The following is a 142162-nucleotide window of genomic DNA, read 5'->3' as shown; positions in this document are numbered from 1 at the left end:
ATATGTGTCGCTTTTGGTTTTGTGAAAGCGGAGTTCGAGACTGGTGTATTACTTTCTTTGTAAGCACTTTGTCTATAAGTTTTTGATCAGTGCATGCACAGCCAGCTTAGTTCTCACTTATCGAGTTTGCTATAACCACATGCTAAACTGTGGTGAAATTTAAAATAGTAAGATTGTGAAAGATTCTAACAAAATTAAAGAGACGTTTGTTGGAATGTTTTGGAATATTTGCGGGAACGTTATTACACTTTTTTGTTTTTTTCAAACTTTATATCTCTGAAATACTTTGAAACACCCTTATATGTTGTAATTCATGTCTAAGTTAAGAAAAAGTTTCATGTAAATAGTGTCGAATTCTGTCCCAAAAAAAAGTAGATAGTGTCGCAAAAGCTAGTATATAAGTCCAAGGTAGGTGCGGTGCATGCATGTTCGTTGGTCAGGAGACCGAAGTCTATACATTCCATATTTCAAACAAATTGTTCAAACCTTTTTAGAAAACATTTGTCACTTTCACTAATTATTCTCTTTTAAGGGTTTAAGTGCTCTATCAAATATTTATCACTTTTAGGACCACCATCATTCCATCAATATCAAAAAAAATTACATTGAACCTGTAGATTACCTAAAAATAAAGAGTATAAAATCCTAAAAATTTTAGATACTAGCACGCAACCTCAACAACATACTTGGTAACTATTTCGATATTGAAAATGGTAGGTATATAATTAGACCAAAATACCTGGAAACGAATTTATTTTTAGGTATTCAACAGTTGTACTGTGCTTATGTTATAAAGTTTGTATGGCGTGAAGTTTTTATTATTTTTTTTCGTGATACCAGAAAGAAAGATTTTTTTTTTTTTGGCATACCAGAAAGAAAGATATTAATATCAAATCACATAGGATGTGATTAAGAAAACAATAATAAAATCAGAAGAATGACCAACCAGAAGAATCGGGTAATAAAAGAAATTTTGAAGATTTTGGATGAGACTAAATCTTCATAAAATCTATACATAATTATATTTTTATGAGAGAAACTTTTTGCTAGTCTTTTGTGTGCCTCTCAGTTATGTTGCATTGTATTCCCATCGACACAAAATAGTTATCAAATATTTTGTATTTGGAACCTGTTTTGTTTCGCAAAATTAATAGGCATGACACTTATGCATGACCGAGCTAGTAAATTAAGCAAATGGTGGATGATCATGGATTCATGATATGTTGCATGTAGATATATAGTGATTAGATGCGACATGCACATCTTTTAAAGCAAGAGAACAAATTTGGACATTTAGGGCACAAATTTTGAACTATTATATATTTCTTAAAAAATATTAAAACTATATATTATTTAATAATTTGTGTAGAATTTACATTTTGTTAATAATACTTCTATTCCTAGTTCAGATTTAATTTTTATGATTTTGCTTCCCTACTATATAAGTAGCATAATGCATCAAACAAGTGAGACATGTAAATTTTATTTTATTTAAGTTTACCAAGAACCACGAGAAATTAATAATCACAAATCTTTGCTTATACTAACACATTGGATTAGTAATAAGCATAACGTATGACACTGTTTTGAATAGCCAAATCAAAATAAAAAAAATTCCAGTAGAAATCATATGGGACCAGTAATATGGAAGAGTCTCTTTGAACCGAGAGGCCAACTTTAATTTGGATTTTCACCATACACGAAGATGATAACGCATTTTTCCCTCTTTTCATTGCATGGAGAGTCATCTTGCTATCTTCAAGATAACTCTTATCTTCAAAACGAAAGATAAAAATATCAAATCAATGGGACCAGAGAGATAAACAAAATGAGAGAAGCATGTCGTATGGTTGTTATGGATTATGAATTTATGATCGACACTTGAATATTTTTACAGACAAGGAGAGAGTGGATTTTGCTCACATGGATTTAGTTGCTCACTACTTAACAATAAATGGCAGTGCTTTTTGCCTTGTAACAGCCACCACTTCCCCCAATCATTTTACTGTAATGCCCCTTGTCCCTTTCCCTAATTGGAACTTATTTGTCTACTGGATAAAGGATCTTTCATACTTCTAAGAAGATCTTACTATTGACGTCAAAAAAAAAAAAAAAAAGATCTTACCATTTGAAAAAACATGATGCATCAATTCGCACATTAGGTGTTTAAATCAAAGTCATTCCAGTACTTTATTTTGTGATAACTAATAATTGAGTAATTAGATAAATATAACAAAACTTTATGCTGATTGACACTGATAAATAAAAAAACTTGTGAACTTTCTTAAATAGTATAATGTCCATCGCCAAAGAGTTGGAAATGCGAGCTACATTCGTAGTCGACTAGGATATATATAATTAGGCATTTTAATCCCTCTCAAAACCAAATCACAGCTTCGGATCACTAAAATGGTCGTCTAAAGAGTTGATGTTGCCTTTCCCTTCTTCACCACATGTCAGTGCTCTCAATATTAGACTCGCAACCTTATATAATAAGTCCAGAATACAAATGCAGTCTCAGAAAAATATGTATTTCTCTTGTGTAGCTTCTCGTCTCAAGTTTGGGAGAAGCTTACTCGGGGATTTTCGAGCATCATAAAATCCAACTATATCGACATTTTGGTTTTGTATCTGTGTGATGTGCTAAAATTTGTTTAATATGGTTTAACTAAAACATGATATCTTTCAATTTAGTACTAATCATGTAAAGTACAACCTTTATAAATTGATAATATCAAGATTATGATTTTTTATTGATTTATAGAAAATTATATACAGATATATATATATATATATAATTATTTTTCGAGTGTTAATGAATTTTATGAATTATTACTTTCTTGAGTATTAATATAGAGAGTTCTTTCTATGCTTATCAATGTATCTACGAATGTATTCATTTAGCCAAATATGCCGCTTATTTTGTATGTTTGAATCAATTATCATTGATACAAATTAGTTTTATATCACTTATAAACATGACTCTAAAAGTGGTGATGCAAATAATTAAAATAAGTTACAATAAAAAAGAGGTGATCTTAATTTTGCAAAATAAATAAGTTGCAAACTAATCGAGATGATAAGTGATATTAAAGTAATTTTGATTATTTGATGAATCGATTATTGATTTTAACAAGCGTTGTTTGCAAAAAAAAAAAAAAAAAAAAAAAAAAAAAAAAGGTGATCTTAATTTTTCTGCAGTTAATAAAAACATTTGTTATAGTTCTAACAAATGGTGCTTGTATCATTTTTTAATTAATATTAGAATTGCATTATGTTACAAGTAATGCTAAAATTAGTTATTTTATAAAGATGTTTTTATTTATTTAAAATGTTATTAATTATAAAATAATATGTTAGTAAATTAAAAGAAATATGTGAAAATACTGACTTGTATTGATAATGCTTTTTTTTCTTAATCTAACTCATTTATAAACTTACTCTAAAATGCTTTGTTTTATAGAGGAGTAATTTTCTCCTCTCAACATTTTTGGGATGTGGGACTTTCCTGGAAAAATAAAATATGTAAAAACTAAAAAGTCTATAATTCAAAAAATTGATGTTAATTTTTATTTTATATGATATTTTTTGTTTATTATATGCAAATTAAAATAAAAATTAGTATCAATTTAGTATCCAATAAAATTCTCTAAAATTAGAATCAGTTTGATGTAGTGGATGCCAAATTAGTTATGGCATCAGTTATTTTAATTGTTATTGAATCAAGTATGTTGTATTGGTTATTAATAACATAAATTAGATTCTTTTATTATTATTGAATACATCTTTTTGTTGGGACAACATATTATTTTATGTTTTTATTATATGAATTGATCAAACGATTTATGTTAGATCCAAATATTGACAACTAGGGGAGTTACCCGCACACTTGTGCGGGCAAAAACTTTTTAAAAACAATTATTGTCTAAACTTTTTTTGTGGTCAAATATATTATTAATTCGATTCTTTTATACGATTGTGTGGGCAAATATATTTTTAAAAATAGTTCAACTAATTTAACAAAGCAAAAAAAGTAAATTAATTATAAGACTAAAAAGGGATCCAACAACAATGTAAATGGAAAAGAATTAACCAAAAGAGATGCTATGATTTAATCTTCAATAATAAGAAACGGAAGTAATTTTTCTAATATAAACATAAAGTAACATAGTTAGAGGAGTTACCCGCGAGCATACGCGACCATACTTAACAAAAATAGTTTAGGATATTTATAATGTTTTAAAAATATTCTGATTCATTATTTTGGTTGTTTACTTATTCACATTTAAATGAAATGTTTAATTGGTGTTTTATTTTTGAAAATTTGTAAATGAATAATATAGTAATTTAATTTATAACTAATAAATCTTAAACTTTAGAAAAGATAACATTCGCCTAATGAGTATATATAGAATATTAACATATCCTTTAAATCAAAAATTACATATTTTTGGATTATAATTTGTTTTACTCGATATAAATATTTTGAACTTTATTTTATATAAGTAAAAAATATAACATTTCTTTAAGTGAGAGCAGAAAACAAAAAAAAAAAAGAATTCTTCTGATTAGATATAAATTTATCTCAACCTTAGTTTTTTTTTTTTTAAAAAAAGACGATAATATAAATACCTTTCACGTTTGCAGTATTTACCTAAAATAATAGCATAAATCTCCCCTTCTTAGTTTTAGTATTTTGTTGTTTTAAAAAATAATAATTTTAAACTAATATACAATAATATAAGGACAATTCTCAAAAATAGCAAAAATATAAGATTTATTTTCAAATTTAGCACATCATCTCTAAAGTTCCAAAATCACACTCTACTATTTCAAAATTAAACCCTAAACTCTATATATTAAACTCTACTTCCTCAAAAGATACTCAAAATGTAAAATAGAGAACCTAAACCTAAAAACAAATGTAAAAAGAAATTTAAAATATTGTAAAAGTGTAAATAGTGTTATTTTTGGAAGTTTGAAAATCAAACCTTAAACTCAAAATATTAAACCCTACCCCCCCCCCTCCCCTCAACCATTCACCCTAAATATAAAATAGAGAACCCAAACACAAAATTATGTTTGTTGAGTGTGTACTATAATTGTCTAAAAAATTAATTTAGAATTATTTTAGGATATTTTTCATTATTTAAATTATCCTTTTCAAACTTTCGAATTTGTTATAGTTATCTTAATCTTTAAATCTTTAAAATTTAAAATACATTATCTTTTCAGTTTTTGAATTTACAAAATAAAGTTTTAGAAATATAAATTTTTAATTACAACTCATATATCGTGACAACATATGCACTGTCTTTTGTTTAACATAATACATCCACTAAAATTAGTATTTCTATGACACAATTTCACAGCTATCAGGTTTATCAATCATTTCACGTTAAGAACGACACAAACCTTAGGTAAATATGAAAGTTATGGCTTATTAGGTAACTTGTATCAACGTTAGGAACCAATATTAAATAATCAACTAACAAACACTAATTAAAAGAAACCAATAACTCTAAACCCAGTTTTTCTTCTCTCTATCTCACTTCGTATCTTTCTTCTCCTAACTTTCAATCTTTATCTGAGTTTATGCAAAACAAAATAGATTATAAACTAAAGCTGACTAAAACAATCAAAACCAATCAAACAAACAAAACATGATTATAATCCTTGAACAAAAAATGCTAAAAAGAGTTATTTCAATAATCCTTAGTTAAAATTTTATAAGAGTATTATCACAAAAATAATTTTTTACTTCCAAATTTAACACATCATCTCTAAAGTTATAATATAGCACTATAGTTCAAAATTAAACACTAAAACCTTACTTCCCTCTAAAATATGCCCTAAATGTAAAGTAAAGAACCCAAACAAAAAACAATCTAAAAATAATTTAAAATACTGAAATTGTAGAAGGCTCCATCACACCAAGGATCGAGTCTTGCTTCCTACGAATGTAGGAATTTGGCTAATGGGCCGGCCAGTTATGGCCCAATGGTTGACAAAAAAAAAAAAAAACTGAAATTGTGTAAATAAGGCTATTTTTGGAAATTTTAAAATTAAACCCTAAACTATAAAAACTAAACCCTACCCCCTCTAAAATATACCATAAATGTAACGTAGAGAATCTAAATATTAAAGAAAAACAATTTTTATGCCATCTCCATCTTCAACCATCCCGGTATCAACCGTGTTGTTGACGGATTAGCAAACTATGCCTTTTCATTGCAGTTAGGTTTTCATTCTTTTGATATTGTACCGAGTGGTGTTGATTCAATTCTTTCGGATGATCTTCGGGGGGTTGCAGCTTCTCGTCGGATTTGTCTTTAAAGTTTAAGTTGAATAAATAAAGGGGGACATTAGTCCCCTCTCCCTTACCAAAAAAAAAAAATCTTCAACCATCCCCGATATCATCTCCAACACCAAAGATGAATCTCATTTTAGATATAAAAAAACGAACACCTTTTGTTCATGAATCATTAAAAAAATATTAATATTTAAAATTATAACTGCAATAGGAAATTCAATATATTCACGAAAGCACCAAAGCATATCAATATCATCTCATCAAAGAAAAACAATCAAAATCACATAGTAGTAAATCTCATTCCTTAGAATCAATTAAATATATAAAAAATACATATATATACTACCCAAACTATATGTTTAGGCCTAACAAATCTAACTTCTAATATTGTGAATGAGCGCCTCTATACTGATAGCTTAGTATCCAAGTCAAGCCTTCTAAATTATCTATAGAAATTTAACATTTCGAAAAAATTATTTACAAAAGATTTTAGTATTTATTTTCCATTTTTAATAATTTTAAATAGGATACAATTATTTAAATCTGATTTTTTCTAATTTTCGTTTTTAAAAAAATAATTCATTTAAAAAAAAATTAAGTGAAAGAAGAATTATTCTTTAGAATTAGTTGTTTTTATTTTCAATATTTATATATTTTTAATTATTTTATTTGTTCATCCAGCTAATTATAATTGTCATAACCTTTTGTCTTATTTAAAGTAAATGATCCTCCTTTTGGTGATAGAGTATCCAGATCCTATGAGATTTTGTCTGGATCACAAAAGATTGTATTATATCTTCAAATTAAATGGATATTTGTAGTATATCTTTTCGAGATTTTCAGTTAAACCGTCATAATTATCTATAGAAATTTAACGTTTTAGAAAATAGAAGTTTTCTTGAAACAAATATTTACAATAGATTATAGTATTTATTTTCCACTTTAAAAAATGGGATATGAATATTTGATTTCCTTTTATTCTAATTTTCGTTAAAAAAAAAACAAAAAAAAATAAAAGTGAAACAAATAAATAGTCTGTAGAAATTTAATATTTTTAAAAACGGGGATATTCTCAAAGAAATATTTGCAATTTATTCAAGTATTTATCTTCTATTACTTTTAAATTTTAAATGAGATATAAAATTTAGATTTTTGATTTTTCTTTTTTTATTCAACAAAATGAGAAATTTACAATTTATTTTATATTATTTATCCATCTAAAGCAATTTCAAATAAACAATAATTGTAAATTATTACAAAAAAAACTCTTCCTAATCTTCCTTAATCTCTTTCTTTCTTGAAAAACCTCTGAGATATGAAGTCCTGAATTTAATTCATATTCCTTTCTTCTTCTTTCTATCAATTTAATAGGAAAAAAATGTCAGTCACAATTATTCTATTATTTTTTAAAAAAATAAACAGAATTATAATTGAAATTTCATCTTCTTTCCATTTATTCAAGAGGGGTAAATAATTTATTAGGCAGAAAGATTATATTATTATTATTCAAAAAAAACAAAATTTAAATTTAAATTTATTTGTAAATAGAAAGAAATTCAACTTTTTAGAAAATTACCATAAATTTTCCATGAATAGAATCCACCATAATTTTTCTGCAACTATAACATTAGAAAAAAAAAACATTAGCATCAATATTATTTTTAAAAATTAAGGATTTGGATTAACAAATTTTAATACATGAATTTCATTATATTCAGTGTTATAGATCTACAATTATGATCATCCATGAATTTACCTGAAACAAAAAAAAAAGATTCTGAGTTTATTTCAAATTACCAAAGAATAAAAAAAAATATAGAGAACAACAAAACATACATGTTTTAAAAGATAGAGAAATTGCTTGATCTTGATTTCCAAACAACCACTACAAAAAGAGAATTACCTGAAACTAAAAAAAAAGATTACCTGAAATTTAATCTTAAAAGACCATAAAGAAATGATTAATTACCTGAAATTTAATCTTAAAAGACCAAGATTATAATTCAAAATAATTTGGGCACACATATTATATTATTTAAAAAATATAATTATAATTTATTAGGCACACATATTATATTATTTTAAAAAAACAGAATTATAATTTAAATCTACTTGTAAATAGAAAAAATCCAAGTTCTTAGAAAATTACAATAAATTTTTCATGAATATAATCCACCATAGCTTTTCTGCAACTATAACATTAGCATCAAATTTATTTTTAAAAATTAAGGATTCGGGTTAACAAAGATTAATACCTGAATTTCATTAGATTCAGTTTTGTAGATCTACAATTATTATAATCCATGAATTCACCTGAAACTAAAAAAAAAGATTATGAGTTTATTTCAAATTGCCAAAGTATAAAACAAAATAAAGAGATCAACACAACATACATGTTTTAAAAGGTTGAGAAATTGCTTGATCTTGATTGCCAAATAACCACTTCAAAAAGAATATAAAGAGGGAATGAAAAATTAGAATCTGATGAATCACATAAAAGACCAAAATTATAATACAAAAATAAATTCGAGAACATGATAATAGTTTAGGGTTTTTTTTATTGTTTTTGAGTTATGGAGGTTTTTTTATAGAAGCCTATTTAGATTTTTTTCCATTTTTTTTTATGAATTTTGATTTTTTAATTCATTTATTTTCGTAATTGATTTTTTAATAATTTTTAAAAATTATAATAAGGGTAAAAATGTCCAGTTTTGAATTTCATTAATGGCAAATTAGTAATCTTAAGTCTAAGGATGAATGTGATGCATTTCTGCAATCTAAATAGGCAAAAAAAGCTTGCTCGAATTGTTTTAAAGGGTATTTTTCATTAAGGGCAATGCAGGTCAATTTTTGTGAGATTGGCTGTGAGCTCTTTCGACTACTCCTTTAATATATTAGATTCGTAAGAGTTTAAAATTATATTTGCGGTTGAGAAAATACTTTTTTTTTTCTTTTTAGGGGTTTTTATAATGAGAACATATTCTCTTTTTTTTCAATCAAACACTAAATTAGAAGAGAATTCCAAGGTTAGAAGAAAACTCCAAGGTTTACAAATGAAATTTCCAAAACTAAAGATATCGAAAATCGAGCAAGGCAATCTGTTTTCAAATTTGACGCATGAGAGATTCTATCCAGGATGAAGGATGGAAAGGAGGTTCGGAGCAAGCTGAAATCATCCAATAAGTTGTAAAACGCCGGCCACTCTTTAGAAATCTGCACTATCGCAACTAGCTCTACACAATTCGTCTCAAAGATTTGACAAATAATTCTGCCATAAAGGATAGACTCTATGGCCCACATCAATGCTGAGACAATTAATCACGCACTGAATGGAGAAGGAGGGAGAGCTGCGTTGAAGACTTCTTGCTCCCAGCAACACTGTCTTATCCTCACTATTACAACACCACCAACCCAAACCAACATTTAAATTTGTAGCTTCGAGGAGTCATCTATCTAACAGCGCAGAAAGAGATCTCGGACTGCCAAAGGACCTGAGGGATCTGCTGAGAAAGATTGTGCCTCCTCCCATACTAACTTATCGCTAGCAGCGTTATAACATTGATTTACTCTGCCTTTGTACCTTGAAAAACATTTTTATTTCAATCTTTCCAGAGCGACCATAAGATCCAAGGTAACTGATATTGTATGTCTGGTTCTCCCAACTGAGACAACCCCCTCCAGAAAATAAAATCTAGGTTTGAGTACAGTGAAGCATAATGGAAGCCTCCTTAGCCTGTCGAGACTAGGGACAAGTCCAATATCTTTCGGGAACGTGGGCACTAAAAGAGTGCGTGATTAATTGTCTCAATCGCAGAATCACATCTTTTATATTGGGTGTCGCACCGTACATCTTGGTGAGCAAGCCGGTCCATCCCAGGGAGAGATTCTGAAGCGATTTGCCAAAAAAAAGTGTTGCACTTTTGGTGCGACTCTGATTTTCCAAACATGAGCTTTGAGAGCAATACAGGTCGGACCATACTCAACTTCATCAATTAATTCTCATGCTAGCCGATAACCCGATTCGATAGAATATTCCCCTGATTTAGTCTAATGCCATACCAAACGATCCGTCTTAAATGATTTTACTTATCTCCAAACACCAAATAATATGAATATCTTCTAGATCCATAAACTCCTGAAAGATTGGCAAATGTCACTTCTTAGTGACTGGACTAATTAAATGATTCACCATTAAATTTGGATGCAAAGGCCTACTCCTACCATTGGCTGGTCTAGGTTGGTGATCAGGTACCCAAGGATCTCTCCATACCGAAATATTACACCCAGAACCTAACACCTATCTTGCTCCTTGTTCCACTAATCATTTGGTTGAGAAAACACTCTCCCAACCAAACGACAGAGAATGTGGTTTTTTAACCAATAAAGGGTGTTTATTCTTAAAATATCTACCCCTCATCATCCGAGCCATTAAGAAATTTGAATAATGAATTAAACGTCAATATTGCTTAGCTAGCATAACGTCATTAAATTGATCCAGAGCACGAAAACCTAAACCTCCATCACTTTTATCCTTACACAATTTATCCCAAACTTCCCAATGTAATCCTCGTGCATTATCATTATAACTCTAGCAGAAATTTGATGTGGCACTCGTTAGTTTAGACATCAAATCCTGTGGAAGCTTAAAACAAGACATGACATGGGTTCAGAGAGACAACACAACTGATTTAATCAAAAATTCCTTCCCACCTTTCTTAAAATACTTAGCAGACCAACCGTTCACTCGATCATTCAGACGATCACTAACATACTAAATACCTTAGTTCTTGATCCCTCTAGAATTTCTCAGATACCCAGATAAGAGCCAATGTCCCATTCTTTAGAAATACCAATGACATATTTTAACTGAATTTTAGTTTGGGGTTAAACTTTCTTCCTAAACATGATAGATGATTTCTCAAGATTTACCTCTTGCACCAAAGCTTTCCCATAATTTCCTATAATATCCATAACTGCATTGCATTCATTCTCCTCCACTTTACAAAAGAAAAGACTATCATCTGCAAACAGCAACTGAGAAATATTGGGAAAATCTCGAGCTAACTTGATGCACGTAAGTTTGTCCTCCCGTTCAGCCATTTTAATATTAGCAATCAAAACTTTTGTGCAAAGAAAAGAAAAATACAGTGAGAGGGGTTCCCCTTGTCGTTAACCCCTTTGCGGAATAATGGAACCACGTGGCTGATCATTAAGAAAAACATGGTAGGTAACACATTACATAATCCATAAAATCCATTTACTATTGTGACACCCCGGTTTTAGGGACACACGGAGAGGTTTAAAACAATTGATTGGCCATCTATATCACCAAAGTGCACTTATCTTTTCGGACAAGGGTACTGAGAGAACTCCATAGTTAAGTGTGCTTGAGGTGGAGTAGTTAGAGTATGTGTGACCTTCCGGTAAGTGAATGTCAGAACTTTGCAAATGAGGACAAAACACATAGAAAGATCATGTTGTGATTTGTAGGGACGGTAAACAAGTCTTTAAAGCCTCTTGGACGTAGCAAACCGGCTGTTGGATATGGATGGGCTCACGGGCCTAGTGAGAGGACATGAGGCCCACTAAGCGAGGTGGACCCATCGACTGGGAGTGTACATGGGTCCACTAAGAGGTGGCGGTCGGGGCGTTACAACTATCAAAACCCAACTGAGATAAAACCGCTTCCAGAAAATCTCATTCAAAACGATTCTTAACTAAAAACGCTAATTTACAGCGTCAGTTAGTTTTCAGCCCGTGAAATATCTCCTGAACAACCAGAATCTTATCAGTTATTAATATTCTAGAAACAAAAGCCGATTGATTTTTAGAGATAAGAGAAGGCAAAAATCTCTTAAGCCGAAAACAAAGGACCTTCGAAATAATCTTATATACTTAAATTACAAAGGCTAATCGGCCTAAATTCCGCCATTCGCTAAGATTTTTTAATTTCTGGAATTAGACAACTATTTGTCTCATTTAATTGATTATCAAAACGTCCAGTTCGTAAAAATTCCCTAAGCAGAGCGACCCAAATCCCCTTAAGGACCAAAACCTTTGAAAAACGAAACCGTCATTCCATCAGGTTTTGGTGTTTTCTCCAGATGCATAGCAAACAAAGCTTTACGAACTTCTGATTCAGAGATCTCTTTAGTTAATTCTCAGTTCATATTGTTCGTAATGAGTGGAGTACCTTTTCAAATCATCTGTGAGATACCACTTACATTGGATTTCTTAAAAAAATTCTTAAAATAAGTCGACACAATATTCTCCATACCCTAAACTGATTTATCATATATATCATTAGGACCATACAAGCCGACGATCCTATTTCTCACTCGCCGCTGCTTAGTAGATGCATGAAAAAAATTTGTGTTTTTATCTCAAACCCTTAACCAAAACTTCCTACTTTTATGGTGCTAATACGTCTCCTCATCGTGGTATGCCACTTTCAATTTCTTCTCTACACTTTGGATTTCCTCTTGAGAAATCGAATCATCCTTTTTCGACTCTTACATAGCCGCCTTCAGCGCGGAAATAAGCGAGAGACCATTAGGAACATTATATTTTCTCCTTCAAGAAATAGAATTCGAAAAAAAATTTGTCTTATCCACAAAAACCAGGATGCAAAAAATTTCGTACTATTCCATCCTACCTCCACAGCCCCAGAAAGATCATATTTTCCTATCCAACGCTTGTCAAATCGAAATTGCCTATTTCTCAGCTCAAAAGATTTTAGACAAGTTGCTTATATTGGACAGTGATAGGAGCCAATCATCTCTAAATAATCCACGTTCTAAAGATGTCAATCTTCATTTCCTAAAGCACGATCTAAACAACATCTAACAACCTGATTATTATGTCTATTAACCCGCCAAGAAAATAGCTCACCATAAAAAAAGAAATTCTAACAAACCACAATGACGGATCATAGAAAGAAAAGGTACAAAAGAAGAAGTCGGTCTCAACACACCACCATTTTTCCATGATTTCCAATAAGATCGTTAAAATCCTCGACCATAAACCAAGGATCCATTCTGAAATAACCAATTTGAATTGACTTGTCCCATACCTGCTCAACATGTTGAGGAACAGGATCACCATATACAAAAGACAAAAACACCAATTGTTGCTCAAAAAAGCTTGAACGTCAATTAAACGATCGCAATCGTAAAGAATAAAAAGTTTATTTCTTCCATGAAAAATAAAGCTAACCTTCGTTAGACCCGCGTGGCTTAATAGTATACAACTTATTATAACAAAACGTTTGTAAAAGAATAACATTTTTTTATCTTCATGTTTGAGCTGGTGGTTTCGAGAGCGTCACCATCCCTTTCTTAACTTGACAAACTCCACCAGAAGTTTTACCGTCTGTTACTTTATACACATGTTTACCCATCACCCTCTGTTTGTTGCCATCACCTGCAGGTTAGACAAGGCCTTAGCAAGTAACCGTTTCCCCGGAGAAGCCAAAGACAAAGCAGATTTCCTAATACCACTAACACCTTCATAACATTAGGGCTATTAATCTTCACTCTGTTACCAGTCTGATTCCCTATATTAACAGCCAGCATAGCCCTATTTACATTACCCATACCCAACTCTATCGGAACAGAAGAAGAAGAGTTACCTTGCGGATTACTAGCATCCTCACCAAGAAGAGCTGTCCCTAGATCAGGTTCAACACCAACGTTCTATGAGATAACACCATCATAATACTCACCCTCTTCAAGCAAATCATATGTTTCTTCCAAAAATTCCAAACGAACAGAGACCTTACCAGCTCCCTAATTTGGAGAATTCTCCATTACCAAGTCCACCTGAGAACCTCCAACCTCTGAAACCGAAGAAGCATCACGATCAACAGCCTGCGACCTCTTCTCATTTGAATTTTGTTTAGCCTTGTACAAAGGTTTAGGCCAAACCGGCCCAGCCCCCTTTCTGCTGAGATGAAAAGTAAGAACCTGACCCAACGAATCCCTGCCAACAGCCTGAGACCCTCTCTTTCCTCCAGCCTCACTAGACTCATCCTCATCGAGGTTCCTCTTCTGACCCCGAACCAGACCCTGAATCGTTTCCTGTTGACGACAACAAAAGTTGCTAGTGTCACCAACACGATATTAAAATTGTTGACCACGCTCACTGGAATCTTTTATCTAAAAGTCTAATGCTCTCTTAACATACTTCATTGGTTTCTCCCACAAAATGTCATTATATTGCGACCCTTGCTTAACCAAAGATTATTGCCTCTGACCACCCCTCTTATCGGATTGCTCCTCAAAAACATGACCACCAGTAACCTTATTTAACTTAGGATAAGTTCTCGTCTCATGAGTCAATCTAGAACACTGCTCATAGAATCTCATCAATTTCTAATATTCAAGAGAAACGATAACTTCATCACCAGTATCAAAAGGCACCACCAATCTGGAAGAGAAAGGGATTAAAGCCATTAACGTTAACACATATACTTCTAGACTCCTCGTCTAGCTCCCAGATTAAACCAACCTTCTTATCGATTGCTTCTAAGGTTTCTACCTCCCAAAGGTGCATAAGAATACCAACAACCTTCACCAAAAATTGATAGCAGATGGATAAGTAGACAAAATGATAGGCTCCTACCTTAGCAGAGAAACCATGCAACCATCAAAATGGTAAGGACCGTTCTGCATCACAGACTGAAGATCATCTTATGCTTCAAAGTTGAACAGAAAAATTCCCTGCCCTAGATCATCCCCCACCACTCTATTCTCAAGCTTCCATATCCTAGGCAGGTTGGCCACCAAAGAATTCATCCTATGGATGGTCGGATTCATCAACCTCCCAAGTTAGAGAAAATTGATGAATTCTTTGAGCCAAGACAGAGTTTAAAATCTTCACCGTTTAAGTACAAACCAAAAAGCTTTGCCCTTGTTAAGCGCTAGTTGAGTCATAATACGCTACAGAAACCACAACACCGACACTCACCTACTAGAAAAAATCACCACTCTGATTAGACTACAACTCTCAGATACAACCAATGGACAAAAAACCTTATGATTGATGCATCATAGTAACCCAATTCACTGAATAAATATCCATTCTACAACCCAATCTCAACCTTGAAAAAGAAGAAATATTCGAATCACAAAAATTTCTAAAACAAATCCTATCACCGAATCTCTGAATATCCCCTACAAATAGACCACCAAAGATTAAGACTATAATTTCCATAACTACATCTCCAAAAAATCCTCACCTTGATACCCAAGACTGCAGACGAAATCAGATTTAATATTAGAACCTGAGCAAACGAAGATATCACCCAACAGGATCCTTACATCCCTGAGTCGAATCCCCCCCAATCTTTCTTCCACCAACCATCGAATCAAACTGAATCAACAATTTAAGAGCCCAAACAACCAATCTTCCCCTTACAGAGACTGAAACTCACAACAACAGACTTAACCAGACCAAGAACAAAGACAAACTTCCGACCCATCCTCGATTCCGACAACCCAAAAGAGGAACAAAGAGACTGTCTCTCCATGTTCCAACCTTTTTTTTAGTACGCTATATTATTTGTTTAGCGTTTTTGGATACAGCAAATTTTCACGAATTGTTTTTTTTTTAAACTATCATAATATACATTACAAATATCAAGTTAAATAAATAAAAAAGATTTAGGTTTTATTGTATGGTTACAATGATCATGCACATGCTATTTCAAATTTTATGATATTTCCTGCAGAATTTTATTTAACATTGCACTACAACTTTTTATTGACTTTAAATTTTAGACACCTTTTTACCCTAAAAAAAAAGAATCTTAAATTTTAGAATTATGTTAATTAAGTTGTAATAGACATGCAATTTTCAGTTCTATTTGGGAAAAATGCTATTTTAATTCAAAAACTTTTTAAATCTTATCTTGTTTGACTAAGCAAGTTAGCAAACTTCAGTCAACCGTACTAAGCAAAAGAGTAAAAATAAAATATTATCTTCCCAAAAGTATGTGGACTAATCTAGTTTATGATTGTCATCATTGCACCTATGACCTAACCTTAAAATTTACATCGATATTAAATAAGACCGACCTCTATTTCTAAATGTTTTGGCGGTATTTAAGAAAAACAATTATTAGTAAATTAACAAAGAATTTGGCCCATCCCTCTCTATAGTCTATATAGTGTTCGGCCATGATTGGAGCCAAACGATAGTTATGTGCACCTGCGTACGTTGTTTTTATATATATACTAATTTTTCATTCGTAGTACATTGCGGATCAAAATTATAAATTATTATATTTTAAATAATAATTTTTAATTTATTTAGTTTTTAAATTCTAAATTAATTAATTATTATTTAACTAATTTATAATTTTGTTTAAAATGTTTTATTTTTCTTACGTTTTATACAGTATAAAACCTAATTACATTAATTTTATTATTAGATAGAATTAAATTTTAGAACATTTAGTTTTATTTTCTAGAATTAAACAAAGGTATATGCCTATATGGTATGTTTGTGTATATTTTTATGTGTATACAATTTTTTTTTTGGAATATTAAGAATGTGTTATAGTATGTGTAATATTTTGTAGTTCATATACTAAATAATTTATAAGTTAATTTTCTAAACTATGATAGCAAATCTATAGTATATGAAATAAACTAATAGTTTTAGTGTTGGTTATATAATCCAAACTTACCATGCTAGGCGAGGTCACGCATCATGTATAAAGATTTTTATACAATAGTATGTGAGCCTAAAAGTCACTTTTTATCAAATCAATTTTTCAAATTTTTATCAAGTAAAATATAACTTTTACAATATGTATATCTTATTTGATACATGAGAGATCAAATAAAATAACTAAAAGACTCATTAGTATTTCCATGATTTTGGTACTTTATATATAATAATTATATCTATATAACCTGATATTTTTGGATTTTAACCAATCACATTAATATATACATACACGGGTTAACAATAGTTGCTGATCCGGTTTTTTTTGGCGAGATAGACACGACATAACTCTACTTTCAAGAGGCTTTGGGATGTCAAAATAACTTAAATGTCATATCTTTTGTGCTTGCATCTTAGGTTTCCTGATAAGAAAGTCACAAATACACAAAAAAAAATTAGAAACACAAAAAAAGAAATTAAGAATTGTTAGAAATAAATCTAGTTTGAAATCGAGCACTTCATTTACCATCGACATCAACACAACAACATTGTCAATCAATAATCAACATATGAAGAATAACAAAATCTATAGAGGAGGAGGTAGAGAAGGAGGAGGAGGATAGTGAGTCAACGGCCTTGTTTGCGGCTCAGGTAGAGGAGAAGGAGTTATTCTCTGATCCTCAGAATCCTGGACCTCAGTTGGTGATGGGAAGTGTTTCCCTCCCTCCTACTTATACTGGTTACCACTGTTTTTGGGATGGCTCATGGAAGGACACAGACAAGTTTGCAGGTGCAGGCTGGGTGTGTACTGCGTCCCAAGGATCCTTTACGCTCATGGGCGCCTCGAATTTTCGTCGTAGTCTCTCACCCCTTCATGCCGAAATTGAAACTTTTGTTTGGGCTATGAGATGTATGATAGGGCATGACTTCAGGAATGTGGCTTTTCTCACAGACTGTTCAGATTTGGTGAAGATGGTGTCTTTCCCGTCCGACTGGCCAGCTTTCTCTGCTTATCTCGACGATATCAAGATGGATATGGAGAAATTTACAAGTTTCTCGTTGACTTTGATCTCTAGGAATGCTAATGTTCTTGCGGATCGTTTGGCACGACAAGTTCGTACTCAACAGTATGTGGTTACTTTTGTAGACAATTTCCCCTCCAATTGGCTCGTTTAGGCTAATCTTTTGTTTGTTGTTAAGAAAAAAAAGAATAACAAAATCTATAAAAAAAATATGCCTTGAAGATCTCAAATAGAGAAAGATGCCTAAAATCAAATTTTGTCGTGTCATCGTTCTAGTATAATGTGTTCTTTTTTTTATTAATGGGAATATGTATATAGCGGATCAAAAGGATTAGTTTTAAATACGTAATAAAAATAAATTTGTGAGCAAGCAATATTTTTTACATTTAATTATCATTCCTTGAATAAGATATCAAATTGTATGGTAAATATGTTTGCTACCTTTTAAAATTATGCAGTTAGTTTTTTAACAATTACACCAAAATTATTGGCATTTGCAATTATGTAGAACAATTATATCGATACATTTTTTCATAGAGTTTAAGCTTCGATACATTTTTTTTTTGTTTTCTTTCTTATTCCAAAGAAGAATGTCCACAACGTTCAATATTTTTCTTAGGCCTCTAGATCTCTAGGCACGGCACTGGTTGGATCAAGTCTGATTGGGTCGGATTTTTTTATCAAATTTATGAAAATTGAATCCTGTATAAGATTAGAATAGATTACAAACGTTAACTTTTAACGATGATGAAGTTAAAACTTGAAAATCAAATTTAGCGAGGCTACACATTATCGAAGTTTTATTGTGGAAACAGAGCAAAAGTTTGCAGTTTTATGGAGTTGTAGATATAATAAATGAAAGCTTGTGTGGTATTACACTTCAGCGATCTAATATTTTAATCATTTTCTAATTCTTCGAATTATTTAAAGTATTTATGTTTGACATATCTTACAGAATGTGGTATTTTCTAAATATCTGTCACTTTGTATCCATTATTACTTTTTAAGAAAATTTATTGTGTCTTGAGTAAAAAAAATATATAGAAAAAAGCTCTGTAAGATTCGTGTTACATAATACCGTAAGAATATAAACCCGTAAAAATGTTAAAGACGGGTCCTCTCAGGGTAAGAGGTAACAACAGTTAATACAATAATGAATTGGCCAGCCGACATTACCGAAAGAGTTCGATATATATAGTGAACCCCAAACTTAGGCAGGAGGCTTCAGTATTATTAAAGGCAATGCGATGTAATTTAAAATAATAAACTGGACCTCTTTTTTTTTCTTTTTTTCTCTTCCATGAAAGTAAAACTCTCGAGCTATCTATCCGAAACTATGTGTCGTTGTTCGGTGGTGGGGAGACGATTTGTTTAGTCAAAGCTATCTATCCCACTTCAATAAATATTATATTAGAAAACAAATGCTTTGTTAAAAATTTAATTTTTTGCCACGTGTAGAGGCGACATACATTCTTTGAAACTCTATAAATACCAAGCCTTCTCCTGCAAAAGGCCCAACCAATTCCATATTAAAAATATTAGTTCCTCTTTGTTTCTTTTTACCATTTGCATAAAATAGTTTTTGCCTCCAAAAGACCAAAAGACTTATAAAAGCTCTGCATAAAATAGTCTCTTTGTCACTTTATCTCTATTCTGCACAAAACCCATTTTTCTCTTCTGGAGAATCATGTGTAATTCTACACCTTATTCTTCTTCTTCCTCCTCATCCTTATTATCTTGTAAACACAAAACCCATTTCTCAAAACTCGAGACAGGTGATAATACAGATGACCCTCATTATTCCGAATTCACGAATAATGATTCTTTAGACCTTAAAAGATGGCCAACTTTTCATGAGGTAAATAATTTTCTTTTTCTTTCTTATATATGAATATATTTATTACGGTGTACACATATATATATATATATATAATACAAAACAATACAAGAATCGAGTTCTTGACAAAACTAGATTGTACGAACTATGCCAAAAGTGTATATATATATATTATGCCTTTTGGTATTTTTTTTCTTATTTTGTATGTAAAAGTTTAATATAAGCTTTATTTGATTAATATAATTAACCATCAACCAGAAAAAGAAAAAAATAAAAAGTTGGTAACTAAAAATATCTATGGACGTGGACGGTTCTTGTTCTTGATGACTTTAGTTTTCTTAATCTGGCGGCAGGGCTTAGAAGAAGTGAAGGCGATCGGAAGAATCTCTGGGCCGACGGCAATGACCGGACTTCTTATGTACTCAAGAGCGATGATATCGATGCTGTTCCTAGGCTACCTCGGTGAGCTTGAGTTGGCCGGAGGATCTCTCTCCATAGGCTTTGCCAATATCACCGGCTACTCCGTCATCTCCGGTTTGTCCATGGGGATGGAACCAATCTGCGGCCAAGCCTACGGAGCTAAACAAATGAAGCTTTTAGGACTAACCCTTCAAAGAACCGTCCTCCTCCTCCTCTCTTGCTCGGTCCCGATCTCCTTCTCGTGGCTCAACATGCGGCGAATCCTCTTATGGTGCGGCCAAGATGAAGAGATCTCCTCCGTAGCTCAAAAGTTCCTTCTATTCGCCATCCCTGACCTCTTCCTCCTCTCTCTGCTTCACCCTCTTCGCATTTACCTCCGAACACAAAACGTTACATTGCCCGTGACGTACTCCACGGCCGTGTCCGTTCTCGTCCACGTTCCTTTGAACTTCCTCTTAGTGGTGAAACTCGAGATGGGAGTCGCGGGAGTCGCAATAGCTATGGTTTTGACAAATCTCAACCTTGTAGTCCTCTTATCTTCTTTTGTGTATTTCACGAGCGTGCATAGTGACACATGGGCCCCACTTACTATTGACTCTCTTAAAGGTTGGTCGTCTTTGCTCTCACTTGCCATACCCACTTGTGTGTCTGTTTGTTTAGAGTGGTGGTGGTACGAGTTCATGATCATTTTGTGTGGACTTTTGGCTAACCCAAGAGCCACCGTGGCTTCTATGGGAATCTTGATCCAAACAACAGCTTTGGTCTACGTTTTCCCATCCTCTCTCAACCTTGGTGTCTCTACGAGAATTAGCAACGAGCTTGGGGCCAAACGCCCTGCGAAAGCTCGTATATCCATGATTATTTCACTCTTCTGTGCGACCGCCTTAGGCCTAATGGCAATGATGTTTGCCATGCTGATTAGACACCGGTGGGGACGCTTGTTTACCACGGATGCAGAGATTCTTGAGCTGACTTCAATCGCATTGCCCATTGTGGGGTTATGTGAGCTCGGAAACTGTCCTCAAACCACCGGCTGTGGGGTTTTAAGAGGCTGTGCAAGACCAACACTTGGTGCCAACATAAACTTGGGTTCGTTTTACTTTGTGGGCATGCCGGTGGCTATTCTGTTTGGGTTTGTTTTCAAACAAGGGTTTCCAGGTCTCTGGCTCGGGTTGCTTGCAGCTCAAGCAACGTGTGCTTCTCTCATGTTGTGTGCGCTCTTGAGAACAGATTGGGCAGTCCAAGCTAAGAGAGCTGAAGAGCTGACGTCAGAAACTTCTGGAAAAACTCCTCCTCTTCTCCCCATTGTCAGATCAAAGAGCCGGTCTAACTCAGATACAGAAGATATGATGAAAACGATGTTGGTTTAGATTGATAGCTTTTCTTTGCAGTCATTTGCCATCAACATTGGCGTACATATGTTCTTATCAAAACATTATTTTTTCGGAGTTTACATTGCTCCTTAATTTCTACTTTTTTTTATTCAAGAACGAATTTATTTTGTGGGCTTTAGTGGTGTTTGTGTTATCTATGTTTGTATGGGTGTGATAGTTCTTAGCTAATTTGACTTTAGCAGTTTGTACTTTATATGTTCCCTTTTGTAATAACTCAGTTTGGCGTGGTTATATTTATCTTTGTCCATTTTGTAGGAGAAATGATATTTTGTTTTGTTAAACAAAGCCATAAAATAAAATGATAACATTTAACTCCATTATTACAACTTCAACTTATTTCTTAGAAAAGAATCAATACTTAACCATTTTTGTGTCAAGATCATAAGTTTATAACCAAAAAATCATATATGTAGGTCACTAGGACTGTATCGATCAGACCTACGGGTCGAAGACAATCAAGATAACTACGGATAAAGTAAAAAAAAATCTAGAATATTTTCCATAATTGATTAGTATGTTTTTTTTGCCAATTCTTTTGTATAATACATTTATATATATTTGTGAAAACTTTGCTGATTTAACAATCAATTCTTTTCTTAACGACAGGCAAGATGAATCTTTATTTATGAGCTTTTTTGGTTGTTCCATGTTCCATAAACGGAAATTATATTCGCAGCCAAAAATGGAAATTTTTTTCCCTTTAATACCATCATATTCTTTGTCTCAAAGCCATACGTACGCCCCATATATACGTACGAGATTCGATACGTTTAAAATTTAATTGAGATCATATTTATTTGATTTTTGGTTGTTTCCTTTGAACAGAGAGAAGCATCTTGAAACAAAAAAAAAATATCCGTTCTTTTCTTTTATATATATACTACTCTCTTCTTTTTTTGAGGGGACCAGAACATGAATTTATACGAACTTCACCAGCGATGTGGCCAAAGAATAAAACATAAATATGACAAAAGAAAAACAAAAACTGAGTGGAATTGATAATGCGTCTACGTGTCGACACTATGAATTTCCTTTGATATTTCTTTTCAGAAGATATTTTTGAGAAGTAAACTTAAGAAGTAAAATGGAAAAAATCGTTAAGTTTCATTGGCCATCTATGAAAAGTTGGAATTTCGTTGGCTTTTGAATTATGACGAAAGAAAAGACAATTATATTTTTTAGTTTTCGACATCCACCTTTTGTTATTATTTTACACGTGAACAACTTATGTTTTTTTTTTGTCTATTATTTGTAAACATTATGAGGTCAATTTTACTAGATCTCTCTAAGTTTACTGGTGAAACAATTTCGAAATTACATATTTACATAGATGATGATATTATCGCATTACATTTGGCATCCTTCTTAATTACTTGTACTCTTCTGTTAAATTTTAATTACAATCTAAGCACTTGTCCATTATCCAAATAATTCTTTGTGTGTTGTCATTTTGCAAATTCTATCCCTGAAAATCCTAGGAGGAAAGCAATGTTATGACATATGTTTTAATTCTTACCTCATATAAATAATATTAGATTCGAAAGGTTATATATGTGAGTGTCCATGTACGTATACTTAGAATAAGTATGTCAAGTATACAATAAAAGTTACATCAATCACAGGTTCTTACCGTCTTTGGCTAGATCAAACGTTCAACTGTAGCCACATGAAGCATCACAAGTAGAGAAATATATATATATATATATATATATATATAATACATAATATATATAGAGAGTAGAGAGTCGTAGTGAAATTTGTGTTCAAACAAAAATCGAACTAAAAGATTCCAAGTCTAGAAATGTCGCGTGTGGGTAAAGCTCGAGTTTGGAGGAGAAAGAGAGTAGTGTTTGAAAAGCCTATCTTAGGCAGGTAGGCAGGGTCCCCCACGCAGAGACATAGAGCGTCTTCCTTTCTTGTAAACCATTTTCTTACTTTTTCAAACATCATCAATTTTATTATGTTCTTATTCATGAAATATGTATCTTAAATACTATGCACGCGTTCTAGTATTTGGTTCGGGTTCAGATATATCCATTCGATTCCAAATACATTTTGAATATAAAGGTTTAGGATCATTCTGTTAGTTTACAATTTCGGTTTGGAATCAATTCGATTTTTGTTATTTTCGGTTTGGTTCCGAATACCTGAAATAATATTATTTTTTTAGAAAATTCTTAAATTTAAATAATTTGATTAAATTTTGATAAATATATCTAATTATTTTTGGATATTATGGTTAAATCAAGTCATCGATCTTTAAATCTTTACTATCCTTCTGTATGGCCTTTCATGTGTTTATTATATAGGGTCTTGCGAGAACGAAGTAACATTCGTAGATTACTGGTTTGAAACCTCTTCCTATATCTCTCTCTTACCACAAATCTTGTCAGCTTCGCAACCCCATGAAGGGGCGGATCCACAATGAGCATGGGTGATGCACTAGCACCATATAAACAATAAATTGTTTTAACTTTTTTGCTGTTTCTGTAGAGTTTAATGGCATAATGGTAAGGGATGCACTCCTGATTCGCTCGCTTTTATAAGTATTTTCTTTCTTTCAGCTTTAAAATCTATGCCTCTACTTGTAGTTAATTAAACCAAGTTCTTAAGTTAAAAGTTATAACGGTATATGTGTTAAAAGAGAAGCAGTAAAGATTAATACAAGTACAGTATAGAAGTTTAAAAGGAATAAAAAAGTTCTTAGGTTAAACATTTAGATACACTATATATATACTCATTATTATTTTGTATAGAATACTAAATGTAATATTCCGAAGCCAGCGTTAGTACCGCAACTGATGGATAGTCTGACCACGTAAAAGAAAAATTTACCTTATTCTACTCTTCGATCGGATATATTTTTGGAACTAATTAAACACGAATTTTTTGGATAGTAAAAATATATAGTCCCTGTCTATGACTTGTAATTGTAATACATGTATATAATTGTATAGTAGGTACTTGTTATCACGTTTTGCATGGGTATATTGTATAATTTCTATATACATAAATTAAAATTGATGAAAAAATATTATTTTTTTAACTCTTGATTTATTATTTAATGCAACTCATGAGAACTGTTACTTAAACGATTCTACCACATATAATTCTCTCTGATCCTATTAGATTCTCTCTACAAATTACATTTTTTTTCTTTGAATACACACTTTCTATTCTACGCGTAAAATCACGGCGAACGGTTCTAATTGTCATTATTGGAGATCTCATGTAATCTTGTCTCCTTAATGTGCAAATTAATTAATTAAACGCACTGTTTGGACGTCGACCCCATACCTCTTGATTTAGAAGTATTAATCAACTCTTAGTCATAGTCAACCACGGGAACAAAGGGATTTCCACGTAAATAGTTATTAGATATTAAAAACCTGTGTAAAAATAGAATACATAAAATTACCAGAAATAGCATGCATAGTCCAATAAATGTACGTAGAATAGACAAGACCAGAAAAATTTATGGCTCCGCATCCTTTTGCTTGGAAATATATACTTTGCATTCCTCTTCTACGTAAAAACAATATTTTGGGCACCAACATTCCAAACATGTCGAGATCGACATATTTTATTCAACCACGAAAAGTAAATCTTGTTTGCATCGACGTTTTGATAACACTTTGGTTTTCGAAGCCTTTACACAGGGGCGGATCTACATGAGAAAGGGGTGGGGCACGTGCCCCATACTCTTTTTAAAAATTTACCCAGTAGAAATTTTGAAATGATATCTTTAGTTCAGTTGGTAAATGAAAATAGTATGTTACTTCAAAGCCACCAGTTCGAGGCTGTGTACATGCTTTTTTAGCATGTTCCTTTTTATTCTATTGACAATTCCATGCACTTTTATTCAATAAAATTATATATATACTTTCAGTTCTATTTTTTTCTTGTATTTCTTTCTAGTTTAACTTTAACAAATTTAATTTGGTAAATGAAAATAGTATGTTACTTCAAAGCCACCAGTTCGAGGCTGTGTACATGCTTTTTTAGCATGTTCCTTTTTATTCTTTTGACAATTCCATGCATTTTTATTCAATAAAATTATATATATACTTTCAGTTCTATTTTTTTCTTGTATTTCTTTCTAGTTTAACTTTAACAAATTTAATTCGTATTTTAATTGTTTGTTATACATATAACTTAACTAAAAATATATAACTTAACTAATATATAATTAGTATACATATAACTTTACTAAAAATGTTATAAAGCTACTAAATTAATAACATCAAACAATATTATCTCTTTTATAGTTCATTTGTTATTTTTAGAGTTTAAATTTATTTGATATGCTTAGATAAGTGAATTTAAATGTAATACATATATTTATAGTTAATTGTGAATTTTAAGTTTGTAAATGTGTCTTTTTAATTATTAAATTATATATATATATATATATCATAGAATATAAGTAATTAAGTATAATTATAAACGAATAAATAAACACTTTCAAAAATTTGGGTTCATTTTTCATTTCAAAATTTAAAATATGTTAATTTGGAAGATATACTTTGATGCTGTCAAATTAGTATATATAATTTCTGTAATATTTTTATAATAGAAATTTATTATTATTAATTATAAGTGTTTGTGCCCCATGCAAAATAGTCTTCTGCACCCGCCACTGCCTTTACATTTATAACCTTACACGAGTAAAACAAAAAAAAAGTGTGATAAAAATTTAAAGTGTTTTTACCAAAAAATTTAAAGTGCATTCACTAGAGTTTATTATTATTTTTTTATATATATAATTCGGAGTAAATCTTGAATGGAAGAATTCAAAACTAATTTACGAGAAAATGATATCATATAGATAGGATATCCTCCAAATTTGCAAATAGACAGTAAACAATTGGTCTATACCCATGTAGCTAAAGAAATAAAACTGAATAATTCTGCATTAATGAAAAATCAATCTCTGCCCTAGATCAATAAAAGGACTCTTCTACTAAAACTAGAACCACTAGCACCACCTTGTGGTTACTAGAGATTATTTTGCATATATTTTCCAATAATATAATTGTTTGCATATGTTGTATTTTTATAATCAGAAAACTATATTGCCAAATGCCAGGAAAGATTTAAACATTTAATATCTATCGAACTTTATTGACATGTATTATTAATATATTTTTTTGTATAGTTTGTAAATTATTGACATGTATGATAAAACAAACAGAAAAACACCAGCATGATCTCTTTCTTGAACATTCACATATTCTAATATACCTGATCGCGTGATGCATGAGCTTTCTCTCTCAACCGACCTTAATTTGCCTTAAGCATGCCCCAAAATAGGATATGATTTTATAACTGAAAGAAATACTCATTGGCTCTGCCGCCCGGATGAATCCTTACCAATGGTTATACCTTTTTCTTAATTTACTCGCTTTGAATTGTTCGTTATTACTTTATACTATTCTTTTGTAAATAAAAACCAAAGTCAATTATAAAGAGTACAAAAAAGTAAATTAAAAAATCAAATATCACTTATCAAGATAAGAAAAGAAGACCACTCCTTTGCCACGCGGTTAGAATGTGTGTATCATGAAATAACAATGGCGTGTTTTCATTCGTTACAAAAAAAAACATCAAACTTACTCGGTATATATCATTACATAAATTACAATATGAACATGTAATAGTTATATGACAAAGGCACTTAATTGTTTCAACCTCTATTTTGGAATTCTTATTTTTTCAACTATTAATATTATAATTAAAATAAAAATGGGTTATGCGAGTAGCTATCGTAAGTCCTTGTCGGCAAAAGAACTATATTTATATATGCTAAATGTCACTACCTCTAATGGATAAAACAATTTGAAAAGTTATTAAAGTGTTCAGTGATCAATGAATCCTATTTTTAATTTTTGGAGCTAATTAAGATGGTCTGATTTTTGCATTGCATATTTGACACACAAAAATGTCAAAAGTCTTTTTTTTTCTCTCTCTCTTCTGGTCGGCTAGATTAAGTTGATTTATGTTTTGCTTTTGATCAGACGATAAAGATAATAAACCACTATTAAAATTAAAAGAAAGCATATTAAAAGAAAGAACTATATTACCTCACTTTGTTTATATGTTAGTGGCGTGGTATGCTTAATTAGACAAATTGGACATACGTTAAAACGATTAAATGCATTATGACATTACAAATTCAACCACAAACAGAAGAACAAAGAAGCACGTAAGAAACTGTGATCTCGGTTTCATATTATGGACCGAAACCTTAACTATATACATTTGCCAATTGGATTTGCTTTCGATAACGTCTTTGATTTTTGTTTTGTTTTGATAACGCTTTGATATGGTTTGGTCAAAGACTCAATTCATGTTATATTTGCTAATTAGTGAGTCAAATATTATATCATGATCCTATTGTCTTGTATTTATCCAAAAATGACATATTCAAAAATATCCCAAGTTGGTCAATCGTCTAAAATTTTCAACTCGTTAATTTAACTATTTTCGTGAACACTTTTTCTATTGTATGTAAACAATATAAATAAAAATACTCACTAGATGACCAAAAAAAATCACTCACTCAACGATAACACCATCTCGAAGAGTATTTTAAACTCTAAATCGATTTAGTCAAACACTCTCAAGGAAAAATGAAAAGATATATATATATACACGACCCATGACATGCCAAAGTCTATGGTCGTATTTAGCATGTGTAAGTGGAATTAGAAATGTTGTTGTAGGTAAAAAAACCCAGCTCGACTCTAGTAACACTAAGATAATATCTCTCTAGCTGGTTTAACTAACCACTTCTTTTTAAAAATACGCAATCTAGATATTGGAGATTTTTTTTTAGGTTTAAGTTCGTGTATCTTTTAAACCAGACGGGGATCAGATCATATAATATGATTTATTTTCAAGTATTACTTGAACTTCTGACTTTTATACTTTATCCTTGGTGTGTTTTTAAGCCAAATGATATTGGATGATTAAAGATATTTTTACAAGACCTATTCAATGGAAATTAGTACTAGAAAGCTATTTATCAACTATTTATGAAATTACAAAGATGGAAAACTATAGGCTTTCACTTTCATGAATGTATGATAACTGTTGACTGCTCCACTGTCCAACATATAATATACGGTCGTCTTTTACTCATGCATAAGTCGTCGAAGACCACAAGAATCGTGGAACCTATCTCACAACTTTAAAACTTGGGCAACCTATATTCTAGAAAATAAAGTAGCATGCTTCTCAAACAATCTTACTTATATATTTCGGATATCAATAAAGAGAATGATGGTGATCCGATCCAGTGTGTACCTTGATTGGTAACATACTAGATAAGGTAGCGTAAAATCGTAATGTTTTCAATTCTCACGTAAGAAAGCAAGGCATGGGAAATTTGCAGTAGTATGTTTTAACATTTAATTAAGACAATTTTTTTTGTTATAGTATTGAACCAGCCTGATGACTTTATGAAAAAGGCCATCGCAATAGCTTTCTTGCTTACACATATTGACTGGTCAAAGCTGTACGTGCGTGCATATACCTAAATGGTGGTCCTATTGCACTTGAGACTTCTGAAAGAGAACACGTACGGGTCTATTGCGTACGTCTATACGTTTTGCAGAACTCTCACCATGGCTTCTCGATCCTTTGAGATTGACAACATCTATTCAATCTTTCTAGTTTTTTTTTTTTTTTTTTTCCAAAACGTGTAAAACAATTATACAAAGATCTCATATGAGTAGTCAAAAAGTTCTATATTTAGACACTTGGTCCCAAAACGAATATAACTCAATACAAACTCTCGCTCTTGACAATTGGCACAGAAACAAACAATTTAGAGCATAACTATTTAATCCTTTGACGCTATCTCTATGTAGACAAAGAAACGGGACACATGTGGTTGGAAACTATAGTAGCTATAACACATGCGTGTGCCGCAAAGGTTTTGTCAAATAATTGCATGCATCCCTTATTATTGGGATGGGCCGAGAAAAGAGAATCATTGAATCAACGCAACAAAACCTAAATAATTGATGCACAGCACCTTAAATCATGATGATAGACCTAAAAGGCTAAAACCTACACAAACAATGGCCCAAGAGTTTCGTAGGCAGCTCCCTACCTTAAATAGACAAACTTTTTGTGGAATATTGGTAAAGAGAAGAACGAACGGTAAATCAATAGCCAAAATGGACCCAAATCTACTGAACTAGAAAAGAAAAGTGATATATAAGAAGATTAATTGTTTTATACCACTAGATCAATTACATGCATTGCCAGTGAATTTTAAAACAAAAAATACAACAAATAATTTGTTTTACACTGTATAGTTGTTACCAACTGTAAACTATTTTTAGAATATTTGTTTACCAACATTTTAGATAGGTATTATTTAAGGCTTATATTTTTTTAAAGTCATGTTTTTTTTTTATGATTTTTAAAGAAACTTTTATAGAAATTTAGAATTTTCTTTTCACAGCAAAATATTAAACATACAAAAAAAAAAAAAAACCAAAAATAACACTAAAACAAGTTTATGGACAAATAGAGCACACACTCTATGAACTTTTTTAAATAGCACTAGTTGACATAATTAAAATATTTTAAATTTATTTTTAGAATTTTTTTAGGTTTGAATTGACTATTTTACATTTAGAGTATAGTTTTAAGAGAGCAAGGTTTAGGTTTTAGAGTTTAGTGCTAAATTTGGAAACAAAACTTAAATGTATGCTATATGTTGTAAGAATTGCCCAACATTTTATCTACGAGACAATGGGAGTGTAATTCAATCAAAAGTTTAAGCGAGTGTATTAAAAAAAAATTATTTCAGTTATGGGCTTTTAAATTTGAAGGAAACTGTTATTGAACTAGTTATTTGATTATCTTATTGAAATCCATTATTATTGAAAACATTGAGAATTGGATCTTAATGACATTAAGACAATTTAAAGAGTTTTCTTAGTCAAATATATAAGAAATCTAAAGGGGTGTATTTGAAATGATTTGAGTTTTAGAAAAATTGTTAAAATTATGATCTATTGTACAATCCTCCCAAATCTATGAGATCGGCCCTGTTCGTTTTTCTTGTCGCTGAATCATGTCGCTAAATCAGCGACTGTCGTTATGTCGTTCGTTTGGCTAGAGACTATGATTTTTTTAATTTTTTTTAAAGTTTTTTTTACCTTTTTAATGTATAATAAATGTGTATTGATGAAAAATTTATATTGTGTAGATTTAAATTAATTAAAAAATAAATTAAGGAAATAAGTTGTAATTAATCAATTCTAATACCATGATTTACATAAAAAATTAAATTTTCACACTAAAACTTTTTAGTAAGGCAATTGACGTCCTCTACCAATCTGACCGGTGATAGTATCACGCAACCCTTCCATTGCTCTATCTCCAGTAGGTTCATATGGAGTATATCCACCATGATCATCATCATCATCATCATCATCATCATCATCATCATCATCATCATCATCATCATCATCGTCATCACCATCTTCATTGCCATGAATATGATATTCTTCTGTTCTTTGCCAATGTATAAAATCATTATCCTCTCGATGTGATTCACTTATGAAGTTTTGTAGTGCCATGGTTGCTATCACAATCTTGATCCACTTAGTCAAACCATACTTAGGATGCTTACGATCTAAGATTCTCTATTTTGCTTTCCAAACTCCAAAAGTCCTCTCTATCACTGATCATAGTCATGAATGTTTCATGTTAAACAACTCCCGCGTGTTTTGTGGTGGTCCTTCTCTAGTAAACTGATCAAGGTGATATCTAACACTACAATGCGGGCCAAGATATCCTGTCTTTGTGGGATATCCAGAGTCAACCAAATAATACTTCCCATTTGGCGGATGTGGAAAAGAAACTTCATTCTTTGCACAATAATTCAACACCTTTGTATTGTGTGCTCTACCTCGTACTCCAACATATGCATATATGAACTTCATTTCGAAGTTACATATTGCAAGGACATTCATAGTTAGTTCCAATTTTCTTTCTCTGTACGCTTCTGCATTTGTACTTGGAGGACGAACTGAGATGAGTGTTCCATCAAGTGCTCCAATGCAAACCTTAAAATAGGGTCAATATCGATCATCATTTCTCAGAATTGAACTTACCCTTGTGAATTCTCCTTGTCCCGGTTTTATTGTATCTGCTACAAACTTCAGAATAATGCTTAAAACTTCATCAAGTTTCCTCTTCATTGTATCCAATGATCTTTGATACCTTACATCAATCGCTCTCACGGTTTTATCCTGACCAACCATCTCAAGAAACATAGCAACTGCTTCTTCTGTGAATATTGCTACCTCTATCTATGTTCCCTTCTAAACCATATCTCGTAGTAAGCATCCTGCATAATGCTTCAAACGTTCTTTGATTCATCCACATAATATCATAGCATTGTTGGTCTGATCCATGCATTAGTTGCTGAATATGACACCATCCTCCTCCTCTAATCTACTAACTACATTCTGATATGCTCAAATTAAATCCTAGAGCTACTCTCTCAAATTAAGAGATCACTGTAGTACTTAGGGGTCGAATTCCACAAAAACTCAAGTCTACACAATAAATTATAGATTTTTATAATTAAGCTAAACAAATTGATTTTAATTGAAATAACAATGCAAAATATTAAATAAAAGCTTGTGAAAATTCAATGGATCAAAAAGCTAGGTCTAGGGAATTTCTCAGGAAATTACAAAATATTAAAATCAATAATTAAATAGGATTCAAGCAATTAAGATCAGATCTTTTGTAAAATAAATCAGTTCTCACTGCAAATATTATCTAAATTTAAAACCAGAAAATCCAAATCTCTTTGTAAAATTCAAGGTTAAAAATCAGCTTTTAATAACAGATCATATCTCTTTGCAAGAAGTAATTTTGCTCATCAAAAGGTTTTATCAGGAAAATCAATTATATTCTCATATCAATTTATTTTCCTGTGTTACTAATTCTAGGTGATCAATCAAGAATTAATATGAAGAACAACCTACGATGAAGATCTAGAAAGATAATGAATCCTAAATAAACAGATTTAATAATTCATAAAAATCTATGAAAAACCCTGAACCTAACAAGAGATCTATTCAGACATGATCAATGAAACGAAAACCATGAATAAAATAGATATAATTAAGAAATTAGAAGAAGAAGTAAAGGAGTTTTGAATCTTCTCTGAATGAGTCTTGATTCTTCTCTCCAAAAACTCTCTCAAAATCTCTCAAGGTTCTCTCTCAAAATTTGCAGGGAAAAATAAAGCTTAAGGGTTTCTAAAACCTAAAAACACTATATATATGTCTTAAAAACACGTCAGGGACTTGTCTTGCAATTATGGAGAACTTCGGGGAATTTTGTAAAACTTCCAAAACTTGCTTTCTCGTCGGCTAACACAGTGTGTCGATTGATGCTATAGGCGGTGTCGTTCGACACCATCACTCTGTTACGACTCCAAGTTGATTTCTCCGATTAAATGCTCCAAAATGATCCAAATTGCTCTACTTTGCTCCTTACGTGTCAAAATCCTAGAAAACCTGTAAAAACTCAAAAACAACCTAGAAAACAAATCAAAAAACTCAAAAAACACACTTATATCATGCTTAAAAATCATAAAACAATGATATATCAAGCTCCATCCAAACCAAATCAACACAAATAAGGAGTAACCTTTTTATCTACTACCATGATTCAGAAACGAACCTTATAAACAAACAAAAGTAAGACAAGATTCTAGATTTCAGATCACAAATCAGCCAAATTCACTTCACAATGTTCACCAATATCTTTACTTTCACAACTTGAATCCCTTCTGAAGTAAAACAATTACGAATTCCACCAAAGCCTATGATATGAACAACAAAAGTACAATTTTTACAGATCAAAGCCATGTCCCACAACTGTAAAAAAAAAGTCCAAATACGTCTACCTCTAACCCCATGAATCTCATGCCAAAAGCAATGATTAATATAAACTGCCATAATCCCGTATTATGCCAAATAACACATAAAAGAACACACAAAACAACCCACAAAAGAATCAGGTTTATGACTTCTTTTTTTTTTTGCTCAGAGAATTTTTTTAAAAAGACCAGTTTTAGCAAAGAAAACTAAAACCCAATTCAAACCCACTAAGAAGCTGAGAGATTTTCAAACACACTAGAATAATAAATACACATCACAAACAAAAACCCAATTATACTGACAAACTTAGACCAAAGAGAACAAATACAAGTCTAGTGGGTTGTGTAGTTTGTGTAGCTCATATTTAACAACAATACAAGTCTAATCAATAACCAATTACGTACCTTGGGAATAATTGATTCTTGAAGTGATTCTGGAAGTGACTTCACTCTTCTGAAATCGAGAACCACAAGCTGTAAATAACAAAAGTACCAATTTTAAACTAAACCCATTAAAATCATACAAAACGAGCAAAGAACTTTGGGGGTTTGCTAAGAGTTCAAACCAAACAAAAAAACAATAAAAACCCATAAACCCCACTACTCTAAACCCAAAAACCCAACTCATACTAGAACCATAATTTTGAGGATTATCTTAAAGTAGCTTGAAGGATCGATTGAGATGGAGAAATTGATGGAGATGGAGATTGAAGTTCTACGGATCAATGGAGATGAGAGGAGTTCTATGGATTGATGCGTATATGGATCGATGGAGATGAGATGGAGGTTTGAAGTTATATGGATCGATGGTAAGATGAGAGAAGAGAGATGAGATGACAAGAGAGATCGGTGGAGATGAGAAAGAGATAGATCGATATTAGAATTTTTTTTTATTTTTTAAAAAAGACAAGAACATTTTATTAATTGTTGGTTCCAGTCGTCGTGTTTTTAAAATCAATCACTAAAAAAGCAGCGAACAAAAATTGAGTCACTGGTCGCTGAATCATATCGCTACAACTGGTTGCTAAACCAACGATAGGCAAACGAACGATATTTGGTCGTTGTCGTTGATTTCTGTTACCAGCGACAGGAAAACAACATGGCATCATCTTTTGAATTTTTAACTAAGGAAATCTTCTAAAATTCCTTATAATAATTAAAGTGGATTGAAAAGTAGATTTTGGGAAGTTTGACATATGATAACGAGTTAGTATTATTTTGTTAAATCGCGATCTGATTGTTAAAAAAAATAAGAAATAAGATCAAAACAAATTGCAATCTTAGTTTTTAATTTCCAACTTCGTGAATTCAGTTTTTTTTTTTAATGTTTATGTTATAAAAATGATACATGAAGATTTTTCATATTCAAAACATAAGGTAGTATATTTATATTCATATTCATATTGGACTGCCATGGAATATTTTATGTAGTTAATGTCTGGTTGAAAAATCCTCTATATAATAAAACGGAAGTACACAACATTGTTTTGTAGACTATATAATTTTAATAAGTTGGCTACAAATAGGTTATAGATTAAGTTTTATATTATTTGTATAGTCTGGATTTATTGTTTCCAAAAATCTTAAAGAAAATATTCTAAAGAATCATTTGATATCATCTAACTTACCATATTAATTTCTTTTATTAAATTATTCGTCAAATAAAATCTTTTAATATATAACTTAATATATTAATTTGTTAATTATCATTATACTTCACCTCTCATCTTTATATATGAGTATATTTTATGAAACAAATAAATTATCATATTATTTATTATAATCAAAAAACATTTTTATTTCCGGATATACCATAAGTTGAATTTTAAAAACAAATATAAATGATTCAATCTATAGAATATTTAAGTTTTATTAATATTATTCTTTAAAAATAATATCTATTGAATTAAAAATTTTACTGAGTAACTGGTCAAAATTTGAATATTTACATTCAATTTCATACTTTTTTGTTGAATTTAAAATTTTTATATAATATAATAAACTTTAAATAATTTATTTTGAAATATTTTTAATATATTGAAACTTCATATTAAAGTTAGAAACTATAAACACTCTAAATTGGTTTGTTATAGCAATGTCAATAATATGTGACTATAATATGAAAGAATTTCAAAAAACCAAGTATATTAAAACAAAAAGTATAACAATATATTAAATTACTCATAATATGATAACTCACTTTTTAAAAACCAAATTCACAAAATTATGTCTTATAATGACATTCAAGTCATGAGGTAGAATATATATTGTTGAAATAACTTCACGTACATAAACTAATACAACATATTCAAAATTTATTTTAAAATAGAAAATATACCAAATTTTGTATAAAATAAAATTTAACTAGTGATATAGTACGGGTACTTATCTAGAATCATTAACAATATAAAACTTACAAAATAAGTGTATTTTTCAAGTCATTATATTTATCATATCATTTTATTGCATAATATTTTATCCAAAAAAAACTTTTAAAAACAATCACATAAATTATATTTTCTATTAAAATTACAATATAAATAAAATGAATTTCAACCGTGCTCTAGCACGGGTCTTAATCTAGTGATATTGTACAAAAGATGTATGATATATTTATATACCAACATAAATTGATTGTCGTACTTGTCATCAATAAATAAAGTTAGACTTGAAAATGTAAGAACGATTAAAAGAAAACTTGAGGCTCCATCTGTAACCACAAAATCGTAGATATTTAAGGGTGTATTCAATCAAACATTTTCAGTTATTTATGTGAAAAACAAACAAATAATTTGTTATTCAATAATGAAATTTAAAAGGTATTATATAATCTTGTTTAATTGAACTAGTGATTTGAAAATCTAACTCAATGTCATTTTGAAGAGTGAATGTTTAATGATTTTCTTTTTTCATCTGAATTTATATTAAAAACTGAACAGATTACATCTGTAGAATACAAAAAGGTGAAAACATCGAATTCACTTAAAACTAAGCCCAAACAAATTAAAGAATTTTCTTAGTTAAAAAAAATAAAAAAATAAATCGCATGGTTTTAAATAGGAATTAATCTTTTTTTACAATAAATCATAACAATTTTATTTAAATTATTAAAATCATATAAAACCTAAAATAACTTTAAATATATGGTTGTCAAAGAAGAAAAAAAAAAACTTTAAATATATGATTGAATCCACCCCCTTTTTTTTTTTTTTTTTTTTTGGTCAAATGATTGAATCCACCCCTATAAATAGTTTTTTTTGTACTAAACCATGAATGTTCCTGTAGTATTCTTATGTAAAGAAGTGATAGATCCCAAACTTAAAATACATTGGGGTAACATCTCAAACGATGCTTATGCTTTTACTTGCAAGAAAAATACAGTCTCGTCTCAAGCTATTATTTGAGAGTAGGCAAAATAAAATTACAGGCCATTTATACACTAAAAAATGTTTTGGTTTTTTTGGATCCTTTTTCTGGAAGAGTTTTAATCAAAAAAAATTTGGACCCTAGGTTTTTGCCTACCTTGCCACCCCCAGAGGCCTGAAAATACATTGCTTGTAATGTAAACCAACTATCTAACTTTTCATTCAAAAACAATTTTAGACCAAACTATCTATAAAGCTAATATACAACAGTGCATATTTCCCTTTGTAAATCCCAAAAATTTCTTCAGCTAAAGAAGTTCAGCGGAACAGATCTTGAAATGACCACATTATGAATCTTGCAAAAATATCAGACTCCAAAAACTCGATGTGAGCAGCACGTCCGATGAATGAGTTCAGGTTACGACCATACACAGTTGTGTCAAAGTTAACGTCGCAGCGCATAAACACCCGTTGCTGATGTGGTGCTTCCGGGACCGGTCCACGAATTTGGTCCAAACAATTGTTCAGCATTTCTAAAAAGGCTATTCCCCTTTTCGAGCTGTCGAAAGAAGCCGGCTGGCATGATTCGATTCTTGCCGAGTGATATGGAACATAACCATCCTGCATTACATAACAGCCACATTACTCTTGAGATTCTTGTCCCCTAATCTGATCAATTGCTAGTAACAAACTTCACACAATCAAGTTTCAAACTGGGAAGCATACCTGAGGAGACGAGAGGAGAATTATATTTTTGAAATTTTCCAACGTCTTTTGCTGAAAGAATTCAACAGAGTTTTTAGAACCAGACAACAAAAATACATTTCTGTGAAAACCATGGTGAGGTATTTTTTTTCTCTAACCTTGCAGAGTTTGTAAAAGAAAGTATGACGGAGATCAGGATCATCTGTGAGTGTAAGCTGGTGAATAACTTGTGTACTCTTCAACTTTTTCAGGAGCCAAAGCCCGGAGTTAAACAAGGAGTTTGTACTATACAGATAACCCAAGTGCGGACCCGAGAGCGATAAGTATGTATGTAGAAATTTCCTGTATGGTTCCATTAAACTATCTGAAAACAACGAAGTGATTGCATAAACACCAAAACATAAACTAAGAGTCATTTGATATATTACCAAATTTTTTAAAGAGTTATTACCGGCAAGTGCTGTTCTGATGATGACATTACCAATGGAATGCCCAACAAAACTCAATTTGATTCCTTTCAATTGCCCTTGTCTCGCATATCTATCTTTTTTCCTCTTAAGGAAAGAAACAACTTCTTGCGCAAGTCTCTGTCCCATTTCTCTGAAATCTCCATGTGTTCTCTCCTCATTCGCCTCGGACATGAGAAACTCTATTTTAGGATCTATCAGAAGCCACTGATTCCGAACAAGCCTTAAGTCCAAGTGATGCCCCTATGGTAACAAATAATAAACACATTTCCATCACGTAAATGAAAAAAACAAATCGAAAAAGGAAAGAACACTTCCAGAAGATACTTGCCTGAAAACCATGAACAAATACTACGATTTTTAGTTCACGGGCACTTTGCTGGGAGTTAGTAGGTTTTGTTTTATCCGCTTCATCATTGTTCCCATTAAGCAAGTTAGAATCGAGCAGATCCACATGTCTCAAATACGAATTATCACTTAATGTGCGTCTTGGTGCATTCAATACACGTTCAATAATAACAATGGGAACCCGCATAGGATCTCCAAGTATATGCATGTCTTGTATTGAACGGTTGTTAATCTGCACCAACAATTGTATTGTGACAAGATAAAACCAAGAGTTTATAAACTAAATGAAAGAACTAAACCAAACAGATAAGAACAAACCCGCATCTGTGCAATACTTCGACGGTGAAGTTCGGCACGGGTAGCTGCAATTTGAGCAGGCTGCATCAGAGCAAAAAAATAGGATGAGCCAGGCTTGTGTGTTTCACAAAATTTAACAAGAAGAGAGACAGAAGACGAAACTCACTTCATTCAACTTCAACACGCTTGGGTGTCTTTTGTGTGCACTCTGGTTTAAGATATCAGTCATTCCACTATTTATAAAATGATGGGGCATTTCAACCTTAGAATACACCATCCATATTGACCATTCAGCTCTCCGATCTTTAGTCCAGTTATCACGAAGATATTCCAGTATTTTTGTGTGATTATCCCTAAAAAGGACACATGAGATAAATGCCTAGAATACTGATCTTTTCAGATTGCTTTAGAAGGCCTGCAACTTAAGAAGATCACTGAATGTCTAAAGGAGTTACCGGTGAAATCCTAGAAACGTGGTCCAAAGATAATGCAGCTGCGTGCCTAGTAAGTGGAATAGACGGGATAGCTGATCCTTTGGTAATTCATGAAGCCACTCATCACTGGCTAAATCAAATGTGATATTCAACTTCTGTTCCAAAAGAATTGAGAAATAAGCAGAAGAAAATGAAACAGAATAATCCATTAAAAAACCAATGAGCATCAAAATAAAGCAAGGACCTCAAGATTGTTTTGTTCCTTGCCTTGTCCTGAACTGTCAACTGTAGAGTTAGATAACGGAACATTGTTCATATTTGAAACAAAGTCAGACAAGTCTATTGATTGACCAGCTGCCTCGCTAAGTCTTTGCATATCCTCGAGTAAAATATCACGAGCTCCAAGTAATGCTTTAACAAATGACACCAGTTTCTTGTCAGCAGAAGCAAGCAGACCAAGTGCCTAGCGGACAAAAAAGTTGGCAACCAATGAATAAGACGTTTTCTATAGACAAATGCAAAATATTAAACCACTGAACCACAAGCACATACTTTCTTGAATGATTGAGCAGTGCTGCCACTGACATTTTTACTGTTACTTACGCCACTGCATCAAACACTTAGACATATCAACTAAATAAAAATATGAACTTAAGCAGAAAATAAAGTATATTACATCGAATTGAAACATTTTGTAGACTAACCTTGATAGACTAGCAGATCGTTTGTAAGCAGCAGATTTCAATACAGTGATGTGGACACTCACATCGACAAGAACCGCATGAAGTGTATCAAAATGCACTGGACAGTATGAATGCAAGCCTGTAAGAGCTTTAGGAGGAATACGGAACTCATGAACGGCAACAGGAGAAGCATCTAATTGCTTCCCTGATTCGTTATCTATACACGGAGCATACATAAGCTCAAACTTTAATATCGCAGCAGATGTAGCTGACCCCTGCATACCCAGAATCATTTCACAACTTTATTAACGCACCAGATACATAATAAGAATAAATAATTAGTAGAGATTGCTACCTCATATCTTTCTAGAGGCAGAGTAAATGAAATCATCATACACAGACGAATGTCCTGCCTAGCATATTTGATACGAAAGGGCTGTGTTAAGAAACTATTATCTTTATCAACTATCCTCCACACTCCATATGAGTCATTAGAACCAGAATCAGGTGCTGTAACAAAAAAAACAACCCTCTTTGTCAAATAAAGTCTCTAACAATGCAGACTCAATCACACAGGCATAACAACAAAGACATTAGAGTCCAAAGAGCAGTAGTAACTTATTCGTAAGAAAAGCTATATATCACCTTCATACTGAACAACTCGTGAAGGAATACCACGAGTTACATTATCACCATCTTCCCATCTCATGGTGATCTTTATTTGATACCATCTAATGAATTAAAAGAATCAGAAACTTACAAAGAACAATGTACAAAGTAGAAACTTGAGTTTTTTTTATAGTCAACAGAAGAAACATAACAAGTGTTTCCATACCCTTGTTGGAAAAGATCAAGGTTATGAAACCTGTGGATATAAATCGCAATCTCTTGAACCGTATCAACCATTAGTACTGGCTTAACCTTTGCAATGTAAGGTTTCGCATCAAGTGTCTTTGCTTGCCTACTTCTTTTACTCAATCCAATTAACCATCTAAGACGGCGTATCATATGTGAACCAAAAATTAATCACATCACTTTCTTAAATCTTTTTGACTTTGTTCTTCTTTAGTATCAATCAATCTCATCTCTCTCTATAAATCTCCCAAAAGTAAAAACATGTCTACATAATGTGTAGGTGAACCATAACACTAACAACACCTGCAGATAAAGCAATAAGCACATTTAAAATAAAAATAAAAACGGAAACTTTAACAAGACCCATCATTTGTAAGAATGCAATGAATCGAAAACAGAGCAGGAACAGAACCTGTAAGGTCTCTTAGATCAAGATCTGACGGATTTACAGAAACGAAAAGAAAGAACCCAGATTTGTTAGGGCCTTTTCTTGGTTTCAGCTTCTGGGAAAAGAGAACAATGAGACAAAACACTGAAGATAACAACAATGTGGAGAAAAGAGCAGAGGAGGAGAAAAGGATCTGGGGAAACTACAAATTGTGATTGGTACAAAGAATAAAAATTTATTGTCGAGCAATTCGAGGGGAGCTTTTAATTGTTATAAAAATGAAAACTTTAATTCAGATTTGATTAAATTTTTTTTGTCGAGTCTTTAAGGACGAATGTTCATACGAGAGAGAGAAGGAGACCATGTTCGATCCAAGCTTTGTCTTGTTTTTTTCGACTCGTACGGTAAAAAAAATCCTGACCCGCTCGGGTAACTTGACTTGTTAGTTTTGGGCCTTTAGTTATGCTTAATGGGCCACTATTTTATACCCAAACCATTGGGTCAAAATGTTAAATTGTGATACTGTAGTCTACCGTAACACTATATTTTATAGGTTTTTTATGCAAAATATTCTTTTTTTCCTACGAAGGCCAATTGAATTAAAAAAAATCATTATGTGTATTATACAATTATGTTAAATTCGAGTTCGTAGAAAAAAAAATATATACGTACATTACTGTTTTGCTTATATTAGCAAATCCTAGTGTTGTGTTGGTACAGAGATCCTTATGCAAAACATTTGTTAAGTCATGTTGGGCTGAAATACACATTCTTATCTACTAAATTAATAAAATGACAAAATAGGCAAAGAATCCTAATGGAATCTTTTGATTTTACGTTTGAAAAGAACATTAATTAAGACATTATCTTGCTTAAACAAACTTGATGGGGAAATAGATGAAGATGCCATGCCAGTCGTGATGCTAACGATATTCTCCATTTAGCTTTACAAAAAGATGTGTCTCTTTCTAACACTTTGTTCTTCAATTGTGAAGGAATCTACAATGGTCCATATACAATTTTATTCATATATATATATATATATATATATATATATATCACTTGTTCATACATTTGTTCTCTGGATAAAGCAGAATTTTATACATCAGGTACATCGTCTAATCTTTTGGTCTTTTAAAGATGCCTTTGAACATATTTTAGTATCAAACGAAGATATGTACTCAACAACGCAGATATACTTTACCAATAGAAAAAACTTCTAAACTCTTAACACTTTGTTTACCGTTTTTTTTAAATGATACTTGTCATTTTGTAATATTTCAAAGTGATCGCGTATGAATAGAAAATATTGTAACAACTATCCTACTATATTAATTGAGAAGTACAAATATGAAACTAACCTTAAAACGTGTAAAATTTTACATTCAATTGTCATTAGAAAAACTTAATTAAGATTAATTAATTAATTAAAAAACGAAAATTGGAGACACATAAAATAAAATAAATTGTAGAAAAGTAAAAAAAAATCTATTAGAGAAACAAAACTAATTCCTACTTAAAAAAAATAATAGCTAAGATTTTAAAAATCTAATCGAATAAAATCCAAAGTTTATTACATTCAAATGTTCTATTGACAGATTTTCAATAAACATTTTTAAAATACAAAAAAATTTATATAAGCAAACCAAATTTTTAATCACAAATCTTTAAAAATAACATAATAACAAAATAAATTATTAAAAAATTTCATCAAACAAAAAGTTCAACACGCAGTTTTCCGCGGATTAGTACCTAGTTTCATATTTATTAGCGATGATGAGATAAGTTAGTTATTGTTGATTTCATTAAGCTCTTCTTTTTTTTTGGTTAGGCGTCAAGAACATGCAATATACAAGTTTAAGCTAGGGTTATGACACATTAACAATAATAATACAAGAAAAATACCCTCAAATAGCATTAAAACAAGTCTAATGGACAATTTTATCACATATTCATAAACTTTTTATGCTCATTTCTTATTTATTTTCTTCTTTTCCTTCTCTTTTTTTCTCCCACTCATTGACTCATACCAGCTTTTTCTCTACGACGAAGAGTTTGGTCTAGAAGGAGCCAATCCTCGCTAGTCGTAACTATTTTTTCACTGCTTTACAAGTGTCTTCTTCACTAACTCCGATTATTGGTAAATGTGACATCAGTGATATAACGGTAAGTAAATTTCGAGCTCGACCATTCTTCTTTTATTATTCGCAACTAGTTTCTCATTGTTGTAGTTGATAACCGGCTTCATGCAAAAAAGCTTTGAGAGAATACTTTCTTCTCTTTATCATTCACTAGGAAGATGTTTGAATATTGAGTGTTTTATATCAACTTTTATGTCACAATAGAACCATTCTTCTTTGTATTATTGGTGCTTGCTTGTATAGATACATAATTTTGTTCAACTGAGTTTAGCTTTTGAACACTAGTAAACCTGGAAACGTTCGTAACTTAAGGTTAGCAAAGATATACAGCAAACAAATAAAGTGGCTATGTGTTTGGATATTACAACACCATACCATAATTTAAAAAGGATAACGGCCTGAGCGACCAAACCTAACATAATTGTAATCATACATCAAAACCTTACCCATGTGATAATGGAGCACCCAAAAAGCACCACTAAGCAGTTTCGTTTTAGACCATGCTACTCCAACGTTACATTTTATAAAGCTGTATGGAGGAGGCTCTTATTATCTATATTTTACGGACATCATATATTTATATAATAAATGGATATTCTAACAAAAATATTTCACATGTTATGTTGTGACCACATAGAAATTAAACATATCATTTTCAATTAATATAAATTTGTAATACCAAAAAAAAAGGATATATAGATAGAGTGACATACTGGACATTAACATTGTACACTATTAAAATACAAAAGAAAATGTTAAATACAGTATTTTCCTAACATTTCACATTCATATATTGATTCTATAAATTGAGTTACTGAATATATATTTTCTCTAAACTACTTTTAGTTTTATTTTCTTAGTCAACCAAACAGTTTGAAATTTGCTTTTCAACGACATTGAAACTTTTCAGAAAATCAATTTCATAAATAATTTTAAATGATTGTAACAAATCATTAAATCAATCAGTATCAAAGACTAAATTAACATGAACTAGAGTACTATGTGAGTCGTGTTCAAACTACTCCATTGATCGGGTCTGAGTGATCGTTCAGAAAATCTGGTGATATGACCTGAAATAAGAATCCAAGAACTACTTTTCTGATATTTGTAAAACCAATTTTATTATCTAAACTTTTTATTATATTGTTTTGTGACTATTGTTTACTTTTTAAACTTTCCAAGAAGTCGGCACTAAAGTTACTTAACGATATACACCGTCCATTTTTGTTCAGAATTAGTTGTCTCACAAATTCACAATACATAACAGTTTATTTTAACTTAAATCAAAGTCGACTTGTACTACATTTTTTTTAATTGTCTTTGTGTCTCTGAATACATTTATTTATAAACATAATTTTTATCAGCTCACATTCAAAAAAATCATTTTGGTTGTCGACTACGAAAATTTTGATTCCCCCCAAATAATTGGCATGCAAAATTCAAAGTTCTTTTTCCATACTCGAAATCATTGTATAAGTTGGTAATTTGGAATTATTTTCCGTGGGGTCGACTTTATAGGCCAAACTCGTTCACGTGTCTTTGATTTTGATAAAATAATGTTCTATATCGTAAAATTTTATAAATAATATGAACCTCCCACGTATAGTATATAGCTAGCTAGTGAAATAGACAATGCACTAATAAAGTAAAAGAATGAAAAATTCGTTTGGTCAATTACTTTGCCAATTTTTGCAATGCCAAAGCCACTTTATGTTATATCTTTACCGGTATCGCTATAAATATTTTCTGGTAAATATGTTGCGTCGTCAGATTTGATATCTTCTACCTATTTATCTTCTCGAATTGTGTCCTTGATTCAGAGATCAATTAATGAACCTTTTTTTTTTTTGTCTCTAGATAACCACAACCACGTTTTAGAGAAAAAACGTCATCACAAACTACAGTTGAAAAATACTAGATTTAGGAAGACGTGTTGTTACAACAGTTGAAAACGACAAAAAAAAGTAGTATATATTATTTTATTTTTTTGGTAATGATGCAAATTATTCAACTTCTTATGGGATCTTATCGTTTAATAATCTATAATACCTTTTGTGGTTTTTTATTTCGATGATGGTGAATTTTAACTTTAAAATGAAAAAGATAGTGAAGATGTTAATGAGTTTGGCAGACACCAATGTACCATGCATGTAACATGTTACAACACCTAGGTGTCTCGAAAGCGAAATGTTTTGTACTTCAATGTGGAATATGGCCAGAGATAGTATAAGATTCAGTCTGATAGTTATGAGTTGAGCTAGTTGATGATCATGTTTATCAAGTGCATGCTATAGGAAATCTAATCAAGCTTGAAGTGAGGAGCTGTGTAAGTAATGTTTGTTTTTAGTTTGGATTTCTCGAAAGCTGTGTTTTCTAAAGGTACCAAACTAAGATAATGTGATATGAAGACGTCTAAAACTGTGGAATAATAGTTATAGATAAAACAGATTCGATCGACTGATACTTTTTCAGAAACATATGTACGTTTATATGTGAATAAAGATGTAATTTGTAAAGAGAATACTCTAGACTCAAACAAATTAATGTGAATAGAGGTTGTAATTTGTATAGAGTAAATTATAAATTGAGGTCGGCCACTAATCCTTTAAATGGAAGGGTTGTGCATGTTTCTTGTTGAAGGAGATGTATTCAACCGCATTAAATGCTAGTTTAAGAAATTAATTGCTTTTACGCTATATATACAGTAGGATTACATGTAATGAACAACTTTTTTCGGGCGAAAGTATTGTTTTCCAATCTTACCAAATGTATTATAAAGCTTATCCATTCATACCAAATGTGTTACACAAATTAGCTTAGGAGTAATACAAATTTAGAGCTTACAAACTCAAATATAAAAGCATCCAAAGATGCAACAAAATTGAAGATAGGATAAACTGACAAAGAACCCATAAAATTACGGAGACAAAAGTTAAAACTCATATTGCCACAAGCGAGAAAATGATAAGTCGGGATCACACCCATGTTATATATTCGAAAAGTGACGAGATAGTCACGTCCAAAATGAACATCTTAAAAATGACAAATGACTGTTTTTCATAGCATTTTTGTTTTGTTTTCTAATTCTTCGTTGGCCTTAGGATGACAGATCTGATCGGGGTTAGATTGTATCATTGTAGTTGTGTCTCGAGTACATATACTTCCAAAATCAAGATTTTTAGTGCATATATATACTTATTTTTCCCTTTTTTTTTCCTTTGCAAAAGGTTAAATCATATTTCTTTTAAAACGAATAAGCTAGCCTACAGATAATGTGATGTGATTTAAGGAAAATTGACAAAGATAGGCACTAAGAAAAGGACTAAGCTAAAAAAAAAATGACTAAGTTAATAAGATCATTTAAAAGAGAATGGATATATGATGATTGCTAAACATTAATCTTGGAATATCTTGAACCAAAGTGTGAGAACTTATTTTAACTGGAACCAGAATCAAAGAACATAAAAAAAAAGACTCGGACTCCAATCAGTTACATGCTAAAGCTTGCGGGAACACCATTTCCTATTCACTATGCTTCTCTTGAAGAAGCAAATATTTTTGCAAGAGAAATTTGCATATTTTGAGGAAAATGAGATACTGTTCCAAAGAATGAATTGTAACTTAAACATCGTGCCTTTTAATTTTTCAAGAAAAATTGCTCTTCTTTCATGTATGATAAACATTACTTCCTCAGTTTTTATTAGTTGCCATTTTAGAGGATAATTTTTGTATTAAATTAGTTGTGGTTTTATGTTTCCAATACAGTTTTGATAAATTTTACAATTTTATCCCTATTCTTTTAATTTATTAATTGATGATATCAAACAAAAAATATATTAATTAAAAGTAAAATAGAAAAATTAAATATTTTCTTAACATATGTGAAAAACCTTAAACGACATGTATTTTAAAACGTATGGAGTAATTGATAACATAGTAAGAAAAATAAAAAGTTCTCTAACACAATACTTCAATTTTTCTTTTCTACTGCAAAGTCTAACGCATATATATAGGAAATATCATAGTAATCATATCCCAACACTATATATAATCTACAAGTACTAGGATTTCAGTTTATTCAATGCTGGTAGCATATAAATTGCCTCACGACCATATATCCAAGCACAAAATCATATTTTCCTGCTAGCTCACAGCCTCACACTACTATACCACACAAAATTCAAAAAAAAAATCCAAAAAAAAAAAAAAATCATCCATCATTTGTTGTTGAATATGTTTTTTTTTGGGGACAAAGTTGTTGAAAATGTTTAAAAACAAAAGATCATAGCTTGAAGAACTACAAACTTTTCAAAAGAAATGATATAAACATTGATATCAAAATTTGAAAACTTATTGTCTTCCTTGGATTTGAACAACTAACATGACCATGCCAACCAAACTTATTGTCTTCCTTTGAGTTAAAACTGTTCTGGATTTAGTTTTGTTAGTTCTTTTCACAATTTCCTCCTTTTATTGTCACCAAACTTATATTAAACTTAGAATGTGGTTACAACATAAAAACTGAACACACCTTGCCAACAAAATCCGGCCTTCAAACACACAAAAGACCAAACCAAATAAAATAAAGGATAAAAAATACATTCAAAATATTAACTAATACGCCTTAGGATTTAGGAAATGCTAGTTTTTCAACAAACAAATGCGATTAAACGATGGGGAAGTTCAAATATGCTTCCAAAAAAGCTTTCCATAAAAGAGAAGATAGATGGGGAAGTTCTCTCCAAAACAGAGGATGGTGATAAAAGAGTTATTGTAGTTAATAACACCCTCCTTTCTTATATAAAAGACACGGTTTTCTAATTAGTAATTACAATGATTTATAGTGTGATCAAAAAGTTCACAATAAAAATTCATAGAAAAAAAGATAGGAAAATTCAATCTTTTTTTTTTTTTTGGACAAACTGATGATTCTATTAATTCAAATAGAAGTTATACAAAGAGGAGGATATAAACTCCCAGAATTCAAGACATTACAAGCAGAGACTTTCCCCAAAGCCATAAATATAAATAAAGAGGTAGAAAACATCAAGCAATAGTCCATAAGAGTTGTGAAACAAATGCTAAGAAGCAGCTTGAGACATGTGAGGTCATGGTTGCAAGATTGATCATCGTCGAGAGACTCGATAGATGACAAGGAGATCACAGTCATAAGACTTTGTGATTTTGATAAGAGAATCAGGGCCAAGGAACTCACCGGAGCGAGGAGCAATAGCAAAGGCAATGCCATGGCAAGGATTCGGGGGGGGGGGGGGGGGGGGCTACTGCCCTAGTGATGGTGTTGATACTGATAGTGGTTTGCTTAGATACATCAGATGAAAACTTTGGAGTACATGGCAAAGGATCATAGGGGAGCAAGGCTTCACAATCAGCACAAACAAGGGGAGCAAAGACCAAATTGAGCCATGAAGATATGTCAAACCGTAGCAGTACAGGTGGGTTCTCTCTCATATGGCGCCATTTGCCAAAGAGATTAAAAAATCCACAAAAAGCATGCAGTCGGTTTGACAATGTTAGATGTGAATGAAGCATGTTAGTCGGTTTGGGTTGTTGTTAACACCAAACTGGTGGGGTTGATGGGATGTTGTTGAGAACTAGAAACGCTAGTTAGCATAGGGATAAAAGGGATTTGGTTCTTCCAGTTAACAAACAAAGTCACAACTTGAGCAAGGACCAGGGATCTACCATACATTTTGTTACTACAAATAATTTTAGGTAAGTGGATTCTCAGATGCAGTCTTCGGACACCGAGTTCAACCATCGAACAAAAGAAATGATTACTAGATAACATAAGGATAGATAAAGTAGACCTGGAATTTCGGAGGTTGGACAAGACCAATTGGGATGCTAGCAATCCAAGTTCAAGTCCTGAGCTCATCCGCAGAGATCCAATAGACTTCGGGGATGGCCAGGGGAGTTGACATGGGTCTGCCAAGCTCATAGTGTGACAGATCTTAGAGATGGGAGTCCAAAAACGGAGACAATTCGCAACTCTGGAAGATTCCTCGCCAAACATCGACACAGATGCCGTTGAGGAAGAGGAGACTTCAATGGTGAAGCACAATCCAGATTGGGGAAAAGAGAAGCACAAAGACTTTGGTACCGTCGACGGTAAGGCTGAGCGAGGATAGATGAGGATGGGGTTCGCCGAACTCCAGATCCTTCTGTAGGAGCACAAGATCAGGCCTTCGTCTAGCTCTAGGGTAGGTGTCGAGGTTTTGTCGGGGAACAAAAGAAGAAATAAAAAGAGGAAAAAAGCTTGAGGAATGAAACTAAAGCAATAAAGAAAGTAGAAAAGGAGCGGAAAGATTGAGAAGCCGACGTCGGAGAAAGATGGTAATAGCGGCGCCTTGATTATAGTGTCGGAGAAGAAATTAGAGCAAACTTTTCTGTTTTATTATTATATGGAAAATTCAATCTTTAACCTGATTGCATAGTACCAAAAAAAAAGAAAAAGATTAAAAAAAAAAAAAAAACTCACATCAAAACTGTTATTGAAATATCAGATTTCTATCACATTTTAAAAACTATTTTAGACAAAGAAAATATCTTATACATAATACATTGATCTACAATTGGGGATACTCATTCTCTACGGTTGGTTCTCCATCCGTGTACATTGTCAACATACATATATTTATATAACTATTTCTTTCAGAGCAATCTTCAAATACAAAAGACTTTTCAAATACGAGGCAACTCGTGAGAGGTCACTTAAAACATTCTTGTGGACCATTACTTTTAAAATAATTAAATAATCTTAATTATTTTAATTATTTAGGCTTCATTATCTTGCATGAACCTAACAGTTTTTTGGTGTTTCAGTTATGCGTTAAGTGAAGATTCACCACCACAAGTTTTGATTTTTTAGGCAAAGAACCTCAGTTTCTGAGACGTTACAGAAGGGACCTGTCTCCCTATGCCATTTGTTGTAAGATTCAGTAAATGCCATTAATGGTTTATTAAAGTTTTCTTTTAAATCTTAATCTTTCTAGAACTTATTAATAAGAAATACTTGTAATAAAACCATGTGATTATGTGAGTATACCTAATACGTAACTGTTAGACAAAGAAGTCAAGGTTTCACATAATAAGTCTTTTGTTAATCATTATAAAAATAATTCAGCCTTTTGACCAATAAAAAAAACAAAATCAGCCGTTTGTTTTTCGATTTTCAATGATTTATTTATTTTATTTTTTCAATGATTTATTGGTCATCTCGTTGAAATTGTTATACGGAACAATCGAAACAAGTTGTCTCTTCAAACGTGTTAGAGCTAGGTGAAAAATGAGAAAACTATAAATTGTTCTAACTATTGGTTTCCAAATTCGCTTACTCACAATGGGCATCTTAATTAAAGTTTTAGTACAGTGTCTCTCATTATATAAGTTTTTTGTTTTGTTTTGTTTGGAAGATATATAGATAAAGTATTTGTTTTAATTTTTTCTTTTTGTCTTTTTTTGCGTAATGAAACTACACTAGTTAAAACCGAACTAGTATTGATTTCTAATTAATTAATAGAGATGAAATTTCAACTTGTTTGCTCTTCTTCTTTTCAATATAATGTACAAGTACTTAATCAACATTTGTTTCTAAAGAAGCAACATGAACGAAGAAGTAACGGTCTAACATTTTTACTGTCAAAAGTGCATTTGCATTGACAATATTATGTGGCTGCATGAGAAACCTTTATTTAATAATAATTAAGATAAAGTAATCTTGTACGAAAAATAGCCATCACATATTACACGTTTACTCTACATCAGCTTATTTTTGTTTCGGTCAACACACTTTTACTCGTCAAATTCAAAAGTTCTGTTTTTTTCTTAAATTTTATATCTTAGAACATATAAGACCAAAATTTGAAGATCAAATAAATCAGAATTAATACTCGTTTTTTTTTCTTTTTTTTTGTGACAAAATTAATACTCGTTTCTATACTATTATTTCCATCATAAGTAATAGTTTATAAAACAAGAAAATAACTCCTTTCTCAAGTTTTTTCTAAAAAATTAAACTTATCTAATCAATAAAAATATTTTATTATTTTTTTCATCGTACATAGATAAGATATGGACATTAATAAATTTGAATATCGCTTATAACTTGTTGGAAAATAGTATAAATCATTTGTCGCAAATATTAAATATATTTCAATCATTATTTTTGAAATTGATTAATATTTTTCAATACATGATGTTTTCTGGTCACCGTACAATAAACATGTTTTGAAAGATGTGGTTAATAAAAGTCATATGTGAAACAACTTTGTTTATTTGTTGGTTAGAGTTTTCTTTTATATAGTTTTTTTGTTGGTCGACATATATATATGAGTTGTTTTGTTTAATACATTACTCTTAGATTACTTGTTCTATTCACTAATATATCAAAGATCTATTAGCTCTCAAGGTACACCTTTCAAAATTTTGAATTTTTTTTTATAAATGTATGTAGAACTTTTCTACCAAGTAGACATACACAAAACTAAATTCTAACTCTACGAGGAAGGATTATAAAGAGAAAGAGAGTTCTGGAATGATTTCTATTATTCTATTAAATTGTGAATCCATCCAAATTTTGTTCGGATTATCTCGATTTTCAATTTTATCTAGCTAATACGTTATATATATTTTTCAGAATTTTATCTCCAGTAAATATTTGAATTATTCTTAGAAAACCATGACATTTTATATATATAGATATATATGGAAAAAATTGGAGACCATCTTAGAGCAACTCCATTGGTTATATAGCTACTTGGATGTTAAAAGAATTATATAATAATACTTTTAAGTTAATTTAATTATTTTTAGTTTACCCAACCAATCAAATGATGACAACCTAGACTTTGTGTCTTAGTTATCGGCAGAAAAACTTTTTTTTTTCATCTTTTTCGTATCTTTTAATACTTTTTTATTCTTTTGATCCTCTATCAAATATGTTTGATGGAAGTGCTCTAATAGGACATATTCTTGCATACCTGCTGCAACATTTCTCTTTTGATTTATATGTCTCAAACTCTCAATAATGAGCGTGGCAACTTCAACATTCAAAAAGTAAATTTCATAATAAAGAGTAAAATGTTAAATTATATTAACATCAAATTAAAAGTGTTAATTGGTCTCTATAGAATTATAGATACATCTATGTTGGTTGTTCACTTTTATTTGTTACATATTCAACATCCATAACTCTTGATTCGTAGTACCAATTTTGATGATCCTAAAAAAACAAAAAAAACAAAATTTGATGATTTTCAACTCGTTGGTTAGCGAATCCATATAGCTTTCACATATCCATATATCTTTCACATATATATACATATATATATATATATTTTTCTTAATAAGCATAAGAAAAATATATAAAAATATGAAATTTTGTTTTATTTTGGTTCCATCGATCAGAAATTTGGAAACCCAAATGTTCGTGGCATCTAGTGCCTATAATATAAACATCTCATTTTCCTCCAAAAACATTGAAGAACAATGGTTCAAATGCTAAAATCCGCTTTTATCAATATTATCAAATACAAAACCATGAATTATTTTCTTACTTTGATTCTGGTATAACTTGTTTATTAAGATATATTTTAGAATTTAATACTTTTTAAAAAAATAGAATGTATTTTATGAATTTAGGGAGCAAATAATTTTATTGAGAACATTATATATTAGTTTACAAGTTCTTAGAAGTGTATCTTTTGAAGTTCTTCCAAAGGAAATCATAATATTTGATTTTTTTTAGATTATATAATTAAAAAAAATTATACAGTAAAACCTCTATAAATTAATACTCTATAAATTAACAAACACTATAAATTAATAAATTTTTTTGGTCCCAAGTTGGGCCAGTGTAAAAAATAATAAAATTTAATAAAATAATAAGATAATAATTTTTTTTGCAATCTCCATGTAAAATATGGTTTCAATAATATCGTAAATTAATAATTATTTAAATTTACATATATATATATGTTGATATATGTATGATTTAAAATTTTGAATTTTCTCCTAAAGCTCATATCTATAAAAAAATTATTATGTTGTATTTTCAAATTATAATAATAGAAAATACTCTATAAATGTCATAAAAATAGTTAAGTCTTTTTTAAAGTTTTCAATTTCTGCATATGCATAATTTTTGTTTTGATAGTTTTATAGAATATTTTTAATTTATTGTCAATAATTTTTTCTAAATATTACAAATTTAATTCTAAATTGAAAACATCCAAAAGTTTAATTTTTTTTAACGGCTATCCAAAAGTTTAATTTTATTTTGCTAAAATTATTTCAATTCATAGTTTATACTATAAAATAATAATTATTAATACATTAATATCATTATAAATTAATAAAATTAATATCATGATCTCAACATAATTAATTTATAGAGATAATTTCTTCTTATTATTATTGAACTTATAGTATATATAAAAAAGACCTTTTCTGTAATTCACTTAAATTAACATTTTCAGAGAAAAAGAACAATTATTACAGAATCTGAATATTAAAATCGTCCCCCCCCCATAGGTGGTCTCAAAGTCTAGCCAAAAGCAATTTACATATCCCAAGCCGAAAACCGTATTAAATAAAAACATTTTAAAAAACAATTTAGAAAAAAAGTTAAAACTCGAACACGTATTTTACGTATACGTCTCGTTGGCATATATGCTAAACTCCATTATATACATATACAAGTAAGTCTATATATATGATATTATGTAAACACAAATCTGTTGACTATACTTAGACTTCTTCATTTACTCTCTAATCTCTCTCTCACACTTAAAACATTTATTTTATCCTCTTCTCATCTCATCTCATCTCATCTCTCTCTCTCTCTTTCTTCTTCTTTGGCTCTCACTATGAAGAGTTTCAACACAGAACAACACAACCACTCCACGGCGGAGTCCGGCGTTGCCTACAACATCTCGGACCCGACAAAGAACGTCGATGAAGATGGTAGAGAGAAGCGTACAGGGACATGGCTTACGGCTAGTGCGCATATTATCACGGCGGTTATAGGCTCCGGAGTGTTGTCTTTGGCATGGGCTATAGCTCAGCTTGGTTGGATCGCAGGGACTTCGATTTTGCTTATTTTCTCATTCATCACTTACTTCACTTCGACCATGCTTGCTGATTGCTACCGTGCGCCGGATCCCGTCACCGGGAAAAGGAACTACACTTACATGGAGGTTGTTCAAGCTTACCTCGGTATGGTTCTCTTCTTTTTTTTTTTACTGTTACTTTTTTTTTTTCCTTTCAAAGTAAATTGAAAAAAAATGGAAAACAATCTCACTTTTTACACCAACTTCAGTTTTTTAAGTATTAAAAAATATGAAATGTTTTTTCATATGTCAGAAAGCAGAACACAAAAAAAGAAACTTGACTTTGTACACCAATTTATTACCATGACTTGAAAGATTCTATATATCTTTTGTTTTCTTGTAATTTGTTTTTTTTTACACTTTTTTTGGGTCAGAAAAGGTTTCTTTAGGAAATGTTCATTTTTTTTGGAAAAGGTTTATTTTCTTAAGGTATGGATCTGTTTCATTAGATACTGTACTTTGTGTAGTATATATTTAGTTTGGGATGACGTTTGTCGGAAGAATTATTGTGGTTAGAAAAGCAAAATTTAATAATTATTAAAGATTGATGTCGATCAAAAGCGACAGTACTGTTTTGCATCAATTTGAGTTGTTCATAAGATACTCATTAAAATTACAAAAAGAAAAAAAACTGAAATGAATCTTGAATTCATGATTCTTGGTTATTTTTTTCACAAAGATTTCTGATGAAACAATTTGTTTTCCTGTTTTATTTGGTCTTTTTTTAATCATTCAAAAAATTGTTTTGTCTAGTTCAAATTGAAATTGAGTTTTGTGCCTCTGTAGTAAATGAATTTTGTGTTTTTTCTCAGTTACCTTTAAATCTCTGCAATTTTGGTTTTCAAGGAAAAAAAAACTTGTGGACTATAATTGCCACAAATTTCTCTATTTGCTTTTTTGACTGAATGCAAAACTTTGGTAACCGTCCATTTCAATTGCTAATTATACACTATGGTTGTTGGAAATAATTAATTAGTCTGAAACTTATTTTAGTCAATCAATAATATCTTTAGCTGGTTGTCAAATTGAATATTTACTAATTAAGTTTTTGGACTGTTTATAATGATCCAAAATTGTGAAAACCAAGGACAACAGAAAATTTAAAGAATATATTGACATATGAGGCAACCATTTTTGTAGTATTAGCATTATTGTTGGTGTTTGGATGTTGATGGAGGAAATCAATAGATTATACTATTATACATAGTTCCGTGGAGTGTTTTGTAATTACTTTATGAAACAGAAAATTAATTAATAGGTTAGAAAAACAGAAGTAATAATTAAATAGATAAATAGACTCGGAAGATAATATTTCTGCAATTATTGTAATATGACAGGTGGTAGGAAAGTGCAGCTCTGTGGAGTGGCACAGTATGGGAATCTGATTGGGATTACTGTTGGTTACACCATCACTGCTTCTATTAGTTTGGTGTAAGTCAACTACACAATGTGAATATGTTATTATTTTATAACCGTTACAAAAATTTAAATTTTCTTGTCATAAAAATATGTGACAAGATTTTGTAGAAGGCTAGAAGCTGTGAAAAAATATTGATGTTGGTTCATAATCCTGTTCAAACAGAGCGGTCGGGAAAGCGAACTGTTACCACGATAAAGGGAAACATGCGGATTGTAGTGTATCGAGTTATCCGTACATGGCTCTCTTTGGGATCATTCAGGTTATTCTTAGCCAGATCCCAAATTTTCACAAGCTCTCTTTCCTTTCCATTATGGCTGCGGTCATGTCCTTCACTTATGCAACTATTGGAATTGGTCTAGCCATTTCGTATGTCGCAGGTACATACAATTTTTATAACCTTACGTTAGTTGCAAAATTTCAATTGTTAACCATTAGTTATTATATTGTATTTTTCAAAGTATCTATATCAATAGTTGTAACTTGAAACACAACCTGCCCAAGATTTTTGTTGCACACCAATTTATCTACTATTCATAAACATAAGAACTGTTACAAAACTAATGGTAAATATGTAATTATATATGAAAAGTTGGGAGAGTGGGTAAGACAAGCATAACGGGCACAGCGGTTGGAGTTGATGTAACCGCAGCTCAGAAGATATGGAGATCGTTTCAAGCGGTTGGGGACATAGCGTTCGCATATGCTTACGCCACAGTTCTCATCGAGATTCAGGCAAGTTATCTCCATCAATTTCATTTGAGTCTTATTAGCTTTGGATATGAACCTCTTAATAGAATTGTGGTTAGAGATTATTGACAATGACAATCGATTCCCTGTGGACCACTTTTTTTTTTTTGCTTTACCCAAAAGAGTCAAAAAGTAAAGAATCTGTCTTTTAGCTTAAAGGTAAAACATGTGCTTATTAAGGACAAAGAGTCGCACTCAAAGATATTATCAATCTCTTCTCCACAACAAACAATGATATGATATTCTTATCAACAGCGTTAGCTTATTGAGTTGACACTACAACTCATTATTTTTTGTCACATAATGATCGTAGCTTTCACCATTTAATGACTTGTAATGTACGGTATTTGGAACCACAGAGAACATACGTGGACTGGGTAGTGACAGTTTGATTAAGAATAGTTTTACAAATTAACAGTTGGATTATTGTATCACTAACCCGTGAAAGTTTTATGCTTTTTGCAGGATACACTAAGATCTAGCCCAGCTGAGAACAAAGCCATGAAAAGAGCAAGTCTTGTGGGAGTATCAACAACCACATTCTTCTACATCTTATGTGGATGCATGGGCTATGCTGCATTTGGAAGCGCTGCCCCTGGAGATTTCCTTACAGATTTCGGGTTTTATGAGCCCTATTGGCTAATTGACTTTGCAAACGCTTGCATCGCTGCTCACCTTATTGGTGCCTATCAGGTAACCAAAAACCAAAAAAAGACTAGAACAAGGTTTCATTGGCGCTTTCTCTCGGTTAGCTAATGAAAACGAACCATAACATTTTCAGGTGTTTGCGCAACCTATCTTCCAGTTTGTAGAGAAAAAATGCAACAGAAACTATCCAGACAACAAGTTCATCACTGCTGAATATTCAGTAAACGTACCTGTCCTTGGAAAATTCAACATCAGCCTCTTTAGATTGGTGTGGAGGACAGCTTATGTGGTTGTAACAACTGTGGTAGCTATGATATTCCCTTTCTTCAACGCGATCTTGGGTCTTATCGGAGCAGCTTCTTTCTGGCCTTTAACTGTTTATTTCCCTGTGGAGATGCACATTGCACAGACTAAGATTAAGAAGTACTCTGCTAGATGGATTGCGCTGAAAATGATGTGCTATGTTTGCTTGATTGTCTCACTACTAGCTGCCGCTGGATCCATCGCCGGACTGATAAGTAGTGTCAAGACATACAAGCCTTTCCGGACTGTCCATGCGTGAGTTTGAGAACCATGAGAGAGTCGTCAGGAGAGTAAAACATATATGTAGTAGTTTGGTCTTTCTTTTAATCTATCTGGTGTCTAAATCCAATGAGTATACATTATTGGTGATGAAACTACATGAATCTCTCTGTATCTACCGCTTTCAATCTAATACATATGAGCTGTCACAGTTCTTGCAAATTTACTTTAGTCATATCAACAATAATAGCATAATAATACACACATTTACTATACATTTGACTATTCTGAGACCAGATCGAATTACAACACAAGATATCTTAGCAATCGCATGGCTGAGAGACCAAAATGAGTATAATGTTTCCTACGGCATAGTAAAAGGGATTAATTTTGGTAGGCCCTAAATAGTTTGGTTTGTGGACTTTTTACTAACCTATATTGTGGCCTCAAGTCCTTACATTTTTTTTTGGTCAGACAATTTCTTTAAAGTTTTTAATATTTTGTTGACAATTTGAGAAGAGTTGATTACCTAGTGGCTGTCTCAAAAATGTCATTTCCAGCTTTACATTTGTGGGGATGGTGAATGTTAGATTTGTAACCACCATAATACTAGAATACAAAAGGACAAGGACAAACAATCGCTGACTTGTAACATATCAACCATTAGTTTTTACCAAAAAAAAAAAAAAAAAATCAACCATTAGTTTTTAATTTTTTTTTTTACCATATGCTTTGATCAACCATAAACATTTGAAAAGTGACTTAAATAATTTTTATAATATCGAATCTCGTAATCTCTAGCTATGTTTTCTACATATAATCCAAGTGAGGTTTTTCGCATTCTCTCTACATTTGGATTCCGTGTTTTGGTAGATACTTTTAAGAAAGAAAGAGAAGGAGACAAGTAGCGAAGGAGAGAAAGAGAAGATGAAAAAAGTCGTGTGAATGATGAGATTTTGGTCGGTTTTATACGGTTTTGTGAAAAAACCCTCAAATTCCTCTTTTTTTTTTGGCATATTTACAACCTATATTTTAAACATGCAGATTAATGAGTTAAATAAAATAATTGTATTTTATAAGGTCCTAAATAATCAAATAATTGTAAGACCCGTTGGTTATCAGTAAAACTAGGAAAAGACATAACTAATTGCATGTTGAGTAATAAGCAAGCAACTAGTGTGACAATTAACAATTTAACACCATGCTCTTATTTTGCTCATGAGCCATTGCTTTTGTAAAGAGTTAAAGTGTCATTTATATATAGGCGTTATGGTAAAATGATAAATTTCAGTAGATATCACTTTTACAAAAAAATATTTTTAGATTTTTATTCATATACGTGGATTGAGAACCTTTCAGTACAAAAGCAAAAATATATTGAATTGAAGATAAATTTGTATAAGGATATATCTAACAAATGATAAAAAGAAAATTAAATGCTCGCTTGAGCTCGCTCCTTGTAATTGATTTTTTTTTATAAATGCGAGGGCATAGTGATTTATTTATTATTATATATATATTTTATTTATTATTTTTTAATGCAAAATAAACAAATAAATAAATCACTATGCGCTCGTAGTTTAAAAAAAAAACAAACAAATGAATCTGAATGATTGTAAATATTATTTATTTATTTTGATTGTACTTTTTTCCTTTTACCACTAGACCAAGGGGACTTAGTTATGTAAGTATGTACTGATGTAGTCTAATGCCAGAATTAACTAGTATAAAGCACTAAAACATGGTCTAACATCTCCGCAGAACATCTCTATTTGTTTATTTAAATTTTTGACTATGAGTAACAAAGTAGTAAACTTCATTAAGTTTTCAGTGGCTTACTAGAGAAAGAAGCAAAAAATCAAAGGATGTCAATGGAGACTGGAGTTGAGTATAAGAAACTATTCACGTATTTGATAGCAAGAGTTTAAGACTACGTCCCTAGACTAACGAGAATCTGGATAATTGTATGACGTGCTACAACAGCCATCATGCATGGACGGCACCATTAGACAACAACCTTCCACCATCAAAAGGAAACTAGTCTAAAATAACAGTACCAAAATACATGAGGACGTCAAGGAACGCATTGTAGAAGTACATTACTCCTAGACCTATAAAAGATCAACACAACTATGATAGACTATGTGTATGATATTAATTTATTTTTCTTGAAAAATAGCTCACTTGTTAACCAATTCTCTCTTAATCTAGTGGCGTTTCCTAGGACCTTCCTAGCACCCTTAGTTCAAGTCCAAATTGGGAGGGATTGAGAAAAACTTAACGTAGAGTTTTAAGGAAAACTTGGGGTCCTCGGCTCATAATTCCTTGAAAGTTACCCTAACCCCAAAGAAAAAGAAATCATTTTGTAGATAAAGCTTTAAGAGGTTGACTCAATGCACTAATATATTAGCCATTTGAAAGTATGTTTCCTCGTACGTATGGTTAGAGTACAAAGCAATAGTTTGCTTCTAATCCAAGCTATCAAAGTTTAATCAATTAGAAGAAATTAGCAAGTTGGGGAACTAAGCCAATCTTTAAAGTTTTGTTCTTCCTCTCGATGATAACCTTTTACCTTCTTTTTCCCCTTTTGTCTCTGCCAAATTGTTAACAGATTTTACTTTAAGTCATCAACAAAACTGGCGGCCCTAATATTTTAGAGGTTTTAGGCAAAAATAAAAATACAAAAATGGATCCCTAGTTTATTTCATCAAAACAAATATAACACAAATCTTTCTTTTTTTGCTTATTAACAAGTTACAAAAAAAAAAACAAAAAACCATGTACAGTATTATGTGCAGGAACATTGGATATCCAAAATATATGGAGTACCAGATAGAAATAGGGTTTTCTATTTGATACAAATGTACCAGAAAATGATCGCTTAAATAATATTTGTTGCGATTTTTTTTTTTTTTTTTTTTTGCATTTCAAACATATTGCAAATCATAAAATCTGAAACTGATGCAATCTTCAATCGCGACCATATTAGGTTATAAGTCCGCTTAGTCCTTTCCTTTTTGTGGATTCGGTTGATGTTTGGTTTTTTAGATTTCCCCAAAGTTTCGAGAAGTATCCATAAAATCCATTGATTCTAGGACTCTAGCAGGTAAAATTCCTTCTCCGAACTTGAAGTTTTCCTTTAAAAGAATTAATCATCTAGATTCTAGCTAGTATACATTAGTTCAGCTAGTGGTGTTGGGTTTATTATGTGTATACTTAACAAACAAATATAGTTTACCTTTTTGTAATTAGGTAATACTTAACAAACAATGTTTCCCTTTTGTAGGTAGTTAGTTAAGTTTTCATGGGTTAATGATTTTCAAACCAAAAAAAAAAAACCGATTACTACCCATTTTTTTATTTTTCTTTTTTTCCAATGCATGTACGACTATGTAAGAATGACACAAATCTTTCTTTTTTTGCTTATTAGCAAGTTACAAAAAAACAACAAACGATGTACAGTATTAAAAAACATCTAAAATATTAAATCAGAGGTAAATAAATATATAGTTATAAACTGACTTTCCCCATATTGTCAAAAAAAAAAACTGACTTTCCCTAATAAACCCAAATAAAATAATATGTGCCGCATATAAATTGTTTTTTAATGTCTTTTTCATAGCACAACCTCCAAGGACTAATAAAACCAGAAATCTAAACGATTCATCCTTTGAGAAAAAAAAAACGATTCATCTGTTCTTAAGGTTTAAGAGGTTTTGGAAAAAAAAGGAATTAAAATTTCAAACAGAGTTTGGTTGGTTAGCTGGCCCCGCGGTTTATATCTTGGAGTTCACTTAAATCTTTCGTTTTATTTGAAAAAATCCACCAAGAATCACAGAACAAACTGATCTGTGTGTCTCTATATAATGAAGAGGTTCACAGTTTGCTGCATCTCAAACCGAACCCACAAGAACAGAAATCGAAATCCAGATAAGGTTTGTCTTCTCTCTTACATAAAAGATTAAATCTTTGTGTGTTTTATTGGAATTTCTCTGTTACCCATTTGCCAATTTCACTTAATTTGATCTGGGTTTTGGGTTTTGTTTCTGTAAGAAATTAAAAGAAAGCATGGAGATGATTTCAAGAAAAGACATTGAAGAGGTTAGGGTTTCGATATGTTCCTTTCTTCGTCATCAAGTCTTGTCTATCTTCATTTCTAAGTTATAACTTTTGAATCCTTAGTCCTTCCTTTCTCTGTTTTAATCATTTTCTTGACCAGCCTGAAAAACAGAACAACAACAATGTAACATCTTCTATTATTGGTTCTGATCCCACCAATGTAATTGTGAATCATGACTTCTCTTCCGGGATGCATTCGTGGCATCCGAATTGCTGCGAGGCCTTTGTTATCACCGCCGGGTCTAATGTCTCTCACGGTGTTTTAGACATGTCAAAGTGTGGTAGCTATGTAGTTGTCAAGAACAGGAAAGAAACTTGGCAAGGCTTGGAACAAGACATTACAAGTAGAGTGAAACCTTGTTGTCTTTATAAAGTTTCAGCAACTGTTGCTGCATCCGGACCTGTTCAAGGGTTGGTTGAAGTTATGGCCACCTTGAAGCTCGAAACTGGACAAGCTCCAACAAACTATCAGCTCATCGCAAAGTAAGGGTCTTTCCCCACATATTTGTAATGTTGACAATGAACAAAATTTTGATTTTTGAATTTTGCAGAACTTGTGTCTTCAAGGAGAAGTGGGTGAGACTAGAAGGCATGTTCTCGTTACCGAGCTTACCAGAAAAAGTTGTATTCTATTTGGAAGGTCCATCACCGGGGATCGATCTTCTCATACAGTCTGTTACCATTCACGGCGAAAGCGAGCCTAAGGTATGTAACTAATCATGCTTCAATTGTTCGTTTTGAAGTTTGCACTTACATCTATCTTTTGGTTTACATGTTACTTTTGGTATTTTAAACAAGTTGAAATTTCATTTGTCTTCCTTGTTGGATTTGTTTTACACTTTAAAGCTGGAGTGTGTTACTAGTGCTGAAGATGAGACTATTGTAGTGAACCCAAACTTTGAAGATGGACTAAACAACTGGTCTGGGAGAAGCTGCAAGATTGTGTTACATGACTCAATTGCTGATGGAAAGATAGTACCAGAATTCGGGAAAGTTTTCGCTTCGGCTACAGAACGCACGCAGTACTGGCATGGTATTCAGCAAGAGATCACCGGGAAAGTTCAAAGAAAACGCCTCTACGAGGCAACCGCAATAGTACGCATATACGGAAAAAATGTGACTACTGCTACAGTACAAGCAACTCTATGGGTCCAAAATCCTAATCAACGCGATCAATACATTGGCATTGCAAAGTTAGTTTCTTTGTTTTGTTTAATATCACTTTCCTGAACTCATATCAAGAATCATTGTAAAATGCTCCTCTTGTTCTTTTTAAAGTGCGCAGGCAACAGACAAAGAGTGGTTACATTTGAAAGGGAAGTTCCTCCTCAACGGTTCTGCATCACGAGTAGTCATTTACATCGAAGGTCCACCTCCAGGAACTGATATTCTCCTCAATAGCTTAACTGTGAAACACTCCGAGAAACTCCCTCCTTCACCGCCCCCTTCTATTGAGGTTAGTCCAAAGATCCAGTTCATATTTTCACCGCAGTAAATATTACAGGTGAACAAAATATTTAAACACATTTAGCAAAAAATGTTTTTACTGAAGATTGTTGTATTTCTTGTAGAATCCTGCATATGGGGAAAACATAGTCACAAATAGCCATTTAAGTGATAATACAACCAATGGATGGTTTCCATTAGGGAACTGCACACTAAGTGTTGCGGAAGGATCACCTCGAATCCTTCCTCCGATGGCAAGAGACTCCCTTGGATCACACGTGCCTCTAAGTGGCCGCTATATACTTGTGACTAACCGAACACAGACATGGATGGTCCAGCTCAAGTGATTTGTAGACAAAAATTATGTAAGAATATAAGAAAGATCTTTATACAAGGGGATAAACTTATTTTATTGAAACACTCAAAAGGATTACAAGAACTCTTAAGACTCTTATTCAAACTCACTCACTTAAGCTTGTATGAAACTCTTCACCAAGCTTTGGTTTTTATAGTACAAATTTTAGGGAATATTACATAGAATATTCCTTAAGCTTTATTTTACAACCCTCCATTTATTCAACTATCTCACAACCATATATTTCACTATCATATATTACTCACTTATTACTTATTCCCCCTGTCTCCAAAAGAGAGGTGACGTCTATCTTATCCGTTGTCGTCTTCTTCACTGTCTGAAGCGACTTCTGTGACGTAGATCTTTTGGCCTGGAATGTATCGTTTTATCTTGTACTTTTTCCCTTCAACTCTGTAGACTGGATGATCTGGATTTGATTGTGGCCACGCGTATTGATCATGGAAGCCTGCAAGCACTTGTCGTATTTCTTCAGCGAATCCTAGCGGGTAGACGTGTCTGTTGTGCCAGTGAGCTGTGTGAGGACAAAGAAGATTAGGGTCAACTTCAGATTCATTAAATCCATTCAATAATGCAATTTGCTTTGCACGTTGATGGAAATTCCCCGAGGCAAAAACATCATTATTGTAGCTTGTCTCAACGTTCGCATCATATTTCTTTAGGATAATGATTTCTCCGTCTTGTTCTTCTTGGATTGTAGTAATCCTGAACGTGCCAAGTATATCCAACTCAGGCTGTGCACGAACATGTTCTTGCCACCAGGTAACATCGTGGAATAATGTGAGCCATTTGTATAATAATTTGTAATGCGCCTTCCGTCTGGTCAATATGCATTTCGCCAAGTACTGGAGCAGTTGACTTTTATGGATGAGGACCGCAATAGTGTAAAGATCTGCCATGTACCAGAGTAGGAGGTATGCTTCTATAGAAAACCGGCTATAATGAGCAGGGTTCATATGAATGGTGGTAAGGAAGGGATAGGCCGGGTGGTAAGGGAGGCCAAGAAGTGGACCCTGATCAAGACCATATCGGTGTATATAGAGCTTTAGAAAACCATGCAGTGTCTCAATCCCTCTGTAGATCAATACATTGTCGAGTAACGATTCCCTTATTCCATGCGGCATATCGGCAATCATTTTCCGCAGATTATCTTCTGTTGGATTGTCTGGACTGAGGGTGTATATCATGGGTACTATTGACGAGATTTGACGCTGAGTTCTTGAAAGAAAATCTGGGAGGAAGTTGTCTTTTCCTTTGATGTGTTTAACATCGAATTTCCACTGGGAAAACCAACTTGCCCACCTGAGTAACTGAGCTTGTGGTAACATCTTCTGCTTGAACTGAATCATTTTTGGAAAGGAGGACATGTCCATTTCGATGAGGAAATGTTGGCCCGCCAAATGAAACTCAAATTTTTCTATTCCTCTTTTGACAGCGAGTATCTCCTTGTAAGTAGAATGATAGTGTTTTTCACTATCTTTGAAGACTCCACTTTTGTAGCCACAAATATGTCTCTCCCCTTTTTCGTTTTCTTCTAAGAGTACTGCTCCCCAATAGCAATCACTTGCGTCCGTCTGCAGAATTCTTCTTCCCTTTGATGGGATTTTTAGAGCTGGTAAGGTTAAGGAAATTTTCTTCAATTCTTTCACTGCTTCTGTGCATTTCTGGCTCCAAGGAGGGGCATCTTTCTTGAGTTGAGCAGAGAGAATCGATCTATGTTTTGCAAGACCATGAATGAAATCCGCCATATAGTTAACAATCCCCAAAAACTGTTGGACTTGCTTGAAAGATAATCTTTCATCTGGAAACTCATTGAGCTGGGTGGCAATGTGAGGTTGGAGGTAGTATTCTCCCTTGGATATGTGCATTCCCAGAAAATCAATCTCCGTTTCTCCGATCACCATTTTCTTTTCTGATAGCATAATACCGTATTTTTGTACGATGCTGTGGAACTTTGCCAATAATGAAGTGTGGGAATCTATGTCTGGCGAGAATAGCAGAATATCGTCGATATACACCAGCGCATTTGGGAGGATAGGCTCGAATATCTTGATCATAGCTTTTTGGAATAATGAAGGAGCTACCTTTAGTCCAAAAGGCATGACTTTCCAGTGGTAATGACGATCTGGTACACAAAATCCCGTCTTTGGTCTGTCTTCTGGTTTGATTCCAAGCTGCCAAAATCCTGCTTTTAAGTCAAACTTGGAGAAGATTTGTGCTTGCGGGAGTTTTTGGAATAACACTTCTCTCTTTGGCAAAGGAAACTTGTCATCGGCAAGGAAATGGTTGAGTGGTTGATAGTTGATGACCAATCTGAGTTTTCCTCGCACCTGTTCAGCCCGTTTGTTGACGTAGAATGCTTCGCATGCCCAAGGTGAAGTGGTCTTCTCAATGAGATCTTCTTTTTGGAGTTGGTCAATCTCTTCGAGTGCAAGATTGTAGTGATCTGGGTTCATTCCTGGGTGACTTGCTTTAGTTGGGTTGATATCTTCATTCTTCTTGAAAGGTAAGGATATGAAGAAATCTGGATTCTTCCATAAAGGAGATGAGCACTTTGTGAGAAACTCCGAATGAGAGGTGGCGCAAGATGTCTTTGCTATTTCTTCTTTTATGGGATTAAGCATCTCCATAGGGTATAGATGAGACACCGTTGTCCAAGGTAGCAGCTGATTTTTGTGCTTGAGACCTTTTGGGTGCCACGAAACTCTCCGAAGACTATGGAGGATATCAAATCCAAGTATAAAGTCCTTTCCAGGGAGTTCAGAACCAAATACTTTGGATTTAATCATGTATCCGGGGAAAATTTGGATGTATATTGGCTTGCTGATAAGAGAGATATGAAATATCTGGTCGTTGGCTGCTTTGAAAGCGACTGAACATGAATTCCAATGTGAAGCTGGGAGGAGGTCTGGTTTGATGATGGATGAAGCAGCTCCAGTGTCAAAATAGGCAATGACCGGTATTGGTTTATCATACTTGTTTGGGAAGATATAGATCTTGGCATTTGGAGATGGTTGGGTTAGATACACCAATTCTTCTTGATGTGATTGCTCTATTTTGCAGAAATCGAATGTGTAGAGGTCAAACAACATGAACTGGTCGTCTCTATCGCTTTCATCTCTAGTATCCTCTTCTAAAGATTCATCTTCAAACTCCATACCCATTGCAAGAACTGTATCATCAGTTGGTTCATCATCAAGGGAAAAGATGGATTCAATATCCGAGTCGTCAATATCTTCAACTTGTGCCAAATAGCCAAGGAGGTTGTCTCTCTTCTTTTTGTTAGGACACTGTTTCGCATAATGTCCCTTCTTCTTGCAGATGTAACATCTATCTGATTTTTTGAAACCTCTTTGAGTTTTCTTCCTGAAGAATTTCCATTTCTTTCTAGAAGATAACTTTGGATATTTCTTCTGCCACTTGCTTCTATAGCTTTTTTCTTTTCCATGACTTGTAGAACAATGGCATCTCTTGTCTCTGCATTTGATATTGAGTTCTGGCCGATCACATGCTTTTCCTAGAAGCTTTCCTTGGTCTTGAAGCTGTTTGAAAAACTTCTGGTGGTTGCATAGCTTTTCAAGGGCTGCCAGAGAAATTTGATATATTTCTCCAAGTGAAGCTTGGTTGAGAGGCATATTCTTGAGAGACAATATCCTTGACGTTTCATTTCCAAGTGGTTCTGGAAGTGAATTCAGGTACGCCTGCTTGAGGTTGACGTCATCTATCCCATTCAGGGCATAGAATCTCTTTGACATTCGCTCATAATGTCTTTCAAGATCCTTCCTCTTGAAGGAGCAGCATCTCATGCTAAGGTACTCTTCTCTGGCTTGGATAGTATAATGATCCCATGTGCCGAGAAATTCATTGTGGATGTGTCCCACCAAGGCATCGATTGTTGGAGATTGTCGGATTTGTAATTGTCGATATTGGCCTAAGCTTATCCACCATTGCCTGAGACGTCCTTGGAATTTAGCCACCAGTTTATCAATCGAGGTAGGTAAAGTGGCTCCTGGGTTAAGTTGTTGTTCTGTTAGCCATGCATGCATCTCATATACTTTGTCACGCCATTTTGAAGGGGGAACATCATCAAAAGAGAAACCCTTATGTGGTTCTGTACTAAACCGCGGGTTTCCTTCTGTCTGATCTCGTCCAGTTTCTTGGGTTTCTTCATATACGTTTCCACCTTCACTCTCTATGTCTTCTTCAACCACAGCAGGTGAAGCCATCATAAAATGTGGGATCATGGCCTCATCATTCTCATCTTTTAATGTTGTTGGTGCCTTATTCATCATACTTCCTTGAGAAAGTCTTTTTTCTTGTTTTGCGACCTTCTCGAGAAAAACAGTGATTGGATTAGCGTGCTCCACCATGAATTGCATTTTGCTGGCTTCGGGTTGGTCTTGAGATTTTGATGTCTCGGTAAGCGGTTTGGGTGGTTCAAGTATGGCTTCCTTCCCTGGTCTTTTTTCTGTTGGCTTTTTCTTTTTGGTAGACTGTTGTTCATAGAGAACTTTTGTTGGTAAGAAGGAGGATGCTCCAAAAATACTTGGGTCTTGGGAAAAAGATAAAGGTTGTGTTTGGGCTGTGTAAGGTGGTGTGTAGATGGGATATGGTGTAAAAAGGTCATATGGAGTTGGTGGTTGAGTTTTGGGTTGGTTTTGTAAGGAGTGTAATTGAGCTTTAAGGGACTTTAGCTCAGACTCTTTTTGGAACATGAGGGGAGAGTTCATGGAGACAGTAGTTGCAAGGTGGAGAAGTTCTTGGTGGAGAGAGATTATCTTTTTGGTGAGTTCTTTAATGGAAAGGTCCATGATGGTTACCTTTTTGTCAATCTGGCTTAATAGATGGTTTTGGGTTACGGCATTCTCCGACTGCCAGTTTAACGTTGCTTCTGCGGCACTGATCTGCTTTACTGAACCATCTGGATTCTTAACATTTGGATTCCGAATTTTCCACGAGTGCTTTATATTGTTTTCTTCGAACTCTTTGGATGGAAATGGTGAATCCTGCTGGGATGGGGGTCCGAACATGTAACTTAGTTGTACCTCTTCTTTTTCAGGTGTTGTGGGAGTTGAGCCACCTGAATACAATACATAGTATTCAAAATTCTTGCCGCTTGGTTCTCCGAGAAGGCCAACTTGTGGATCTCCAGACTCAAATCGTTCTTTGAGAATTTGTTTTGTAGTTTTCTTTTTTCTCCTACGCCTTGGGGTGTCATCATCATCAGAACTATTCATCTGACAGTGTTGGCAATCGCAAACATCAAAGAATTTGTGGCCTGTTTCATCTTGGAAAGAGTAAATGGGATCTCCCAACGAATCAAAGGATGAGATCGGAACACCATCTAAACGTGGATTGATCTCCAAGGTTTGAGTGTCTTCAAAAGGAGTAATTGTATTGATTTCTGTGCAGAAAGCCGTTGGTCTTGACTTTTCTTCTTGTTGCTTGAAGGCAATCTCTACAGCTCCATCTTTTCTCCTATGAATAGAAGAGTCCACCGATTGTATTGGGGTACTCCGGTCATGGAGTTTTTCGTAATTGGTAACCCATGATTCTGGAAGTAACTTGACAAGCTCATCTCTAGGAATCTGTCTAGGAATATGGATGCACGACGGGCTATGCTGTGACTCCAATTGTATGAGTAGTGCATCTTCAGTGTCTCTTGGGAGACTTAAGTCCATTGCATGATTTTGGACTCTGTATGCCATTTGATGGTGAAGTGTTGCCGCATATGTGTTTCCAATCTGTGGAGCGCCTGTGATTTGCAGCTGGATTTGCATGTTCTGATATATTTGAGGGTTTTCCAATGCCACGTTGAAATTTGGGAAGAGGGTGACGAAAACAGTGCCAGCGTTTAGTGTTGTCTGGATAGTTGCAATACAAGCATGCTGGTATTCCTTGTATCTGGTGTCAAGGAGAGCTATCCGTGCTACAACTGGTAAGCCTTTTCTGCCATGGAGTGTTAGCGCCAAACGTATTGCTCCATAGTGAAGATAAGTATATCCTTGAGTTCGCCAATGATGTATCATGCCTTCATTGATTCTGAGGGGAATCATCTGTTCTGTTTCTGTCGCCGGGATAAGGTGTTGTTCCAACGGAGAGGCTAGAACAAGCTCCTTTGCATTATGTTTGTTAGGGACAAACACCTGGCGAATGACTTTTGGAAAAGTGGAATTTGGTTTGGTGAAAGCTTTGTAAGGATTAAGTAATGGGAGTTGGGTAATAGGAACTTTGCTATCATCACTCACATACTCTACTTCATATAAGTAATCAATCTTTTTAGAAGTTGATCGTCGAAAAGAAGGAGTTTTAGACAAAGAAGATGAACTTTCCATAATATAGGATAGAACCAGAAACCAAGACAGAATACTATAACTCTCTTCTAACCATTGAAGTAATAACAGTCCATAAGTTGTCTCCCTGTTTTATTTTACCTACTACGAATATAGAGAAATCAATCAAGAGGTGCTTAGCTACGCAAACCGAAGCAAAACTATTGCAACATTAAAAGCCTCAAGGTACTTCGAGCATTACAACCTCATAGAAATTTTTCTCCATACCGTTTTTTCTTAGCATAGTTAGATTTCTGATGTGGAGGATCCATTAATATGGCAACCACAGAGCATACTTTCATACTAGCATGGTAGAAGACAACGTTATGGCGTATTACCTTTCTGGAAGAGAAGAGCTAGAGTTTAGACTGCCATGGCTCTGATACCAAAATTACACACACATAGTGGTACAACCACTTAGGAGGTTTTTAGGATCAATGCTAAGTGTTTAGGAAGTATTTTAGACAAAGATTATGTAAGAATATAAGAAAGATCTTTATAAACAGATAAACTTAAGCTCTTCTTAACATACCAAATATCAGTTTGGGTCAAAGTTGGTTCTGGCGTTACTAGTCCGCAAAATGTTAATGTCGCACTTGGTATCGATAGCCAATGGGTAAACGGAGGACAAGTCGAGATCAATGATGATAGATGGCATGAGATCGGTGGTTCTTTCCGAATTGAGAAGCAGCCTTCTAAAGCTTTGGTTTATGTTCAAGGCCCTTCTTCTGGCATTGATCTTATGGTCGCTGGATTGCAGATTTTCCCGGTTGATCGAGTCGCAAGAATTAAACATTTGAGAAGACAATGTGACAAGGTAATATACTCTGTTATCAACCTCTCATGTGTAGTGCCATAAGACTTTATAATTATAGTAACTTTTATCAAATGCAGATCCGTAAGAGTGACGTTACCCTCAAGTTTTCTGGTGTTGATTCAAGCAAACTGTCTGGAGCTATGGTTAGAGTTCGACAAATTCGAAACAGCTTCCCGGTTGGAACTTGCATAAGCAGAACAAATATGGACAACGAAGATTTCGTCGAGTTCTTCTTGAAAAACTTTAACTGGGCGGTGTTTGGTAACGAGTTAAAATGGTACTGGACGGAACCAGAGCAAGGGAAGCTTTACTACCAAGATGCAGACGATATGCTAAACTTGTGTAGTAGCAACAACATAGAAACCAGAGGACATTGTATCTTTTGGGAAGTCCAATCAATGGTTCAGCAATGGATCCAAAACATGAACCAAACGGACATAAACACTGCGGTACAAAACCGGTTTACTGGTCTTTTAAACAGGTACAAAGGGAAATTCAAACATTACGATGTGAATAACGAGATGTTACATGGATCATTCTACCAAGACAAGCTAGGAAAAGACATAAGAGTCGAAATGTTCAAATCCGCACACCAACTAGACCCATCAGCGACGTTGTTCGTGAACGATTACCATATAGAAGACGGGTGTGATCCAAAATCATGCCCGGAGAAGTACACGGAACACATTCTTGACCTGCAAGAAAAGGGTGCGCCAGTAGGAGGGATAGGGATTCAAGGTCATATCGATAGTCCGGTTGGTCCAATCGTATGTTCAGCTCTAGATAAACTAGGAATCCTCGGTTTACCGATATGGTTCACGGAACTTGATGTCTCCTCGGTCAATGAACACATAAGGGCAGATGATTTGGAAGTAATGATGTGGGAAGCTTTCGGACATCCAGCGGTCGAAGGTATAATGTTATGGGGGTTTTGGGAACTGTTCATGAGCAGAGACAACTCTCATTTGGTGGATGCCGAAGGAGATGTTAATGAAGCTGGTAAAAGGTTTTTGTCAGTGAAGAAAGCTTGGCTCTCTCATGCTAATGGACATATCGATCAAAACGGTGCGTTTCCGTTTAGAGGGTATAATGGAAACTATGCCGTTGAAGTGATTACTACTTCGTCTACTAAGGTTCTGAAAACGTTTGTTGTTGAAAAGGGAGATTCGTCTCAGGTTATAACTGTTGATCTTCAAGGTCTGTAAAGATGCTTTTGTATATTAATACATGTGTTTATGTGTATGTGTAAATTTTTTAATTTGCTGAAACTTTGGTGTTGGTGTTTATTTATTATTGTGAATAAAATGTTACTTCCAAAATAAATTTTATTAGGATGACAATGAATCAGAGTAAAACTGTAACTTCAGTTCTAAGCTTGTTGTAAATAAGCCTAAGCTATCTACATAAATTACGAAATGTCATCAAACGTTAATTCGAATTTGAAAAACATAGCTAGCAGCAAAACGGCACTGGTTAGAAAAATATCAAAAGGCCCAATATAAAAGCCCACAAACATTTTTTTAATAACCTTTTCTTTCTGAAGCGCCGTTTCTAGGATTTTTTTTTTCTACATCGACAATGGCGGAAAGAGGTGGAGAGGTCAGGCAGAGCGTGGCGGTGACCGTGGTGGCTTCAGTCTTGGAATCAGTGGTGGCCGTGGGCGTGATCGTGGTCCAAGAGGTCGTGGACGACGTGCCACGGAAAAAGAGAAATGGGTACGACTTTACCAGTGACCAAACTGGGTGGTCTAGCGAAGGATGATAAAATCAAGAAGCTAGAGGAGATCTATCTCCACTCTCTTCCTGTGAAGGAGTACCAAATCATAGATCTACTAGTCGGACCTTTTTTGAAAGACGAGGTTATGAAAATCATGCCTGTTCAGAAACAAACCAAAGCTGGTCAGAGGACTCGGTTCAAGGCCTTTGTTGTTGTTGGTGATGGAAATGGACATGTTGGGTTGGGTGTTAAGTGTTTCAAGGAGGTCACTATTATTCTCGCTAAGCTTTCAGTGGTTCCGGTGAGGAGAGGTTACTAGGGGAATAAGATTGGGAAGCCACACACTGTGCCTTGTAAGGTTACTGGGAAATGTGGTTCTGTTACAGTGAGGATGGTTCCAGCTCCAAGAGGTGCTGGTATTGTTGCTGCTCGGGTTCCTAAGAAGGTTCTTCAGTTTGCTGGTATTGATGATGTCTTTACTTCTTCCAGAGGATCTACCAAAACCCTTGGGAACTTTGTCAAGGTTTGATTTTGATTCCTCCTTTTATAGCTAATTTGATCGATGCATCTGTTTAGGTTTAGCTGCCAAATCTGATTTGGTTGACATTTGCTTAGTTGTGTCATGCGAGGATGATGTGATAATGACATTCACATTGTATCAATAGCTGTTGTGTAATTGTTAGTGTAGCCAATTGCAATTTCTAGATGGTTGTGGTTCTTTTTGATGATCTTCAACTCAATTGCGTAATTTGATGGACATTGTTGCTTCATTATATGTGATTGATTGATTAAATAGTGGTTTTGCTGTTGTTGGTGTTACGATGCAGGCTACGTTCGATTGTCTTCAGAAGACATATGGGTTCCTTACACCAGAGTTTTGGAAAGGGACCAGATTCTCGAAATCGCCGTACCAAGAATACACTGATTTCCTTGTGTATAAGTCTGTTCTCGCAGCAAAGGTTATCACGTAGACTGAAGACCAAGCTTAAGATGAGTCTGGTTTTATAGGTTTTTTGGTTGTCGCAAATATCTTAAGACCTTCATGAGCTAAGTTTTGTTTTATAGGTTTTGGCTGTCCCAGGTATTTAGAGTCGTTTGTTTCTTGGTTTCGTTATTACTATTTGGATTTTTGTTAAATGTTTGCGTCCATGCAAATCCTAATGAAATGGCTTCTGCAATAATGCTCGCCTATAGTTTTTGAAGCAGAGTGTACTCGTATCGTATGTCTGTATCATGAACTAGACCCTAGTTACTGGTGGAACACATTACACCTTTACCTGAGTTATTTGCTGATATCAGAGACATTCATATAGGCAACTTATCTCTTATTGTCATAACTCATAATTAAGAGTATTTCACCACGATGCCATCTGCACCATTTAATCTTGGGAAATAATATTTTTACCAGATTCGGACTCTCTAATTGCTGAGCTGAGCACCAGTAGCCATCAGAAAGCTCCTTTAATTTTCGACAATCTATAATATTCAGTTTCTACTATCCACTCTTCCCATTCAAATACTCCCCGAGCAAACTGTTCTCCTCCCAAAGACATCATACATCCCTAAACTAACCTCTTTCAACTGAAGCAAATTCCCAAGAATTGGCACCGGATCCTCAATCCTCTAAAGGACGTAAAGATAGATCTAACACATTATTAGGGGAGAAGGCAAGTGGTGTTCTATAGGAAATCTAGGCATATGAATACTCAAACTCAGCTTATTTAGATAAACGAAAGAATCCACTACTACTAGTTTTTTTTTTATATAAAGAATCCACTTACCTTAAAAATCTACTAGTTATCTAAAAATCCACTTACCTTAAGAATGTACTAGTTTTGATATAAAGAATCCACTTACCTTAAAAATCTTGATATATAGTTTTTTTTGCCACAGATATATTTTCTTTTAAACTCCTGTGAAATACACCACTAAGCAAGTTAATCAAAACTCCTTTCACTTTCATCTTTTATGGCATTTGCATCTTTCAGCAAAGATTAACATTTTCATATGATGTTGTATCTCAGTAACTTGTTTATGAACTCTACAATGACTCAGACTCTTGGTTGAAGACCATCAAAGCTTCTAAACTCCAAATGACAGGATAGTCTCAGCCACAAGTCTACATCTTTAACCATGAATAGTGGAGAGTGCATAATTGATTTATTAGGGGCCATTTGCAAGAAATATTAAATCAAAAGTTCAAAGCAGCTACCAAAGTTACATACGGAGATAAAGATTGTAGCAGTCAAGCCGAGTCGGTTGGTAACACACAAATAAAAGGAAACACAACAGAGAATTATTCAAATTGAAGAATGACATGCCACAACTCTCTAAATGAACAAAGTAATGGATAATATATGTGATATGAGTTTTCATACCAGACACAGTTTGTGAAAACCCTCATTCTCTCTTAAGAAGAAGCTCACTGACCAAAACAACGCAGGAGATCAAGTATCAGTTAGTCATTTCGTCGAACACCATTACTGCAGCTCTTCATGTATATTTCACTTTCCTGTAATATAGCTAGAATTTAAGCCATATGTTCTCTTAAGGATTTTTTTTGTGGGTTCAGAAGGGCTGGTGGTGAATTGAACAGAAGGGATATGTTGGACTTTGTAATAATCTTCTCCTCCTTCCGATACTCTCTTCTTCCATTCACTGGGCATAAGAAGATCCTTTAAAGAATAGATGAATCGCAGCCCATCAGGAAGCTCCTTAAAATTTGGACAACATTGAATATCCAGAGTATGAAGAAGGGGCATGGACCCTTCTTCTACTATCCACTCTTCCCATTCCTCAAGCTGAAATAATCTAAGCTTCTGCAATTTAGGGAACCCAGCAGGAGGAAACTTCTTTAACTTTGGACAATACCAAATATTGAGAGAATGAAGAAGGGGCATGGAGCCTTCTTCTACTATCCATTCTTCCCATTCTTCTAGTCCGCATATTTCGAGCTCATGCAATTGAGGAAACCGGCCAGCAGGAAATTGCTTTAATTTTGGACATTCCCAAATATTGAGAGTATGAAGAAGGGGCATGGAGCCTTCTTCTACAATCCATTCTTCCCATTCTTCTAGTCCGCATATATCGAGCTCATGCAATTGAGGAAACCGGCCAGCAGGAAATTGCTTTAATTTTGGACATTCCAAAATATTGAGAGTATGAAGAAGGGGCATGGACCCTTCTTCTACTATCCACTCTTCCCATTCCTCAAGCTGAAATAATCTAAGCTTCTGCAATTTAGGGAACCCAGCAGGAGGAAACTTCTTTAACTTTGGACAATACCGAATATTGAGAGAATGAAGAAGGGGCATGGAGCCTTCTTCTACAATCCATTCTTCCCATTCTTCTAGTCCGCATATTTCGAGCTCATGCAATTGAGGAAACCGGCCAGCAGGAAATTGCTTTAATTTTGGACAATACCGAATATTGAGAGTATGAAGAAGGGGCATGGAGCCTTCTTCTACTATCCACTCTTTCCATTCGTCTAGTCCATCTAATACTATCGTGTGCAGTTGAGGAAACCCACCGCCAGAGCACACCATTCTCCTCCCACTGAAAGATTGACTACGTAAATTAACAGATCTCAACTGAACCAATTTTTCTAGAATTGGCATCGGATCCTCTACCAAACGACAATATCTTAGATATATGCTTGTAAGGTGACAAGGGAAGTGTTGTTCATCAGGTAACTTTGGCATATATATCTTCATCTCCAGAATTTTGAGATGAACGCAATCCAAAACAAATCCTTCTTCATCATTCTTCGGAGTATCATCAACCTCTTCATCACATATAGTAAGATTTTCCAAGTGTTTCATTTCACTTAGAGATGAGGATAGAGTTTCCATCGTATACCTATCGCCGCTGAATGAGATTGACAGAGTCTCAAGCTTTCTCAATCGTAAAAGATCCTTCACACTGCTATGCTTTGTTGAGAAATTCTCCAGGGTCTCTAGGTTGATTAGATTACCCAATTCCAACTTTGTTTTATCATGCATCTCACGCGGAAGACAGAGGTATGTCAACTCTCGCATCTCTTGAAATATATTGGGGATGTAGATTGGAGATCCAACAACATGGACATATAGGTTTAAATAGAGCAGCCTCCTCAGGTTACTCAAAGAAGAAGGTAGATGAGTTGCTTTTGCCTCCAATAAATTCAAATATCTCAAGTGTATAAGCTTCCCAATGCTAGATGGCAACTTCTCTCCTTTAAACTTTGCATTAGAGAGATCTAAAACCCTCAATAACTGCAGCCTTGTAAAGAAAGTACCTGATACCATCCAATATGACCACATGAATGGAATCTTGTTGATAAGCAAGAGAGATCTAAGTTTTTGATTCTGAATCTCCTCTTGCCGAAGACATGATTCGTTATCAAACCAGTGTACTGCGATTCTGCGAGATTTACAAAGAGATTGGGAGGTTGCAGTCGATGCACTTATCTCAACAATGTGTACGAAACTCTCTTCTTCAGCTTTACGTAGACAAAGATCTCTCATTACATCATGCAACTGACATGTTTCATATCTTGAAGTCATTACGTCTCTTTCAGAAATAACCATGTTTCTCTTCACCAATTCTTCTATATATCCATCTGCGGCCTCTCCAATGGTTTCTCCATGCCGTGGTATTCCTTCTGCAGCCCAGTAATAGGCCAAATACTTTACCTGTATTTCATAATCTTCTGGAAAATGAGCAAGGAAAAGGAAACAATGCTTCAAATAACCAGGCAACTCTTCGAAGCTCAAAGACAATACACGGTCAATAGAATTGTCGTGAGCGCTGGTACTTCCAATCACTTTATCAGATCCAATATTTCTAGATAATCTTTCCCAATATTCAACTCTTTTTACTTCATTTAACAAACCGCCTAACGCTTTGACAGCCAATGGTAGTCCTTTACAATGTTTGACCATTTCCTTACCCCACTTCTCATAAACCTTATATTCTGCACAACATCCATAAAACACGTAAATAATATTTCATTTCGACCATAAAACAAATATTATACAGATCATTAGGATGTGCTAATGGTATACTACAATCAAATTATTCAGGGCCTAGAAGATTGTCTTATGATCATCCCAAAACATATATATCACTCGTAATCCAGATTCCAGAATGTAAAGAAAAAAAATCCCTTCCTTTGAATGCGTACCAGGATCATCTTTTCTTGGCATTGCTTTTCTTTCGAAAAGTGTCCAACTGTCTTGATCAGTTAGGAATTCTGGTTTAAATTTGAAATGTGTTGGGTGATGCATTGCGACACTATCATTTCGAGAAGTAAGTAGCACTTTCCAACCTGCAAAATGTTTACTCATTTTTTTCATGATAACCAAACACAAAGAGCTTACTGAGTATGTGTAGTTTTCAATTTTTTTATTAGAATTAGTGGTTACCTTTTTTGGGAGGAAAAATTGGCTTGATTTTGTCCCAGTCTTCTCTTTTCCATATGTCATCAAAGACAATTAGTGATTTGGATTTTTCCAGCAATGAAAAGAGTTCATTCTGGAGTTCAGCTTCGTTCATCTTCTGTATTTCTTCTTTCCTTTCTTTAGATGTGAGATTCTGCAAGATCGTTTGCCACACAGATATTCGGGTAAACTCCTGTGAGACACACACCCATGCGAGTCTTTCAAACTGATTCTTTACATCCTCATGATTAAAGACTTGGCTAGCAATGGTTGTTTTACCAAGACCACCCATCCCGGTAACAGAAACAATTTGAATGTCATCTTTCTCTACTAAAAGTTCAACCAATTTCTTAACGTTTGCCTCCAAGCCCACAATATCGCTTTCATGGTCGTTAGGAAATGTTTGTATACCACGTTGACGCTGCGGAACACACCCTCCACCAGCAATAAGCTGCACAGTTATCTGTTCTACACCATAGCTCCGCATATTACTTGTAACCTCGGCGATCCTTGTACGTATGCCTCGAATTTCTAGTGCATATCGCCTTCGATCTGGAATACTGAAAGCAAGTCTTTTGATACGATTCCTGGTGCCTGCTTTTCCAAGTTTTCCCTTAAGAAGATATGTTTCAATTATATCTTCCGCGTCATAAATAATTTCCTGTATTTCTTCAACACAAGTTCTCACCACCGCAGATGTATGCTTCTTTGCATCTGCATCTTTGAGAAAAGAGCTTAACAAGTTTAGATCACTTTTTAGCTTAGTAACTGCTTGATCGTTGATTCCCTGAAATAGCTCGCGTTCTTGGCTTAGTAGGTCCCAGAGCTTTTGTATACCAAAAGACGTAAATTCCCCAACTATGGCTTCTGCCGCCATAATTGTTTCTACATAAACATTATCAAAATAAAAAATCAAGTTACGTACTATTGATGACCATGCATAATCGCCAAGAGTAAAAACAAAGCACTATCAGGATTTCATTTTTGACTAAATCTTAAAGTTGGACAATGAGGAATTTTATATTACTCACATCGATCTTGGGTATCTCACATAGACACTCACGCCTTGCATATGAAAAATAAGTTTTAAATGAAGGTATATGCACATATAAAAATAGAAATATATAGTAAAAAATACATATTCCATTAAAATATATATTGTCATTAACAGTTTTATTATCATAGATTTACATATTCAAAATGAGAAAACACTTATCGTTTAGAGTGTAAATTTTTTCAATCAAGAATATTTCCACGGTCGTGAGCAATAAAATCACTAAAACATCCTTAGATTTCTTTGACAAACCTAAAACTTCAACAATATTTTTGTTCTTTAACTATATTTAACTTTTGTGTAGTCCCTGATGCAATTACAGAGACAAAAAAAAATAGTAGTACAGATCCAGAAGATCTCAATGGTAGACAAAGAAATTTTCAAAGAATAAAAGAGAAAAATTTACTAAACCTCTTGATGGCGTCAAGGAACTAGATCTCCTTTTGGTCGCTCTTTAGGAATATGAGAGATGCTTAATGCCGCAAGACATTCACTCTTCTTTTTGGGTAATAATCATAACAAAGGTCTTTGATTTTTTGAACGGCATCTGACTTTCATCCACTCATTTTCTATTATCTTCAATTATTGCAGCGTTTGAGTACTGTACGAGTTTGTGTTGGCCGAATATAAAAATTGTCACTAAAGATCATATTAAAAGAAAGGCCACTAAAGATCATATTAAAAGAAAGTTTCTAGAAGGAGTAACAAATTATTGCTTACATAATTTTTTCGTTTGCCACGAAGTACTTCAGAGGTCGAATATAAAAATTGAATATAAAAATTGTCACTAAAGATTATATTAAAAGAAAGGTCACTAAAGATCATATTAAAAGAAAGTTTCTAGAAGGAGTAACAAATTATTGCTTACATAATTTTTTCGTTTGACAGATACACCGTTTTCTGTTTTTTCGTTTGCCACGATATTGGGGAACCTCCGAGTTGAACAAAGTATCCCGTCACGGACCTTCTAGTCAACGGGCAATTCGCATAATCACTGTCACACCAATCAGTCAATTCGAAAGGTGTATCTGATCGCAACAAAATACCTTGACCCGGATTGTTTTTCAAGTAACGAACGACCCTCAATGCTGATTCCCAATGTGCCTCTCGTGGTTTATGCATAAACTGAGCAATAAGATGCACACAAAATGCTAAGTCTGGCCTTGTCACGGCAAGATAAATCAGTCTTCCTATAAGTCGTCTATACGATGCTGGTGAAGGAAGCAATGGGGAAGCAGACAAGGCAAGGTGATGATTTATTTCAAGAGGAAACGCAACCGGTCTAGCACCTAACAAGCCTGTATCGGAGATGATGTCAAGGGCATATTTTCGCTGACAGAGATACATACCTTTAGCATTTCGTGCTACTTCAATCCCCAAGAAGTACTTCAGAGGACCTAGATCTTTCATGTGAAAACATGTTGAAAGATATTGCTTGAAAGCAGCCATGACCTGAGGAGTGCTACCAGCAATAACCAAATCGTGGACATAGACTAAGACATGTAGTTGAGCTTCACCCGTGTCCAAGGTAAACAAAGAATAGTCGGAAATATTCTGTTGGAAGCCATATTCTTTCAAAGCTGTGGAGAGCTTAGCGAACCAACAACGCGGACTTTGCTTTAAACCATAAATTGATTTTCGAAGTCGACAAACCTTATTAGGATCAGAGGCTTTGAAACCCGGTGGAAGCTTCATATATATCTCTTCATGAAGATCACCGTGTAAAAACGCGTTGTATACATCCATCTGATGAACATCCCAGTTGTTCTTCACTGTTGTATCCAAAAATAAACGAACCGTACCCATTTTAGCCACTGGTGCAAATGTTTCGTCATAGTCAACCCCTACAACTTGTTTGTTGCCAAGAGCTACTAACCTGACTTTATGCCGTTCTAATGTGCCATCAGACTTGTATTTGAGTTTGTAAACCCATTTACACCCAATAGTCTTTTTCCCTTTTGGCAAGTCACCTATATCCCATGAATGATTTCTTTCTTGAGCCTCAATCTCACTCGACATTGCATTGTTCCATTTTTCATCCTCCATTGCTTGCTTAAACGATTTGGGTTCCATACCAGAGGTAATTGCTGCCAAATACGCCTGATGCTGAGGAGAGAATCGCTCACAACTTACGAAATTAGCAATCGGATAATTAGAAGAGCTTGGTGGTGTTGACGATTTCGGATTGCCAATGTTGACCACAAATTCTTTTAATTTCACAGATTGCGTTTTTGTACGCTTACCTCGACCCAACTCTTCGACGGGAACCGAATGTGTCGTAATTATGGGTTGATCTCTTGGGAGAGGAAGCGGAGGTGGAGGAGCTACAACCGTCGGAGACGGAGGTGAGTGACGAAGACGAGAACCCACATTATTCAAAACGACATCATCGTGAATTGTGTCTTCATGGACCACAGTTGGGCTTGGAACAGGCCCACTACAAGAATTAGTAGAAGTTGTTGGACCCAAATTATTCATTCGACCCAATTGTCGTGGTTCATCTTCTTCGACGAACAAAGACGCAATATTGTAAGAAGATGTCTCCTCTTCTTCGGTGATTTCATTAGCCGACTCTGTTTGGAATGGAAATTCGTTCTCAACGAATACCACGTCACGAGAGACAAAGAACTGTTCTTTCTCCAAGTCATACAAGCGCCACTCTTTTTTACCATAAGGATAACCTGTGAAAACACAACGCCGGCTCCGAGACGCAAACTTGTCTCCGCCATGAAACTGATCATGAGCATAGCACAAGCTTCCAACAACTCGAACGTGTTCGTAGCTAGGCTTCTCGCCATATAATCGTTCATACGGAGATACTCCGTTCAGAATCATACTAGGTGTTCGATTGATTAAATAGGCTGCGGTTAAAACGCATTCACCCCAAAATTCAATTGGTAGAGCAGCTTGAAAACGAAGCGCCCTGGCAACATTCAGTATATGTCTGTGTTTTCTTTCGACCCTCCCATTTTGTTGAGGTGTCCCGACACAAGACATCTCGTGAACAATCCCTTGCTCCTTGAAGTACTTACTCAAACAAAGAAATTCTGATCCATTATCACTTCGTATGATACACACCGGAGTTTGAAACTGTCGTGATATCATGGCTACAAAATTTCTGAGTTGCTGTGGTGCTTCAGATTTTTCATTTAACAAATAGATCCACACTCCCCGTGAGTAATCATCCACAACTATTAGAAAGTACTTAGCTCCAGAATGAGTTGGTGTTCTATAAGGACCCCATAAATCACAGTGAACAAGATCGAAAATGTTTTTCGTTTTATTCTCACTTATTGGAAAAGACATTCTTGTTTGCTTAGCGCGGAGACATACATCACACGCTTTATTTGAAATTTCAGAAGCGACAACTGAAGAAACAACAGGAAGCAGACTAACTACTTTAGCAGAAGGATGTCCCATCCGTTTATGCCAGAGAACAAATGAATCCTTGTCTCCAACTGCTACAGATGCTGCAAACTCCATACTCCGGAAGTAGAAAGTCCCTCCCATACGCCTACTAACTCCAATCACCATCCTCGTAGAATGGTCCTGAACAATAATGAAATGATCAGCCATCTGTACTATGCAACGGTTCTCATCCATCAATTGGCAAAACGAAATCAAATCAGTGTGAAAACCCTCAATATAGTAAATAGACTGCAGAATCAGTTTAGGCCCAAGCCTTACAAATCCCTCTTTAACTGCCACTTTCTCTCTACCATCAGCTAACACAACTCCAACTGGTATGATATCCTTAACATCCGTTAAGGCATCAAGACGACCCGTTAAATGGTGTGAAGCACTAGTGTCCATAATCCAGAAAGGTAATGAAGACGTACCAGTTAGTTTGTCGGAGTCAGGTAATTTGCCAGCATTGAGGAGATTTTTGATCCCTTGGCACTGTGAATCGCTAAGTCCACTGACACCATCTCTATCCTTGTCTGTGATTACATAGTTAGCAGTCTCATATCTTCCAGGTTGGTTAACTTGCACAACATTGGCGAAAGAAGTGCTCCCACGACCTCTTCCAGCCATTACATTTGGACCTCCACGCCCGCGACCTCGAGCAGCTGTTGTGGTGCGTGTCCTTGAACGATCTCCCCACCACTCCGGGTATCCTATCACGCCATAACAGCTGTCACTGGAGTGTCCAGCCCGATTACAGTGTTTACAAAACACTGTTTTGTCCCTTTCCTCTCTTCGAAACGGTTGTGTTGTCTGAACAGCGAAGGCATTAACCTCTTGAATTTCTTCAACATTTCTGGTGCCATTTCGTACAAGATCTTCCTCCTGTCAAACGATGTTGTAGACCTCTTCCATAGGTTGGATCGGAATCCGCGAGACATGACTTGATCTCACAGTCCGGAACACAGCATCGTCTAGACCAAAGAGGAACTGGTGCACCTTATCTTCTTCACGGTCCTTCTCTTGAACCGCCCCGAGATCACACTCACATTTTCCACACTTACACAGTCGTAAAGGTCGGTAGTTCGCCATGCTGTCCCAAATACGAGTCAGCTTGCCGAAGTAGGCTTCAATTGCTAAACCTCTTTGACGACAACAAGCTAGCTCAGCCTTGATCTGTTGAATTCTTGGCCCGTTCGTGACAGAGAACCTCTTCTTCAAGTGATCCCACAAATCTTTGGCCACATCTCGATGAGAGATGTTTGATCGAAGTGTTGGGTCAATGGACATCTTGATCCAAGAAACTAGAAGGGCTTGGATCGTCCACCAATCCTCCAAGTCATGAGATCCTTCATCAGGTCGTGCGATTGTGCCGTCAAGAAATCCAAATTTCTTTCTCGAGCACAACGCTGTCTTCATGCCGTAAGCCCACTCGTCGTAATTCACTCCCATCAGCAACGGGTGAGAAATGACTGCTCCAGGATTGTCAGCCGCTGTTAAGTCATACGGTGAGATTGTTCGTCGAACTTCATTCATCGGGTTCGTTGTCGGGTTCGTTGTAGTTGATCCGTCGGTCGCCATTGTTGTTCAGTTTCTTGTTTATAATGAGAAGAATTTTAAGAGTTTGGTTCTGATATCATGAAGTTTCAGAGATCGTAACAAAGAAGAAAATCCTTTTTCTATATCTTCAAAGGTTGCGATTACAGAGCTTTTATAGAAGGACAAAAGATATTAACCAACAAACGATATCAACAAAAATCTCAAAGAATAAAATCATATCATATCTACATCTAACTCCCGAAACTGGTGGACCAAGAAACAGTTCTGTTGAGATAGAAACAGAATCGTAGAATCCGCCTAATACGATTTATCATCGTACTACTTAAAAGAAGAAGAAACAAGCTGATGACGTGGAACAGAGCAAAGAGTGAAGGAAAAACTCGGAAGAAAGAGAGGCTTTGCGTGTTAGCGTGTGTAATCAAGCTATAGATATCTCAATACTTAACACCTTAACCATGAATAGTTGAGAGTGCATAATTTATTAATCAGGGGCCATTTGCAAGAAATAGTAAATCAAAAGTTCAAAGCAGCTACCGAAGTTATTACAAAGTTTTAAACAGAGATAAAGATTGTAGCAGTCAAGCCGAGTTGCTTGGGAACACACAAATAAAATAAAACAAAAAGAGAACTATTCAAATTGAAGAATGACATGCCACAGCTTTCTAAATTAACGAAGTAATGGATAGATATGATATGAGTTTGTCATACCAGACAGAATTCGTGAAAACCCTCAATCTCTCTTCAGAAGAAGCTCATTGACCAAAACAGTGCAGTGCCGGAGATGTAAGTGCCAGTTAGGCATTTCGTCGAACACCATCACTGCAGCTCTTCATGTGCATTTCACATTTTCACTTACCTGAAAATGAAACACAAACAAAGCTTAGTAGCTAGAATACAAAATTCAGGAGATCAAGGTCCTAAGAGAATAACAATGAATCAAATTGCCCAAATTTTTTTAAAAAAGAACAATTCCTTTCTCTCAATGACTAATTTTGTGTACCTTTATACAAGTCTCGTCAGTAATTGCTGAAACGCTCTCTCTTAGCCCTAAATTCAATAGTAGGAATGTGTTTAAATTTCTGATAATCTTCTCCTCCTTCTGATAATCTCTCCTCCCAATCCTCGTCCATAGTCAGTTTCTTTAAAGAATAAATGACTCTCAGCCCATTAGGAAGCTCCTTTAGTTTTGGACACTCCTCAATGCCAAGAGAATGAAGAAGGGGCATAGAGCCTTCTTCTACTATCCACTCTTCCAAGTTATCTAAATCAGATAAACTAAGCATTTCCAATTGAGGAAACCCACCAGCAGGAAACTGCTTTAATTTTGAACAACCCCAGATCCACAGACCACGAAGAAGGGGCATGGAGCCTTCTTCTACTATCCATTCTTCCAATTCCTCTAGTCCAAATATTGTAAGACCACGCAATTGAGGAAACCCACCGCCAGAGCACACCATTCTCCTCCCACTGAAAGATTGACTATGTAAATGAACAGATCTCAACTGAACCAATTTTTCTAGAATTGGCATCGGATCCTCTACCAAACGACAATCAGTTAGAGTTATGGTTGTAAGGTGAGAAGGGAAGTGTTGTTCATCAGGTAACTTTGGCATATATATCTTCATCTCCAGAATTTTGAGATGAACGCAATCCAAAACAAATCCTTCTTCGTCATTTTTGGGAGCATTAACACCTTCTTCTATAGCAAGATATTCCAAGTGCCTCATTTCACTTAAAGATGAGGATAGAGTTTCCATCGTATACCCATCGCCGCTGAATAAGATTGAAAGATCCTCGAGCCTTGTCATTCGTTGAAGATCCTTCACACTGCTATGCTTTGTTGCGAAATTCTTCAACGTCTCTAGGTTGATCAAATTACCTAATTCCAACTTTGTTTTATTATCCATCTCCTTAGGAAGATAGAGGTATGCCAACTCTCGCATCTCTTGAAAGATATTGGGGATGTAGATTAGAGATTTACAAGAGACATATAGGTTTAAATAGAGCAGCTTCCTCAGGTTGCACATAGAAGAAGGTAGATTGTGTACTTCTGCTCCACGTAAACTCAAATATCTCAAGTGGATAAGCTTACCAATGCTAGATGATAATTTCCCTCCTTTAAACTTCGGAAAATAGAGATCTAAAACCCTCAATAACTGTAGCCTTGAAAAGCACTTACGTGATAACATCGTATCTTGCATGCTGAATCTGATAAACAAGAGAGATCTAAGTTTTGGATTCGGAATATCCCCTTCGTGAAGATATGTTTCATCATTACTCCCGTGTACTGCGATTCTGCGAGATTTACAAGGAGATTGGGAGGTCGCAGTCGAGGCACTTATCTTAACACGGTGTACGAAATTCTCTTCTTCAGCTTTAAGTAGACAAAGATCTCTCATCACATCATGCAACTGACATGTTTCATATCTTGAAGTTAAAGCGTCTCTTTCAGAAATAACCATGTTTCTCTTCACCAATTCTTCTATATATCCATCTGCGGCCTCTCTAATGGTTTCTCCATGCCGTGGTATTCCTTCTGCAGCCCAGTAATATGCCAAATCCTTTACCTGTATTCCATAATCTTCTGGAAAATGAGCAAGGTACAAGAAACAATGCTTCAAATAACCAGGCAACTCTTCGAAGCTCAGAGACAATACACGGTCAATAGAGTTATCGTTAGCGCTGGTTCTTCCAATCCCGTTATGAGATCCAATATTCGTTGATAATCTTTCCCAATAATTCACTCTTTTTACTTCATTTAACAAACCTCCTAACGCTTTGACAGCCAATGGTAGTCCTTTACAATGTTTGACCATTTCTTTACCCAACTTCTCATAAACCTTATATTCTGCACAACATCATAAAACAAATCAGTAATACTTCATTTCAACCATAAAACAAATATTATATAGATCCATAGGATGTGATAATGGTATACTACAATCAAATTATTCAGGGCTTAGAAGATTGTCTTGCGATCATCCCAAAACACACATATATATATATATATATATCTCATCGTGATCCAGAATGGAAAAAAAAATCCCTTCCTTTGAATGCTTACCAGGATCATCTTTTCTTGGCATTGCTTTTCTTTCGAAAAGTGTCCAACTGTCTTCATCAGTTAGGAATTCTGGTTTAAATTTGACATGTGTTGCATCATGCATTGCGACACCATCATTTCGAGAAGTAAGTAGCACCTTCCAACCTGCAAAATTTGTACTCGTTTTTTCATGATAACCAAACAAAAAGAGCTTAATGACATATTAATAATGAGTATGTGTAGCTTTCATTTTTTTATTAGAATTAGTGGTTACCTTTTCTGGGTGGAAAAATTGGCTTGATTTTGTCCCAATCTTCTCTTTTCCATATGTCATCAAAGACAATTAGTGATTTGGATTTTTCCAGCAATGAAAAGAGTTCATCCTGGAGTTCAGCTTCGTTCATCTTCTGTATTTCGTCTTTCCTTTCTTTAGATGTGAGATTCTGCAAGATCGTTTGCCACACAGATATCCGGGTAAACTCCTGTGAGACACACACCCATGCGAGTCTTTCAAACTGATTCTTTACATCCTCATGATTAAAAACTTGTCTAGCAATGGTTGTTTTACCAAGACCACCCATCCCGGTAACGGAAACAATTTGAATGTCATCTTTCTCCACTAAATGTTCAACCAATATCTTCACATTTGCCTCCAAACCCACAAAATTGCTTTCATTGTCATTAGGAAATGCTTGTATACACCCTCCATGCACACTTGTTTGATGGTCATTAGGAAATGCTTGTTGACACTGCAATATACACCCTCCATGCCCAGTTATTTCTAGTACACCAAAACGCTGCATATTACTTATAACCTTGAAGATCCTTTTACTTATGCCTTGAATTTCTAATGCATATTGCCTGCGATCTGGAATAATGCAAGCAAGTCTTCTCATATAATTCTTGGTGCTTGCTTTCCCGAATTTTTCCTTATGAAGATATGTTTCAACTAAATCTTCTGCGTCATAAACAATTTCCTGTATTTCTTCAACACAATTTCTCACCCTCGCAGATGTATGCTTCTTTGCATCTGCATCTTTCAGAAAAGAGCTTAACCAGTTTAGATCACTTTTTAGTTCAGTAACTTGATCGTCGACTCCCTGAAATCGCTCGCATTCTTGGCTTAGTAGGTCCCAAAGCTTTTGTATACCAAAAGACGTAAGTTCCCCAACTATGGCTTCTGCCGACATAATTGTTTCTACATAAACAGTATCAAAATAAGAATCAAGTTACGTACAATTGATGTTGATGACCATGCATAATCGCCAAGAGTAAAAACAAAGCAATATTATTATCTTCCTTTTTTTTTTAAATCTTAAAGTTGGACAATGAGGAATTTTATATTAAACACATCGATTTTGGGTATCTCACATAGACACTCCCGCCTTGCATATGCAAAATAAGTTACATATAAAAATAGAAATATAGAGTAAAAAATACATATTCCATTAAAATATATATTGTCTCATTAACAGTTTTTTTTTTTGTCGTGCTAACAGTTTTATTATCATAGATTTACATACTCAAAATGAGAAAACACTTATCTTTTAGAGTGTAAATTTTTTCAAATCAAGATTATTTCCACGACCATGAGCAATAAAATCACTAAAAACCTTTTATACATCCTAAGATTTCTTTGACAAACCTAAAACTTCAACAATATTTTTGTTCTTCAGCTTATAGATGTCATACAAAACATAAGATAACTATCTTTAACTATATTCAACTTTTGTGTAGTCCCTGATGCAATTACAGAGACAAAAAAAAATAGTAGTACAGATCCAGAAGATCTCAATGGTAGACAAAGAAATTTTCAAAGAATAAAAGAGAAAAATTTATTAAACCTCTTGATGGCGTCAAGGAACTAGATCTCCTCTTGGTCGCTCTTTAGGAATATGAGAGATGATTATTCACTCTTCTTTTTGGGTAATAAATCATAACAAAGGTCTTTGAGTTTTTGAAACGGCAACTGACTTTCATCCACTCATTTTCTATTATCTTCAATTATTGCAGCGTTTGAGTACTGTTCGAGTTTCTGTGGGCCGAATATAAAAATTGAATATAAAAATTGTCACTAAAGATTATATTAAAAGAAAGGTCACTAAAGATCATATTAAAAGAAAGTTTCTAGAAGGAGTAACAAATTATTGCTTACATAATTTTTGAACTCATAAACCTAATGTTCGTACAAACCACAAAGGTAATTTTCACATAATTCTGAAATCATAAAACACATTTAAAATAGTTTGTTAAAAAATAATATACATATTTAATATTTGCTTTTTAGCTATAATTTTTTTTAAGGATTTAGAATGTTTATTCCTTATTTCTAATGTTTCAAAGTTTCAGAAAACCAAGTTTTTTTAAATTGTGAATTGCTTTATCTTTCAAATTTCATTCACAATATAATTTTGTTTTGAGAATTTCCTTAAAGTAGTAAAATTTAAGTTTTGTTTCCAAAACAATAAATCATACTTTTTTAGAATGCCCACCCTATTAGGGATATAATATCCCACATTGGAAGTTGAGTAGGATCTTAAGTGGTATATATAAGATATGGGCCTCTCCACTCATTGCCAATTGGTTTTGAGTTGGAAGCCCACAATCTATTATGGTATCAGAGCCCAGTCCGTATATGCTCAATCCAATCCACAATCGGCCCAGCCCAAATAGTTGGTCTGCCGATTCATGCCCGAACATATCGAGATTAATGCTTAGAAGAACCATCATCTCGAGGGGGCGTATTAGGGATACAATAACCCACATTGGAAGTTGAGTAGGATCTTAAGTGGTATATATAAGATATGTGCCTCTCCACTCATTGCCAATTGGTTTTGAGTTGGAAGCCCACAATCTAATACACCCGACGTCTAATTTTGGGCTCTATCTCATATTCCTTCAGGTCACAGAATTTTTTCCTCTGGCTTTCTATATACCAATATGGGTTATCTATTTTGGAGAATACCCGATGGAGCATACGCCTCCTTGTTTCTCTGGATCTTGTGCTATATATTGAAAGCTAGGAATGACAATCTTCCAGAATATATAGGGTTTGATGCTCTTGAGGTGTTAAAAGTGGCGGAGACCGAGGAAAAAACTTGGCAGCTTGCCCAGCTAGACTGATACGGAGCAGTAATACGCGGGGACTGGTGAGCCCACACCACAACTGAGGATTAGGCTAGCGGTTACGGGTGGTTTAATGACTAGATTTTATGTGGACAGTTCTTAGAAAAATAGTAGTTATGTGGTAAACAAACAGTAAAAACAAATAGTTTTTGTTTTTGTTAAAGGATTTTAATTTAAATAATTTTGAACTCAATTAAATCTGAAACTATTAAACATAAATCTAATGTCAATACAAACCAAAAAGTATTGTTTACATAATTTTACTCATAAATCTGATTACACATTTTTAAAGTATGGTTTTAACCAAGTACTCGATTAGTACCCTTGCTACAACACGGGTTAAACTTTTTTTTATTTAGAAAGTTTATTTATTTTATATTTTAAGATAATTTTTTTAATACATTGCATTAGTTTATGTATTATGATACTATTTATATTTATAGTTAATTATATATCTTATGCTATAATTTCAATAATGTATGTCATACATCAAGGGTGGAATGTGTGACACCCCGGTTTCGGAGACATGCAGAGAGGGTTAAAAGAATTGATTTGGCCAACTATGTCATCAAAGTGCACTTATCTTTTCGGTCAAGGGTCCTGAGAGAACTCCAGAGTTAAGCGTGCTTGAGCTGGAGTAGCTTCAGGATGGGTGATCTTCCGGGAAGTGACTGTTGGAATTGTACGAGTGAGGACAAAATACAGGGAAAGATCATGTGTTGATTTGTAGGAACGGTAACAAGTCTTTAATACCTCCCGGACGTAGCAAACTGACTGTCGAATATAGATGGGCTCACGGGCAAACTGAGAGGACGTGAGGCCCAGTAAACAAAGTGGGTCCATGGACTGGAATTGGACATGGGGCCCACTGAGATGTGGCGGTCGGGACGTTACAAGTGGTATGAGAGTCGAATCCAGATGAGTGTAGAGTCGAGGGGGCTCACAACATCGGGGGTGACAGTCTTGGGGCGCAACGAGGACGTTGCGATGTGATAGTGAGGGTGAATTGTGACACTCCGGTTTCAGACACATGCAAAGAGGTTTAAAAGAATTGATTTGGCCACCTATGTCACCAAAGTGCACTTATCTTTTCGGTCAATGATCCTGAGAGTACTCCACAGTTAAGCATGTTTATGCTGGAGTAGTCCCAGGATGGGTGACCTTCTGGGAAGTGACTGTCAGAACTGTGCTAGTGAGGACAAAACACAGGGAAAAATCATATGGTGATTTGTAGGGACATTAACAAGTCTTTAAAGCTTCCAGACGTAGCAAACCGGCCGTTGGATATGGGTGGGCTCACAGGCCTAGTGAGAGGATGTGAGACCCATTAAGAAAGGTGGGCCCATGGACTGGAAGTGGACATGGGGCCACTAAAAAGTGGCGGTCGGGATGTTACAGAATGTCACTTTAAAACATAACTAGATAGTTACCCGTGCTGTCAGGGAAAATGTTGGCATAAACTTTACTATAATTTGTTAATTATAAAATAATAGTAGAACTTTTTTTTATTTCTTCTATGCATTTTATAATTATTTACATTTAAATTTACTTAGTTTCATACTATGATTTCAACTCGTATTTGGTACATGATACAATGCTCAAATCCGTGAATTATATAAATTTGGTAAAATCCATAAAATATAACAAAACCCGTATTGAAGCGGTCATGTTTAGAAATACGATTTTTTTTTTTTAATTTTTCTGTTGTATGTACTATATTGAATAAAATAAAACAGTTGTGAATTTCAGATTTTAATAAGATGTCATTGCATCGATGTATAGTGCGAAAAAATATTTAATAAATTAGATATAATATTATATATTTTTAAAATATAAGAAATATTGTATCTTAGTTTTAAAATATTCATATTATTAAACGATTTAGGAATGCAAATATTTAATCATAGTTATATATATATTATATATATATATATAATTAAATTTTATCATTATCCTAGATTGTTTTTATTGTTTTCTAAGATTTCTGAAACAATAAATAATTTTATTAAATAATATCAAAATATTTTTTATTATTTTATAAACTAATATAAACTTTTATTTTGTTATATATTAAATTATTAAAAATGTAATGGTATTTTTTGTAATATACCACATGATAGTAGGGTTAAACTTTAACAACATTGCTTAAATAAGTATATAGAGATTTTGTAAGCTGTGTATTTTTTAAATTGAGTTGCTATATTAGGAGTAATTTAAACATGTATATTATATTTTTGGGTAAAGTTATGATTAATTTGATTATATCTTAATTGAATGTACTTGATTTTTTAAAATAATTTCACATTAATTAGAATGACACAAATTAAGATCCGAGAAAGTAATATTCGTTTTAGCCATTTGATAGATTATGGGACGATTAAGGGGATGATTTAGCACCATCTGGTTAACTCGGAGCAAACCAACACATAACGGATTTGATTAGGTAGACGAGAAACCGGGCCCGTCATGCCAGTTAAGTCAAGGAAGGATGTCGTAGTTAGTCTCTTTGGATGATCAACCAAATCGGCCGTCGACTTGAGGAGAAAGGGAAGAATAAAGCCAAATAAACATAAGATATTCACTACTTGAAGAGAGATGAAATATTTCATTAACGGAGTAAAGAAATTATAGAATAGAAGGCTTGAATGATATTATTGAGAATGTTTACAATATATATAGTGTGTACAACATAAGTAATTAGGGATTAAAGAATTACTAATCTAGCCTTTATTTATATACTCTACATGCCCCCTTAAGATGGAGGGAGTTGACGCACTCCAATCTTGCGTGAAAGAAGGGTGAAGCGATGACGAGGTAATGGTTTCGTTAAAGCATCAGCGAGTTAATCATGTGTGGAGACATGTGACACACGAAGAGCCCCCGTGTTGACATTATCCCGAATAAAGTGATAGTCCAAGGCAAGATGTTTCATCCGAGAGTGGAAAGCTCATCCACTTAAGATACTTGAGCTTACAAGATGCTAAGGTATCTCATCTACCTTCTTCTCTAGAAAACCTAATGTTACTGATCTATCTAAATCTAGATATAGATACAGAATTTATATTTGTGCTCGATGTCTTCATGAGGATGCATGAATTGAGATATCTTAAACTACCCTTCGATATGCATAAGAAGGCGAAGTTGAATTTGAGAAATTTAGTAAAGTTGGAGACCTTGATTCATTTCTCAACGTGGCATAGCAACTCAAAAGATTTACGTGGTATGTCCAGGTTGGTGACTCTAGCCATCAGCTTAACTCGTGAGAACAGTATAGAAACTCTATCTGCATCGATAGGTGGACTGAGACACCTTGAATATCTTTATACAGGCCGTGCGTAAGGGTTAGGAAAAAGACATTTGCCTCAGGCTCCAAAGTATATAGTTTTTTTTTGTGTGTTTTTTTTTACTCTCAATTATGGAAAATATGGTGTATCATTATGGTTTTGGGAGTCTTTTTATTTCCTAAACAACCCATATATGATTCCTTTGAATATATTTATTTATAAAAATATACAAAAATGAAAACAAAACCTTAAATTGTGAAAGACCAAGTAAGGTCGTAAAATAGAAAGAAGAAAAATTAAGAGAAGTTGGTGAAATAGTTTATTGAAATAGAAAGAAAAACGATTATATCTAAGGTTTTTTAGATTTTTTCTTTTGCTTCAGAAAATTTTCATAAAATATATTAAAATAACTTCTAATGTTAAACTCGCCTTAAGCCCTGATAAACCTAGGCACGGCACTGTCTTTATATAGTGGGTAATTCGTCTGAAAGAATGACAGAAAAGGGAATTGTATTGGATTTCATTTCATTCACCTTAAACATCTAACGTTGAATTTATATATGCCAAGGCAACAACACTTCCCTTCTCGGCTTACATACTTAAAGCTAACTGAGTGTTGTTTGGAGGAGGATCCAATGCCGATCCTAGAGAAGCTGCATCACTTGAAAGAGGCTACTTTATTGAAAAACGCTTTTTGTGGGAGGAGGATGGTTTGCTTGGTCGGTGGGTTTCCTCAGTTGCAGAAGCTTGAAATAGGTGGACTAGATAAGTGGGAAGAGTGGATAGTAGAAGAAGGCTCCATGCCCCTTCTTCATACTCTTAAGTATTTTGGATTGTGAAGAGTTAAAAGAGATTCCTGATGGGCTGAGATTCCTCTATTCTTTAACGCTTCTGAAGTTGAGCACCCAATGGAAGAAGTAGTTGTCGGAAGGAGGAGAATATTATTACAAAGTCCAACACGTTCCTTGTGTTGAATTTAGGGGAGCCTACTGGTGTATTCGCTTCGATGTCTTTGGTAAGGTTTATCATCTTGTGTTGATCATTCATTTCTCAATGCGCAAGAGTCAAAATGTGACGAATGTCGATGTCGATACGATGTATTTTCTTCCCACTTTATTTGTGCCCATGCCCGCGAGAGCACATCTTCCATGGTTCTGCACTGATACTTGGTAAGTTCTTTGTACAAGTCACCATCATGAAGTAAACCTCTTTTGAATGCTGATATGGCAGTAGACATGTTGCAACTTGGTATTGACACCTTCTCCCACGTAGGCACGTAATGACTCATCTATCTTCTGTCGCACCTCATACAGATCATCTGCTGTCTTTTCGAGGTTCCTGCTGCTTGCGAATTGTTCAACAAAAAGATCCGTCAATGATACAAACGAATTTATTGAGCCGTTTGGCAAGTTGATAAACCACTGAAGCGCATCCCCCGTAAGGCTTGAGCCAAATCCTTTGCACATGGTAGCTTCTTGATATTCTCTTTGAATGGACGTCGTGAACATTCGTTGTTTGTATTGCGCTATGTGGTTATCCGGGTCGGATGTTCCATCAAACATCTTCATTGTTGGTATGACGAATTTTCTTGGCATCTTAGTGAGTGCGATTTCATTAGAGAATGGTGTGTCAGCATACGAGTGTAATTTGCTCTTCCGGATTGGCTGAGCTACACCTGGTAGTCGTTCAATCATTGCTTCCATCTCTCCTAAACGGTTGTTGAACATTGCTTCCAAGTGGGCGAATTGTCCATGCTTGATTGCTGTCATGCGCGATGTGTTGACCACTTCTAGTTGAGCCAAATTTTCTTCTCGAACTAGGCTTTCATGTGCCTACCTTGTATCAGGGTTACTTCCGTTGTTATCTTCCTGACGAGGAGTTTCCAGCCGTCCGTCTTCCGTTGTGGGTGTTCGATTATTGGTTCTAGGCGTTGAGTTAAGGTCTTGCATCCGTCACTTGCACGCCACGAAATCTAGTGCTTGCTTCGGTAAAAACTCTCCCTGATGTCACCAGTGAGGCGTTCACCTCCCGTAGCCTAGCGTTATCTGCCTCGATCTGTGTCAGCTTATGCACTGCTTCGTTCAGTTTAGTAGTCAGGACTTCAAGCTGAGCAACGACATTCGCATCAATGTTAGCTATATCACTTCTGTTTCCTGTCATCTCACGTAGTTTACTCTAGCCCCTCTCTCTAGCGCCAGTTGTTTGGGCAAAAATAATCGATTCGTTTAGAGACTACGAAAACAAGAAATAGATATTGAATAGCCGTTTTTATTGATCAAAGTATCGAGCTCAAATACAAGAGTTTAAGGCACAGCGAGTCAATTTAGGAACCCTAGCAATGCTTTTGGAATTGAGTCGTGTGGCTATGGTTTGGATCTCTTGTTTTGCTCTTGATTTCCCCCCGTAATGTGTCGATATCGCTCCCTTTTTATAGAGAAGTCTCTTTACCCTAATCTTCATGGTATCTGGGTTTGAGTAACCGCCTCTAGATGAGATAAAGTCGTTTCGAATATTCTCTACACGAGATGAGTCAAATATTTTCTTGATAACGTCGTAGCAAATCAAAGTCGGTCACAAAGTCCAATTACAGCCCATATTGACTCGTTGTTTGTCGTTACAGCCCGTATTGGCTCATTAATTGTTGTGTCGGCCCGTATCGGCTTAACGGTTGCCATTACGGCCCGTATTGGCTTGATGTTTGCCGTTACGGCCCATATTGGCTTAATGTTGGTCGTTACGGCCTGCGTTGGCTTGATGCTTACCGTTACGACCGGTATTGACTCAATGTTTACCGTTACGGTCGGTATTAACTCAATGTTCTAGAGAATGCATAATTCTCTATTATTTATAAAATATATCACAATTATAATAGAATTTATCTATTATAATTTATATGATTAAAATTATGCCCAACATTGATAAATAATAAAATGAAGATTTAACCCGTGTTAGCATAAATTTAATGATATTCTATTAATTCCAACATCTTGAATGGTCTCTTCATCGTGATGTGTACGCAGAGCCGTGCCTGTGGGTTAATAAAAAGGCATTTGCCTCAGACCCCCAAAATATAAAGGATTTTTAAGGCTCTCAAATCTAAAAAATATAGTATATCACAATAGTTTAGGGTGCCCTTTATTTCATGAATAATATTGGTTCTATTTTTTGTTTTGACTCTTTATCATAAAAAGATGTATTCCTCTTAAAAATAATAATCTAGTTTAGAACTCTTCTGTTTATTTACTTTTTTTTTCTTTAAAACGGTTAAAACCTGCTTCGATGTTTCTAAATCTTCGTTAATATACTAATTCATTTTTATAGTAATTTTGTATATGAATTATGATTGTGATGATTTGATATATTGTTTTTTCTTAAATTTTTAGAACCTAGATTATGAGCATTTGGGGAAAAAGTTTATTGAAATATAAGAAAGACTATAATATTATTTTATTTAAAGTTCCCATGTAAAGATTATTTTGAAATTATTTTACATTTATTTATTATTATTATTTTTAAAAAAGTTCCCATGTAAATCTCGCCTTAAGCCCCGATGAATCTGGGCACGGTACTGTGCGTACGTTCTGACATTCCTTCTGCAACCCAATAAATAATAATACAATTTCTCCACGTTTATCTTGTGATCTTCTGGAAAATGGGCCAGGTAGAGGAAACAATGCTTCAAATAACTAGGCAACTCCTCAAAGCTCATAGACAATACATGGTATATTGAACTGTTGCTATCGGTTCTTTCCATGATATGAGATCCGATATTTCCTGATAGTCTTTTCCAGTCATGCATTGTGTACTTTGCAGCTAACAAACCTCCTAACACTTTTATGGCCAATGATAAACCTCCACAATGTTTGATCATTTGCTTTTTCCCATAACTTCCATTTCCTCTTCGATCTTAAGTTCTGTATCACATAATCACTAAATTATCAAAATCAGGACATGATAAAAAAACGTCATTATCATGCAATAAAGAGATATCACAATGAGGTATTTAAGGTTAAAAAAATCTCACATCAATATCATCATAAAAAAATAATTACTCAAACTGAAAAAAAATAAATGCAAAACTGTAATTGAATTATGTCATGTAATGTTTGAAGGTGTATGTGTTGACTAAGTTTTATAAGCTGTGTGAAACATGTCATGGATTGCTAACTAGGATGTCATACAACTATTGTGATATATGAGACAATAAGATAGGATCATCACAGATGTCTCCTAGATGGTGTGAAGACAATGAGCAGAACTAACAAAGTTATTGAGGCACTACTTGACACAATTGTGGTAAAAACATATGTGAAGTTCTAAAGTAGTACAGGAGGTAGTATGTGAAGTTATATAGGAAGCCAAACTGTGCGACTACTTTAAAGTGTTCAAATATAGAAGTTTGGAGACAAATTGGACAAACCAAGAGGGTCAGATACAACAGGATGTATCAAACGTTTAAAGCAGTTCTTGTACTAGTCCGACATTAATATAGGAAGTAGTACAAGAAGCTGAATTGAAGAGTTTGAGTACAAAAGCTTAAGGCCGACTTGGACAAGCCAAGTGGCGGTTGTTGAGCTGGATGAACATCTTGAATGGAAGATTCAAGATGGGATCATGGAGAGAAACTTTCCTATTTGTTGTATAATAGGAAATTCCTATTTGTTATATAATAGGAAAATTGACAATCCTATGGGTTGTACAATTGTTAATCTCCCAATTCCTATTTGTTGTATAATAGGAAAGTTACCAACCCTAGGGGTTGTGCAATTGATATAAATACCAAGAGGGCGCTTCATGAAGACTTGCACGCTTCAAGGTAGTTTTGAGTGATGCACACAAGATGTGTGGTGTCGCCCCATCAATAAGATAGAGAGATCTTTTGATGGTTTATTCATCTAGAAGAGAATGATAGGCATAGTAGTGCTTGTATCATATGCAGTTGTAATTGCTATATTGTTCTAGTGAATTTGTTCTGGACCAGGTCCCGAGGATGTAGGAAAAACCGAACCCCATTAACAAAGCTTGCGTTATTTACTTTATGCTCATACAAACATTAAATCGATCGTAACTAGACTTAGCCACAAAAATGCGTTTTCAATGTTTACCAGATACATCTTTCTTTGGAAAAGCTATTGTTTGGAAAAGTGTCCAACTATCCTCAATGGCTAGGCATTCTGGTTTGAAGTTGAGATATGTTGTATCACCACGTACTGCGACACTCTCATTTCGAGAAGTAAGGAGCACCTTCCAACCTGTAACAAAATATTTACTTGTTTCATAATAACTAAACACATAATAACTTAATCTGAATGATTTGTTTTCATCTTTCATTTAATTAATATTTACAAATAAAAATCCACCTTTTTGTGGTGGAAATATCGGCTTGATTCAGTCCCAGTTCATCAAAGACAATTAATGATTTAGATGATTCCAGCAATTGAAAGAGTTCATCTTGGAGGTCAGCTTCATTCATCTTTAAGATATCATCTTCGTTTTCTTTAGATGTGAGATTTTGCAAGATCGTTTGCCACACAGATTTCTGTGTAAACTCTTGTGAGACACACAGAGCCGGCTGTAAGCACAGGTTGATGAAGCAGCTGCTTGCGGCCCGATACTGATAAGTATTTTTTCGGCTCTCCAATCTGCAAAATGTCTTATTAGTCTAGTGGTAAGGAACTACTACTTAAACTGCTGGGAGGTCTGCAGTTCGACTTTAGAACATTCAGTTTTATTAATTTTATTAGATTTATTTAAAATAATCGGCCAAACAAATTTTTTTGGCTTGTGGCCCAAATAATATGTGCGACGGCTCTAGAGACACACACCCATGCTAGTCTATCAAACTGATGTATTACATCCTCATGGATAAAAACGTGTCTAGTGTTGGTACATGACTTCTAGATTTTGTTGGCTGGAAAAATAATACCATTGTTTCTAACTACTCTCTAAATTCTTACGAAGAAAATAGAGAGTGCAGGACAAACTGCTGGGCATAATTTTATCATCATAAATAAATAAATATAATTTATTTAGTCAATGCATATTTTGCTGGATAAAGTCAACGTAAATATGAATTTATCTTGTAAAAGGAATATCTTCCTGATTAGTTCAATAGACCAAGAATCTCGTGACTGACTCTGTCACGAGACCGAGAATCTCGTGACTAACTTCGTCGAGGGACCGAATATCACGTGACTAGATCTGTTAAGGGACCAAGAGTCTAACGACCGACTTTACTAATGGGCAAAGAGTCCCGTGACCGACCCTATCATAGATAGAGTCGGCAAGCCTAAGACAGATCCTAAGGGATTAGGGAAAATGAGTCTCTATATAAGGAGAGCAGCCTCCACGAGAGACAGGATGGAGAGCAACAAAGCAAGAGACCTAAAACACAAGACACACGACTAAACTCTAGAACGCGGCTAGGGTTTATAGATTGATTCGCTGTACCTTGAATTCTTGTATTTGTGCTCGAGACTTTGATCAATAAAAACAACTATTCAACATCTGTTTCTTGTTTCCGTAGTCTTTGAACGAATCGATTATTTTTGCCCAAACAGTTGGCTCTAGAGAGAGGGGCAAAGTAATCTACGTGAGATGACGGGAAACAGAAGTGACACGACCAATGTCGAAGCGACTCTCGCCGCTCAACTGGAAGCCCTGACTGCCGAGATGAACGAGACAGTGTAGAAGCTGACGCAGATCGAGGCTGATAACGCTAGGCTACGGGAGGAGAATGCCTCGCTGATGACAGCAGGAAGAATTTTCACTGAAGCAAGCTCAAGATTTCGTGGCGTACAAGTAAATCAGATGCAAGACCTTAACTCAACTCCTGCAGCTACTCGAACGATGACCGCGACTGAAGACGGACGACTAGAGACTCTAGGGGAGGAGAATAATGGAGAAAATCCTAGCATAAGGCAAACCCGCGAGAACCTTGTTCGAGAAGACAACATGAATCAACAACGAACCGTTAATGCACCACACGTTATAGGAGTCGAACATGAACCACACACCATGTCAGCCAAAGCCGCTTACTTGGAAGCTATGCTTACAAACCGTTTGGGTGTAGTAGAAGCCATGATCGGACGACTGCCAAGAATGGCTCCACCAATCCGATAAAGCAACTTGCACTCATATGCCAACACACCTTTTTTCTGATGAAATTGCACTCACAGAGATGCCGAGAAAATTCACGTTACCAACAATGAAGATGTATGATGGAACATCCGACCCGGATGACCACATAGCACAATACAAACAACGAATGTTCACTACAGCCATCCAAAAATAGTGCAGGGAAGCTACTATGTGCAAAGGTTTTGGCTCAAGCCTAACGGGTGCAACACTTCAGTGGTTTATCAACCTGCCAAACGGCTCGATCAACTCGTTTGCATCGTTGACAGATATCTTCGTTGAGAAATTCGCAAGCAGCAGGAACCTAGAGAAAACAGCGGATGACCTTTACGAGGTACGACAAAAGAGAGACGCATCGTTGCGTGCCTACGTGGGACGCTTCAACAAGGAAAAAGTATCGATACCTAGTTGCAACACGTCAACCGCCATCTCCGCATTTAAAAGAGGCTTGCTTCCTGAGGGTGATTTGTACAAGGAACTTATGAAGTACCAATGCAGAACAATGGAAGACGTGCTCTCACGTGCGTGGGCGCAGATAAAGTGGGAGGAAGACTCGGCTTATCGCCAGCGATGTTCACCACGATCTGATTCCCGTGTAGTGAGAAACGAAAGAATAAGTAGGGATGATAAGCCTTACCAAAGACCTCGTGAAGAAACCACCATGAGTGAAAGAAGGAACACGCATCGACCATTGAGTGGAGGTGACGACGGAAAACTTAAATCAACGACATGGCCAGACATTAGTAACCTCTCAATCTCTCATACACATTTAGTCGGTGTACTGAAAGAAATGGGTGGAACCGTGAGATGGCCTCCAAAGATGAAAGCACGTGACAGTAGGCGTGACACTTCGAAGTGGTGTGAGTTCCACAACGATCACGGCCACAAAACAGAAGATTGCATCTCATTGAAGATGGAAGTGAATGAGCTACTTAAAAAAGGTCACTTGAGGGAATACTCGTCAGATATAAGCCACAATCGCATGGATGGCGAGAGAAACAAGCAAATAGCAATTGCAAACGCCCCAGTTTCGCCTCCAAAACATGATCGAGACATCAATGTTATCCCTGGAGGATCAGAGATAAGTGGGATAACTCACTCAGCTGCGAAAAGAAAAACTAGAGCTGTCAAGAACTCTCAAAGCAGAGGACACGCTACGAAAGGCGATACACCGTCATACACCATAACTTTTACGACTGATGAGAGCAGTGTACCAACCCTGCATCATGATGCTTTAGTCATACAGCTGACAATGGCTAATTGTTTGATGAAGAGGATATTAATCGATAATGGAAGCTCAACCAACATCCTTTATATGCAAGCATATAAGGAGTTGGGTCTCGACGAAGGAGGACTAACACGAAAGTCTATCCGGTTGGTGGGGTTCAGCGGTGAGGTCAAGCAAAGTATTGGGGAAGTTACGCTTCCAGTGTATGCTGAAGGAGTTAACAAACACACGAAAGTTTTGGTAGTAGATTGTGCTTCGGCTTACAATGCTATTATGAGACGCCCTTGGATTCACGACATGAGAGCTATTCCATTGAATCTACATCAAACTATCAAATTTCCCACCCCATGGGGAGTGAAAGAGATAGTAGGGGAACAAGAAAGTTCACGTTCATGCTATCAAACTACCTTAAAAGGTAAAGGTCAACAGTTATAGCATTTACAGAGGCTACCGCTGGTACCTCGCAGTGAAGAACCAGAGATGGAACAACTGGATGAGTTGTTATCACTCGAAGACGATCCTGACAAGTAGGTGAACGTGAGTTTAAAACTAGCAGTCGATATACAAAAGAGGCTTATCGACTTCCTTCGGTCAAACGCCGACTGCTTTGAATCTTCAAACAAATCAATTGTGAAACTATTGAAGAAACGTCTGGAAAAGTCTAAAGGAAAGTGGGTAGAAGAGCTTCCAGGCATGTTGTGGGCTTACCGCACCTTCACCAAGTCATCGACTTACAAAACACCATTTTATCTTGTGTATGGGATGAAAACAGTAATGCCATGTGAAGTAGGCGTGACTATGGCACGAACCGAGCACCCTAACTTGAAGAAAAACGAAGAGTTGATGAGTCTCGATCTCGATCTACTAGATGAGAAACAAGAAGCAGCGAAAATCAAAAATTGGTGTTATCAACAGGAAACGGCTAGAAGTTACAACAAAAATGATTTGACGCAGACATTCCAAGAGGAGACTGGGTCTTGCGACGTACTTTTCAAAATACAAGGGAACAAGGAGCTGGGAAACTCGGTCCCACTTGGGAGGTCCTTACAAAGTCACTGAAGTTCGTGGGTCAAGAGCCTGTAAGTTGCAAAGCAATGAAGGAAAAAATCAGTCCAATAGCTGGAATGCCCTGCATTTGAAGAAATACTACTTTTATTACCATGGTTTCTTGGTTTTTAATTATTTATTTTTGGTGTTTTTGATATTGCCAAGGATTAACACTACATGTCCCATGTTATGGACAACGTTTCCAATAAAATTGGTTTTTCATTCTACAAAGTAATTCTCGTTGTGAGTATGATACTATCACATAAAATGTGTCACGGGCACGAGACCCAAGTGTGTCACGAGCACGAGACATAAAATGTGTCAAGAGCACGAGACATAAAATGTGTCACGAACACGAGATTTAATTGTGCCACGAGCATGAGACTTGAATGTGTCATGAACACGAGATTTAATTGTGCCACGAGCACGAGACTCAAACGTGTCACGAACACGAGATTTAATTGTGCCACAAGCACGAGACTCAAACGTGTCACGAACACGAGATTTAATTGTGCCACGAGCACAAGACTTGAACGTGTCACGAGCACGAGATTTAATTGTGCTACGAGCACAAGACATAAATAATGTCATGAACGTTATTATTGAAGAAGTGCGCACGTAACAGTTATGGAACACCTGACTGTCACGAGCACAAGACTTGAACAATCTCATGAACATTATTATTAAAAAAGTGCGCACGTAACAGTTACGGAATACCTGACTGTCACGAGCACAAGACTTAAACAATGTCATGAACATTATTATTAAAGAACTGTGCACATGATAGTTATGAAACACCTGATTGTCGCAAGCACAAGACAATAAAAATGTGTCATGAACACAAGACACAAAAAATGTGTTAAGCATTGTGATTTCAAAAATAATCTTGTGACTGTAATGGGCACAAGACATGAATTTGTGTCATGAACACTTAAATAATGTCATGAGCATTGTTACTGAAAAGAGCGAGCACATGACTGTCATGAACCACTTAACTTTCACGAGCGCAGGGTATAAATAATGTGTCACGAGCAAGAGGCTTAAATGTGTCACGAACACAAAAAATAAACGACGTCAAAAACATCGTTATTGAAGAACATAAAAACACGTGACAGTTATGGAACACCTGACTGTCACAAGCAACGAACATAAAATGTTATGAACATTGTTTATGTAAGAAGAAACACGTGACAATTAAGGTCATGACAGTTGTGAAACACCTTACTGTCACGAGCACAGAACATAAACAATGTCACGAACATTGTTTATTAAATAGGAGCTTGTGATAGTTACGAAACACCTCATTGTCACAACCTCAAGATATAAATAATATGTCATAAACATTGAAGTTAAAGAAAGAAAGCATGTGACTAGTTATGGAACACCAGGCTGTCACGCGCACAAGATGATAATTTGTGTCATGAGCAACCATGTGACTGTCGTGAACACAAGACTCATGCCATGAGCAAATGACATGGACGATGTTATGAACACGCGACATGAATAGCGGCAGTCACACGTGACACAAATAGCAGTAGGGGCGTGCAACATGAACGATCTATTGAACACGTAACGACGCGTGATATAGGCAATGTCATGAGCATACAACGCGAATCATGTCACGAGCACAAAACATCGACAATGTCATGAACATTGTTAATAAAGAAGCGAGCATGACATAAATGGTGTTAGGAGCGCATGACGTGACAAATTTCCTGACCAAACGACATGAACGATGTCAAGAACGCACGACATAAATGCTGTTAGGAGCAGATGACGTGACTAATTCCCTGAGCACACAGTAATAATCGTGTCATGATCACAGTACGTAAACAATCATGATGACATGATGTTGTGAGCACGAAATTCATACCATGAGCATGTAACCTGAGCATGTAACTTGAGCAGTGTCATTAAAATGCGACATGATTGGTGTCGGAAGCACGTAACATGAACGTCATGGGCACAAAACAATCATGTGACGCGACACAATGCAGTAGATGTGCCAAGGCAAGGGATACAAACAGTGCCATGAAGACGAGGCACATATAATGTCATGTTCACAAGACATAAACAATGTCTTACGCCTGAGGTATAAGTCATGTCAAGAGACAAATCATGTCATGAATGCGAGACCTAAATTGTGTCTCAGGCACAAGATAGGAAATGTCGCCATGTACATCCTCACATGTGGAAGTTATCGTAAGGTAGTAGATTGTTGTCACGTTCAAGATCAATGTCACGTACAAGTCTTATGACTGAAAAGAATGTCATAACCTACAAAATGGTCATGACACATAAAGTCAAGTACAAAAACAATTCCCGCCAGAAAGTGATAATGATTCAACATTGTCTCTAAGGAGTCACTATTCGATAAAGCTACTATGGTGACATCACAAGCCATTGCAGATCATTCCAGAAGATACATGACTTCTAGATTTTGTTGGCTGGAAAAATAATACCATTGTTTCTAACTACTCTCTAAATTCTTACTAAGAAAATAAAGAGTGGGGAACAAACTGTTGGGCATAATTTTATTATCATAAATAAATAAATATAATTTATTTAGTCAATGCATATTTTGCTGGATAAAGTCAACGTAAATATGAATTTATCTTGTAAAAGGAATATCTTCCTGATTGGTTCAATGGACCGAGAATCTCGTGACTGACTCTGTCACGAGACCGAGAATCTCGTGACTAACTTCGTCGAGGGACCGAATATCACGCGACTAGATCTGTTAAGGGACCAAGAGTCTAACGACCAACTTTACTAATGGGCCAAGAGTCCCGTGACCGACCCTATCATAGATAGAGTCGGCAAGCCCAAGACAGATCCTAAGGGATTAGGGCAAAGGAGTCTCTATATAAGGAGAGCAGCCTTCACGAGAGACAGGATGGAGAGCAACAAAGCAAGAGACCTAAAACACAAGACACACGACTCAACTCTAGAACGCGGCTAGAGTTTATAGATTGATTCGCTGTGCCTTGACTTCTTGTATTTGTGCTCGAGACTTTGATCAATAAAAACAACTATTCAACATCTGTTTCTTGTTTTCGTAGTCTTTGAATGAATCGATTATTTTTGCCCAAAAACCTAGCAAGTGTGGTTTTACCACGACCACCCATCCCGGTTACGGAAACCACTTGAACGTTTGCTTCCAACCCCACAAAATTGCTTTCATAGTTCCTAGCAAACTCATGTCGCATCTCCCTTTTTCTATCACCTTGAGGCTGCAAAGACCTACCATCGACAATAGCTTGTTGTACTCCAAAACTCTGCATATCTCGAACCACATATGAGATCCTCGTACGTATGCCTCCACTATCTAATGCATTTCTCCTGCGATCTGAAATAATGCAAGCATGTCTTCTGATACCCATTTTAATTCCACTTGACTTCCCAAGTTTTTCTTTAAGAAGATATGTTTCAATTATATCTTCAGCGTCATAAACAATTTCCTTTATTTCTTCAACAACATTTCTCACCACCGCGGTTGTATGTTTCTTTGCATCTGCATCTTTCAGAAAAGAACTTAACAAGTTTAGATCACGTTTTAGTCCAGTAACCTGATCTTCGACTCCCTGAAATCTCTCGCACTCTTGACTTAATAGGTCCCAAAGCTTTTGTAAACCAAACGACACAAGTTCTCCAGCCATAATCTCTCCTGTGTAAGCAATATATATGAAAATAAGAACTTAGCTACGTACTATATATTGATGAACATGCATGATCTCTATAAGTAAAAAAGCACTAGTCCAAAGTGGATTGGAATTATATATTTAGTTAAATTATTTTAATTCGCGATGACGAATTTATATTGGGCATTAAATATGTAAACAAGTTTAAAATGAAGCTATAGCACACTAAAAGTATAAAATATATAGTAAATTATTTTTTAAATCCGTTTATATATATATATATATATGTCATTAATATCATTATAGATTTACATATCCATAAAAAAACCCTGATGTTTGTTTGATGTATATTTCAGTCAAGAATGTGTCCATGCCCGTGAGCAATACAATATGTAAAAGTAAAACCTAGCTATAATTATAAATAGCAAGGTTTCTTGACAACTGAAAACTTGTTAAACGTAATCCTAGCATTAAATATTTCACAATATACTGTGAGATCTAATCATTTACTGCTTGAATCTTTTCAAGTAATGACTTCTTGGCATAAGGCTTGTTATAATTTTTAGTTCAAGTAATCTTGATAACTATCTTCAAATACATTCTAGCTGTATGTGTCTCTTGACATACCCAGATGCAAAGAGAGATAAACAGTAGCACCAATCCAAAACATGTACCAAACACAGAAATTTGCTAATGAAAAAGAGAAAAAACAGATAACATATAATTTTATAAAAAGAATAACTAACCTCTTGAATCTTGAATCCTTGATGGCGTTAAGGGACTTTCTCCTCTTGTCGCTCTTTAGGAAGAAGAGAAACACTCTAGTTCAGACTTTTCAACTCTCCAAATGATGTGCCTTTTTAAAAAAACGAGAACTACTTTTCACCCACCAATTTGCTATCTTTATTGCAGCCTTTAACTTCCCATTCACTAGTTCTGTGATAAACAAACAGTAAAAACAAATATTTTTTTTTTTGTTTTTGTTATTGTTAAAGGGTTCTAGTTTACATAATTTTTAAATCTAAAGTCAATACAAACTACGAAGTATTGTTTACATAAGTTTACTCATAAATCTGATTACACATTGTTAAACTATGGTTTTAATCAACTACTAAATCAGTATCCATGCTACAATACGGGTTGAACTCTTTTCTATTTGAAAAGTTTATTTATTTTATTTTTTAATAAAGTTTTAATATGTGTGTATTAATTTATGTATTATAATATTATATATATTTATAGTTACTTAATATTTTATACTATAACTTTAATAATGTATATACATCTTCAATAATGTATGTCATACATCAAGAACGTCACAATAAAACATAATTTTGTAAATTGTGTTTTTTAATTGAACCGAGTTGCTATATTAGGAATAATTTAATGATATATATATATATATATATATATATATATATTATATCTTTGGTAAAATTAAGATTGATTTGATTATAGTTTAAATTATGATACTTGATTTTTTAAAACATTATATATTACAGTGACATTATGATCCGAGAAAGATCAGACACTTAAAAGTAATATTCGTTTTAGCCATTGATAGATTATGCTATGAGGATCAACATTAGTTCTATTTTCATTCCTTAGCATAAAATGCAAGACCTGCCTAATCTTACCAGGTAAACATTGTCACCAAAATACGATATGGACAAAAAGTCTATGTAGACGGCGAAACAACCGAGGAACAAAAAGTCTTTATATATACAATATTCTTACAAATGATGCAATAAAAGAAGTACTGGTGTGACCGACTGATAACCAGTCAATGCAATAAACATAAAAGTCAATCTTGAATCTTGATATGAAGCTCAGAAGCTGAAAGTACTTTTGTTTTCCTCTCATGATACTCTTAACATAAATTACAAGTCTATTCAGAAAAAGATATCAAGACGTCAATGCAATTTTTCCGCGTAAGAGAGTTTGATGACCAATTTTGATAAGTAGAAGTTCGTCGGGGAAGAGAATCGTCTACAAAACAAAAAACATCCAAAAAAATTCAGTCATAGCTAGCATCATTTTACTTGTCTCATTAAAATTGTTATAATATGCAACATAACATATATTTCTCTAGACAATTTTTTATTTAATATTTAGATATGGGGGAAATAATAATTTACCAGGTATAGAATGTGTTACTGCTTGTACGCTTGGAAGCTTGGAGCCTCATTCGTCGTAGGTCGCTCGGAATGTAATCAAAGGAATGTGCAAGACTTTGTAGTAATCTTCACCATCTTCCGAATATCTTTCCTCCCATCTCTTGTCCATATTTAGATGATTTAAGGAAGTATTGACTAGCAGCTCAGCAGGAACCTTCTTTAACTTTTGACAACCCCAAATAGACACAGTATGAATCAAGGGCATAGAGCCTTCTTCTACTATCCACTCTTCCAAACTATCTAATCCAGATAATCTAAGCTTGTGCAATCGAGGAAATCCACCCCCCAAGCAAACCATTCTCTTCCCACAAAAAGAATTATAAATTAATTTAACCTCATATAAGTGAAGCAGCTTCCCTAGACTTGGCATCGGATCATCCACCAAACGACAACCGTCTAAAGATATGGTTGTCAGGTTGGAAGGGAAGTGTTGTTTTCTAGGAAGCCTTGGCATATACATACGCAAACTCAGCTTTTTTAGATGAACAAAATCCAATACAAGTCCCTCCATGCTGTTAGACATGTGATCATCTATCTCAAGATTTTCCAGGTGTCTCAGTCCACCTATTGACGCATATAGAGTTTTCAGAGTAATATCACTAGTTAAAGTTATTACAAGAGTCCTCAATCTGACCATACTACGAAGATCTTGTACACTGCTGTTCTCTGTTGTAAATTCTTCCAAGGTCTCCAAGTTTACTAGTTTACTCAATTCTAACTTTGTGCCCTTATGCATAAGAGTTGGCAATGCAAGATATCTTAACTCTTGCATCCCCGTCAAGATATTTGGCACAAATATAGACTCCATATGTCCCATATATACATTGATATTTAGATAAATCAGCAATATTAGATTTCCTAGAGAAGAAGGTAAATGAGATACCTTAGCCTCTTTTAAGCTTAAGAACTTTAAGTGGATGAGCTTTCCAATGCCATCAGGTAACTTCCCTCCTTGAAACTTGGCTTTATAGAGATCCAAGACCCTCAGAAGTTCTAACCTTTTAAAGCTTGAACCTGATAGCGTCCAATTTTCTCCATAACAATCCAAGACAATAAGGAGAGATCGAAGTTTAAAACTACTTATATCTCTCTCAACATGTAATTTAGTAGGATACTGGCAAACAAGTCTACGAGATCTGCAAGGAGATTGAGAGTCTATGGTCGGAGAGGAAGTACCGGCAATGTGTAAGAAGTTTTCTTCTTTGGCTTTAACTAAACAAAGTTCTCTCATCGTGTCATGCAAACGACAAGTCTCAAATCTCAAAGTCCTTTTATCTTTTTCGGAAATAACCATATTCCTCCTAACCAATTCGTCTATGTAGTTGTCTCCAACATCTCGAATAGTCTCCCCATCGTAATTCCTAGGTTTGAGTATTCCTTCTGCAGCCCAATAGTAAGCCAAACTAGACACATCTATTTCATCATCTTCTGGAAAATGGGCCAGGTAAAGAAAGCAATGCTTCAAATAACTTGGCAACTCTGCAAAACTCATACATAGTACATGGTAGACCGAACTGTTGTTAACATCATTTAAAATGGTTCTTCCCATGCTACGAGATCCAATATCCTCAAATACTCTTTTCCAATCGAGCATTGTATATTTCGCAGCTAAAAAACCTCCTAACACTTTGATAGCCAAAGGCAATCCCCCACAATGTTTTATCATTTCCTTACCCATATCCTCCATTTCCTCATTAACCATAAATCCTGCACAACATTATCGCCTCGTTAAGTAGTATTACATTTTGTATCATAACTCAATAATACAGTTCAACCGGATTATGTTGTGGTCATCCTAACAGAACTCTTTTTCTATTATCAAATATAAAAAATTCACTAAATACTTACCCGATGAATTTCTCTTTGGAAATGCTATTAGTTGAAGAAGTGTCCAACTTTCTTCAATACTCAGGCATTCTGATTCAAAGTTGATAAATGTTGTATCACCACGTACTCCAACGCTCTTATTTCGAGAAGTAAGTAACACCTTCCAACCTGTAGAGAATCTATTTCTTTTATAATATCCAAACACACAGAACATAATAAGATAAATTATTTTCATCTCTCTTTTTTTTTAGGTACCATAGAAAGGTCACCTTTTTCGGGTGGAAATATTGGCTTGATTCGCTCCCAATCTTCTTCTCTCCATATGTCATCTAGCACAATCAATGATTTAGATTTTTCCAGCAAACGAAATAGTTCGTCTTGGAGTGTTGATTCTGTCATCTCCAAAATTTTCTTTTCCTCTTCATTCGGTCTAAGATCCCGCAAGATTGTTTGCCACACAAGCTTCCGGGTAAACTCTTGTGAAACACACACCCATGCGAGTCCATCAAACTTTTGCTTAACCATCTCATTGTTAAAAACAAGTTTAGCAAGGGTGGTTTTACCAACACCACCCATCCCAGTTATAGAAACAACTTGAATGTTATCTTCCTCGACAAAATATCCAACCAATTTCTTTACCTTTCTTCCCAGCCCCACAAGATTGGTTTCGTAGTCCCTAGCAAATTCTTGTCGCATCTCCCTTTGTCTTTCTTGTTGTGGATTTGAATAGCTGCTGCCATCAACAATCATCTGTTGTACTCCAAAACTTTTCATATCTCGAATAACATTGGTGATCCTCTTACTTATGCCTCCAATATTAGACGCAAGTTCCCTACGATCCACTATGGTGAAAGCGAACTTTCTTACACGCTTTCAAAGGCCACTTGTTTTCCCGAGTTCTTCATTTAAAAGAAAGGTTTCAATTATATCCTCTGCATCATAGATAATCTCCTTGATCTCCTCAACACAATTTTCAGCACCGCGCTTGTATGTTTCTTTTCATCTGCATCTTTTAGAAAACAGCTTAGTAAACTTAGATTACGTTTTAGTGCAGTAACTTGATCATTAGCTCCCTGAAATTGCTCGTATTCTTGGGTCAGTAGGTCCCAAAGCTTTTGTACTCCAAATGCTACAAGTTCCCCAGCCATAATGACTCCTGCTTAAGCAGTGTTATAATAAGAATCAAGCTACGTACTTTTGAAGAACATGTATATATAACTGTGAGGAGTCAAATATCACAAGTTCGACGTAGTAAAAACAAAAGAATGTTGGTGTTTCAATTTTACAATCAAATATATTAAAAGTTATTGACCCTAGCTAACGCATTAATATAGCATCTGAAAATACATTTTATACGATTAAATTCACTTTAAAATAAGTGGATGTTATGACAACTAGGTCACAAACTAAATTATCATAGTTGGAATTGTAATGTGCAAGTGTTATGAACTGTGTTCGTACAAAGGAAAAATCTCTTCATAAAACCTCAAAAGTATAAATCAATTTGACGTGGAGTATCATGCGGAAGTTTTTGATACAAGAAGTAACATTGAGATGAGTTCTTACAAGATTTGAACTTAGAACAAAAAAATCATTTAAGTTTAAACAGAAAATTCATGTTATAACTTTATATTTATGTTATATATTAACCCCATTGTCGTTATAACTAATATTTATGTTAACTTTAAACAGAAATTATTTTATTAAATTTGTTAATTTTAACACCAATCAAGCCAGTAAAAATTATTATTTAATCGTTTTTATTAATTAATTTATGACATATTCTTCTGTTTCACAAAAGTGTCATTTTAACTTATTTCACACAAATTAAAAACATTAAAATATATATATGTTTTTATTTAATAATTGATTAATGAATTAATTTAGTTATAGATTAAGAATAAAATTGAGAAATCAAATGTAAAAATACATTGAAAATATAAAATAACATTTTTTGTGAAACAAAAATAAAACCCCAAAATGACACGTTTATGAAAGTCGTATATATTTATAAGTTCACACTATTTTTGTATATTCAACCTTACAAGAATAATCTGTCTCTCTCGCCATACCCTAATGCAAGAGAGATTAAAGTAACATCGATCCAAAAGTTTGACAGAGTTTTATTGTGAAAAATCGAGAATAATAGAGATATGAACTGTTCACCGTAAAAAAAAAAAATTGCTATAAGGACTTGATTAACATTAAAGATAATAACTAACCTCTTGAAGACGCCAAGGAACTCTCCCGTCGTCGGGTTTTTAGGAAGAAGATTGATGGTTGCTCTTTAGTAATTAAGTCTCTCAGGTTATGTTCTGTGAATAAGCGAATACTTAGAGATGAATAAAATGAGATCGTGCGAACTACTAAGAAATTGACAAAATGAAATAAGACGAAAGTAAAATAAAATCTATGCACATTATAACTTTGGTCAATTATAGGAAGAAAGAGAACATCAAATTACAAACATCTTCATGATTCGGTATGTGTTACCCACTTGTACAGATTTAGTTGACTCTAAATATAAGAAACCATGTCGCCCACTTGATGAATAAATAAGAATGCAGTTTCCAATCAACACATAGCTCACCCACATTACATAAAAATAATAATGACTTCTGTAACACTATGCGTATTTTATAGTAAAAATTATGGAGATTAATTCTAATCTTATGAAAAGTAACTCATCTAACAGTATTTGGAAAACGATAACTAGAACAACTGACTATTAACCCTGTTTATATAATAATCACAAAAAAGTTTTATAATTTATAATTAATTTTAGAAAAAAATACATATATGTACATGGACGCAAAAAATAAGAATAAGGTAAATACACACAAATAATTAATCTCTCACGTTTAATCTTGTCATTTCCCTTTTGGGAGTTAGATCCCACAAGTTTCGTGAAAGAAATGTATATTATTGAGTTTTTGCCTTGAAATCCCTGATGAGAGACTCAAAAATTTTAAAATAAAAAACACAAAAGCAAAAGATAAAAATCTCCGACTCCAACTCAGAGCTTGAATTAAATGGTTAGAGACCTGCGTAGCCCTTTTTTGAGACCATTCAAGACAAAATCGACAAACCTTTTCTCTAGTCTTTCTTCTCAGCCGAGAAACATCAGATGTCAACCGCGTGGTAAACAAAATAGAAGTACAAAGGTCTGGGTAGAAAATTACCAGTCTCGTATTTCAATATGAGCTTTATTGTACCTCTAGGCTTTAAACAAAATTTAGAAGCTAAATAAGAGAACATGATGAAAACAATGACACATATGTACACCATCTTGATCCAAATTAAATGGAGAAAACAACAAACTGGCTCTTTGGAAGAAACAAATTATTACTGCTTGTTAAATGTGTTACTAACTGCTTTGTGTTAATATCTAGTGTTAAATGTTAGTACTAAAACAATAGTGTTTCTTACTGCTTTGTGTTACTAACTTACTATTGCCACCTATGGCTGTCTAATATGGAAGTTTGTAAAATTTTCGTATTATAATTCACGTTTCTGAACTCGGAACGAGTGAAATGAATAAAAACGTTGAAATCGACTGATCATCATTATTCATTAGCCAGGCAGGCCAGCAAACATATCATATGTCCAATGTTTATAAAAACCACAATTTGTTTTTTCCCTTAGGTACTTTAACACAAATCAAGAGTCTGATTAAACAACAAACAAAACAAAAAGAGAATATATATATCCCCTTTCACTGAATGATATTTCGTACCAAAAAAATAATCTTTTATTAGGTACGTACTCGGTAATTGCCGAAAGCATTATTCATGATTCCTCTATGAACCGAACATGAGGTATATGCTGGACTTTGTAATAATCTTCTCCCCCTTTGGACAGTCTATCTGTCCATCCCCTTCCCATATCAGGCGTATGAGCATGGTTTATATGACGGTTTATATGGTTTAGGATATAGTTAAGTCATTATTAACTTAAACCATAGTCTTAGATGTTGTATATAATATACGGCTTGTACATTGAATTCATTAATGAGAATAAAAGATATTTTTTCAATCTCTCTCTTCAGCTCAACGTCTCTCTCTTGTTCTTCATCGTCTCTGAGATTCAGTTACAATAATCTTGTTATGGTATCAGAGCTATCACGATTCAAGCTAACATGAGTGCATCTTCGATTGAGCTTATTCTCATTCATCTCTTCTCTTTTCTTTTGGATCTTTCAAATTCCCTTTCGTTCATTGTCTTCGCGATTCTTCAATTCGTGTTCGCGAGCGAGTTCTGATCTTCGTTTTTTCTTCAATTCTCGATTTATCTTTGATCGTAATCACTGATTCTTGTTTGGGATTTCTCAATTTCTACGTTTTTTTAAGCTTTGATGGCTTCAAATTGTTCTCCGAATCGTTCGAGTTCTTCGGCTCCAGTTTCTCAGAATTGTACAGATCTGTATGCGAGTCCTTATTCTTTGCTGAGCACAGATCATGCAGGATTACAGATAGTCACAGATCGACTTGATACGGGTGTTGAGTTTCATTCTTGGAAATGATCTATGCGGATGGCCTTGAATGTGTGAAACAAGTTGGGATTTATTGACGGTACGATTTCTAAACCATCTATAGATCATCCGGATTCCGATGCTTGGTCTAGATGTAACGATATGGTCATCACGTGGTTGATTGGATCTGTTTCAAAGAAAATAGGAATGAGTTTATTGTATATGCCTACTGCTGAAAAGATTTGGAAGAATCTGATTTCACGCTTCAAGCAAGATGATGCACCGCGTGTGTATGAAATAGAGCAGAGATTAGGTACTATTCAGCAAGGTGCTATGTATGTGAGTGAGTATTACACAGAGCTTGTCACGTTGTGGGAGGAATACACGAATTATATTGAGCTTCCTGTATATACGTGTGGGCGATGTGAATGCACTGCTGCAGAGTTATGGGAGAAGTTACAACAGCGTAGTAGAGTCACCAAGTTTCTAATGGGACTCAATGACTCCTATGAGCAGACTAGAAGACACATCCTTATGCTGAAACCTATTCCCAATATTGAAGAGGCATTTAACATTGTTGCGCAGGATGAAAGGCAACGTGTTGTGAAGCCTACTGTTCGAACTGATAGTGTTGCTTTTCAAGCTTCGAGTTCTTTTGAAGGTATGCAGGGACAGCTAGAGTATGCTGCTGCTTATAATACATATCGACCGAGGGGCAATTGACCGATGTGTACTCATTGTGGAAAGCTCGGCCATACAGTTCAAACGTGTTTTAAGATGCATGGATTTCCTCCTGGTTTTAAATCATCAGGCTCGATGAACACATGACTAACTGGTAATAATAGTTTCTATCCTCCTAGGGGTCCAACTGCGTCTAACACAAGGCCACAGTTTCCACAGTATAATCCAAATGCGAATTTTGGCACACAACAACGAACTGTTGCGAATTTGTTTACTGAGCTTCATGAGGTTACTTCTTTGCAATCGCCTATGAGCACTTCTTCTATGCCATACTATCCATCTCCAGCTGTCAATGCTGTGAATCTTGATGTCAGTAAGCTAACTCAGGAACAAGCTCAAACTCTGATTGGTCAGTTAACTTCTCGTGCTCAAAGTTCTGTTCCAGAGTCTTCGATTAATCAAAATCAGGCTACTGTCTCTGAACATGGTGTTATGGCTGTTCAATCTTCTTCTGGTAAAGTCTCTATCATATCTACTAATCTTCGTTATGAAAATAACATTTTCACATATCAACATCATTGTCTCTCCTCTTTACAAAGTGCATTGCCCAGTGGTTCTTGGATAATAGACAGTGGTGCTACAAGTCATGTCTGTTGTGATATATCAAAATTTACGGAGATATTTGTAGTCTCAGGAATCACGGTAGCTTTGCCCAATGGTACTAAACTGGAGATTACGCATATAGGAACGATTCGATTGTCTGATGAATTAGTATTGTACAATGTCCTCTTTGTTTCTACTTTCAAATTTAATCTGGTAAGTGTTAGTAGTCTTTTACATGATAGTCAATGCTCTGCTCACTTTTATCCTACTGCATGTTTCATACAGGAGTCTTCTCAGGGATGACTGATTGGGAGTGGTAGACTTTTCCGCAATCTTTACATCCTCAATGATCACTCTCAATCTCAATCTGCACCTGCTGAGTCTCCTGGTTGCATTAACTTCTGTGGATCCTTGTCTACTGATGATAGCCTTTGGCATCAACGCCTAGGACATCCCTCAGTTGCCAAGTTACAAAGCATGTCTAGTACACTTTCGTTGTCTAAGTCTGTTATTCAGAGTCATGATCATTGTCATATATGTCCACTAGCTAAACAAAAGCGTATGTCTTTTCCTTTCAATAATAACATGTTGACAGATAAAAGTGAATTGGTTCATCTAGATATTTGGGGACCTTTTCCTGTTGAGTCTGTAGAGGGATATAAATACTTTCTTACTATAGTTGATGATTGTACTAAGGTTACTTGGGTCTATATGCTTAGAAATAAAAGTGACATATCTAAGATTTTTCCGATGTTTCTTTCTTTAATCTCTAATCAATACAATTCAAAAGTTAAAGCGATTAGGAGTGATAATGCACCTGAGTTAGGTTTTGCTTCCATAGTTCAAGAACAAGGCATAATTCATTACTTCTCATGTGCATATACTCCTCAACAGAACTCGGTTGTAGAATGGAAACATCAACATTTACTAAATGTGGCTAGAGCTTTATTCTCTCAATCTCATATACCAATCGTTTATTGGAGTGATTGTATTTTGACTGCTGCATTTCTAATCAATAGGATACCTTCAGTGCTATTGAATAATATGTCACCATATGAGAAATCAATGCATAAGAAACCCAATTATACAAGTCTTAAAACATTTGGCTGTCTCTCTTATGCTAGTACTTTGTCGGTTGATAGGGATAAGTTCTCACCTAGAGCTCAATCTAGTTTTTTCTTAGGCTATCCTTTAGGGTATAAAGGTTACAAAGTATTGGATTTAACAACAAATAAGGTTTCTATTACTCGAAATGTGATCTTCCATGAAACAATTTTTCCTTTTTTAAACAAAAAACATTTTCAACCGGATTTTTTCTCGCATACCATTTTACCTGCTTTGCCCACTGTTGTTGTTTGCCCGGATGATGCATTACTAAATCCATACTCTGCATCTAATCATGCTTCTATGTCTGCATCATCATCTACCAATCCTCACCCTGCACAGTCGACATTGGTACCTAGAGTAAATCAACCACTGCATTCTGAGACTGCTAATGTGTCCTTGCCTTCTGGTCGTACTAAACAACTGACTAAAGCACCTAGTTACTTATCTAATTACCACTGTGCATTAGCATCTATTTCTACACCACTACCATCTACTCATACCACTCCATATCCTCTATCTTCTGTACTTTCATATGATCGTTTCAATCTCCATTATTGTTCCTATATCTTATCCTACTCGGTAGAGACTGAACCAAAGAATTTTAAACAAGCCATGGCTTCTGATAAGTGGAAATGAGCTTGTAATGATGAACTGTTTGCTATGGAGCTTAACAAGACATGGAAAATTGTTTCTCTGCCAGTTGGAAAGAATGTTGTGGGTTGTAAATGGGTGTTTACCATTAAGTATCACTCTGATGGTTCAGTTGAATGATACAAAGCTAGATTGGTTGCCAAGGGGTATAATCAACAAGAAGGAGTGGATTATGATGAAACTTTTTCCCCGGTTGCTAAATTGACTAGTGTCAAATTGCTGTTGGAGTTGGCTGCTAAGGGAGGTTGGACATTGACACAGATGGATGTCTCCAATCCCTTCTTGCACAGTGATCTCGACGAGGAGATCTACATGAGCCTTCCCCAAGGCTACACGCCAGGTAACATGGAGACTCTTCCTCCTAATCCAGTTTGTAGATTACACAAGTGTATCTATGGCCTAAAGCAGGCCTCTAGACAATGGAACAAGCTTATCACCTCTGTTTTGGTAAATGCTGGTTTTCTACAGTCCCCATCAGATACGACTTTGTTTGTGAAATATACAGCGACTAGATTTATTGTTGTACTCGTCTATGTCGATGATATTGTAATTGCTAGCAATAATGATGCAGACCTGAACGATCTTAAGAAGGTGTTAAATTCTGCTTTCAAGCTCAAAGATTTAGGTCCGCTACGTTTCTTCCTTAGCTTGGAGATTGCCAGGACGACTAAGGGCATTTCGGTTTGCCAGCGTAAGTATACTTTAGATCTATTGGAGGACACTGGTCTATTGGCTTGCAAACCAGCTATTGTTCCGATGGATCCATATTTTACTCACACCAAGGATACAGGCACACCAATGGAGTCTGCAACGCCTTATAGAGAGTTGATTGGTCGCCTTCTCTATCTTACAATTACCCGGCCAGACATTACCTATGCGGTACATAACCTTGAGTCAGTTTCCTACTGATGTGCATATACAGGTTGCTCTCCGGGTCCTTAAGTATCTTAAAGGTAGTCCAGGGCAAGGTTTGTTTTACTCGGCTAATAATAATACTTTCATTAATGCCTTTGCTGATGCTGACTGGGGAACATGTTTGGATTCTCGACGTTCTGTCTCTGGCTTGTGTGTTTATGTTGGAACTTCACTGATTTCTTGGAAGTCGAAGAAACAAAAGGTGGCTAGCCGGAGTAGTACTGAAGCAGAGTACAGGAGCTTAGCTGATGCTACTTGTGAGATCATATAAATACTAAAGCTTTTGCGAGACTTTCATGCACCAGTTTCGACTACTGCAAAGATCTTTTGTGATAACAAGTCGGCGATCTATATAGCTACAAATCCAGTATTCCACGAGAGAACCAAGCACATTGACATTGATTGTCATGTTACCAGGGATCAAATCAAGCTTGGTAATCTCAAAGCATTACATGTATCGAGTGAGAATCAGTTAGCCGACATCTTGACGAAGCCTCTACATCCGAAGCCTTTCCACTATTTGCTTACACGGATGTCTTTATCGAACCTAGACAATCCTTCACTTGTTTCGGATTCTAAGGTTTGCGGGGGTGTATCAAGAGTATGAGCATGGTTTATATGGTTTAGGATATAATTAAGTCATTATTAACTTAAACCATAGTCTTAGATGTTGTACATAATATACGGCTTGTACATTGAATTCATTAATGGGAATAAAATATATTTTTTCAATCTCTCTCTTCAGCTCAACGTCTCTCTCTCTTGTTCTTCATCGTCTCTGAGATTCAGTTACAAGAATCTTGTTATCCCATATGGACAATACGTAAAATCTTTAAGGAAGTGATATACCTTAACCCTCAGGAAGCGCCTTTATCATTTCACATCGATGAATCCTTAAGAGTACGAAGAAGAGGCATGGATCCTTCTAGTAATATCCACTCTTCCAACTTGTTCTGTTCATCCAAACGAAGCTCCAGTAAACAAATCATTCTTCTCCCATATAAGGCTCTAGTTTCAAGGTGGAGGTACTCTAAGTGAGGACATTTCTCAAAAACTGACATCTGATCCTCATCCAAAAAACAACAATTTAAATCTGTTCTTTTAAGTTGAGAAGAAAAGTTTTCTTCAATAGGTAACCTTGGCGTATACTCAAGTTCATACTGTAGAGAGAAAACCATTTCATAATAAATGTTCTTGAATCACACATACTTGAATATTCCCTCACATCCAGTACAAAAAGGGTTTCAAGGTTTCTCAATGAACCAAAACTTGCAGATAAGGTTTCCATACTACACCCAGCGAGTATACCAAAATGAGTAACCGAAGCCTCTTCATACAATTGAGATCTCCAACACTAATAGCCTTTGTGGAGAAGTTCCTCAACAACAAGTTTACTAGATTACTCAATTCAAACATTATAGTTCCAAGCATTTTATATGGTAATAAAAGGTATCTCAATTCTAGCATCCTCATCTAACAGTTGGGCACGTTGATTCGAGAACGTGAAGTGACACCACGATTTAAATAGATAAGCAACGTAAGATTTCGTAGAGAAGAAGGTAGATGAGATACCTCAGCATTTTCTAAGTTTAAGTATCTCAAGTCGATGAGCTTTCCAATGGTAGAGGGTAACTTCCCTTCTTTGAACTTGGCCCTAGAGAGATTTAACACTCTCATCAGCTGTAATCTTGAAAAGTTTAAACCTGATGGCATCCAACCTTTTCCCACCTATAGAAAACCTGAGAGACTGAAGTTTTGGATTCTTTATCTCTGGCTCAACGTCGTTTAATGTAGTGGGTTGACATATAACAAATCTGCAAGATCTACAAGGAGATTGAGAGCATGTTACTGTTGATGTAGGACGACTAACTCTTTGTAGTAAGTTCTCTTCTTCAGCTTTTGAAAAACAAACTTCTTTCATCACATCATGTATGTAAAATTATTTAATTCTCGAAGGGACTCCCTCGGCAATAACCATATTTTTTCTCACCAACTCTTCTACATAGCATTGTGCAATATCTGTAATGCTCGCTTCATCATAACACCTAAGTTTAATTATTTCTTCAGCAGCCCAATAATATAATACTTCTTATAAAATCGCAAGCCCAATTTTGGTTTAGTGTCAATCAACACTAGCTTTGTGTCGATCGACACCATCAAATTGTGGTTCCGTGGTTTTTTTTTTTGTAAATTTTCCGGTTGAGCTTGGTTTGGGTTTGGAAATCCTAAGTCTCATTTTAAAATACACGAACAGCCTCTCTTTATTGGTTTTTGGTGATTGGTCGCTTCTAGAGAAAGTGAAAACAGAGAGAATTGCCTTGGGAGCTTGATCTAGAGGCTTAAGGAGAAGGTTAAGGAGAGTTAAGATGAGCATAAGGGCTTGTTTTCGTGTTGTCAAGGAGAGGAGAAGCAGATCAGTAGCTTTTTGGGCATGAGTAGGTTGTTGTGGTGTGGATTCTTGCTATTCTTCATCTCAATCTTCTTTATTTGCTAATATGAGTGTATGACCATGGTTTATCTAAGCAATTAGGGTTTGTGAGATTGATTTGGTGATTGTAGGATTGATTCGTTTCTGTTTTGTGTGCTTTTGTGATGTTTGTGGCCATGTGTCACTGTTCTTGGTTTTGTTGTCGTGGGATATGATATGGTGGAGTTTTAGGGTCGTTTGATGTTTGAGATCGTCAACGAAGGTGTTGCAGAGTTTAGGTGTCGACTCACACCAGGAAGGTGTAGATCGACACCATCTGACTTCGCAGAAAGAGATCGTGTTCCAGAAGTGGTGTAGATTGATGGTGGTGTGGACTAACACCAGAAGGATTGTCGTCCGACATCATAAGGAGTGTCGGCCGACATCAGGACGGTGTCGATCGACACTAGGTGTATGTGGACGCAGTTTTGTTTCCAATCGTCTGTTTTGGATGTTTTTATGCTGATTTCTTGTGTATGGCTTTAATTGTTTGTGTGTATAGCCTAGTTGATGGCATGACTGTCTCACTAATTATTTATGATAATACTTACGCATCTCAACTGTTATTTTTGGTGTAGGCAATATGCGACATAATCATGACTATGAGGAGGAGGATGATCTAAGTTCGCGGTTTTGTGATGTTGGTTTTTAGTGTTTGTGTTGTTGAAACCTTGGATAAAAATATGTTAGGTTGTTGGTTATGTTTTACATCCGCTGGGCATATTGTTGGTTTTGGTATTTGCCGGTTTATGTCGTTATCTAGAATTGGTTATGATGGATTGTGTATATTGGTTATTGTTGGTTTATTATTGATTGGATTGTATCTTAATTTTGGTATGTTTGGGTTGTAATTAAATATTATGGGGTATTTAAATGATATTATTAAAAAAAACGGCTCTGGTTGTTTGAGTTTGGTATCAGAGTCCTTATGGTTCTAGGGCAGTTAATTGGATTGGTGTTAGAGTGATTTTAGGGAATTTAATTGGTTGAATTATTTTCCTGTTGCTTGATGCATGATGTTGATTCATGGTTAAGTGTTTTAATTGATTATGAGTAGTTAGTCAATTTGCATGTGGTATGGCGTCATAGTATCATCATCTTCGAGCCTTCAATTAGATTCCATGGTAATATGTGTTTTTTTGTGTGCGGTTTTGAATTGTGTGCTTAGCCTTCTGTTTGGGTAGTGCAAATGGTTAGAGGCGGAGCTGTTGCTGGTCATGTACGCGGACGTGGTCGTGGACGCGAACGTGGTCGTGGACGCGGACGTGGTCGTGGACGCGGACGTGGTCGTGGTAGGGGAAGAGGCCTAGTGGTTAGTGACACCGTGGAGCTGCATTAAAATAGATTCTCAAATACTTACGAGGAACAATTTTGTTTGGTCTCATAGTGATATTAGTCGCACTTACACGAATGCAGCAAGAATAGTTAGCTACAGCGATAGGAGTCATCATGTTGATGAAGATGATGGGAAAAGCACAACAGGGAATGCCTTTTATCTGAACCATTGTCTGATTACATGGTGCTCTCAGAAACAAGAAACAGAGGATATTTCCTCATGTGAGGCAGAGTTTAAGGTGGTGGCTAAAGCAGCTAACATGCAATTTGGATACAAGAACTTCTAAGAGAGATTACTAGAAAGAATGTGAGCAAGTGGTGATACGAATAGACAACAAGTCCATCATAGCTATCATGAAGAATCCGGTTTTTCATGGCAAAAGTAAGCACATACACCGACGATACCATTTTATCCGAGAATGTGTTGAGAATAGTCTAGTGGAGGTGGATCATGTACCCGGAAGCAAGCAGAAGGCGGATATATTGACAAAAGATTTTGGAAGGATTAAGTTCACAGAGATAAGAGATAAGAGATCTTGTTGGTATCAAAGATATTACAAAAGAGGATGTCAAGCTTAAAGGAGAAAATGTTAATTTAAGCTTAAAGGCCAAGCAAAGATAAGAAGCTTCTATACTATTCCTATCGAGACATGGCTTATGATTAGTTTAAGTTACTTAGGAAATATCTAAGTTAAACCTATTATGATTAGGATTTGGTTTTAAGATGTGGCATAACTTGTGAGAGATTAGAGATTTGTGAGAGCTTTAATTTTGAGTTAGTTTCGATTGTGTTTGATTCAATATAAATCAACTGCTAGAAATCAACTATGTTGTTATTTCATCTCAATTCGTTCACCGCAAACAAATATCTTTGCTATAGTAAAACAAAACCATAGAAAGTAATGAGGAAAAGAAAAATTTACTAACTTCTTAAGGCGCCAAGGAGCTCTCATGTCGTCCCCATTTACGAAGAAGAGAAAATGTATCTATGTGTAACACTAGAGCACGATCTATGTAATATATAATAAGCTGTCTAAAAGTATTAGAGTATAGTGGTGGTAGCTATTTCCGAAATAGAGCAAGTCTTAAGGAAAGTAATATGCTAGAGAATAGTTTGGAATGCTATCTTCCTATCTACTTTAACATCATCATTAGAATGAGAGATGTTGTTTTTTTAATATGATTATATTCAACTATGTGTAGCAATGCGATTATGATGATCATCTCATCAATTATATATTACTTCTGTTTTGGTAATTGTTGATTTAACCGTTATTGCATTTACTGGTCAACAAATCCTAAAGCTTAAGCAATCGCTCATTTTTTTAACAACTAAATTAGTCATTCAATATATTTAATAAAAATAAAATCCACATTGTCTAGACGACTGCCTAGACCATCACGTTAGTTTTATGCATTGGAACTATGCATTTTGTTGTTAAATGGATTTTTAGCAATTTTAAGCGATCATAGACGTACGGTCCTACAGGAAGTATCGTTAATCAAGACGAAGTGTCAGCACTCTCTAGTGCAATACTGTGACAAAACTTAACATCGTGTTCTTCGTGAAAAGATAGTTGGCACACCATTTTTACCAATTAATTAAGATCAATCACTGTGATTGATCATTCGATGTCTCAGCCAGAATGGAATTAGTAATTCACTAATTCATCGAGAGCTACACAAATACAAAAACTCACGATCAGGGTTTCTATCCCTTAAGATCACCACATGAACATGGGTCTATATGCATTAACTGTTTCTTGTTGTAGTAACAAACATTTGAGCATGCTTAACTACTCCTAAACCAACTCTGGTTCAATTACTCTTTCGGTTTAATGTCCTTAACCAATGCTTCAACACCATGAATGTCTTTTGAGTAATATTCATATTTATACTTGCAAGTCCATATTGAATGCTAGACATGGCTATAGAAACAGAGGGTTGTTAAAGAACACAAGATTGAAAGTATATCTCACTTTTATTAGTTTAAGAAAACTAACACAAAACTTAAGCTCTCAATCTCTCTTTCTCTCAAAACCTCATAAGTTATCTTACACCTCAACATATCCTTATCTATAACTTTGCTAATCGTAATCCTAGTAGGAAATACTCATATTTAGATATCTCCTAAATACACTTTAATCCTTATCTCTTTGTAAACACAACTATTCTAGCACTAGGACTAACTTCCATTCAAGCTTCTCTCAAGTTTATCCCAACAATCTCCTTCTTAAACTTGAAAGCTGTTCTTGTCAATTCCTGAACCCCCATGAGACTTATCATTTCTCTGAACTTAGTTTTGTCTAAAGCCATGGTAAGTATGTCGGCTCTTTTCTCACTTCCGGGAACATGTTCCACCTCAATTTGGTCATTCTCAACATGTTCTCTTATGAAGTGATTGCGCCTATGTATATGCTTGCTTCTCCCTTGGAAAGACAGGGTTCTTTGTGAGAGCAATTGCTGATTGATTATCAATTAGGATAGTAACTTTCTCTTCTGCAGCTCTAGTGATCTCGACTAGCAAATCCTGCAACCAAAAAGCTTGTTTTGCAGGCTCAGTCCCATCCATGAACTATGCTTCATAAGAAGATAGAGTTACTACATCCTGTTTTTGCGAGCACCAAGTGAATAGGGCTTTCTCCGAGATAAAAAAAAAATGTGTTCTGAGGTGCTCCTTCCATCATCTGCATCAAGGTTATGGCTACAGTCGCTATAACCTATAGTCGAGGCACCTTCATCTTTCCACAAGATAAACCAAGATTAGTAGTTCCTCTTAGGTATCTTAAACATCGTTTAATTGGTATTCCATGCGACTCTCCCGGACTCTGCATATACCGATTGAGTATCCCTACACAATAAGAAAGATATGGTCTAGTGTGAAAAAAATACCGCAGACATCCAACATTCTTTCTCTAAGCCATTGCATGTATCTCCCTTTCATTCTAAGCTTTAGAAATTTTCAGTTCTGGTTCAATTGGTATAAGAACCGGGTTGTCCTTTGACATTCCTGTTTCCTTCAAGATCTTGTGAGCGTACCGAGCTTGGCTTAGAGTTATTCCATCTTGATGTTGATCTACTTGCATCCCAAGGTAGTATGTCAATCAAGGTCACTCATTTCAAATTTAGAAGCCATCTCCTCTTTAAATTTGTTAATGACAACCAAGCTTGTTCCTGTGATAAATAAATCATAAACATATACACCTATGATTAGAAAATCAGTACCCATGTTTTAATGATAGATAGATGATTCCTTTGAACATTTTACAAACTGTGATTTAACTTGTTATTCCAAGCTCTAGGCGGTTGTCTTAAGCCATACAACGCTTTGTTGAGTTTGTAAACCTTCCCCTCATTTCTTTTTTTTTTTCAAATCCCTCTGGTTGAGAAACATACACAGTCTCTTTGATCTCTCCATGAAGAAACACTGTTTTGACATCGACGCCGTAAGATCAATAAGTAGTCTTATAGTTTTGATCCTAGCAGTTGGAGCAAAAACTTTTTCAAAATCAATAGCATATTTCTGCACATACCCTTTGGCGAGAAGTCGAGCTTTATATATGTTGATACTACCATCAAAGTTTCTTTTCAACTTACATATCCACTTCAAACCAATTGTTTTTGCTCCTACAAGGAAGTCAACAAGATCCCAAGGTCTAAGTTTCTCGGTTGAGCCCATTTCCTCTTCACAAGCCCGTCTCCACTCCTTAGACTCTTTTGCAATATCAAAACTTCTAGGTCATTATTAAGGCTGAGTAGTAAGAACTCACCTTCTTCCTCTGCAAGCAAGACATAGTCGTCTAAGTACTTAGGCCTAACACTCTATCGTGTTGTTCTTAGTAATTCAGGTACTGACAAAATTGCAGGCAAATTTGTAGGTAACGTTGTAGTCTCGTGTGGCTCTTGCTTCGTCTATCCTTTATGTGTTGCCTTCAACGTGATCTTCGGATGATCATCACTTGCTGCTTCGCTCAAAGACTCTCCATCAGCAATATTCTGACTGTACTCTCGAAGACCATGATTCCCCAAGACATCAAAACTAATTTTCAAACTCTCATCACCATCCTCTATTGAGCTATTTTGAGACAAATTCCATCCTTTTGATTCGTCAAACACAACATCTCGCCTCACTATGATTTCTTTTGACTAGGGTCTGACAAACGATATGCCTTAGAACCAGGTTTAGATCCCAAGTCAGGGATGAAGTAAACATCAATCATTACTCTTGGCTTCCCATTCTGATCAATAAAAGCAATTGTCCCTTTGCCTTTGATATCAATCTGAGAGTCATCTTTGAATTGCACTTTTCCAGTAACAGAACTATCAAGTTTCTTGAAATACCTTCTATCCCTAGTCATATGATTACTCGCACCATTATCAAGGTACCATACGTTATCCCTATCTGTATTTGCCTCAAACTTGCTCGGTACACACAATATTTCATTCAAATATACCACTTCATGCATCAAAAGCTCGTCTGCATCATGTGTATCCTTATTGTCACTTTCTTCTGTTTGTTGTAACTTGAGGAGTCCAGTCGGGCATTGTGAGGCATAATGACCAGTCTGGTCGCAGCGAAAACATGTGATTTGTGATAGGTTTCTACCACCGTAGCGACCTCTTCCTCGTCCTCTGTAGAAAGATCTACCTCCACGACCTCTTCCTCCGAAACCTCCAGATTCACCATTGTAGTCTCGATAGTGCTGACTCATGTGTGACTATGTATTGGCATACATCAGCTTACTATGGTCTTCTTGAGTATCTTGTTCTTCAAAGATACGCTCCTCATAGGCTTTCAGACGTCCAATGATATCTTCAAAGCTGATGTTATTCAGATCTAGAACTTGCTCTAGAGAAGCAACTATGTGAATGAATTTTCTCCGAGGAAGACTTTTGAGAAACTTCTTGACGAAGATTCTTCTATGTTAGCTCCTAGGGCGGCTGACTTTGATGATATTGTAGCTAGGTTGCCAGAAAAATCATCAATGTTCTCAGATTCTTTCATCTTCAAACAATCAAACTCAGCCATTAGATTCTGGAGTCTGGCTTCTCAAAATTTTTCTGCTCTAGTGTGCCTAGAATGAATTGCTTCCCACACCTTCTTTATTCTATCTAGTTCTCCAACTTGCATCGTTAAGCTTTCAGGTATCGATTGAAATAATAAGGCCACAGCTATATCGTTTTGTTCTGAGTCAACATGGTTAGTCTCTGCTTCAATGGTATCCTAAACCTTATGAACTCTGAGGGTGATCCTCATCTTCATCACCCATACAGTGTAATTGGTCGAGGTTAGCATCAGACAAACAATGGAAGGAGACACTCCTCCTTCTTTAGGTCGTGGTGTGGCTACGGTAATTTCGGACATGATTCTTTGGTGAATGATTTTGGCTATGATACCAAATATAGAAACAGATATTTGTTAAAGAACACAAGATTATAAGTATATCTCAATTTTGTTAGCTTAAGAAAACTAATTCAAAAACTTAAGCTCTTAATCTCTCTTTCTCTCAAAAATCTCATAAGTTATTTTACACCTCAACATATCCTTATATATAACTTTGCTAATCCTATTCCTATTAGGAAACACTAGTATTTAGATATCTTCTAAATACACTTTGATCATTATGTTGTTGTAAACACAACTATTCTAGGACGAAGACTAATGTCCATTTCAAGCTTTCTCAAGCTTATCCCAACAATGGCTATGTTCACTAATGTTTTACAATTTTGTTAAATGGTAACTTGAGTAATTTAGTAATTTTGATTATTCAAGTGTTTGGTGCATGCAAACTTTTGATAACAATCAATCATGCCGAATTCAGGAGTAGTGAGTGACAAATTGAATCCTTTACTTAAACAAGAAGTTGAAAAATTGTTAGAGATAGAGAAAAAAAAAAAGAGATAGAGAGTTGAATAGTTCTAACAAAAAATAAATAAAGAAGAGTGTTGAATGATTCATTTCCGCGTTAAGATACGAATACGATACGCAGCACTGGCCACGGCAACCAATTCAAGGTCTTTTATTTTTATACTGTTGTTTTTATCCCTGTTTTAAAAATCTTTGCCTAACACCGATTACGTTCCGTAAAATTGCCTACTCTATCCGTCTCGATTAATGATTAATTCCCACCTAGCATCGATTATCCGATTATACCGTCTAATCTGATTAATTTCCGCATAATTTTGTATATACCAATTATTTTTGGAGCCAAATATAAATCAAAAATATATTATTTTATTTAGATATTTAAATTAAGAGTTTACGATGTTTTACAATAACTAATGTACAAACTTTTAATTAAAATCATAATTTTTTTATTAAAATTACATTTTTGTGTTTTTACCGTAATTTTAAAGACAATACTATAGCTTTATATTTTATTTGATATTTTTCTTTTTACATAAACATAATTATACATATATTTAGTACTATATATTTTTAATTTACTATTAATTTAATTAAATAAACCAAAAACTAGTCCCCGATTAATATCCGTTTAATTTCTGATTTTCTCGCTAAGCGTTAGGTCCACCCCAACCACCCGACTAACGCCTAGTGATTTCTAAAACAGATGTTTTTATCAATATCATAATCGTCGAATTGAACGGAACATTTGGGATTTTCAGTTGACTAATAATTTAATTTGGGATTGTTTTCTAGCTAAAGCCACGTTCGTATCCAATTTTAAATGTCCCAATTCCCAATAAATTCAATTTTTAAAAAAATTAGGTAGAGTAATTAACACATAACACAAGTTACACACACCCTTTAACAAACATATGTTTTACACTTTTAAATACAAAATAATTTGTTTACCATGTTTAACGCACCTTCAACAATAAAAAGCTTAGTAAACAAAAGGTGCCTATAGTGTTTTTCACCCTTAAACTTTTTTTAATATACATCTAAATTATATTTTATGTCGAAATCTTCAGTTATTCTGAAAAAATGCATATATAATAGAACTCGGTCCCAGGCATTGACTTATAGGATGAGTCTTTTATCAGTTTCAACAAATTAAACCTTTTGATCATACTTTCGATTTAATTATGGAATTTGGACAAATTAAAAATTGTATTTTTGGTAGGTAGGTCATTTTCAAAAAAATGTCTCATTCAACTGTCTATTTTCAAAAATACTTTTTTTTAGATCTGAAAACTATAATATTTATATAAGATGGTTAATAGTTGGAGAACTTGATCCAAGTATTTATAGAGTTTAAAGGTATTTTATAAGATATTTATAAAGTTTACAGTGTATTTATAAAGTATTTCTAAGGTACTTATAATAATTTACAAGCGTATGAAGATAATTTCTGGATGCGTATATATACACATATTTAAATAAACCTCAGATTTTATAGGCAAATTTAATAAAATTTTTGGGAATGAATATTTTTATAAAAAAATATAATAAAAATGAAAAATTTTGAAATTTTCTGAAAAAATATATACAAAATATCTAATTTTCATAAGATAAAAGCTTTTATTTGGAGGATCTAATTTTAAAAGAAAAAGTGAGAGGATCGGATGGATATAACGAGAGGAATTTGAGTCTATATAACCAACAAAAAGTTGACCTATCCAAATATTTACTACAAGAAGTCCGTATCACCAAGTCAACAAAAAACCATGTTCCACTCGTATATCTTCAACACGTTATTATTTTCCCCTTTCTCAAAATTGACCTTAAACTATAATCTCTCTACCTACTTATTAAAACCATTTCATGTTCCAAAACCAAACCCATCATCATCATTATTACATCAAAACAAAACACAAGAACAAAAATGGGAAATAGTGGAAAAAAAAAGAACAGGTTCTTAAGAATCGTCACCATGCCTCTAAAAGTTCTAAGCAAAGCTCGTGATCTCTACATGAGAAGCATCACAGGCTGCGCAGCTCGCACTCACTACTCTTCCGCCGTAGACGCCGCCTCGGTTCCCTTTCCGAGAAGCCGGAGCACTTCCTCCGCCTTCTCTTCTTCCGCCTCTTCTCGGAGAAGATCTTCTGATTACACCTTCGACGATGATTATAGCGAGCTGATTAGAGCTGCTTCGGCTAGGAGTTTGGGTCATAAGAACGAGATTGACATGATCATTCACCAACAGCTTCAGCAGCAACAGCAGCAGAGGCAGAGGCAGGAGATTCGCGTTGCGGCGGTTGCGGTTTCGGGAAAGAACGGTTTGCCGAAGAGCTCGAGCGTAGGGATGACAATGGCTAGGATTGATGAAGAAGATGAAGAAGAAGGATCTATAAAGAAGGGATCCGATTTGTTATATCCTCGTAGCAGATCACATGCTGTTACTATCAGAGGATCAAAATTTTAATTCACTAATTAATTGTCATTGTTATTTTTCTTTTCATCATAAAAAGTATAAGTTCTCGAAACTAAAAGGTAATTAAGAAGAAGAAACAAAACAAAAATTACGATGTCATGTAGTTTTTTAGTTATTTCCGTGGTTATGGAATTATTTTGATGTAAAGTTTTTGTAAACAAAAGAAAAAAAGTAATTACTGTCAAATATTTTTGAGAATCTAATAACTTTTATATTTTTGGTAAGGAATCATAGAGTTGAGAATTAAAAATTGACCAATAAAGTAAAGTAAAAAAACATGCAGTCGAAATGGAAACAACATAAATAAAAAATTTGAAAGTAAATAGAATAGTTACTTTCACTTTCAGCTAATGAACTTTTTTTATCTTTATAAAGTATTTCAATTTACTTTTATCTACTTTTCTAGACCAAAAAAAGAAAGCAAATGACTCTGAAGTCTTTTTTTTACGTGATCTATAAAATATAATATAGTTCAATCTGTTGACCCAAAAGATGTGATTTTTCTAGGAAATGGTGGACCAGAATGGGAATTCAGGTGGTACAGAAACAGTATTTACTCGCCGAGAATATTAATAGGTTATTTGCTTTTGATTGGCAATCTCTTTGCCGTTTTGGTATGGATATACTGTATATCATATACATATACCACTATGATATAGTTAGTATTAATCACAATATTGATATTAAAAGTGTTACTCTTAGCTGTTTTATACATTTTCTGTTTACTGTTTTTCTTACAATTTTTCAATATGCCGTAACAGTTTATTTCTTTAACTCACAATTTTTTGTACAGTTTTATTTACGCCAATCGGAGTTATTATGATTTTCATTCCAAAAAGAAAGAATATGGATAGCAAACTAATTAAGAGAATTATATTAGAACATGTGGTGGAGAAGAGTTCTCGTCGCTTCTCTAGTGAAAACATAGCACTAGGCTAGATGTCACGGCTCTAATAATCAATCTCATGGCTATAATTTGTATCACCAAATTAGTCTATGGCTTAAGGCCTTAAAGCAATTTAAATTTAGTATTATTCTTATGTTTTTTGTGAATGATATACGAGTTCTATTATTAGAGCCTATATGATGATTGGTAAAGTTAGAAAAGCGATGTTGTAACCCCTAAACACGGAACAATCAATTATTTATTGAATTCGTGTTTTCTAGTTGCACTCAATAGTGCATTGTTTACACAATCACACATGTATATACTCGTGTCGACATGTGTGTGTAGTTGCACTTGTACTTAAATAAATATAACTTATATTTTATTTCATGCTACTTAAAATAGCAGACCTAATAACTTGTGTGTTCATAATAATCAATTGTTATCTTCCGAAATATTAATTTCCCTTTCTCTTTATTGTAGCTCAAGTCATATGTTCACCAAACTTTTTGCCGCATTAACAAAATGAAACTACCAACTTTATTATCAAAACTTCATTCACTGTCCACCAGCAGAGATTCGTTATGGACTTACCGACTTGGTGGGAATGGTTAAACCTAATATAATTGACAAATATACAACATCCTTATTGATTACGTAGAGAAGGAACAAAAACACTAGTTTAATAGTGTATCGTCATTTTTACATTCAACTATCGAATTTTAGTTGTTAATTAATTTCTAATGTTCTACAAAATTTACCAAAAAAGTTGGGTACTTAAACATCTGGTTTGTACAATTATCCAACAAGGAAATAAACAATATTTGCAAAAAGTGTTTGGAAGTGTTCTTAATAATATTTACTATATTTTCTTAGCTGTTTTCTTTTTGTTAAAAGGTTTTGGGCAAAAAAAATATTTTTCAAATTTGGTAAGATCACTAATACTCTGGAACAAGGGATGCTTGAATATTACCACTTGAGTCGAAGTTTTTTGTTCTTAGGAGGTTTTTTTTCCATTTTTTTGTTTTTCGGAACTCTTTCAAGATCTTAAATCATACAAAAACACTTGTTCAAACATTCGTGTTGTGCTTAACATTCGTGTTGTTCAAATCCCTTTCTAATTGAGCAACTCTTAGGGTCAGGAGACATGCTAGATTTGGGAAAAACACCCAATGAACTTTACTAGTACTCTAGGCTTGATAAAAGTAAAACACCCAATGAATATGTTTTAAACCCTTGTTGTTGACTGACTGACAGATTTTTATAATTAAAAAGTCAACTGATTTTGAATTTTTTTCAACAAATGGAATTGTCAACTGATTTCCTTTGTGCAATTTCGCTAAAATTTAAAGCTTCAGTAAGAGCCAAAGTTTTAGTTGATTAAGAAACGATAAATCCACAAATAGTGGCATTATGAAACAAATAATTTGTTTCCATTCTGCAAATCGTGATGACTTAACCCCTAAGCCACCCACGTATCTTAGCGTCAAGAACGTTGCCAATGTAACTATAGGCAGCTTCCGATGGATGTATCGAGTCAAAGAACAGAAACTCCGAGCGATTCTGACACAAAGGAGAATAAGCATTACACATGAAGCTTGTCTCCAAGAACCCTGTTCCACAGCATCCTCTCGTCGTCTCTGTAAACCCTGTTTTAATCCCACATACAAAAATGTTATAAAATCTCACAAGAATAACTTGGGGAACAAGAAAGATCTTTCTATGTATACCGTATTTGCTAGGGTTTTGGATCATGTCCATCATAGGTTCATAGACATTAGAGTAAAGAATCTTGCTTCCTGTAAGTGATGCTTCGATCTTAGGTAAGAGCTTCTGAAGTTTCTGATTGTATAAAACAGAGTCTCTGTTTTCTTGTTCCAAGCAATACCTTAGGACGTTGCGGAATTGTGCAGTCATTTGAATCGGTAAACATCCCATTGGCGGTAAACCTCCAACCAAAAATTTCCGGCAACCTAGACTATAAAGCTCCTGCACACATACCGAAAAAAAGATTTGAGAGATGATCAAGACAGATTATCGAAAAATAGGTTAAAAGGCGTTTAGAATCAGTTCCAAAACCCTAATTTCTTGTAGGGGAAATATCTTATGACGTTACCCGCACGAAATTGTTAAGCCTATGAAGCACAAAGTCTTGGTAATCAGAAATGCTAGGATACACGCGGCGCCATGAGGGAACATCGTAATAATTCAAGATGAAATCATTAGGCCCTGCACTCACAACCACGAAAGCATTGTTTATGATCTTCATAGCTTTCTTGTCTCCTACGATACTCTTAAGACGAGCAATGTAACTCTTGAACATATTTGGTTGTTCCGAGACACGAATCGCTTGTGTGATGAGACTGGTTTGGTCATCGTAACCGGCACCTGCTGATGCAAAACAGACTCCGGTCACGATGTCTTGGTCAGTGAGATTTGGTTGTAAGAAAGGAGGTACAAACTGTTTGATGTTGAGTTTGGTTGCGATTATGTCGGAGAAAATTTTTCCGTTTGAGAATCTTCCGTTTGGTGAGTGGCTTGGGAAATCAATACCGTAAGGAACATGTTTAGCTCTGAAGATTGTTTGTGAAGGGAAATTGTTGTTGCCTGTGTCAACCGTTGAATCGCCAAAGATGAAAATCGCTGGAAAAAGTGGTTTGGCGTTTGAGGACACTAGTAGTGTTGTTGTGATGAAGAGAGTGATGGTTATGGTATGAGCAGTCGACATTTTTTTTGTCTTTTTTGTTTTATTGATCTACAGAAATGTATTGTTTGGTCATGTATATATAAAGAGTTTTTGTTGGTGATTTTTTTCACCTCCTGATTAGTGTTAAATAACAACTTTAACTAAATCATACAGTATTTGTACTTTGGAGTTCACTTATTTTTCTGCCTCTTAAAATGGTTGACCAATTTTGTGCAACTTCATTTGTACTTGGTTATGAAATTTATTACAGTATGTTTTATAATTGACCAATACAAGGGTGGACAAGTACAAAACAGAGATAACAAACATTTTTAGCTTCACCGAAGAAAGGGATCTGAACCTGCTGACTGACCGGAAGTAGAGACTCGAGACAGTAACATCGGCGGATGCGAGAGGCACGACTTTGCGGCAAAGGCTCTGGACTGGAAGCATCGTCAAAAGCATTGAGAATCCAACTCTGCTTCCTCTCCTTCGACTTACCTGACGACAGGCTAATCACTATTAATTATTCTTCGCTAACATTAATTTAACAAAATGAAACTACCAACTTATTTTCATAACTTTCGTGGTGCATTTACTATTTAACTACCCGCATATAAATGATGGACTTGTCGAGTTGTGTGGGATTTTTTTTTCTTTTTGGTAACAAGTTGTGTGGGACTAGTTAAACCTACTATATATTTATGGCTCCATTTGAATTTAATCCTTGTCTGTTTTAAATCTACAATATCCTAATAAGTGATAGCAACATAGACCTATAAACGACTTCTGTGTTTTGTCATTTGCATATTTACACACATGGACCACATGGTTTACATAATTGTCGACGTACGGTTGCTTGTTTGGAATTAGATGAGGATGTAATAGGGTGAAATTGGTTACGATCACTCGGATCACCAGATAATTTTTTAAGCTCAGGAAGAGCCAACAAGTTTTAATCACTATGCAAGTTGGAATATCTTTGAAGTGTTGTAATCTTGAAATCGTTAAATACTAGAATTTAACTTTTTAGAAGTGTTAAATAGATTAAGTTCGGTGACCACTCTAGAAGTAAACAGGCTAACAGCAACCTTATTTTATTTCTGCTCTGGCAGGTGTAGTAACTAGTAAGAAGGCAAACACTACTAATAAAAGAAGACTACAAGTAGAGGTCGAAATAATTGGGTTTCTATTTAAATGTAATCTTTTTATTTTAGTTTTGATCAAAATACTGCTAATATTATTAAAGTTAAATCGGATTACAAAGGAGGCGGAGAGCCTTTTTTGTCAACTCATCGGGGAATGAAATTGAAAGTACAAAAATTGAAATTTGACGCTAGTAGGAGGACATCGGGGAGAGTCCTATGAAGTTCCTTGAATCGGATCTTCGCATTGAGAGCTTAGACTAGCTGTTGCGAGTCGGAAGCGAAATATATGTTTGAGATGTGCAATTCATTGCAACTCTTACCGCATCAAGGGTGAGTTGACGTGTTTTTCTGATGTTGTGCCTCGGATTTTAACCTGTGTGTGAGAGTCTTTAATAATCCAGCCAAATCCTGCCGATCCAGTCTCTGACCACGAAGCGTCAGTGAAACATCGAAAGGTCTCGGAGGGTTCCTTTGACCGAGAGGTAGTTCTAGGTTGATGGCCCGGTGTGGATCGGAGGGGTTGGGAGATTTGCCATTCCTTTTCTCTTGTAATTTCTAAGCTCATGGTATCCTCCGTAGAGTGTCGTACCTTATTGAAGAGGAGTTTGTTTCGGGAGATCCAGAGCGACCAGAAGATCCAGGGAGTAAGAGGACCCGCCCCTAAGCCTGTTGGGGGTAAACATACCAGTTTGTTTGTTTTTTCAATACCCGTTTGAACATTACTGATGCTTTCCGGGTGGAATGTTCCAGCTGCGGGTATATTGGACCAGAGGCGTTTTGCAAATGGGCAGTGGAAGAACAGGTGTAGAGCAGTTTCCTCAGCATCACAGTGGGGGCATTTAGCCGAAAAGATTATGTGTCTGCTCTGGAGGTTCCATCCTACTAGGAGGGCATTTTGAGCAGCTTTCCAGAGTAAGAGTTTTGTTTTTGGGGAAGTCTTCAGGTTCCATATGTTACTCTGCCAGTTAAAATGTGTGGTTTCATTGTGGGTTGGTTCCTCGGTCTCCATGTGGAGGGAATCCAGTTTCATTGCTTCATAGTAGCCAGACTTTGACGAGTATGCTCCATCTCTGGTAGGAAGCCATACCCAGGTATCCAATGCTCTTGTACTACTTGGTTTTAGCTTTAGGATATCCTTCTCATACATAGGGAAATTTTGTCTAATTCGTTCTATGTTCCAGCAGTTTGATTGTGAATGGAGAAGGTCGGCAACAGTGAGATGTTGGGTGGTTTCAGTTGGGGGTCCTATCGGAGAAATTGGGGAAGACAAGGATAGCCACGGGGATCTCCAAATAGGGATGTCAGTTCCGGAGCCAATAAGTCTACCAACATTTGATTTAAGAAGATCACGATCCAGACATATGCTTTTCCACCCGTGCGAGGTAGAGTTAGGGGCCAAACATTCCAACAGAGTGGAGGTCCGACAGTACTTTCCCATGAGGACTCTAGTTACCAGGCTATTTGGTTTGGTAAGTAATCACCAACTCAGTTTTGCTAGTAAGGCTTGATTAAAAAGCTTTATATCTCTTAGTCATAGTCCTCCCGTTTTCAGTGGTTTTGCGATTTTCTTCCAAGCTATCCATGCCATTTTCTTCTTTTCCGTCTTGGTATCCCACCAGAATCGAGTAAGAGCTGACTGAATTCGTTTATATAGGGAAGCAGGGAGCTGTAAACAAGACATAGTGTAAGAGGGCATGGCGGTTAAGACATACTTAAGCATGGTCAGTTTGCTGGCTGTGGAAAGGGATCGTGAAGACCAGCTAAGGGCTCTTTGTTTAATGCGATCTACAATAGAGGAAAAGAAATCCTTCTTTTTCCGGCCAAAAAGTTCAGGTAGACCGAGGTACTTGTCCTGTCCTCCTTCTTTCTGTATTTTAAGGATGCTTTTGGCTTCTTGATTTGTATCCGGAGGAGTTTTGCTAGAGAAGGTGATAGAGGACTTCGCTTGGTTAATCTTTTGACTCGATGCTGATTCGTATTTGATCAGGATTCGCTGGAGAGTCCGACAGCTGTGTTGATCAGAACGAATGAAGAACATAGTGTCGTCAGCAAAAAGTAGGTGGTTCACTTTGGGGCTCCCTTTCGACACACGTAGTCCTATCATGTTTCCATTCTGTTGTGCCTTAAAGCACAGTCCCGAGAGGAATTCACTACAAATAATGAAGAGGTAAGGTGATAGTGGGTCTCCTTGTCGGATTCCTCTCTAAGGGATACCTAAACCTTTGGCTTGGCCGTTTAGTAAGAAGGAGTAGGAAACAGTTGATACACATTTCATGATCCAACCTATCCAGGTACTGTGAAACCCCATTCTTTCTAGTGCTGCTCTGATAAAATCCCATTCTAGCCTGTCATAAGCTTTTGTCATGTCTGTTTTAACCGCCATAAAACACCTCTTTTTTGCCCCTAATGTTTTCAGATAGTGGAGGGCCTCATGTGTGATAAGGACATTATCAGATATGGCTCTTTGGGGAACAAAAGCGTACTGATTTTCAGAGATACAAACATGTAGAACAGGTTGGAGTCTTTTTGCTAAGATTTTAGAGATAATCTTATAGTATACCGAACAGAGGACAATAGGTCTATAATCAACTGTTTTTTGGGCTGTAGTAGTCTTTGGTATGAGTCTGACATGAGTATGGTTGATCTTTGCAGGCAGGACTCCTGATATGAAGAAAGCTTGGATCTCCGCAATGATAGCATCTCCCACTGAGGGCCAGTTGGACTGAAAGAAGCTTGCGGAGAAACCATCCGGGCCTGGTGCTTTATCGGGGTGAATATCAAAACAAGCCTGTTGGATCTCTAGAGATGTTGGCATGGATATTAGGGTCTCATTCATCGCAGAGGTGACACACGGAATTAGGGCCTCATGTACCACTGATTTCCTATCTCCCTCCTGCGAGGTAAAAAGATCCTGGTAGTAGTTTGTGATAACTTGAACTATTTCTTGTTCCTCATAGACTTTCTCTCCCTTGATATTCTCCAGTACAGAAATGTTGTTAATTGCTCTTCTGTTCTTTGTAGCTGCATGGAAGTATCCGGAGTTTTTGTCGCCTAGAGCCAACCAAAGCTGTCTGCTATGCTGTTTCCAAAATTCTTCCTCTTGTTTGTAAGCTGAGGTGAGTTTCTGGTTTATGGAGTCGATGTCGGATTGGCATGAATTGTTATTGCACATTGCTTCTTCCAGCTGATCTTGGAGTGAGGATATTTCTTTTTGACTGTTGAGGTATTGCTCTTCACTCCATTTTATGATTGCCAGTCTACAGTGAGACAGTCGATTATCTATTGGGGCAGTTGGTTCTAGGAGCCAAGCCTTTTGAACAATGTTTCTTACTTCCGGGTTATCCTTAAATCTTCTATCACACCTGAAAAGGCTTTTATGTTAACGCTTGACAGGGTCAAAGGAGGAGACTAGGGGTCGATGTTCTGAGCCTTCAAAACGGAGATATTCACTCCTACCAGACGGGTAGGCCTGGATCCAGTCGCTGTTTGCCATTGCTCTATCTAATCGACATCTAACAAGATGTGAATATCTCTTTCCGAGCCCGGAAAGAAAATTTCCAGAATGCTTTAGGTCATAGAGGTCGCAAGAGGACATGAAGGTTCAAAGATCAGTAAAGGAGCTTTCAGGTCTCACCGGACCTCCTGCTTTTTCTTCGTTCCAGATAATGTCATTAAAGTCTCCAGTTAGGAACCAAGGACCCGTTCTTGACGAGACATAGTTTTGGAGATCATTCCAAGCCTGATATCTCTTAGACCTCTCTGGTTCACCATACAAGAAAGTAGCGTAAAAGTATCCTCATTTTGCTTTTATTTTGGTATCTATAAAATGAAGGTTTGAGGTGATGATTTCTAGCTTGATGTTAGATTTCCAGAATAGAGCAAGACCACCTGCAGCTGGTGAATCTGAGGGAATCAGGTGTTGGTGAGGGTAATCTAGCCACTTCAGAGTTTTTTGGATAGCATCAGGTGCGTTTTAAGTTTCCATAAGAAACAGGATATCCGGGAAAATCTTTTTGTGTATTTCCCGGAGTCTCTGGACTGTTATGGGGTTCCCCAACCCACAACAGCTCCAGCTAACAACTCTTAAGGAAGAGGAGGTGGCAGATTCTGAAAATCCGCCTTATGCTTCTTGCTCGCAGGTATTAGGGCGACTCTGGGTGGGTTTGCAGGGTTAGTCGTATGACTACTTGAGTTGCATGTTTGATGGTCTCTGCTCTGTCTTACAGTTGTGGTCGCCTTGGATTCTTCTGATTTGGCTTCGAAGGGCTCGAAGTGGAGGTGTTTGTGGGGATGGGGGGCTTGCGCGATGAGCCTTGAGTGAGGTTTCTTTTTTGTGTTTTTGCTCCTCGAAGAGGGTTACTAAGTTTTCCTCCCTGTTTTTGAGATGGAGGGCGACCTCTGCCACATTTACTAGTTTCTCCCGTGGGGCGTGAGGTCTTAGCTTGGTTTGATGCCAGGGTGGAGACTTGTGTGGTTGCTTCTTGAATATCATAGAGAGGTTCCTCCAGAAAGGCAGAGGCTAAGCGGTTTGATGCCAGGATAGCGTTTGCGGTTTCCACCACCATATTTTCAGAGTCACTTTGAATACCTCTCAATCTCCTTGCAGCACTTTCAACTGGGTCTGGGCATGACATGTATTGTTACTTCTTGGAGCTCATTCATGATTTGCTCCCTGGTTTGTTGACTAACTGATCGCTGTAGGGTTCCTATCTGCTGTTTAGAGATCCTTGGGAGGTATGATTCTCTTGGTCTGTAAGTTCGGTTATTGCGATCTCTTTGGCTGTAAGATGATGTTCTCTGTCCTGACGTTTCTCTGTCTTTTTGGCTCCTATCTCCATGGAAACTCTTCCTTGAGGTGGACCTGAATAGATGGGGGTTGGGTCTTTTAGAGGACCGGTGAATTTCATATGGTGGTAGAAAGTTGTCTTGGGGAGTGTAGTAGTTCCTAGAGACAAAGAGGTTTTTTGAAGTAACTGTATTCTGTTTTTCTGGGGAGTGGTGAACCTGCCTTGATTTTTCCAACTCTGGGTAGAGATACTTATCATGAGTGAGTCGTAAGCAATCAGAGCAGTGGTTTTTGAGGTTTCTGTACTCCTGAAAGATTAGGGCTTCGCTACCATCCGCGAAGTCTATGATTGTTTCCTTCTTTATAGGTTCAAGGCCATTCAAGAGGATTTTTAAAAGAACAGAGGAAGGTGTGATATCCCACTCAAGAATCTCTCCTAGAGCTTCACCTATTGAGTGAACCATTTCTTTTTTCCAGTAGTGCTTGGGAAGTCCTTGGATCTCCATCTAGAAAGGGATTTGGTTCGGGAAAGACGGTGATATGATAGGTTCTCAGCGTTGGATAATGACCATCCAGTGATCAAAATGGTAGGGTCTGTTAGCTAGTACTTGGTTGATATCCTCCTCCGATTCAAAGGTAAACTGAAAAATATCTTGGCCTAGATTTAAACCAGTTGCTTTTCCTTGCAGGTTCCAGCGGTTAAGGAGGAAGGGGAAGAGAACCCGCATTCTTTGAATCTTGGGGTTCATAAGGCGTCCGATGAGGGTTAAGGAGTTCTCCCGTATTAGGTCTGAGGTATCCAGTTCAGGGGCTCTGATTCTCTTTCTTGGGGGAGGAGAATAATCACGGAGTATTTCCTTGCCTTTCAGGTGATGTGGAATGCGATTTGCCATTATGGAGGATCGATGGTTGTGCTGTTTTGGTACCGTAGTATGCTAGAAGGCGGGAAGTAAAGGTTGTAAAAGATTGAGTTGTGACCTGGTTGATAAAGGTTTCGGGATCTTGTTGCTGCTGAGTTAATGCGATGGAGTAGAGGCAGTAAATGCAGCTTAGAAGAGCAGAAACAAGGTTAGAACTTGAATGAGAGAGCCATCAGATCTCCTAATCTCGTTTGAAATTTGAAAATTTCAGTTATGGACCGGCGGTTAAAAGCAAGGGTTATGTTTCATTGGTGGAAGTTTGGTGGTTGAGATTTGGGTAAAAGCCTTCCTCAAGCTCCTCAGGGAGTGTGCCTGGGAGAAAACTCTATTTAAATGTAGTCAAAATCACATGTTGTGCATAATAAAATCTTTTAAAGCAACAGTTTACGTGACCAAATTTTTACTCTCAAGAGCTGAGCTTCAACGAAGCTTCAACAAAGCTTTGTTCTCTCAGAATCTCAGAATCTCTTCATCCTTTCATTGTCTCTCTCGTTCATCACTGCTTCATCGTTTTGGTAAGTTCTCAATAATCAGCTCTGATCTCTCTAACAGCTCCGATCATCTCAGACTTTGGTGTTTGATCGAACTCTGTGTAACATTTGTTGTTTGCTATACTTAATTTTTGATTCTACATCTGCTTCCTTCGATTTCAGCTGGTGGGTTTGTCCAAATTTGTTTTGTTC

The 142162-nt window shown here is 35.0% G+C and overlaps 12 protein-coding genes, 1 long non-coding RNA gene and 6 pseudogenes across 28 annotated transcripts; 8 read left to right on the top strand and 11 right to left on the bottom strand.

The window, feature by feature from the left end:
* Window positions 1-13442: 13442 nt before the first annotated feature.
* LOC104700845 (uncharacterized) lies at window positions 13443-15953 on the bottom strand. Of its 2 annotated transcripts, none has more exons than XR_015560809.1 (5): window positions 15552-15953; window positions 14498-15280; window positions 14094-14391; window positions 13944-13982; window positions 13443-13735 (listed from the first exon to the last, which is right to left on the bottom strand). It is a non-coding gene; the product is annotated as an uncharacterized LOC104700845 (long non-coding RNA). The 2 variants fall into 2 exon arrangements; XR_015560810.1 differs by having other exon boundaries at window positions 14936-15280; window positions 15552-15791.
* A 1736-nt stretch (window positions 15954-17689) lies between these two features.
* LOC147941118 (uncharacterized) lies at window positions 17690-18160 on the top strand. The gene has a single exon (XM_087458387.1). It carries the CDS (start codon window positions 17690-17692, stop codon window positions 18158-18160), a length of 471 nt encoding a protein of 156 aa, XP_087314513.1.
* A 1362-nt stretch (window positions 18161-19522) lies between these two features.
* On the top strand, window positions 19523-21974 carry LOC104700844 (protein DETOXIFICATION 48-like). The gene is made up of 2 exons (XM_010416439.2): window positions 19523-19864; window positions 20197-21974. The coding sequence occupies exons 1-2, from the start codon at window positions 19694-19696 to the stop codon at window positions 21631-21633; spliced, it is 1608 nt and encodes a 535-aa protein (XP_010414741.2). The 5' UTR covers window positions 19523-19693; the 3' UTR covers window positions 21634-21974.
* Window positions 21975-30976: 9002 nt separating this feature from the next.
* LOC147941117 (uncharacterized) lies at window positions 30977-32142 on the bottom strand (annotated as a pseudogene).
* Window positions 32143-36917: 4775 nt separating this feature from the next.
* Window positions 36918-41531, bottom strand: LOC104700843 (uncharacterized). Of its 5 annotated transcripts, none has more exons than XR_753658.2 (15): window positions 41150-41531; window positions 40718-41040; window positions 40528-40613; window positions 40238-40392; window positions 39904-40157; window positions 39752-39806; window positions 39444-39662; window positions 39221-39354; window positions 38932-39118; window positions 38787-38846; window positions 38452-38700; window positions 38105-38363; window positions 37812-37995; window positions 37675-37725; window positions 36918-37569 (listed from the first exon to the last, which is right to left on the bottom strand). XR_753658.2 is itself a non-coding variant. In XM_010416437.3 (15 exons), exons 2-15 carry the CDS (start codon window positions 40888-40890, stop codon window positions 37267-37269), a joined length of 2391 nt encoding a protein of 796 aa, XP_010414739.1. In that variant the 5' UTR covers window positions 40891-41040; window positions 41150-41531; the 3' UTR covers window positions 36918-37266. The 5 variants fall into 5 exon arrangements, 3 of the variants coding, with proteins under 3 accessions (XP_010414739.1, XP_010414740.1, XP_087314179.1); XR_015561766.1 differs by having other exon boundaries at window positions 39221-39351; XM_010416437.3 differs by having other exon boundaries at window positions 37812-38017.
* Window positions 41532-53884: 12353 nt separating this feature from the next.
* LOC104700842 (amino acid permease 1) lies at window positions 53885-57954 on the top strand. Its single transcript, XM_010416435.3, has 6 exons — window positions 53885-54501; window positions 55733-55826; window positions 55978-56192; window positions 56405-56547; window positions 57028-57255; window positions 57344-57954. Exons 1-6 carry the CDS (start codon window positions 54153-54155, stop codon window positions 57770-57772), a joined length of 1458 nt encoding a protein of 485 aa, XP_010414737.2. The 5' UTR covers window positions 53885-54152; the 3' UTR covers window positions 57773-57954.
* A 3130-nt stretch (window positions 57955-61084) lies between these two features.
* On the top strand, window positions 61085-72142 carry LOC104700841 (endo-1,4-beta-xylanase 1). 4 transcript variants are annotated; one of them, XR_015561767.1, is made up of 9 exons: window positions 61085-61667; window positions 61786-61833; window positions 61952-62334; window positions 62403-62556; window positions 62698-63044; window positions 63130-63307; window positions 63423-63647; window positions 70509-70819; window positions 70897-72142. XR_015561767.1 is itself a non-coding variant. In XM_010416434.3 (7 exons), the coding sequence occupies exons 2-7, from the start codon at window positions 61801-61803 to the stop codon at window positions 63642-63644; spliced, it is 1317 nt and encodes a 438-aa protein (XP_010414736.2). In that variant the 5' UTR covers window positions 61354-61667; window positions 61796-61800; the 3' UTR covers window positions 63645-63736. The 4 variants fall into 4 exon arrangements, 2 of the variants coding, with proteins under 2 accessions (XP_010414736.2, XP_010414735.2); XR_015561768.1 differs by having other exon boundaries at window positions 61408-61667; window positions 61796-61833; XM_010416434.3 differs by lacking the exons at window positions 70509-70819; window positions 70897-72142 and having other exon boundaries at window positions 61354-61667; window positions 61796-61833; window positions 63423-63736.
* On the bottom strand, window positions 68706-70005 carry LOC104753617 (uncharacterized; annotated as a pseudogene).
* Window positions 70376-72024, top strand: LOC104704489 (endo-1,4-beta-xylanase 1 pseudogene; annotated as a pseudogene).
* A 255-nt stretch (window positions 72143-72397) lies between the features above and the next one.
* Window positions 72398-73737, top strand: LOC104700839 (small ribosomal subunit protein uS5y/uS5u/uS5v-like; annotated as a pseudogene). The gene is made up of 2 exons (XR_015560905.1): window positions 72398-73058; window positions 73363-73737. The product of XR_015560905.1 is annotated as a small ribosomal subunit protein uS5y/uS5u/uS5v-like (transcript).
* A 971-nt stretch (window positions 73738-74708) lies between these two features.
* LOC104700838 (putative disease resistance protein RXW24L) lies at window positions 74709-79754 on the bottom strand. 6 transcript variants are annotated; one of them, XM_087458059.1, is made up of 5 exons: window positions 79421-79662; window positions 77941-78840; window positions 77700-77843; window positions 75727-77489; window positions 74709-75311 (listed from the first exon to the last, which is right to left on the bottom strand). In XM_087458059.1, the coding sequence occupies exons 2-5, from the start codon at window positions 78830-78832 to the stop codon at window positions 75309-75311; spliced, it is 2802 nt and encodes a 933-aa protein (XP_087314185.1). In that variant the 5' UTR covers window positions 78833-78840; window positions 79421-79662; the 3' UTR covers window positions 74709-75308. The 6 variants fall into 6 exon arrangements, with proteins under 6 accessions (XP_087314185.1, XP_087314183.1, XP_087314186.1 ...); XM_087458057.1 differs by having other exon boundaries at window positions 74709-75578; window positions 75855-77489; window positions 79421-79659; XM_087458060.1 differs by having other exon boundaries at window positions 78987-79529.
* Window positions 79755-83288: 3534 nt separating this feature from the next.
* On the bottom strand, window positions 83289-83995 carry LOC147941116 (uncharacterized). The gene has a single exon (XM_087458386.1). The coding sequence runs from the start codon at window positions 83993-83995 to the stop codon at window positions 83303-83305; it is 693 nt and encodes a 230-aa protein (XP_087314512.1). The 3' UTR covers window positions 83289-83302.
* Window positions 83996-84469: 474 nt separating this feature from the next.
* Window positions 84470-89174, bottom strand: LOC104700837 (putative disease resistance protein RF45). Its single transcript, XM_010416432.3, has 5 exons — window positions 88862-89174; window positions 87292-88215; window positions 87039-87182; window positions 84975-86822; window positions 84470-84830 (listed from the first exon to the last, which is right to left on the bottom strand). Exons 2-4 carry the CDS (start codon window positions 88205-88207, stop codon window positions 84991-84993), a joined length of 2892 nt encoding a protein of 963 aa, XP_010414734.2. The 5' UTR covers window positions 88208-88215; window positions 88862-89174; the 3' UTR covers window positions 84470-84830; window positions 84975-84990.
* Window positions 89175-92949: 3775 nt separating this feature from the next.
* LOC109125526 (putative disease resistance protein At1g58390 pseudogene) lies at window positions 92950-94600 on the top strand (annotated as a pseudogene).
* A 2206-nt stretch (window positions 94601-96806) lies between these two features.
* LOC147941115 (putative disease resistance protein At1g58390) lies at window positions 96807-107325 on the bottom strand (annotated as a pseudogene).
* Window positions 107326-108144: 819 nt separating this feature from the next.
* LOC104704485 (putative disease resistance protein At1g58400) lies at window positions 108145-112979 on the bottom strand. The gene is made up of 5 exons (XM_087458054.1): window positions 112707-112979; window positions 110754-111640; window positions 110506-110652; window positions 108619-110364; window positions 108145-108469 (listed from the first exon to the last, which is right to left on the bottom strand). The coding sequence occupies exons 2-4, from the start codon at window positions 111256-111258 to the stop codon at window positions 108665-108667; spliced, it is 2352 nt and encodes a 783-aa protein (XP_087314180.1). The 5' UTR covers window positions 111259-111640; window positions 112707-112979; the 3' UTR covers window positions 108145-108469; window positions 108619-108664.
* A 17332-nt stretch (window positions 112980-130311) lies between these two features.
* LOC104700835 (uncharacterized) lies at window positions 130312-131239 on the top strand. The gene has a single exon (XM_010416430.3). The coding sequence runs from the start codon at window positions 130505-130507 to the stop codon at window positions 131042-131044; it is 540 nt and encodes a 179-aa protein (XP_010414732.1). The 5' UTR covers window positions 130312-130504; the 3' UTR covers window positions 131045-131239.
* Window positions 131240-133297: 2058 nt separating this feature from the next.
* On the bottom strand, window positions 133298-134818 carry LOC104700834 (GDSL esterase/lipase At1g58430-like). Of its 2 annotated transcripts, XM_087460078.1 has the most exons (4): window positions 134056-134711; window positions 133828-133928; window positions 133670-133738; window positions 133298-133588 (listed from the first exon to the last, which is right to left on the bottom strand). In XM_087460078.1, exons 1-3 carry the CDS (start codon window positions 134665-134667, stop codon window positions 133717-133719), a joined length of 735 nt encoding a protein of 244 aa, XP_087316204.1. In that variant the 5' UTR covers window positions 134668-134711; the 3' UTR covers window positions 133298-133588; window positions 133670-133716. The 2 variants fall into 2 exon arrangements, with proteins under 2 accessions (XP_087316204.1, XP_010414731.1); XM_010416429.2 differs by having other exon boundaries at window positions 133670-133928; window positions 134056-134818.
* A 1271-nt stretch (window positions 134819-136089) lies between these two features.
* LOC147941114 (uncharacterized) lies at window positions 136090-137211 on the bottom strand. The gene has a single exon (XM_087458385.1). It carries the CDS (start codon window positions 137209-137211, stop codon window positions 136090-136092), a length of 1122 nt encoding a protein of 373 aa, XP_087314511.1.
* Between the last annotated feature and the right edge of the window lie 4951 nt (window positions 137212-142162).

The sequence above is a fragment of the Camelina sativa genome, chromosome 7 (assembly GCF_030686135.1).
Source record: "Camelina sativa cultivar CO46 ecotype springtype chromosome 7, ASM3068613v1".
NCBI lineage: Eukaryota > Viridiplantae > Streptophyta > Magnoliopsida > Brassicales > Brassicaceae > Camelina > Camelina sativa.
This window is presented reverse-complemented; position numbering and strand designations above follow the sequence as displayed.

Excerpts from the sequence above, each read along its gene's own strand:
- LOC147941118 (XM_087458387.1), top strand. The coding sequence starts at position 17,690 with ATGGGAAGTGTTTCCCTCCCTCCTACTTATACTGGTTACCACTGTTTT.
- LOC104700844 (XM_010416439.2), top strand. The coding sequence starts at position 19,694 with ATGTGTAATTCTACACCTTATTCTTCTTCTTCCTCCTCATCCTTATTA. Across the intron at positions 19,865-20,196 it reads GATGGCCAACTTTTCATGAG|GGCTTAGAAGAAGTGAAGGC; the intron begins GTAAATAATTTT and ends ATCTGGCGGCAG.
- LOC104700843 (XM_010416437.3), bottom strand. The coding sequence starts at position 40,890 with ATGATACGCCGTCTTAGATGGTTAATTGGATTGAGTAAAAGAAGTAGG. Across the intron at positions 40,614-40,717 it reads CTTGATCTTTTCCAACAAGG|ATGGTATCAAATAAAGATCA; the intron begins GTATGGAAACAC and ends TTAATTCATTAG. Across the intron at positions 39,355-39,443 it reads AGGAACAAAACAATCTTGAG|AAGTTGAATATCACATTTGA; the intron begins GTCCTTGCTTTA and ends CTTTTGGAACAG.
- LOC104700842 (XM_010416435.3), top strand. The coding sequence starts at position 54,153 with ATGAAGAGTTTCAACACAGAACAACACAACCACTCCACGGCGGAGTCC. Across the intron at positions 54,502-55,732 it reads GGTTGTTCAAGCTTACCTCG|GTGGTAGGAAAGTGCAGCTC; the intron begins GTATGGTTCTCT and ends GTAATATGACAG. Across the intron at positions 55,827-55,977 it reads ACTGCTTCTATTAGTTTGGT|AGCGGTCGGGAAAGCGAACT; the intron begins GTAAGTCAACTA and ends CTGTTCAAACAG.
- LOC104700841 (XM_010416433.3), top strand. The coding sequence starts at position 61,599 with ATGAAGAGGTTCACAGTTTGCTGCATCTCAAACCGAACCCACAAGAAC. Across the intron at positions 61,834-61,951 it reads CAAGAAAAGACATTGAAGAG|CCTGAAAAACAGAACAACAA; the intron begins GTTAGGGTTTCG and ends TTTCTTGACCAG. Across the intron at positions 62,335-62,402 it reads AACTATCAGCTCATCGCAAA|AACTTGTGTCTTCAAGGAGA; the intron begins GTAAGGGTCTTT and ends TGAATTTTGCAG.
- LOC104700838 (XM_087458055.1), bottom strand. The coding sequence starts at position 78,832 with ATGGCGGCAGAAGCCATAGTTGGGGAATTTACGTCTTTTGGTATACAA. Across the intron at positions 77,844-77,940 it reads AATTTTTCCTCCCAAAAAAG|GTTGGAAAGTGCTACTTACT; the intron begins GTAACCACTAAT and ends AACATTTTGCAG. Across the intron at positions 77,490-77,699 it reads GCCAAGAAAAGATGATCCTG|AATATAAGGTTTATGAGAAG; the intron begins GTACGCATTCAA and ends GATGTTGTGCAG.
- LOC147941116 (XM_087458386.1), bottom strand. The coding sequence starts at position 83,995 with ATGGCGACCGACGGATCAACTACAACGAACCCGACAACGAACCCGATG.
- LOC104700837 (XM_010416432.3), bottom strand. The coding sequence starts at position 88,207 with ATGTCGGCAGAAGCCATAGTTGGGGAACTTACGTCTTTTGGTATACAA. Across the intron at positions 87,183-87,291 it reads AATTTTTCCACCCAGAAAAG|GTTGGAAGGTGCTACTTACT; the intron begins GTAACCACTAAT and ends CAAATTTTGCAG. Across the intron at positions 86,823-87,038 it reads GCCAAGAAAAGATGATCCTG|AATATAAGGTTTATGAGAAG; the intron begins GTAAGCATTCAA and ends GATGTTGTGCAG.
- LOC104704485 (XM_087458054.1), bottom strand. The coding sequence starts at position 111,258 with ATGAAAAGTTTTGGAGTACAACAGATGATTGTTGATGGCAGCAGCTAT. Across the intron at positions 110,653-110,753 it reads AATATTTCCACCCGAAAAAG|GTTGGAAGGTGTTACTTACT; the intron begins GTGACCTTTCTA and ends GATTCTCTACAG. Across the intron at positions 110,365-110,505 it reads TCCAAAGAGAAATTCATCGG|GATTTATGGTTAATGAGGAA; the intron begins GTAAGTATTTAG and ends AATGTTGTGCAG.
- LOC104700835 (XM_010416430.3), top strand. The coding sequence starts at position 130,505 with ATGGGAAATAGTGGAAAAAAAAAGAACAGGTTCTTAAGAATCGTCACC.
- LOC104700834 (XM_010416429.2), bottom strand. The coding sequence starts at position 134,667 with ATGTCGACTGCTCATACCATAACCATCACTCTCTTCATCACAACAACA. Across the intron at positions 133,929-134,055 it reads GGCTTAACAATTTCGTGCGG|GAGCTTTATAGTCTAGGTTG; the intron begins GTAACGTCATAA and ends GTATGTGTGCAG. Across the intron at positions 133,589-133,669 it reads CCAAAACCCTAGCAAATACG|GGTTTACAGAGACGACGAGA; the intron begins GTATACATAGAA and ends GGATTAAAACAG.
- LOC147941114 (XM_087458385.1), bottom strand. The coding sequence starts at position 137,211 with ATGGGAAAGTACTGTCGGACCTCCACTCTGTTGGAATGTTTGGCCCCT.